This window comes from Nilaparvata lugens, chromosome X, assembly GCF_014356525.2.
Source record: "Nilaparvata lugens isolate BPH chromosome X, ASM1435652v1, whole genome shotgun sequence".
Classification (NCBI taxonomy): Eukaryota; Metazoa; Arthropoda; class Insecta; order Hemiptera; family Delphacidae; genus Nilaparvata; species Nilaparvata lugens.
Genome location: NC_052518.1, coordinates 6,224,132 through 6,339,307, shown reverse-complemented (window position 1 = coordinate 6,339,307; position 115,176 = coordinate 6,224,132). Strand labels below are relative to the sequence as shown.

The window sequence follows — 115,176 nt, the reverse complement described above, 5'->3', positions numbered from 1 at the left end:
AAAAAATAAAAAAAAATAAATAAAAAAACCAATTGATTGAAAAAGTCTGAATGCTCAGTGTTTTCATTTTATAATTGACTAGCAGGTAGCCCATGATTTGCACCGGGCAAAGTTTGTTGTAAAATGCAATCTCCTTTTGTCCAGGAAACATAAAAAAATAAAATAATTTTTATTTATCACAGGGAGTAGGGCTGACCTGCAATAAAAACACAAAATATAATTATTGTTACTGAAACATTATAATAAAAATGTTTGCAATTTCACTGTGATTATTATGGGTTTCATTCTGATGATTTTTATATTTCTATGAGGACAAATATGTAACAATATTACATACATGGTGAATTTCTCTGTAAGTATCTGTTACAATTACCTGCATTATGGGATTCATCTTTAGCGGTGTCACTGATTTCTTCTTCTGGGATGCCAATTTGATGGTGGGGAATCCTGAAGTGACTGCCTTTGTTGGAGGGAGGCATGAAGGCTCAGAGGTTGTGGTTCATGTCCGGGGCGCAAATGTTGGAAGATCCATGAAAGTGGTGATTGTGGTAGATGGGGGGGTCATTGATGCCCCTGAAGTAATCGTGGAAGATTGTGGGGGCATAAAAGCCCCTGGTGTGATCGTGGAAGATTGTGGGGGCATTGCAGCCCCTGAAGTGATCGTGGAAGATTGTGGGGGCATTACAGCCCCTGACGTGATCGTGGAAGATTGTGGGGGCATTACAGCCCCTGAAGTGATCGTGGAAGATTGTGGGGGCATTACAGCCCCTGACGTGATCGTGGAAGATTGTGGGGGCATAACAGCCCCTGAAGTGATCGTGGAAGATTGTGGGGGCATAAAAGCCCCTGATGTGATCGTGGAAGATTGTGGGGACATAAAAGCCCCTGATGTGATCGTGGAAGTTGGAGGAGCTCTTAAAGGCGTTGGAGCAAAGGCCGTTGTTGGCGGAGGCCATGAAGTAGTTGTCTGTGTGGGGAGAGCCCATGAAAGAGCAGGAGTGTTGGCCCACTTTTCGGGGACCCAGGCAAACGGGGGATTCGGGGTGTTTGGGCGACTGGATGGCGAGGACTCACCCTTAGCGAACTTATGTTTCCAGCCCTCTATCTTGGTTGGATCATTAGTTTTCCTCGATATACCAGTTTTGATAACATCAATTACTTTTCTTCGTAAGCTATCTCCGCCTCCTTTTCGCATGCTTAAACCCTGAATTGGTCTAAAATATGTTTGATTCACCTCTTCCTCTTGGAAGATGTCATATTAAGTTCAACGATCTTGTACTGACTGACTTTGCAGTAGAAGCCCAAAAGGCCAAAGGAAGTTGATTGGGGTGGCCCACAATCTACGGGCAACAGGTGTGCGGCAGGAGGAAGCCATCCATCTAATCCATAGAAAGATATTGCGGTGATATTTTGTGATAAATGCTTAGACATGATTTGGGCTATGCCTGACCGTTGGGTTATGCACTAAGCAGGGATCCTGTAGCCCACTTGTTTGAGCCTATCTTATTAAAGGTGGTTTTAATGACCCTTCATCCACCTGGTTATGGGTGGAACCCATATGGGGATAGTTGTCTTCTCGGTGCCTCATCTTATCCATAGAAAGATATTGCGGTGATATTTTGTGATAAATGCTTAGACATGATTTGGGCTATGCCTGACCGTTTGGTTATGCACTAAGCAGAACGGATCCAATACCAGTGAGAGATAATTTCGATTAAGGTGTTTCGTTTGAGGAAATGCTTTTGGAAATGATAAAAAAACTCCAATTACAAAAAAGGCAACCAAGAGAAGAGTTCTGCTAGGTGCAGAGGTTGTTTCTGCATAGCCATATCCATAGAGAAAAGTATTTTGCTGGTGCATAGTATTTGTCTATTTAGATACATTTTGAATACTATTTTGCCCTTCAGTATTTAAAATTGAAAATGAAATGATTATATAATCTCAACTGCAATGGATTTAGAAGTAAGTAGCACACTTCATATAGTAATAGTTGCATATAAATCAAGAGCCAAGTCTGACTAACATAACCTGTAAATCCAATTAATTTTTAATATTTTTAAAGAGAGTTCTAATAGCCTAATTAAAGTCTACTTATTCATTTATGATGAATTTATAGCCTAGAATACTAATGCCCTTCAGTATTTAAAATTACAAATGAAATGACTATATTATCTTAACTGCAATGGATTTAGAAGAAAGTAGCTCACTTCATATAGTAACAGTTAATATAGTAATAGTGTCCTGACTCCTGAATCTCTTCTCCAATCCGCAGTCACATTGCAGTGTTGATTAGTTGTTTCTTGGTATGTGAAAATAAAAGAGATATCATGGAATCTATTGTAAGTATTATTATTTATTCATATTGGCCCAAGTTAATTTTTATCATACAGGACTAGCTAAATTTTTTTATGCATCAAATCACCAGAATAGTTTAGCCTAGCCTTCATAACTTTCTTGTGCCTTTCATCTCGAAACAATACAATTCATTTACATTTTCAAATTAAAGCCACCGACATATCAACAATCACATTCCATAACACTGTAAAGGTCTGGAGCGATTCTTGATAAATTTTCAAAATAGAGCCACCTACAATACAACTATCGCATTTTATAATGCTGTAAAGCTCCTGAGGGATTACTTTTCAACTACCCCTATCATTATCTATATTTGAAATAACATTTTCTATAAAAAATTTTAAATAATGAAACATGGTTTTTCATTTGAATCATTTCTTACTCACCTTATTGTTACAACTAATCTCTCTTCTGGTGAAATTCTTTGTCTGTAATTCAAGTCCATTCTTTTCAGCCTAACTTGCAGTTTTTGTAGCAGCATATCAAATGTATCTATAGACATTCTTAAATATTCAAAAAACCGTTCATTGAAATTCCGTAACTCTTTATATAATGTGTGGAATTCGCCAAGTTCTTGGCGACAGAAATTTATTTTGTGGGTCCACTTTTGCTGATTGTCAAGTTTTTCAATCAACAAAGGATTGGTCTCACTCAAAATTAATAATTTTGTAAACCGTGACAATAATGGCGGCATACTGTTCAAGATGAGGCCTACAATGATAATGTTCTACAAAACAATTTCTGATTATAACGCTGTATACCGCGAGGTATAATACTGCTTTCTGTTTGGCCATGCTGAACAGCGCTGCTCAATGCTTGTAAACGCTTGTTACTGCTTCAAACTTCAACCCGCTTTCTGTGTGGCCTTAGCCTTTGTCCCAGTGAGCAGGAGGGGTCAGGTGGCAACCGGCCACAAAAATTAAAGCTGAAACTTATTATCCTTATCATGATATCCTTATGTTATCAGTAATAAGACTATGTAGATTTAACCACAAGTTCTGCAAAACGGGCATATCCCTAGTTATTTGTATTAACTTACAAAGTAGCATTTATAACTTCCTATGTTCAATTCAAAATATCTTCCATCTTCCATTAATTTATCGTAAAAAGGAATCATGGTGTCAAAATTCCAAAAAAAGAATTTTCCATCCTGGTTGGTTCAGTGTGGAGTGAAATGGATACAAATATTACAAAACAGGGTTTCAAGGACAGAGGGATTCACCCTCTGAACAAGACAGCTGTAGAGAGAACAAAATTTGACCCAGAGGAACTCAATCAGCACGAGAAAAGGAATGCAGAAATTCTTCCACAGAAAGAAAATGCCATTGAACAAGGACCTTCTTCGATAATTTCGAAAAACGTGTTTCATTTGAGGAAATGCTTTTGGAAATGATAAAAAACTCCAATTACAGAAAAGGCAACCACGACAAGAGTTCGGCCAGGTGCAGAGGTTGTTTCTGCGACTGAATCAAATCGTATTTTAGAAGAGAATGATAATCAGAAAAAAGAAGCAAGTTCAGCCTGAAAAGAAAATCAAGTCATTGAAGTGTCTTCATTAGCCCTAACCCAACAAGTTAGAGAAACCTACCAAAGTCTAAATTGTTCTGCCTTTTCAATGATTTTCAGTTTCTGACAATCTTCCAAGTATGATTCAATACATATAGTCCAGTTGACAAGAAACAGTAGGTAACAACTGAAAGAATAAGTTGCTAAGTTCATAGATAATAATTATTCATTGGACTCTTCAATTAAAAATATTCCAATAGAAAATTCATTTCCAATAGAAAGTAATTGGCAAGCAACCTCAAAGCCAACACAAATTCACATTGTGTAATATCATAACTACAACAGTTTATTTCCTACACAATCACAACAGTTGTTAGCAACAGTTAGCCTACTGTTGATTAAAAAGTTGATAACTTTCATCTTGAAAACCGCACAAAGTGATTAGGGATCCTATCTATCCTCTGTGAAAACCATAACAAGAGTTCCTCCCTTTTCAATCGGTGATGGCCTCAATGCAATCATCAATTACATGAATGAGGAAGAGATGGATGCACGCTTGCAAAACTTGACAATGTGAGGAGATTCTGGCTGGGTGTGGTTGGCGTGGATTCATTGTCGACTTTCGGTTGCATCAGAACCAACCAAAAACCTTGAGTCCTTTCACGCCAAACTTCTATCTGTGTTTTATTATGAAAGTTTGGGAATATGTTGTGTGAATAAGTCTTAAGTCTAGTAACACACACATCAATTTTTTAACGTACGATTTTATGCCATCCTAATAAATTTTATTAAATTGAACACAATTTGACAAATATATATTATGTGATCATGAGTTTGTCAAGCTCCTGGTAGAATTTATAAGGTCGGCAAAAAGTTGCTTGTATGTTTAATATTTTTTGTTGATTTAGTATTCTTGACTTGTGTAATGCCCTTGATGTCCTCAAGGGTTTCTGCAAATAAACAATTTTTTTTGAATTTTGAATTTCATGAAATCTTTACCATGTACAAGGAAATAAAGACTGCGAATTCAACAACTTGTTTATGAAGCAGTTGTAAAAAATTCATGCACTTCAGGAACACACTCCAGTCAACTTTACCTCCAGTTCAGTCACATCTTCTGTTAGTATCAATACCGAAGATAGCAATGTATTACCATTGTCTTCTCTAACACCTGATTCAGAAAACTGAAATTTTTCTTATTACTTTTCAACTACCCGCTATAATTATCTATTGTTGAAATAAAATTTTCTATAAAAAAATTTAAATAATGAAACATGGTTTTTCATTTGAATCATTTCTTACTCACCTTATTGTTACAACTAATCTCTCTTCTGGTGAAATTCTTTGTCTGTAATTCAAGTCCATTCTTTTCAGCCTAACTTGCAGTTTTTGTAGCAGCATATCAAATGTATCTATAGACATTCTTAAATATTCAAAAAACCGTTCATTGAAATTCCGTAACTCTTTATATAATGTGTGGAATTCGCCAAGTTCTTGGCGACAGAAATTTATTTTGTGGGTCCACTTTTGCTGATTGTCAAGTTTTTCAATCAACAATGGATTAGACTCACTCAAAATTAATAATTTTGTAAACCGTGACAATACTGGCGGCATACTGTTCAAGATGAGGCCTACAATGATAATGTTCTACAAAACAATTTCTGATTATAACGCTGTATACCGCGAGGTATAATACTGCTTTCTGTTTGGCCATGCTGAACAGCGCTGCTCAATGCTTGTAAACGCTTGTTACTGCTTCAAACTTCAACCCGCTTTCTGTGTGGCCTTAGCCTTTATCCCAGTGAGCAGGAGGGGTCGGGTGGCAACCGGCCACAAAAATTAAAGCCAAAACTTATTATCCTTATCATGATATCCTTATGTTATCAGTAATAAGACTATGTAGATTTAACCACAAGTCCTGCAAAACGGGCATATCCCTAGTTATTTGTATTAACTTACAAAGTAGCATTTATAACTTCCTATGTTCAATTCAAAATATCTTCCATCTTCCATTAATTTATTGTAAAAAGGAATCATGGTGTCAAAATGCCAAAAAAAGAATTTTCCATCCTTGTTGGTTCAGTGTGGAGTGAAACAGATACAAATATTATAAAACAGGGTTTCAAGGACGGAGGGATTCACCCTCTGAACAAGACTGCTGTAGAGCGAACCAAATTTGACCCAGAGGCACTCAATCAGTACGAGAAAAGAAATGTAGAAATTCTTCCACAGAAAGAAAATGCCATTGAACAAGGACCTTCTTCTTCAGGACCTTCTTCGATAATTTCGAAAAACGTGTTTCATTTGAGGAAATGCTTTTGGAAATGATAAAAAAACTCCAATTACAAAAAAGGCAACCACGAGAAGAGTTCGGCCAGGTGCAGAGGTTGTTTCTGCTACTGAATCAAATCGTATTTTAGAAGAGAATGATAATCAGAAAAAAGAAGCAAGTTCAGCCTGAAAAGAAAATCAAGTCATTGAAGAGTCTTTATTAGCCCTAACCCAACAAGTTAGAGAAACCTACCAAAGTCTAAATTGTCCTGCCTTTTCAATGATTTTCAGTTTCTGACAATCTTCCAAGTATGATTCAATACATATGGTCCAGTTGACAAGAAACAGTAGGTAACAACTGAAAGAATAAGTTGCTAAGCTCATAGATAATAATTATTCATTGGACTCTTCAATTAAAAATATTCCAATAGAAAATTCATGGCTTTCGTTATTAATTGGCAAGCAACATGATGTAGATGTATGATATAACCAGCCTATAACAATAGATAGCAGCAGGCCACGTTCCAGTATTAAAATATTGAACTATAACCTAACTTACAACTGACAAGTTTTAGAAGAATATCTACTAAGATAGTTCTGGTATTTTTTAGAATTTAGCTAATCTAATTTAGCTAATTATTGTGGTAGTTTGCAAGATAAATAAATTACTTGCGGTAAGTGGCAATATTATGACTTTTACTTTGAAGCATTGGTCAAAGACGTTGTTTGTGCTCAGAGCCAACGGTTGAGATGTATTATTTTTAAAGGAAACTCTGTGATTATTGATTTGGAGGTTTAGGGCAGTGGTGGTTTCACCTATGTAGAATGCTGAACAGAAGTTGCAGGAAGGAGGTAGATGCAATTACTGGATTGATGAGTTTTATGGGTGTAGTTGTTGATAGACAAATGCTGAGGATCAATTATTGTAGAGAAAAAGTAACATATGAAGAGTTGTTTTAAAGAGTTGTTTTAAAGAGTTGGAGAAAGAGGTTGTCTACTGGAAAAAATAAAAAGGAGAAGGGCACAACTAGTTGGTCTTATTCTTCGACATGACTGAGATCAACATAGATTACCAAGTACGTACTCAGAACTATTCTAGAAATGAATGGTTTTCATAACAGAAGCATGCAAACGTGTAGAAAGATCTGACTATTATTTGCTACTCACCGCGCAGGTAGAGATCCCAGAGAGCTCGTAGGAATGAACTTTGTAAGTGCTAGTTGCAAAAGGCATGATCAAAAAGGCCCGGTCACTTTGTGTAAATTGAAATAATTATCTCTAGAATATAATATATTTCATAAAAACACTTCACTTATATGGGCTACTCTTGTACAAATTGATAAAAACAATACAAAAACTTGTAGTACCCTTTATTATCAAAAATGTTAAAATATTTCAACTTTATAAAAAACTATTTTAAAGTTTTTAATAATAAAGGGTACTACAAGTTTTTGTATTGTTTTTATTAATTTATAATATATTTCATATACACATATGACACATGTGTATTCTTCAAGAAAACTGTTAGTTTCAACAGTAAAATGAAAAGGTCCAATATTTTAGCACATAACGAAAGGAATGACATAGTACAAATGAACATTCTTCAATGGATAGTAAGAAAGATAATTGATTTTCCGTGATTATTTATATTTCACAGCTTTGAGAAATGTTTTCATCACAAGAACATGAAGCAAAATGATTCATGTTCTTGTGATGAAAACATCTCGGTAACATACACAAACCAATATACCTGCTGACCAGTACACTACTTGCAACATTGCCAGCAATAGATGGAGGGAAGTGTTGCCGCGTCGCGTTACAAGAGAGCTATATATATAGCTCTTTTACATTTTCAAAAAGTGACATTGGAGATCTGCTATATAGCCCGGATATATAGCAGTTTTAAGCCTATTTTCTCAGCTATATAGCAGAAAATGAGCTATCAAAAGTTTTCGGTAAACATCAAAGAGAATTAGAGCTACATGTGTCCTTGAAGGAAGGCTGCCGCAGCTGTTTACTGCTGTTTGCAGCTGTTTGGTGCCTCCTGGATGATTTACACCTGATCACCTGATATACTGTACTCATTTGTTGTCAGAGTGCTAGTAGGCTACTGCGCATTACAAGCATTTCTTTCTGATTTATAATTATATTATTGTGCAAAAATAGAGAGTGAATTTGACTGGAATAAAGACAATATTATAAAGTTAGTTGAACTATTGAGGGATTACCCTGCGCTATGGGACGCTAAAAGTGCTGATTTAAAAAATAGAAATAAAAAACAGGACGCGTGGAATGAAATTTCGGTTGCAATGGATGTGGAGAGGTTAGAAGTAAAAAAATGAGAATCCTAATTGGCCAATATCAACGAAACTCTAAAAAGGCAAAAAGTGGCGCGGGAGCAGATGCGGACCCAAAATGACCGTTTTATAATTTGTTTGCCTTCTTAAAGGACAAGAATAAGACAAGGAGCAACTGCGAGTCCGGGCTGTCAACAGATCCAGGCTTCAAGACAAATAATGTCGAATGAATGCAGTCTTCTAACGATGAAAACGCTCTATCACTCACTAATACACTCCCATCTGGCCTATTGCATTATTACGGAGCCGCGACCAAGAGCAATCTTCATAGAATTCTCATTCAACAGAAAAAAACACTAAGAATAATAATTATGAATCTAAAAAGAATGGACTCTGTAAAACTGTTTTTTCGCAGATTGGCATTATTACAGTTTACAGGCAATATGTATTTGATGTTATCATGCATGTTAGGAATATTACCCAGTAGAAGAACTAAGGAGAAGGAGACTCATGGCTACAATACTAGATTTGGAAGGATAACTGAAAGACACAGGTTAGAATTTTTTAAGAAAAAGACGCACTACATAGGAAGGAATTACTTCACAATGCTACCTTTGGAATTACAGGCAATAGAGAACATAAATCTCAAGGAGTTTTTAATGTCATTGAGTCTGTACTCCCTGCAGGAGTTTGCAGATCGCACTGTGGGTTTGTGATTGTTGTTTATCGATTTCTGTTATTTACATAGGAGGTTTAAGACTGTTACTACTTTTTACTACTTCTAGTACTTTTTATGTTTATGTTTGTTTGTATATTGACGCTGTTCCTAATATACCTGTTTATGAATAAAGATTTTTTCAATTCAATCCAAATGAGGATAGCTTGGTAAGTGGATTTCAGTATAATTATATATGAATACGGTATTGTTGGACGGTTTAATCACAACAAACATGTTCGCCTATTTTATATAATTATAACGGACGGTTTACATACAGTTCGGCCGGGTGGCACAAACTCTTTGTGAGTGGCCAGTACTACAGAGACGTGCTCCGTCGACTAACCGCCAGGGTTCATCGAGTCCGTCCGGGGATTGCCGATTCGTGGATCCTCCATCACGACAATGCTCCGTCGCACACCTGCCTGCTCGTCACCGAGCAGTTGGCCAAACAGTCGAGGGTAACGTTGCCACATCCTCCTTACAGCCCGGATATGGCACCACCAGACTTCTTTTTGTTCCCCAAGATCAAGAGACAACTTAAGGGGACGCGGTTCGGGACTCTGGAAAACGTTCAACGTGCTACGACGAGGGCTCTAGACAGCACAGAGTTTGCCAACTTCCAGGGAGCGTCCAGGGATTGGAAAATCCGGTATCAGCGTGTTATCGACTCCACTGGGGACTACTTTGAAGATTTCTAAAGTAAAATTGTACATATTTTGCCAATAAAAAAATTCCTGAGTTCAGTCCGGTTACTTATTATACAGACCCTGTATTATTAGCAATCAGTAAGTGTAGATCTATACAAAGTATTATGAAATATTTCCAGCCAAGAGAGTATACCATCATAAATAAAATAAAATGTGAATTCAGAGTAATATTTAAATAGAAAAATTGATTTACACCACATTTAAAATGCTGAAATTAGAGAACACGAGTCGATGAATAACTATTTTCTAAATGGTGTTTCACGATGGACACAATCAGAAGTTGAATGACAAAATTTAGTGCACTACATAAGGGTATAAATTGATTTTTCATTACAGTAGTAGCCAGATTGTGATAACCTTCTTTCTAAGCGAATCTGTTGAGGTGCCACTTTGTGGCAGGCTTCTTATCACTAGCACACTACCACTTGAAAAAGATGTATTGATCAACCGCATTATTGTCGACTAATCAGGAACTACAGTATGCGGAAACTCTATTCATAACTTATTTTGCCCAGATTTGTCAAGATTTACAAACAATATAAAGTCTCTAAAGTAAACAAGGGTTCATCCTTGATGAAAATACAAAGTAACAAAACGATAGCTGAAACAACATCACTAATGTATGACTAGCTCTCTTTAATAACATTTTCATTTGGCCTCTAATTTACTTTTTTGGACCTAAAATTTATCATCTATTACTACTAAATTTTGAGTTGCGTCGGTCGTGAAACACCCGTTATTATTCTATATCTAATCCAACCTGAGATGAAGCACTCGATGAAACTGGAGATCCTGATTTTGCAGCTGAGTGATCCTTAGAGGCTAATCCAACCTGAGATGAAGCACTCGATGAAACTGGAGATCCTGACTTTGCAGCTGAGTGATCCTTGGAGGCTAATCCAACCTGAGATGAAGCACTCGATGAAACTGGAGATCCTGACTTTGCAGCTGAGTGATCCTTGGAGGCTAATCCAACCTGAGATGAAACACTCGATGAAACTGGAGATCCTGATTTTGCAGCTGAGTGATCCTTAGAGGCTAATCCAACCTGAGATGAAGCACTCGATGAAACTGGAGATCCAGATTTTGCAGCTGAGTGATCCTTAGAGGCAGATCATGGAGGTAGAGAAGACTGTGAGACACTGGATACTCTACATAGAGTTCCTGAAAATAATTAAATAAATATAAAAAATCTTACAACAAAATTAAAAGAACATACAAAATATTTAAGAGCATACAACGAAGATTTAAAATATAAAATAAAAAGTGTTTGGCAAAATATTCAGATAATAAGTCACAATATCAGAACGAACAAATTCTGCTAGAACTATGTCTGTGTATAAATACTCTGTGTTTAGTGTGTATCATTACTCCATCTAGCATCCATAATTAAATAAAACATTCAACTAGAAATAGATTTGTAATAAATTAATAATTAGAAAGATGTGGTCATCTGAAATTTAGAAGGTCGAAACATGAACATCAATTCAATCATGTCTACGACGGTAGGCTGATAACTAATGCTCATAAAACACTAAATGAAGTACATGAGAACTAAATAAACTACAGAAGTGTTGCTAATATTTGGTCATATTGTGAAACATGTCAACGCTCATAAAACATGTCACATATATAATGCTAATGAAACACTAAATATGCAAATTAAAAAACAAAACAAATAAATAAAAAACTGAAATCGTGTAAGAGGTTGAATATCTTTGGTTTTCATATATTGGACTTTTGTATCCTGTTTCCTGTAAGACAATTATCTATGTTAAATAGACGTCACATTACAAGCAAATTAAACAATTAATCAAAACAAAATAAATTAAAAACTCTTTATCATATAAGAGTCGAATATCTTTGGTTGTTATATATTAGTACATATTCAGTCTGTTTGTGAGACAATTATAATCTATGTTAAATGGTTAAAACTTCATTTTTATGGCTGTACTTTGTCACACATTTTCATCTTCCTTTCATTGAAGATAATCAATTGTACTGAAGCTTTTTTAATCAAGAAAATGGGCTATCTATTGAATCACCTTATTTAGTTGCTATTATTTTAACTACTTGGCTATTTTTATTTAAAATACAGAGAGTACACTGAAACAGTAGGCCTATAACTACTTTAGGATTCCAAAGTTGTATCAATTATTCATTATTTAGAGCATAATTTGCAACCAATAATCACCATGATCGCTGTGATTGATTTCTCATGACTAGCATTCTCCTGTGACGTCACTAAATCATCAACATCCTTGTCTTTATCCTGGTCCATATCCTTGTCTTCAACGCGAGTCAGCAATTTATTAATTGTCACCTTCCTCTTGATACTAGTGCAGCCAACTGAAAAAATAATACTAGTTGAACACTCCAAGTTTTAGTTAAGTTAAAAAATAGCTGCCTCCACTTGAACCAAGACTGCCACAATAATAATCCTTATCCAATACAAAAAATATCGCAGGAATAGCTCTGTATATGGATGTGTTGCAACATTTTTCAGAGAAAATATCGATAACAATGACTAAAACGAAATTTTTACCCAATGCAACATAGTACACCACATCACTAACTGACATTCATACACACTTGGGTTCAATGAAGGAGATATTTTTTAAACTTGACCTCTACCTCTAGCAATTTCGTACTATAAAACTATTCTAATAGGTGAAAAGTGGAGTTGTTTTCCTTTGAAAAAAACACGAAGTACAGTGTTCAATCTCTATTAAAGATATTTTTTATGAATCATTATCGAAGTTATAATGAAATATGAACTGTCACAATGGAATATTTTATGCATTGATCCACTAACTTTACATCAGCATACTCTTAAACACATAGAAGATATAGATATTAAAGATGCACCATGATCAGAAGTCGTGTTTTTTCAAACAGTTCAGAATTTTGAATTCCGCTTCAAGTCAGCAAGTATCTGCATTCAAATAATGCTCATATGATAATAATCAGCTCCGAGATCTACAAGTATCAATTCACATGAAGGACTTAACATTCAGATCTACACATGAACATTTTCCAACCAGGCTGTTGTAGTGGTCTAAGGCGTTAATAACTACCTTCAGTCTGCTAGCACTGCCTGGTCGTGAGTTCGAATCACGCTTGTAGGCAGGGACGTTTGATCAAGCACCCACGCACAAACAGAGCGTTTATGTAGGTATTATCCGAAAAAATAAACACCTCATTCTTTAAATCTGACGAGAGAAGATCATAATTAAGAAGTATATCCATATGAGTGTTCAAAGATTTAGTGCCAGTTGCACAAAAGCCGGTTAAATTTTAATCGTGATTAATTCCACGAGAACCAATCAGAGGAGCCATCTCATCAAAAAGCCCTCTGATTGGTTCTTGTGAAATTAATCACGGTTAAAATGTAACCGGCTTCTGTGCAACCGGACCTTAAACTTAAAACTAATGAAACACATTACAATGATCAATTACTTACCGATGTGTAGCCTAGTCAATCTTTAAAATGACTTATCTATCAACATTTCTTCTCAGTCTTGAGAGTAATCGAGTTGACGGTAATTAAGATGATTTCGATAGTTTGCAATAATTATTGTTGGTGCAGGATTTGTATTTATATACCCTTCCTTGGAGGATTATTGGGTCCTCCAGCTCAGAGATTGAGTCATCTGAGTTTGGCAAAGTTTCTGAGCCATCGTTTCAAACGCCGTCAATGAGGAAGATGTAAGTACTTGGAACTGTAATCTTTGCCTGAAAATAGAATAATTTTCAAATTATATGTTTAAAAAATAAGAACACTTGACACCAAACAAATCACTAGATAATTAGATGGTGTCAAGTTGGTAATAAATAAATTACTAATGAATGTGAAGAGTTAAAAGATGATAAAGTTGCATTTTATATTCTTGAACACACACGACACATAATATTGATTCACATAAAACTCACAAGTGGATGAAAGCCTAGTTTAGCCTACATAATATGTAGAATATTATATTATATTATAGAATACATCTATATTATAGAATTGAATTGAATTATTTATTTCATTTCCATAGAATAATACAACATATTAGGCCTATAGAATATAATACATACACAGGATATGGCAACTACAAAAATTTAAATTAATTAAATAAAGCAATACATAATAGTGGGAATTATCCCCATTACTTTGATAAAACCATTATTACTATTACTGAATACTATTATTATTATAAATTATAGATCAATTATTATAGTAGCCTAGCAACTATACAACCCATTTTATGGAGAAAGATCATCAAAATGCAATAAAAATTTGATTTTAATTTCAAATGTTCATCTCTAAGCCTTTGTACATTCGAGCGAAGCTCGTTCCCCCGATATTTATTAATTGCATGTAATAAATTAAATAAATACGGAGGATAAGAAAAAACGAGGAACCTGGGAGATTGTTCGAGGAGACCAGTATTTTATTTGTTGTGAAAAGCATGAGGCTGAGATGGGCTGGTCATGTGCACAGAATGCCGGAAGGGAGGGTTCCAAAAATGATGCTGGAAGGCAAACCCGGAGGAAGAAGACTACAAGGAAGACCAAGAAAGCGGTGGGTTGACGATGTGGAGGAGGATTTGCGAAGACTGGGTGTAAGAAGATGGAGAAGAACTGCAGAATGTCGAGAGGACATGGGCTGTAGTGCCAATAATGATGATGATGTAATAAATGAAACTAAATGTTATTTAGTTCAATTCAACTAAATGGTATTTTTAAATTGCATTAAATAAATAAACTGAATGCTACATAAACTATTTCACTTGAGCTTCCACTACTTTCAATGGGACAGCAGACAGAATATCAACGGCATTTTGAGAGAGTTCTCCAACCCTACTATTTGAACAAATAATAAATGAAACAAATAGATAACCTTACCTTGCTTCTCAGCTCCTCAGCTATAGCTTTCTCTCCGTTCCTGGTTGGCCCGCCATAGTAATTGCTCTGTCCGCCATTTTATAAGACTTTATCATGTCGACAACAATGCATGCAGCCTGTCAAACACAAAACAAGTCGCTACTTAAATACAAATTCTAATATATTTATTGTTACAAACAAAAACTCTACAATCTGTATTAGCCATGTCAAAATACAAAACATTACAGACAACATCAATAATCATCAATAACATACAATCATAGTCGAAATTACAATATGATTGAAAATTAATTCTCAATTTGAACAATTCAAATAATTTCTTTAATATTGATTTTATTACATAGCAAGTCAAACATTTATCTGACAGTTTCATAGCTTGCATTGAAAACTAAAACCAATAGGATTGAATCTCTACAGTGAGCTTTACATCTCTACGATACCTTTACAAGAGAGCAAGAGTGTTCTCATATGGAACTTCAATGTATTTCATAGTCGTTCAACAAGAAAGCATTTTTCCATGTGCTGACTGTGAGGATGTTCAACTGCCTGCCTCTGGGAAGTCATGCGCAGATGAAGTTTGCGTTATGTTTTTATCTAAAACTATCAAAAAATTTCTAATAGTACCAGCATATTGTCATTTAAACGCATAAGCCGAACACCCTAACCTACCCTTTTACCTTTGAAGTCATGCGCAGTTGAAGTTTACGTTATGTTTTTATCTAAAACTATCAAAACATTTCTAATAGTACCAGCATATTGTCATTTAAACGCATAGGCCGAACATCCTAACCTACCCTTTCACCTTTGAAGCATGAATAAACACAATCTTTTGGGTTATGCTATAGAAATAGTTTTCAAGATATTAAAAAAATGTGCAAATTTTTCGCTTAATAAGTGGTTAATAAATAAATTGTTTATTTCGTGATTGATGGGCATTTTAAACTATTGGAGTTTGTAGGATACTAAAGTTTGCAGAAGGAATGTTCAGTCACTTGATAGCCTCAATTAAAAATCTATTGAGATATTCAGAAAAATTAAAATCTCTACAACTCCATACTCAATCAATGTTTATTCCTGACTATTTTATACGATTTGAAACTGGTTTCATTGGATTACACCTCAAATTTTACATATGATTAAACTATTATAGTCACAAAAAGTTGTTAGAAAAAAAAACCCAGAGAAAAATTTCTTAATCTTACATGCTTGAACTCGTCTTAGCCTCCTCTGTAGATAGGCCTCAATGCTATAATAGATTCAGTGACCCAAATACTACTAAGTGCCCCCAAAATCACATCAAATTTAATTTTGGGATGAGAATGAATTAAAATTATACGGAATTATTGAAAATTGTAGGCCTACCGGTTCTTACCTACGTTGCCTTTTCTTGACCAAACAAGCCGCATGCCATTTGAAACGCAATTCCATTTTCATCTCAAGACCTAATCTTTTATAAGTCACTATGAGATGATATTCTTAGTTTTGACAGTACTTTTCAGCTCTTCAATCTCAATTTTTTATCAAATTAATAATCAATAACGTGCAAAAATTAAATTTATGGAACGGTAGAACACCAAACATAAACACACTGGAAAAACTTTTGTATAAAAATGGTAACAGCAGCTACCAACCTTTAAACTCAATTATATAGAATGAGAACTTATTAATACATTTCGAATTGAAAATTCTTTGTTGAAATGAATAAATAATTCAATAAATATTGTTGGAACTGGATACTATTCTCAAATAAATAAGCACTGAGCCACTGCCTTTTCTTCCACTGAGCATTTTAGCTTTAGCTGTCAACAAAAAAAGTGATTTGATCGTTTCTACGTCGTAGAGTTCGATCGTAAAGTGATACTTTTGTAGGCATGATCATTTATATAGTGAGGTCCACGTTATAATGGCATAATTGATTAGCAATGATACTGTTATCCTTGTCTATCATTCAACAAAGAGGATAGCGCTATCTCTTTCTCACTTTGCTCTGTTACCAGATCGTCTTTTGACAATTTAGAATTAATAATTAATTAACAAAATATTTCATCTTGATTATGAAAATTCATTACCGGTATGAAATTATTGAAAAATATGATAATTATTTTAAATGAGAATGAACAGTTAATATTACATCAATAAAGCGTTATCAGTTACCCTCCATAGAAGGCAATGACAAGACAGAGGGTCGGCAATGTTGTTCTTCTATCTTTCTTTCTCCACTGTCATTATAACGTGGACCTCACAATAGTATTAATATTTAATAGTAATAATAATTAGTTTGATAAATTGAATATTGAAATCTGCAGATTTTTCGCGAAAAACACACACCGATGAGATGATCAAACGTTCATGCCATCGGCGGGTTTCGAACCCACAAACCATGCGGTGCCAGCAGACTGAAGTTTGTAACGCTCCTTACCACTAGACCTACCCGGCCATCATACTGATAGTTCAAAATACATTTCATCGATTCAGTTGTGATTTTTGTAAGAAATAATTTTCATCAATAAACCTGTATCAGCTGCCGTTTATAGAAGGCATTGACTAAATTCAGCAATGTTGTTCGCCTATCTTTCTCCACTGCCATTATAACGTGGACCTTACTATGGTTGATTGGGGGAAGCATACCAACGCTTTAGCAAACCGATGGAAGAAAGGGTTTAAGTGAGATCATACTTTTTTCCTGTGATTTCCAGAACTTTTTTTTTTAATCCTCAACTTTCTAGAAAACAAATAAGCATAATATTATCAAATTCAGTAAAGAAGTTCAGCTCTAAAAAGGTTGTAATTGAAGGACATTGAGATTGACATTGATATGCCGAAAATTGGATGGTTTACAGCGTTTTTCTTGCATTTTCAAAAACAAATGAAGATGGAAGATGGAACGATTCAAAAGCTGATGCTGAAATTTGGTACACTGGATCAAGTGTATATAATTATGTTGTGTCCCCTATAAGGGAACAGGAGGAACGCCGACAGCGCACTCGTGGATAAGATGTGTACTCCTCAAGGGAGCAGCTATTATTTGAACTTGAAAATACCTCACTTGCAATTCACTTATTTTGAAAATTATTCGACTGGGAAGGAAATGAAAAATACCTTGAAGTTCAAAAAAGATCAATATTATTGCATATGATATTATTTGCAATAAAGAATATTAAAATACTGAATTTAATGAATCATAATATTCATTGATTTCCTGGGTGAAGTGGATAGGCTTAAGGCTTTACTATTGGAAGGATTGAGTGAATAATTTTTTTATTTTTATTACTTAGATACTTGTTGATTGACATAACTATATTGCCAACATTTTTTATAGAAGGTTATACATGGAATTACATGATTTTATATTTTTTAAACGATTTTCTATCATGTATTACCATACATGACATCACAACCCAAAACAGGTTATCCTGTTTCAATGTTTTTCGTATTTATCTATTGATCCACATGTGGTTTTTAATGAATTATATGGTAATGATGAAATACCGTATTAAGGAAGTGTATGATGAAAACTATAGGCAAAATAAATTACCAGCAACATTTCATAGCAGTGGGTCCAAGATCAGGTCATAGAATTATTGTCTTTGTGATAGGCTATAATACTACACCTTGTATGTTAGGATTATATTATTTATAGACTAATAATTATTTCATTTGAATTATCATAAAACATGTATAGACTTGTCACTTTCTCTTAAACAGGCAATTGGAATTCTATAGAGAAATAATGCTTATAGTAGACTATCTCACATGAAATAAAACTTGATTCATAAAACTTATAATAACTCACCCCACAAAACAAGAGGAGCCTTTTTTAATTCCTTCAGAGAGCATGTAAATATTGAGTGTAAAGTTGGTATTCTATTATTATAAAACATCATGAACGATCACGTTTCTATTATGCATTTTGTTTTGATCTGTACAGTAAATTATGCAGACGACACAGACAACGATTGTCTAATCACTATCCTATAACCTTTCACCTCCTTTCTTTCAACAATATTGAATACATTACCACATACTAACAAGTTTCTCTTTTCCTAAAAGTAGAGTCTCACATTCAAATTCAAAACTCACATTTTATGTGTTTAAAATCAGTTTCATTCACTACTGTTCTATCTCTGCCAATGTAAACAAGAAATGGGAAACCCTGATGTAGTTCATATTTTGTCCACCAGAGACTGCATAAGTCGAATCTTCAGCCAACTTCTGTTCCCCTCATAAGGGGGAATCATCTTCAAAATGAGCCTAAAATCAGTTCTCTCTCCAGTTTTTCATCCCATGTTCATTCAATGCAATTCCCATACTTCTCAAAAAAATTGAAACTTGAAGGGTTGGAAAAGTGTGTGCTGTAAGTTCTCTACATTATTTACATCTCAAATTTAAAATAAACTAGACTCAAATACAAAAATTCTTATAATATCCTAATCATTTCTGTATGCTCTATTTAATTCTATCACAATAGTGTTTGGAACCTTGCTTTACTTAATTCAAATAATATGTTTTTTAAATCGAACCTGAATGTTTATAATCAATACAGATTTTATATAGCTCAGTAATAAAATATTTTGAGAGTATTATAAGATGAGTATTTAATGAATCAAATAATTCAAAAATAATTATTTTCAAGAGATCTAACTGGTTTGATTCTATTATATTAGCCACACTTATTCCGCTGTAAGAAGTAAGTAAGATGTTACATACAATACTTCTTGTATGATGGTTTATTTTTGTATAATTTATCTCCAACTTCTATTTAAAACAACTCTAGTGGAACATTTCATGGCACACCTGACCAATCACAGCTTCTTTTAAGGCACTCAGGTTGAGAAACACTCCTGTAATCTTTTTTTTTTGTGTAGTTGAGAAGTTGATATTGTGGTAATTATTCATATTGAATGAAAAAGACTAAGAAATTGTCAAAAAACCACTGATTTATTGATAATTAGAAAGACCGGTTTCGGTTATTATACCATTGTCAATCTCTGATAAACTATAAACTCTATAGAGTTATCAATAAATCAGTGGTTTTTTGACAATTTCTTAGTCTTCTTCATTCAACTCCTGTAATCATCAACTTATAAGTAATAGCACTGTATAGAGTTTACTTGATGAGTTCGAAATAGCATCAAAATCATAGTGTGGTAGTATAATTCAAAATCAAATTAATATTAAAATCATACTGGAAAAGTTGGGGTTACAGGTTAGATATGACATCTTTGTATGAGTTTAAAATGATGAGTTGAGTTTGAAAGATTGGGTATGGTTTAAATGATCAGGTCAGGTTAGGTTTGAAACGTACTTATGTGGTTTGGATTGGGTTTAAAATGGTATGAAAGCTTTGGCATCCAGGCCAGGTTTTTAGGTACAGTGGCTGGGCGGGCAGAAAAATCTCTGGACTGCCATTTTTTATCAGATCTCAGATACCTTGTTTGGTTTTGGTTAATAATTCTAGTTCAAACATAGAATTTTCTTCAATCGAAAATGAATCTCGCATTTTTATTATGTGGAGAATGTTACTCCGTATGTGATTCAAAAGTGTAGTGGACAATTTGTGATTGTGAATTGTATTTTAAGTATGGGTACAGATTTATAAGCATACATGATTGTCACTAAGTCAACATGCATTTTTGCGCGTTGAAGTAATTCATCAATAAACTATTTGCTACTGTACTCATAATTTACTAACTGCCACGAAATAATGCCGAAGAAAAGAGTAGCACGTTCCAACAAATCGTGCATTGGAGATCGTTTAAAATCTCGATCCGTGGTTGTTGGAAATTCTGAACGAAAATCAGATGATACTTTCACATTCCAACAACCACTTGAAGCGCCAACCTTTCGTCCGACGAAGGAAGACTTTGCCGATCCTGTATATTACATAAATTCCATCAAGAATTCAGCAGAACAATATGGAATGTGTAAAATCGTACCTCCTGGGGTGAGTACTGAACTTGTATCAGCTTTACTATTGCAATGCTTACAGGTTGTCAATTTTCATTGTTGTGTAGGTCTATGCATTGTATTAGATTTGTAACTGAATTAATTATGCTAGCCTACTTTGGCTACCCATGACGTTCTTAATGATAAATCGTTAAGTTGGTTACTCAACTTATTTATATTTTCTAGTTACGACTGATATTATTTTCTCCTCCTATTGATTGTTTGTATTCATGAAGAGTAAAGTAGGATAGGGATAATGTTAATCGACCTTTCATGAATAATACTGTCATCATTACCGACCAGATCATGGAGATAGTCAATGATGAAACCTTACATATTTCTTGCAAACTTGCAAATGAAGTCAGGTCTAGGCTCACTGAAAGCAAACTATCAAAGTAAAGCAAACTGAGAAATACTCTCACCTTCAAAGTGATGTCATTATGGCTTTGATGTTGCTACTCAGTCATGTTAGGGTAGGTTACAAATAGCAACTCTTAAAAATTCGACAAGATGTACGCTTGATTAGGTTAGGTTAATCCCAATCACGCGATGTTGCGCAGTAATATTACAACCCTATACGTAATGAATGTTTTTCAAAAACCGTAACCTGATATGTTTGTAGAAATTGTAAATCTCTTGCCTCGTCATGCATAGGCCTACTTACTTAGCACTTACTTAATCCGTCTTCCCAGCAGTCCTGAGGCTGCAGGAGTCGTCATGATTTATAAGGATTATCTCCTGTGTATGTAGGTGTGTTCATCTACATATTTATTTATGTAGTAGTATGGCCGGTCTCTGAGCTGTTATACAAATACTCTCTTTCTTGAGATTGATTTTAGGATTTCAGGCAGCAAGTTGTAGAAAAAAGACCCTGCATATGTTGGGATCTGCTATATTTTCTTAGTCGGTGTTGAGGTAGATACAGGTTGTTTTGGTTTCGCATGTTGTAGTTGTGAAGATTCGATCTCAGTGTTGGATTTGTCTCCTTTGCTTGCACTATTGATTCCAATATGTAGGGTGATATGACTGTCAGGATTTTGCTGCTCTTGAATATCTCTGCAGTGCTAAATCCTATCCACTCATAATACCGTTGTTATTGCTCTTTTTGGATTCTCAGTATTCTTTCAAGGTTAGTTTGTGCTGTTGAACCCCAAGCCGCAATGCTATAACGAAGGTTCGATGCGAATAGAGAATGATAGGCAATAAGGGCAGTGCCTTCATCTGAGATGTGTCGTATTCTTTGGATCACATAGGCTGCTGAGGATAATGTCTTGCTAAGGTGGTCTATATAGTGCTGTCATGTCAGGTGGCTGTCTATTAGTATGCCAAGGAATTTTGTGGAGCTTTTTGTCATTATTTTTTCATCTATCTGTTCCGTTGCTGCGCCATTTCCTGTAGGTGGACTGTTTTGTTTTTGTTACTTACTTTATACTTGTAGTTATCCCACTGGAAACGCTGTTGCGTCGTGGTCGTCACTCTGTAGATACTCTTCTACCGAGTAGTATGGATTGGCTAACACATAGCTCTTGAATCTGTCCTCTTTCTATATGCTTCTAATGCTAGCCGGAACCTTGTTGTATTTTTTGAGCTGAGGAATTTAGGCCCATTCTGGCTAGGGTTGATGTCACCTGCTCCACGTGGATCATCCGTGTTTGGCGAGTGTTATGCTGATGATGTGTTCATAGTTAGTTGTAGTCTATTGCATATTGAGGTTACTTCTTCTATTGCCGGTTCAATAGAAGAAATGTTTCTAGAAATATTTCTTATTGGTGTGGTCTTCTCAGATGGAATAAGTATTGTGGTGTCATCCGCGAACAAGATGCATTTTTCCCTCACTCTGTAGTTCTTTTGGAAAGTCATTTATGTACACCAGGAAGAGCAGAGGGCCTATTATGGATCCGTGGGGTACATCTCTGGTCACTGGGCAAGGTGAAGATTTGTAGGTAGTGGTGAAGTTGTTGTTAAGGTGGTCAATCTCCACATACTGTAGTCTTTCTGATAGGTAGTTCTCGATCTATTTAAGTGCCTTACCCTCAATTTTCAACTTTTTCAATTTTAATTTTAAGATGTTCCAGTCTATGCTTTTCGCAGGTCTATGAGGAGTCCAATGGCTGTTTCATGTGTTTCCCATACGCTATTTATGTCTTTGCATAGTTCTGATATAGCTGTAGTAGTGCTAAGAACCCTCCATGTTGTCTCACATGACTGTGATACAGTACCTAATTTGTTGCTTTCCAGGTGAGTCATCAGTTGATTGTATATCGCCCGCTCTATGATCTTAGATGTCACTGGTAGATTAGCAATTGGTCTAAAATTCTTTGTATCATTTTTATTCTCACCTTTAAATTTTGGGTAGATCTTGGCAATTTTGAGTTTTTTGGGAATGTAGCCTGTTCCATAGACGAATTTACTATATCCAGTAGTGTTGTAGTTAGTTCTTCCCCACAGTACTTCAGAATTTTGTCCGTGAAGTCATATTGCTAGTTTGAACGGCCAAATTTGGGCGTTCACTTTTGAACGGCGTTTACTGGCTTAGGGTAACCGTCCACTGGAACCGTATTCAACCGATCCGTTCGGCCGTTGGATCGGACGAATCTGCCGGCCATTAATTTGGCCGAATATGGTCGTTCATTGGAACAGTTTACGTCAGTCTAGTTCAGTAGTTGGCTGAACTATTAAATATTGAATTAACTACTATCATTACTTACTTACCCCCTACTATCATAGCCACCAAAATTTTTCATAAACAATGATTAGCCTATATTGAGGTTTTGAAAATTGAATAAACAAATATCCACTAAATTAGTTATTCATTACAATAATCTTACCTTCAGATCCTATTTGTTCAGCAATCTTTGTCCACAGATTCCTTTGAACATCACGACGATGATATCTTTTGTCTCGCATATCCCACAATAGAACATGCTCTTGAACCAAACTTATCAACTTTTCATTCTCCATAGTTACAACTTTATAAAACAGAACAACTTCAACAAACAATTGTTCCAACTGTGAAACAATTTTAGGTTAGGAACACTTTGCTGTTTCAGCTCGACTAGTTAGTTCGGCCGGATAGAGCCGAAAAATCACATTCAGTTCGGAGATCGAAAAATTGATCGGCCGGAGACGGCCGTGCACGGCCGTATGAACCTGACGAGCAACGTTCCTTTCTTTGTTGGGGGATCGTTCGGTAGTTTTCGACCGATGCTAGCTCGGACGAAAACGGTTCTAGTGGACGGCCCTCCCAAAAATCGAATCAACATAAGGATCCACAGTTTAAACTCGAGTTAAAACCATTTATGGGCTAGACGCAGTTTAAGCCGAGCATCTGCAAACTGGCATTAATTAATTCATATTAATGAATTATATATATATATATATATATATATATTATATATATATATATATATATATATATGTATAGAGACATAAGTGAAATAGTTTTATAAGTTACTATATTGTATTGAGTGTACGATGCTGTACTCTATTTACTTATTGCAAGTGATCATATTATAGCATTACAACTTCGCCATAACTTTCTTGTTTTTACATTATCATCGCATAGTTGAAATGAAAATTTCATTTTTCAGGGAGTCCTTTTCCCGTTTACTCTCCCGGTTGATAAGTTCAGATTCACCACGAGATCTCAAAATTTGGGCAGATTTGACGTAAGTACATTCATTTATTCATGTCATGTGAGTTATATTTTTGTAATTGCTGATAATTCCAACATGTGCTTTTTTAGTTTGTGCGTGGGTAATTAGAAGTGTGTGAGTGATTTGCTGTGGTCATCAAACGTCCACAAATCAAACGACACGTGGGATTTGAACCCACTACCAGGTTGCGCTAGCAGACTGAAGGGTGCAACGCCTTAGTCGTCTCGGTTAAACTAGCCGGTGACATATTGGTGGTTGTCTTGAATTTATTAAGCCATTACCTAGTCAATGTCGATATTTTACTTCGTTCTAAAATTTTTAAAATAAGTAAATGAGATATTGTTATATGCAGTGGCGGCTCTGACTAAAACAATCAACTGCGACACTACCTATTTTTGGTTGAAATAGTGACTACGTAAGCTAGCACGTTTTTGTTGTCACTAGGAAGTCAATCAGGTTCCAGTATTGAGTATACGGTACCCACTTGAATCATGTCATATATACCAGAACATTTCAATAACATTTTAAAATAAAATCATAGAGGGAAGTTAGCAATTTTATGCTAACTTTTCTCTATGATTGAATGAATCAGATTCACTATCCACTCACCATTTACAAATCAGTGCGGCTTTTGAAGCAATAAATTCACAGGGAATTAAATAGCCTTGAACATTTTATTATAAAAATACATAGACCTACGAATATTCACCTGTAAAAATTACATTCAAAACAATTCTTTGTAAGTCTTTTACACGGAACCGTATACTACGGATTTGCACTGATAATATTAGGTTCTGAAATAGTGTTCTGATTTGAATTTCTCTATCCATCATGGAGAATGTCCGTGAAAAGATGGCGGCCCAACGTGCGATTTTAGCTTGTGAAGTATGACTGCAAAATTGGCAATAGTGTTACATAGACTCAACGCTGTAGGATGGGGCACTTGGAGTTGTGTCCAAACACTGCAGCCTGAATAAACTCGTTGTACAATTTTGCCACGTTGAACCATATCGACGCTCGCTCGGCTCAATGGTCATAATCGATGATACATCGATTGTATCGCTTCACCCGCGTCAGCGGCAAATTTGAACGTTTGATACCATTTCTACTATTTTGATACCTTTTACTAATAAAAATAGTATATGAAAATATGGAACAAAATGGGTTATTGAATCTTTTTAGTTATTAAATTTACTTCAAAATTACAGGGTGGTCAGTGTCCTGGTTATTGGTAATTTGCAATGGTAGTCTTAGGCCAACCACCAACGATACTGTAAGACATGTTTGAATAGACATATGCTGTGTCATCAGCGATAGGATTCATGAGAAAAGCAGCCTTTTGACATCAGCCTCACATGAAACATAAAAATAAGAATAAATAAACAAACCACTGAAAAACTACAAATTATAATGATAAAAAATAATTTTACATCAAATAGAGCAGCGAAGTAAAAATAATCGAAGACACAAAAAAATGTCGTTGAAGCCTTTCGCCGATGAAACGAAATGTCACATGTCGGACAGACTTGTCAACAAGTTTGTGAAAACAATTGTTTGAGGTTGATAATGCTATGACAATCTAAACTTGTATCTCATAATGCAATACTTGGTTTTGACAATAAGGCCAGTCACTAACGACTGTACAAGTTTCGACTGTCATAGCATTTTCAACCTCAAACAATGGGGGGCGCGACAGTCGAGACCGACGACAGTCGAGGCCTGCGACAGTAGAGGACTGTTTTCCAGTCCTCTACGGTCGTAGGCCTCGACTATCGGGAGTGTACGAAAATTGAAGAGTCCTCTACTGTCGCCTAACGCAGGCGACATTTGAGGCCTCGTTTTCAGGAGTCTTCTACCGTCGCAGGTCTCGACTGTCGGGGCTGTACAAAAATTAGGGAGGCTTCAACTGTCGCCTAACGCAGGCGACATTTGAAGCCTCTTTTTCAGGAGTCCTCTACCGTCGCTGGCCTCGAATGTCGCAGGTCTCTACCGTCGCTGGTCTCGACTGCCGCAGGACTCTTCTGTCGTTTGCCTCGTTTGACATCGACCCAAACAATAGCTTTAAAAAATCATATTCTACGCGTCAAAATAAGATCAATCGAGTAAAAATCTTTTATGATATTGGATTGGGTATTATCAATTTACGTTGATGAATTATCATAACGTGGTGTTGATTTTTATAGTATCATGGTTCAGAATTTTAATAATTGTCCAAGTAGTATTGGCGAGGCTACAGAAAATGATAAATGACAAATTTATATACTTAATATAAATTTGGAAGAAACTATCAATCCCTCGACAAGCAAAGTATGGCTCGCTTGAACAATGTGTAATGGCGATTAAACATGTAAAATGTGTAAACATTATGAAACATAATCATTTATTACTCGAAGAAAATGTGTTTCTTCATTTAGAACTTATTATTATAAGAAATCTGCTTTATGTTTCAGGAGGTTATCAAGAATAAAGCTATTTTCTTGAGCCGTCTCTCAAAATTTTTTGAGCTTAGAGGCTCAGTATTAAGTGAACCGATTGTGGAATCGCAAAAACTAGATCTGTACACCCTGCACCGCGCTGTAGCAAGCGAAGGTAAGTTCTCAGTAGATATCGTACATTTTTTATTGATACACAAGTCTCTTAAGCACCAAATAGACACTAAATATTATTATACAATATATTACCTATATACTTATAACAACAGACCACATAACATGTTTCAGCGTTAATCTGTAAACATCTTTGAGTTTAAATATTATCGTATAGTATTAAATATAGTAGGCTATTAATATTTTCATGTATGTATATATGTATGTATGTATGTATGTATGTATGTATATATTATAATGTATTTTCAATAAATAAACTGTAGTGAACAGCTGCGACCACTGCAGTGTCTATGAAGTGTTTCCTACAGTTTTGTGTCCTGATTTTATAAGTAGGTACTGTATTGTACAACAATATTGCATATCTACGGGCCGCTTTATGCTGGCATACACTAATCAAAATCGATTTGAGTCTTGGATTCTTTAATCAACTGTGCAATGCAACTGCCTGATCCAGTTATGAAGTTGATCTTAGTTGATGTTATTCAGCATTAATTACATTATGAAAAATTGAGTTCTCCAGTTTATTCTCCAGTTGAATTCACCAGTTTATTATATTCATGAATACAGGATTTTTCAGCGTTATCAAACTAATGTTGAATTTATTTCTATATTCGATCATACTATGATGCTTGATGTTTAGATCTTTGACAGTTTCATATCTTAACTAAAATATTTTGAACGGTAATGTGGACTGTATTTTGTTTGATATAATACTACAAATCGAAGGAACTCTAACCTTTGACAACCAATTTTGATTGAACACGAAACATGCTTAAAAATTGAAAAATCACTCACCATTTCCTTCCGTTTTAATATACGAATGAATACCTTATTTGCGAGGTGGGTAGTGGGTAGAAGATCATTGGATAGATAGGAAAACCCCAGGATGTGAATTCGCTAAATAAGTAAGTATTTGAGTAGTTTTTCAAACGGGACTTGTCATTGTGATAATTTGTAGTCTTTTACGATATTATAATCTTTCACGAGGGCATTTAAAATAATATTTTCTTCACACACACTGAGTTATTACAGGATAACCAATTTCCAGAACTGATAATTATAAATGAAATACAACTTGAAACCATATTACGCGTCCACGATCACGCATAATAATTCAAAACTTGAGTAACTGATTACCCAACGACCGGATTGCAACGACTGCCGGGGGGCTCGCTCGGGCAATAAGCGCATGTAGCTTACTAGCGCAAAGTAGCGAAAAAGTGTACTAACCAACTATAAGCGCTTAAAATTCAAACGCCTATCCATAGTTTCATATCTAAAAATTGAGTAGCTCATATTCACCTTCAAAATAGTTGAGGTTCAATTTTCTATAAATTTAAATTTATGAAGTTTATCGTTCACTTTACGTCTGCTCAACTCAGTTATTATGTTATTCTACCAAGCGAATATTTCTGAATGATGAATGTATCCATCGAAACACATTTGTATGGCTATCTACTGCTTGCTATTTATTGAATATTGATATTATTAATGCAATTTTTGTCTTCATATTTAGGTGGTTACATTCGAGTCCACGGTTTTCTAAATAAATGGATCAAAGTAGCGATCCGATTGAACTACAAGGAGCCCGAGACTATTGCTCAATTGTTGGAAGAACATTACAAAAATCTCATCCTTCCTTACGTGATGGTCATGCAGGAAGGAAACAAGGGCCCTCCTGTAAGTCATCAATTGAACAATAACAAATATTCATCTTCATTCATTAACATTTCTTACTCTGGGGTCATAAATTTTCTAGTGTAAGGCTACTGAGGATGCAAAAAACATGCATTAGACTAATTTGTGGACTCCCTTCCCGAGCTCATTGTAGAGAGGGGTTTGTTCGTCTTGGTGTGATGACGGTTCCTGCACTGTTTATCTTTCAAAGCCTACTATATGTAAAAGAAAATATCCATTTATATGATGCTTTGGGTTCATATCACTCATATGGAACAAGGAATAGGGCTACTTTGAGTTTAATCAGGTTCAATTACACCAGGACTCAAAAAAAATTCATCTATACAGCGATAAAATTATATAATTTTTACCTCCTTCAATCAGGAACCTAGAGATTGAAAAATTTAAAAATAAATTAAAAGCAATTTTGTTAAAAAAATTGTATTTATACAATAGATGAATTTCTCGAAATAAATCTTGAAGTGGAATAGCCTTATTACTTGATTGTTATATTGAGATCAGAGAAAAATTTCTTGGTGTAGAATTAGTTTGTTAATGATTTACCTGTGTGCGATTGTGACTTATATTATTTAATAGTCCTATTTATTTTTTATTTGTCTACTTTTGCTACCATTTGACGTTGTAATGCATTTGATGTTCTCTTTTGTTGCTACAATAAAACATTTATTTATTTATTTAACACTCTTCTGTTTATATTTAGATATGATTCATTTGAGCTGTTATAACCTGCAACATGTTTTGTGTACATTTGTGTAGAGCAATTTTCTTAGTAATCAGCTTATTGTTAGATGCTAGAATCGTGATTGTGAATTCAATTAATTAAATTTTGTAATTTGATTTTTTCCAGCCAAGTAGTATTCGAACGCGCAAGAGAGCGGCAGCGGCTTTGGAGGTAAATTACCTCTATATTTTTAACGTTTTCCTTTGCAGTTATTAAGCTTCCTCTTTTAATCAAAATTCTTGTCAAATGAAGCTTTTACTTTCATGACTGATGTGTCTCCTGTACGTTGAGCAAGAGCTCATCACAATTAATTGCAGATACCTCTTCATCGGACAGTATTTTTATAACTCTTGTAGTTGAGATTCAGAATCTAAAATCATTCGAGAATGAATAGTTTTATTAGTCAAAATTGAAAATTCAACTCCTAAACCATCAAAATGAAACTAGAAACTCAACAAGTTAAGAATACTTAACAATCGATGTGTAGCAATTTTTTTTTTGTAGCTGATCATCAATTTTTCTTGCTTTCATCGCCAACCAAAAGGTGAAATTTCACCCAGTCTCTAGTCGGAAGTTCGGTTATTAGAATTCACATATGCTAAATTAGGCTAGTAATTGGGACCTTTCTGTCCACTTCTTGAAACAATGATTTTATCTCTTGTAGACTATTGTGGAAGAAGAGGAAGAAAAGTCTGCAAGGAATGTGGAGAAATCGAAGGAGGTTCAACAACCTTCCAAGCGAGCAAAGAACGCGAAAACAACGCCAAAAGCTTTACCTAGTCAACCAGTGGGAAGAACTCTCAGAAGTTCCACCCTTGCAAAGGTAATGTCAATTATTTTGAAATAATTAGGCACTCATCAACAGTGATAATAGAAATGAAATTAAATGAAAATATTCTTTATTAGGCGGAGTTAGGACTAGAAAGTCCTTTCTACCACTCAACCTTACAGGCAAATAATAATCAAACAAACAGGCAAATATGATTCATGTACGTGACGTGAAGCTGTGCCTTTTTCATTTTTATTTTAAAAGCATTCCATTTCACTGTCATCCTCAGTCACTCTTCTATCTTCACTGTGCTGCCTAACCTATAGTTACAAATAATTATCAGTTATATTTAGTACAAATTATGTGTTGAATCATGTTGAACTTCATTTATTTATTCTGAGGAGGTCCTTGTGTATATTATCTTATAGTATTATTGAATAAATGTTTCAATACTTGAGAGCCATAAACTCAAAGCTGAACTTTATTTGTCTTGGATACAAAGACGTATTTAACAAGTGTCAAACTAGATTAAGTGACAGCTGTCACTACATCCTTCTTTCCGCAGGAACTAAGGACCGGTTTCCGAGCTCGGGATTTGGCTGAGTTCTAGACTTTAAACAGCTAGAGTAAGAAAATTGGCTTTCCGAAACGGGGCGTAGTCGTAGTCATTGTCAAAGTCACGTTTGAATTAAATTAAAAAAAAAACTAGAAAATTAAACACAAAATAAAATAAAGAGAAAATAGTGTAAAGTTTCAGCTATTTTTAATTATTTAGAAATGTTTAATTTCGTCAAGGAAAAACGTGTCCAATTAGAGAAATGATAAAATAAAAACTGCGACTACGCCCCGTTTTGGAAAGCTAATTTTCTGACTTCAGCTGTTTAAAGTCTAGAACTTAGCTAAATTCCGAGCTCGGAAACCGGTCCTGAATGTCTTCGGTTCCTTATCAGCACTTTTCATATGTCTGATTGTACTTTACAGACAGTCTTAAAACTACCTGTTAAAAAGTTGAATAATTTGAATATTGTAATAAATTACTTGTCGTATTGAATTTGTTTTTGGCATTCATGAATTCAGAACGTATCATCCACTTCATCTGTAGACAATAAATCAAATATTTCCATAAAAATTAAGACTATTCGACTTTGAAAATGTATTACTAGTCTTGAGATCGTTTTCACAGAGAAAGCTTAAACTGAATTGAATCAGCTGGTGGTTTAGACTCAAAATGAACCACATATCAAACAAGGTTTGATATTGATCTAATCCAGTTTAAATTTAGTTTAAACTGACACTGTGCAAACGTCACTTGAGCTTGCCTGTCTTAATCCATCGGCCAGCTGATTAAATTTCGTCAGATTCGTACATTAAAATCATTCTGATGAAGGGAGATATGACAATGAATCTAAGGCTTTATAGAAGTGAAGACTTCTGGAATTGTACTTATGGCTTAAGTTCCTGGTTCATGTACTTACTTGACTTAACTCCTGTAACTCCAGTTATAGCATAGGGCATCCACGAATAGCTGCCATCCCTCTCTATCATCTGCCATCCCTCTCACCTCTCGCCATGTCTTTCCCACCTTGTCAAGCTCTTTATCCACTGTTCGCCTCCATGAAATCCTTGACCTTCCCTTTTTTCTTCTCCCCTGAGGATTCCACTGCAAAGCATCCTTTTCTATTGCTCCATCTCTTTTCCTCAAAGTATGGCCTATCCACCTCCATTTCGTCTTCCTGATCTCAATGTCTATGGGCATCTGTCCTGTATTGTGCCAGAGCTCTTCATTTTAAATCATATCTGGCCACCACACGCACTCAATCTTTCGCAGACATCTATTAATGAAAACTTGGAGTCTTTCGCGGATTTCAGCTGTTACCTTCCAGGTTCATGTCTTATGCTGCTATTTATTTTCAAATGCAGTTAGAAAGCCCTCTCGAAGTTTTCATTCATATTTCTTTCCGTTGGTTTTTCAGCTTTGATTTTCTTTATTCACTTTTGATTTTCAATTCACATAAATATTTTTACACTCAACAAATCAATCATCTTATAGGAGGCTGCCAATAAGAAACCTGAACAACAGCAGTCGTCCTCTGGAAGACAACAGACTGACCGAAAATGTAAGACTGATCGGAAACCAGCTCATACGAGTACTAGTGATTCTCAACCCTGCACTAGAGAGCTTAGAGTTCGGATTGAAGTACTCAACCCGCCCCAAACTGGATCCGAACCTCGCAGTAGTGGGCGCAAAACACAGGAATCGCGCAAAACTCAGGAATCCAAGTCAAATGCAGGTGGAGCAGCTAGCAAACCAGAACATGTATTCAAAGTCCCTTATCCGGTTTCTCAGACTGCTACTAGACGCAGAACAGCACTTCAAAACGAACTGAGGAGATTGCAGATTTCAAACGTTACAACCCCTGACCAAACTTCTCAGGTTAGTCATGTAATCAAAATCATCATTTTTACAACAAACGATAAGCGCTCGGGCAAACGATGTTTCTTCATCGGATGACTGATTATGACTTCATACTGGTAAAATATATATTTAGCTGTTTCCATAATAATTCTCACCAACTCTGTATAATTACAAGTTGCGGATCAATACTATCATGCGAGTTCTTCAACCCAGGGGGTCGAAGAATATTTGAGGTTAAAACCGTAATTTATTAATGCAATTTATATTTTCATGTCTACTAAATTCCGGCAAAAGAAGAAACTTGAAGGCCTATGTGGAAACTATCAACAATTTTTTGTATTGTGCTAGGTTTGTGAGATAAGTGATAGAACCTTCACAGCTATCCATTGGATGGAATCGTTGTTTGCACTGATGTTAGCAGTATTGTATTATATCTATACAGCCGTGAACTCTGCTTAATTATTCAGATTAACCTTATCTTCGTTTAATATAATAACCTTAGTATATTCTTCATTCTATATAAACCTCTAACCAAATTCAAGATTATAATTATAAAATTTAAGCCTATAAGTTATTTGCTCTTATGAGACGTGGAAATTGTTGAAGTGAATGTAATGAACATTACCCTACTTTGGACAATTTTAATGAACTAAATTTAGGAATAGAAGAAGTTTTGGGCTAGAGCCTGCTTTCTCTTTTCAGTATTGTAATATTGGTTTAATCTAATAAATTGATATGAGTAAAATCCGATCCATTGCACTCATATCATGAATGATATACTCTTAGATTTTAGATTTATATTAAGTAAATTATTTCTTAGGTGCTGAATATTATGAAGTTATTATTTATTTCGAAAAGTAACTTTTATCATCACATTTGACTGTATTTTTCGTTCTAATAATATCTTATGGTACACTTGATGAGATCGATTTTACTTTTTCGACAGGACTGTCAAAGCTGCCAAAAAACAATTCCCGATGTTTTATTATCTTGTAATAATTGCCAAACCCGTTACCACGCAACGTGCATCGTGCCAGTCCTTCGTGAAATTCCCAAAGGTAAAGTATGCATAATCAAATCCTTATCCATCAGACATTTTACATTCGGATTAAAAAGTATGTTGATTCAAGAATAGTGCTGATTTATGATAATCACTAAAAAGGATGGCAAGTATGGAATCATTCCAAGATCTGGGACTATTATTTAGCTCTTTCAGCTCACTTGTTGAGTACATAGCTAATAAAGACAATCAGCATATAGGGTTCATATTGTGGACTTGTTGGCTTCTCAATAATGCAGAGCTTTTGCTACTTCTATCTATAAAAAGCCAGTTATATTATTAGAAGTCTGTTTGAATATGCTTGCGAAAATTGTACGGTAATTCTTATTTTACTGAGCGATTCATCTACTACAACGTTCATTTAAACAAAAAAATGCCAGCATATACAGAGTGTTTCAGAAGTAGTGTCGAACATTTTAGGGTATTGTTCCTGGATGATAGGAGACTACAAATTGTCGTATTTGAAGCGTCGAAAACTCAGCGGTTACCCTTATAGCTGCCATTTTGTTCACTTAGGAATTTGTATCTCAAGAACGAAATGTTGTATTGATCTAAAATTTGGCATAAATATTTATGCTATAAAGACTCAACTTTAAAAAATAAAATAAAAAATGTTCTATGTAAATTTTCAAAATGGCAGTCATTTTAAATTTTCTGCAAATTTGACGAAAACCGTTCACTTTAGAATACAAGAGACCAAAAAGTTAGCAAATTTTATCAAGATTTCAAGGATACCTTATTCATTAAGATTGGTCAAAGAATAACAGAGAAATTAATTCTTTTCGTACTGCATGCATGACCATGAACAAACAAGATCATCTGAAAAACATTGTAAAATCAGCTGGATGGCCATATGGAGCCATACCGAGTTTCAAAGCTTCATCTTAAATACAATTGGAATTGAAAATTTAATATTGATGTTTAAAATGGTAAAAAGTGGTCATGCTTTCAGTACGAAAAGAATTAATTTCTTTGTTATTCTTCGACCAATCTTAATTAATAAGATATCCTTGAAATCTTGATAAAATTTGCTAACTTTTTGTCTCTTGTAGATTTTTTGTAAAGTGAACTCTTTTCGTGAAATTTGCAATCAAACATTTAAAATGGCTGCCATTTTGAAAATTTACATACAAAATTTTTAATTTTATTTTTCAAAGTTGAGTCTTTATAGCATAAATATTCATGCCGAATTTCAGATCAATACAACATTTCGTTCTTGAGAAAAAAATTCCTAAGTGAAAAAAACAAAATGGCAGCTATAAGGATAACCGCTGAGTTTTGGACACTTCAAATACGACATTTGTAGTCTCCTATCATCCAGGAACAATACCCTCAAATGTTCGACACTACTTCTGAAACACCCTGTTAATAGTATTGCTCGCCGTTGTAGTTTTTCATTTCATATAATGAGCTCCAGAAATGTAAGTTTTGTTTGTTTTATTTGGCAGGAAAGTGGAATTGCACGCCCTGCATTACCAAAGAAATGAAGAAAGAAGAAGCAGAAAAACCGCTGCCATTCGAAGACGGAAAACGATTCTACTCGTTACGGGAATTCCAGTATAAATCGATGGCTTTTAAAAAAAATTACTTGAAAAAAATGAAAATAAACGTGAGTAAATAAACTCGGAATTTTTAGGTTTAATACTTTTCTTTTATGTTAATAGTTATAGTGTAGTTAATAATTAGTCCTTCAAGATTGAGTTGTATATTTGAACTTCAATGGCAAATTGGCAAATTAATTTTTCTTTAAAATCAAATACATAGAATAATTGCCTTTATCAAGGGCGGACCCTGAACGTAGACGTAGAGTTTTTTGCTGAGGGTGATGCGGAATCTGCTATAGAAACTCCAGGCTTCAGCGTGGTTAATGGGAAGGATCAGTGTGAGTGGACCTACAGCTTTTGGCGGGTTCCAAACCACCGGAAAGCATTTTTCAACTCATTAATGGTATCTAGATTTGTAGAGTCGTCTCGTGAAGTTGTCACTCGTCCAACGGGAAGCCATCTTGACTGCATCGTGGTCAGCGCCACCACGGAGCCTATATAGCTAAACTTTTCCACTAATATTAGGCCTATCATATTCATAAATCAGTTACAGTATCATTTGTCTACTGATCTGACCTAAAACACAAAATTAATAAATCGCTGAAGTAAGCTGCTGTCAAATTTCTGAATTCGGGTGCATTTCGATTAGCCCAGGTGTTCGATTATCCCAGGTGCTCGATTAGTCCAGGTGTTCGATTACCCAAGGTCGGACTTTCCCGATTAGATCAGGACCTGGTATTATCGAACTACTGGGTTAATCGAAGCATTCTGTCTCGATTAACCCAGTAGTTCGATTATACCAGGTCATCTAAACGATACCTGGTCTAATCGAGATACAGGACCTGGTCTAATCGAGACGTGGGCTAAACGAGACGGAATGCTTCGATTAGCCCAGTAGTTCGATTGTACCAGGTGTCATATATACTGTAATGGCAGAAGCACGAGCTGTTTTATATATATAAAGAACAGTCGGTAGCTACGCTATCATAAAAATATGACCCGCCCGGCTGAAGCGTACATCTTCATTGTCAATGCCTTTTCTAAATCTGAATATTCATAAAATTTCTGAATATTGGCTCACTCAACAAATGATATTTTGTGATTCGAACAATCCAAAAAAACATGTATTTAGTGCTTTTATTCACCGACATTGGTAATGAAAAGGTATGCATGAAAGAGAGCCTTGCGAAAAAGGACCATTTTACAAGGAACCGACTGTACCTGGAGCAATCTACACATTTGACTATACAAAATTCTACAACCTGGTGTAATCGCATACCTCGACTAATCTGAATATACGTCGGAAGCCCATGTCTCGATTAGACCAGGTCCTGTGTCTCGATTAGACCAGGTTTCGTTTATAACACCTGGTACAATCGAACTACTGGGTTAATCGAAGCATTCCATCTCGATTAACCCAGTAGTTCGATTGTACCAGGTTTTCAGCTTCATTGTAGAATAGGACCTGGTATAATCGAAACCTGGTCTAATCGAGACACTCCCCTGAATTCCAGTCACTGTTTTGAAGCCTGTATCATGCATTATTCCGATTTTTCATGCATCCCAAATCAATGTATTTATATTTATCATTTTCAGGAGGAGATGCAAAGTATCGATCCAGACATATTGGAGACCGAGTATTGGAAGAAATTAAGTCAAAAAAATAGAACTTTTGATACTGTCGTTGAGTATGGCTCCAATATAAGCGGGAAGAATGGTACAGGATTCCCCACCGCTAATACTGTTATTTGGGAGAAAAACAAAGAGGTCAGCTGCAACGCTTTAATACTTTGCTCAATATCCTTATTTTTAAAATTATATCGAAGTTTTCACTAAGGGTAATGCAAACACTGTAAACTTGCTTTATTAAGTGAGCTTGAAATCACACAAAGAGTAAAATAAAATCTTTGTGCTCTTTTTTGTTTTACCATCTTAGATACTAGCAACTTGTACATCTAACAGAAATAAGGTTGTCATTTCAGTTGGTTAACTACAGTTATATTGTAATTGGTTGGAGACATACTAACCTTACCAAGTATGAACTTCCAATGCCGCTCGACCAAACCAAATTAGAAGATATCAACTTGAAACATTAAAAATTTTCAAAATCATAGATTTATTAATTATTATAATCGTGCTACTTGAATCGTGTTTTTAAATTGTTTATGAATAATTGTTTTTAGAAAGTAGTATCTTAACATTTATTCTTGAAATAGCCACTGTTCATACAAACTAATACACTTCAATACTTTGATTACTACATAGCGGTCCGATTTTTATGATTAAAAGCTATTAGTTTTTACTCACATTTTTGGAATGCTTTCGGTCGCTGAGTCCTTAATCAACACTTCAGAGATAATGAGTAGAAGCTAATAGCTTGTAATAATAAAAACCAGACTGCTATGTCGTAATTTAAGTTTTGAAAAGTTTATCATTAACAAGCAGTTCGTAATGAAAAGTGAGATTGAAGAAAAACTAAAACAGTGGATCATCTTCACTACTTTAATTTTTTCACGAATGCCTAGTTAATTGAGTTATATATTTTGAAGTAATAAATTGACGCTATATTTCTGATTCAGGGCGCCTATAATCAGGGTGAACATATTTTTTATTATTAACCTCTTGTCTTTCAAGATTAAGATGATGCAATCTCTATAATAACTGTTTCAATCATGGTAAATTATAATACATTTTCCACTGTAACATCCCTCTGTAATTATATTGAAAAGTTTTTGACGGAGTTCGGACTAAACTATATCGTAGTCTTAATTTTTGAAGTAAGGCTGGTCACTAACTTAAGGCTTCACATGTCTGATACGACTGGCATGCCAGCGCCGACTGACATACGACTGTCATGTGTGACTCCGTCCCTGGGAGTAGCCTAGCTTATAGCAGTCCAGCTGGGTGAAGGCTCCAGACTATGGGAGGTTCAAGGCTTGACCAAGTCGCCAGAACTCTCCGTCTCTGGGAGTAGCTGGGCACAGTGAAGCAATCTGAGAGACCAGACTATGGGAACATGGGTACCCCAGTCTCTGGAAGTAGCCGGCATGTGAAACCCCCGGGAGGCCAGACCTCGCGTCCCAGACTGTGGGAATCGGGTACGCCTCCGTCTCTGGAAGTAGCATCATAGCATGTCGAAAAATCCTTTCACTGGTCCTTCTTTCCGAAACGCTTGAACCTTTTTGGGCGCCTGTGTGGTGGACGTGCAAACGCCCGCCACGGAGACGTATACAATTGGGAGCCACGAGTATTTTTCCAGGTCTGTAGACGAGATAGAGGATATGTCCGGGCTTGCCCAGCCCACGTACAGCCGGAACTGTATAGTGGTGGTTCCACTCAATGCAGGCTAAACTCCTCCGTGATTCTCGCCTAGCGACTTGTTAGTGATCGCGTGTCACACCTCACGGGATATGCTAAACGCAGGTGCCCATTTAGAGGTGTGACGTTAACGTGTGGTGTCGCGGCCAGAACCATGTCATGCCAGCGCCACACTCTCGCCAAGTCGCTTGCCAAGCAGCTCGTTGTATAGATCCGTACGGGCGGAGTGAAGGCGAGCGGTGGCATAGAAGTCATCCACACTCTCGCCCTCGTCGTCATTTGTACGCACTTGGCAAGAGTATGGAAGCGGCATCAGACGAACAGTGTTCGAGTACACCTGACCTGAAAGAGTACACGATGTTTTCATCAGTCGTAACAATTTAATTTAATGAATTGACCTCAAATTTATAGAGCAGTGAAGAAATAACCAAAAAGGAAAAACTAACCTAAAACTACGCCAATCTCATAGGCTCAGATAGAAAAAAATCAATAATTTTATTCTGTTCATATGTACAGCGTTATTTCGCCTGCAGACCTATGTCGAAGTCACAGGTCAGGGTTTTCAACTGTACGGACATGTGTATAGGTCTTGTGAAACGTTATGTTAGGCTCAACTCACACTTACGCGACTCAAGTCGAGAAGAGACTCGACTCTAGTCTCTTCTCGACTCAGCATGTGTTTTCAAATGGTGACGTCGCGGAGACTAGAATCGACTGGTCTGAGTGTCACCATTTGGAAACAAACACATGCTGCGTCGAAAAGAGACTAGAGTCGCAATCTCTTCGCGTAAGTGTGAGTTGAGCCTTAGTGTCCAGTCTAATGAACTTTAATGCATAAATTCCTGTTTGGGGTTTCAGCTCTGTAATAGTTACCAAAGATTTGTCGACCATCCATGGAACTTGAATAATGTATTGACGTCTGAGGGTTCCGTATTGAAATACATCAACTCCTCAATAACAGATTCGTGGATGGACATTGGCATGCTTTTCTCGACGTCTCACTGGCGCCAAGAGGAACATTGGTGCTATTCAATTAGCACCTTACATTTGTAAGTAGATTTGATTCGAGCCACAATATGAAAAATAATATTTGACTTTTGCAAATAATATGAATAATATTATATACAATCATTTCAATGGAAATTATACTTTTTAATAACAGTATAATAATTTATTACTGTAATTCATAAATTTTACATTGTTGCATTCTGTCTATTTGTATTAAAACTTTTGACAAATGAATGAATTTGATTTGAGCATTTGATTAATCCATCATTTTCATCCAAACAGATATTGATAATAATTATGAATTTCCTGTAATAAAATTCAATCAGTTGAATTTTAATGTAAAATTTCATTTTATTCAAATTCAATCACTTAAAATTGATGATCATAATTTGTATTTTTTAGTTTTTAATTTGATTGTTTGTATTTACTCCGATTTTATTGTTTTATCTTTCTTCAGCGGCGATCGCAAAACTGTATATGCCGTCCCCAGCACCCATGCCGAAAAATTTGAAAACGTTGTAAAGGAGATTGCTCCTGAACAGAATGATGAAACGGACCTCCTACAGGTTTTACGCACTGTCATCAACCCAAATAAATTGATGGATAAAGGTAATTTATTGTTTCAATACCACATTGTATTTTCAATTTATGAGTGTGTCTATTAATATCAAAAAAAAATCTTGAAGATTGAATTTTTTTCTTCCACGTTTGCCTCTCTCACAATTTAGGCTCAACTCACACTTATGCGACTCAAGTCGAGAAGAGACTGCGACTCTAGTCTCTTCTCGACGCAGCATGGTTTCCAAATGGTGTCACTCAGACCAGTCGATTCTAGTATCCGCGATGTTACGACTGTGAGACTGAGTCGAGCGTCGATTCGACATGTTGTTAATGAAAGTGAGGTTATGTTTTATGAAAGTGATATTTTATCATTCTAGATAATACAATAATAAGAATTAGACTCATATGATTCATAATAATTATTATAAAATTTGTTACATGCGAAGTAGTATTGGATCTTATATTTTTAATAAAGTAAGATTAGAGATGGAGTAGCATGGAAATGAAGTAGTGACAATAAGCAAAAAAGTCGTAAAGGTCGAGCGAGAGACTGGAGGATCCTCGACGGGAGTCGTACGATTTGAGTCGAGGTAGTGTGAGTTGAGCCTTACTTATTGTAACTAACAGTAATTCCAGTCATTTTTCGCGTTTTATCTTACCCTCATTAACGTTTTTAATAACAATTTTAAATAAGTGTTTTATTAATTAACAATTTCGTTGAAATGCTATTGATTCTGTGGTATTTCTCCGTAATGAATAAAAAAAGTATAAAATGTCAACTACTATTTTCACTTTTTGTGTAGTAAGTTGATATTGTGGTAATTATACCACAACGTTTGTTATTGTGGTAATTTCTTAGTCTTTTTCATTCAACTACTATTTATGATAAATTATAATTATTGTAACTATAGAATAAACAAGAGTAATCAAGGAAAATTCCCAATATAGTTTAAATGACCAGATTCATTTCAACCAATACAACACTACGAATTTAGTTTTATCATAAAATTGTAAGCATACATTAGTCAATAGTTTTTCCATTTACATATTTGTTTTATTATCTTTCACACTTGTTCTCTTGGTTCTTATTTTGTACTGAAAGTAAATTTTATTATCATGGCGATTCTGTTGCTTAAGCCGCCATTTTGTCACACCGTTGAGGGGGAGGAGACTGTCTAGCTAGGCCAATGGCAGGCGTTCATGCCCTCGACCAATAGCAGTACTCGCCTACTAGTATAAATTCTGCTGCTCTTGTATTTAGTTTTTAGTTTATCAGAGATTGACAATGGTGTAATAACCGAAACCGGTCTTTCTATTATCAATAAATCAGTGGTTTTTTTGACAATTTTTAGTCTTTTTCATTCAACTACTATTTATGATAAATTATAATTATTGTAACTATAGAACCTGCCAATCATAGCAGTCGACCTATTTCACATTATTCTTTCTACTTATATTCCTTGTTTGTTTGAATTCATACTCAAGAACACATGTTGTATTTGAGTTGTGAGTAATGTGGGATTATAAAATTCTATCTAGATTTTTCCAGCGACTTAATGTAATACTTGATGTCATAATTAATGTTATCAAGTATGACAATGCAGAGATAATTTTACATCAAAGCTTATATAAATATCACGACTTTGTGAAGACGTTCCGATAACCTTACTTCAAAAAGATAACCTTATGTTCAGATAACCTCACTTCATTATTTGGACAAAATTTATCAATGATCTTCAAATTATTACTTATGAGATGGCTATTTGCAAGATTGATCTGTTTTGAGTGTAAACAATAAATTGAATTGCATTTTTCAGAAATACCCGTATACAGACTACACCAAAACGAGGGAGAGTTTGTTGTTACGTTCCCCAGAGCATATCACTCGCATTTCAACCATGGGTTTAATTTCGCAGAATCCATCCATTTTGGCCCTCCAGACTGGGTGAGTTTCATTTAGTAAATTGTCAACATTTGAGAGAACACTTCATCGAAATATTTTTTAGAAATAGCCAATGAATAGTTTTTAGAATTGTCATCAAATGAGTATAACATCTTTGAGGTATAATATTTAATGATTGCAAAACGAATGCATTTCAAATAAAATAACAGTCATTTTTTCCATGCATTGGCAAAATTCCTGTGTGCAGAAAAGAGTAGCAATTCATTATATAGTTCACTGTTTTTATACAAAACTGATTTATTTGTCTGGAAATGTTGAGTGTACCACACATAATATGTTTACAAAGAGAACAGAAGAAGAGTACTTAGCAATATTAACAAACAATCATTTGCAAGCTTATTAGAGAATGTTTTCTGAGTTCTTCAGACTTTCAAAACTTCTGTTTAAGTTTGTTTCTGATTTAATTAATGATGACCTTGAGACTTCAAACTACATTCCATATTCAATCAGAGGAGATGAGATGAATCAAAGTCAAATATCGTCCAACTGCGATTATAACTGCTTCAGAAGCAGACCTGTACGATTCTAGTCAACGACTCTGCATCAGTGACAAAGCCGCCATTGAAGACGATTCACAGAAGGCGCTCTACGATTATCGACCAACAACTATTGTTCAACGATTGTCGTTGACAACGTAACTTTACTTAGAAAATAGAAAACCTTTAATAACTTCGTTAATTTATTCCGATGGGAGTTCCATTTCAACGTTCATCAAATAATACTCCTAAGGACTTATTTTCTGAGACAGCTTCAACTACTTTGTATCGTCCGACGCTTTCATCCAACGCTCCACATGTGCGCAATCTTTGTTCCAAGTCCAATGTGTCGGCATCTTCTCTGAGACAATATAGGCATGTAGTGTTAATGTTGATGTTGTGGAACTTTTCCATAATTGAATAGACTTAGAACGTTGTCAATTAAAGTGGATTTTTGACAACGTTCTAAGTCTATTCAATATAGGCATGCATTTAGCTCTACCATAGAGAAAAGATAGCATGTGAAGTCAAGAAAAATCTTCCAGAAGGTGTGGGGCACCTTCCTGAAAATCAACCTAATTGGACTAATTTGGTTTTATGAAGCCAAGTTTTGTAAATTACAAATTTTTTTTTTAATTAACTGATGAAATTAACTTTCATATATTTGTTTTATTCCTCACGTAGCGCACGTTAGTGCGCATTTCCTAATGCTGAGTTGCACTCACCTTGATCAACTGATCTTAGAATTGTACTGATCTCAACTTGGTGCAACCCTTCAAAAGAGCTTCTTACAAATTTCATAATATTATTTCAGAAAAGCATTAAGATAAGAAATATAGTGAATAAGAGTCTAATTTAAATACAATATGGTGATCAAATGACCAATTCAAATCAAATATCTTGAAAGTTCAAAAGTATTTTGTAGTAAACTCGGGTCTTCATTGACTGTTTTGTTTGTTGCAGATCGATTATGGACGGAAATGTATCGAACACTACTCATTGACAAAGAGACATTGCCTGTTTTCACAAGACGAAATGATCTTCAAGATAGCATCAAATGCATCCAAAGTTGACAAAATTATTGCTGCCGCGGCCTACCATGATCTCTACTGTGCCGTACAATCAGAATTCAAATTACAAGATCAAATCAAGGAATCATGGGTCAGCATCTGCTTTATTTCCTCAATTTTTATCCATCATTTCAAGATATAGTATATTTCTAGATTCATTGTTACAAATACTACGTCTCCATAGGCCATTTGCCTCTTGTTTTTTAGGTTGGACTGTATGATACGAACAAACACATTCATATATCCATAGGCCTTTTGCCTCTGGTTTTTAGGTTGGACTGTATGATACGAACAAACACATTCATATATCCAATTCAGCACACCAGTATTTAGACCCAGGAAAATCACTTACCCCAATCCAAACTATGACGTATGATATACCGATTTGTTACAAACAGGGTATCAGGTGGTAAATTGGAATAAGGGATATGAAGGAGACAAATGGATGAAAACAAATCGATATTATACTGCGATGGTGTGTGATCCGTTCCTGTGGTCCTTAGTCCTCAAACATTTGTACTGACTGGATATATATTTCACTCAAAGTATTTTAAACGATTTAGGGCGTTGGCCTTCACTCTCAATATATTTTCTCAAACACAAGCACAAGTTGTGAGTCAATTACTACACGAAACGAATATATTATATCTACAATAATAATGATTTATTCAAAAATAACAAATTAAAAAAATAGGAGTTGCTAATTATGGATCAACTATCCAAACGAAAAACAATGATCTGTCGACGATGAGATCTGTTTTGCAACTAAGATGAGCCCCGGGCTGTCCTCGCCTGGAGCGGAGGGGATGGCTCAAGTAGTGGGAACAAAATAAACCGACAAAATCTCCTCAGCACTATGCAGCGGATAATGGAAAACTAAAACTACTATACAAAGAAACTGGCCTGAACATTCATTGTCCAAAAAATCTTTTCTAGGAGATCTAAATATTATTGTGAAGAGTACAGTACTACAAAAATTAAGAAATTAGAAAAAATTAGAAATGAAGTTATACCATAATACCAATTCCAAATTGGAATAATATGAGGGCATTTGGAAATTTGTATTTTTAGTCGGTTCATTCAGAATATTTATTTATGGCGCCATGCGTAAAACTACTACTGATAGTAAAACAGAGTAGAATTGTAATTGATTTACAGCATTTAATTGGGGTTTTCGTTTAATAGTAATTATTTAGAATTGTAATTGTTTTTTGACAGCTCCTACACTCTGATAAAGAGTCTCTGGAAGCTTCATTAAAAATAAAACAAACACTTCTTTACTTACTGAAAACTCAGGAATTAGCTTAGCTGATTTGGGTAGGTGACCGATCATTCACTTTACGCTTGCAGCGCATGCTCAGTAGGTTTAGTAGGGTTTTTACTTCACAGCTTCCTAAAATTGAGAAATGATCCTTTTTATGTCTATGATCAGCTGATTGATTGCTGGTTCCAGCCATATGATACAATATCATCAAAGTTCCATGATGGCTAAGGTTCATAATAACCTCAATGGCGACAATATATAATTATGTATTATTGAATTTATAGTTTTGTATGAAATACAAGCTTAAAACTTCTTTATTTCTTTCGCAAAACTACGTGTCGCGCGATAACTGTTTTTCTCGTTTTATGCTCTAAATACATGAATAGCCACTGTCATCAAGAGTATTATAATATAAATAGAAATAAAAATCTCAGTAGGCCTACCCTTTTTTGAATTCTTTTATCACAATATGTTTCAAAATGGCATGAATGTTGAAACATGTTGTGATAAAATAATTCAAAAAAGGGTAGGCCTACTGAGATTTTTATTTCTATTTATAGAGTATTACCATAGAGAAACAATACCATAAGTAGATATCCCATGGTATAGGGCGTTTATGTCGCAACTTTTACTGTTATCTCAAGCTGATAGTTCATGTAATTCTTTCCCGTGAAGCTGTGTGACACTGGTAGTCTCTCATATTGTGCCGTTCATACACTCTCACCCCAACAAAACAGTAAAATTCACAGTAATCGGCTTGAGATAACAGTAAAAGTTGCGACATAAACGCCCTATACCATGGGATATCTACTTACGCTATTGTTTCTCTATGGTATTACCTAGACTTAACAAAGCAAACTAAAAGGCGTATGTTGTCGAAATTTCCTTAATTGCATTCCAGAGCTTTAAAATGTTTTTATCAAAATTAACAAAGATACTGGTTGAGGTATGTCCATATACCATTGAGGAGTAATTTTGCATGCCAATTGAGCTCCGCTTGAACTGTCTGGTATTACGCAGTGTAATAAATAGAGACCATTGAAGAGCTAGAATAATGGCTTTTATTGACTAAAATAAACTGAGATTAAATAACAAACTTTCTGATGATTTAGAATAATTCAAACAACTGATTTATGACATATGATTATCATATTCTTCCCTCCTAGTAGTGGAACCTACCGGGGCCAATCTACAAATGTTGACAGAAACTTCTCTTCCATCAGGAAAGTCCTACTTGAGCGACATGAGGGTTCAAATGAATAATATTTCTACCTTTTCAACTTCAGGATCATGCTTACTGCGTCTTACAAAGGTCTTCATCCATGCCTCCTTGGCGTTGATCAGCCAGGATGGCAAGTTTGTCATAGATGTGGGATTACGAGATTACGAGAATGAATGAACATTCGCTCGTGAGGTGTGCAATTGATGGTCGTGCAGAGAAGCGAGCGAATGCTGCTTAGTGATTCTAAGAGTACCAGTGAGAAGTATCCATGTTCCTGGACCGTAGGGCTAAACGGATTGTCTTCCAAATTATTCCATTGTAGCGTTCCACCTGTCCATTACCTTGAGGGTTGTAAGGTGTTGTGGAACTGGTACCTACACCCTTGGACATTAAGTAATCTTTGACATCTTTTGATAGAAAACTGGTCCCTCTATCAGTGTGTATGTATGAAGGATAGCCGTATGTGGAGAATAAGTCATTGAGATTTTGAATTACTGTTTCTGATGACATGTCTCGACAGGGATAGGCAAAGGGAAATCTCAAATATTCATCCACAATAGTGAGGATGTACTTGTTTCTAGTTGATGATGACAGGGGTCCTTTGAAGTCAATGTTGATCCTTTCAAAAGGCCGATTTGCTTTTATCAATTTTCCTTCGAAACAGTTGAATCTTGGCTTCAGCTCTGAGCAGATCTTGCATTCCATGCAGACTTCTCTGATGTCATCTACCGAGTATGGAAGGTTATGAGCTTTAGTTCAGTGAAAAAATCTTGTGATGCCGGGGTGGCAGAGGTCTTGATGATATTTTATCAAGTCTTGTTTTGATGTGATACATCCCATTATCACACATGCTCGAGAAAGAGCGTCAGCAGTTATGTTCTCTTTTCCAGGTCGATAAATGATCTCATAGGTGTATTGAAATAGCTCAAGGCGCCACCTCATGATTCTTTCGTTCTTCACCTTGCCTCTTGTCGCGCTATTGAACTTGAATGAAACAGATTTTTGATCAGTAATAAGTTGAAAGAAACGACCAGATAAGTAATGACGCCACTTCCTTATAGATTCTACAATGGCATATGCCTCTTTTTCAACTGATGAGTGTCGTTTTTCACTTTCGTTTAGCATTCGTGAAAAGTATGCAACAGGACGTTCATTGTAAGATAGTGTTGCTGCTATGCAGAAATCTGAGGCATCAGTCTCTACAGTGAGAATGCCTCCTTCATCAAAAACATGTATTACAACTGCAGCTACCTCTTTTTCTAGATCTTCAATAGCTGCAAGGGCCTTTCCTTGAAGAGGGAAGAGCGTACAGTGTGCCAAGGCATAAATTTTACTTGAAAAATGTTGTATCCATCGAGAGTAATGTGCGAAGAGGCCCACAGTTCTCTGAAGAGTTTTGGGACTAGGAGGTGGGGGCATATTAAGTAGAGGCTCAAGACGTTCGGGATCTGGACGTAATGATTTGTTTCCAACTAAAAATCCTAGGAAACGTATCTCCTTTTGACAGAATTTACTCTTCTCCTTGTTTATAGTAAGTGAGTTATTTGAAGCTGATGCAAGAAACAGTTCAAGATTAGTGTCAGGTTCTTCTTTTGAATTTCCACAAATTATGACGTCATCTAAATAAGCATAGGTATCAAATAATTTCTCTTTTTGTATGAGTGAATCAATTACTCTTTGAAAAGCTGAAACACCATTAGTGACACCAAAAGGAATACGACAGAACTGATAAAGTTTCCCACATGCTTCAAATCCTGTGTATTGCCTTTCTTCAAGTAAAATTGGTACTTGGTGATATGCGGATTTCAGATCTACAGTACTATACCAGGAATACTGAGCTACTTTGCGAACTAAATCTTCCATATTTGGAATGGGATAGGCGTCCAATTCAGTGAATTTGTTTATAGCTCTAGAATAATCTATAACCATCCTTTTTTTGGTTATCGGGTTTAACAACAAATGCTTGGGCACGCCAAGGTGTGTGGCTTTCTTCTATGATGCCACCATCTTCCAGTAATTGTTGAATTTCATTGGAAATAAAATCTTCATCATCTTTTGATAATTTGCGAGATTTGGTTGTAATTGGTTGACAATTGGGTTTTAGATGTTGAAAAAGGGAGCAAGGAGGAATTTTTGCTTGAGTTATTCCTCAAATAGTAAGAGGTGGCTTATTACCTCCAAATGGTATTTCTATACTGGAGAAATTGTTCATAAATTCGTGCCCAAGAATAATATTTTAACAAGGGTCTTGCATAAGCATTAAGGTTGTGTTTGTATAACTTTCTCCCTGAACTGTTAAATTCACGTTAACTTTGCCTCGGATTTGTGGTGTGAAGCGTTTTGAGCCTAAAGTTACTTTTCCTATCTGGTATAACTTCTAAATTCAGTTTTTTTGCATAGGTATCGTCAATAAAGTGGCCAGTTGCTCCAGTATCGATCAGTGCTTGACTTTCAGTTCCGTTTATGGTAATAGGAATAATAACCTTTGAAAGACATTTTTCGGCTTGCACTGAAGGTGTTAATAATATCGAATTACTAAACTCTCTTTTTTTCTCTAATACGGAAGATTTTGAGTTACATACCCGAGCAAAGTGTCCCTTCTTACCACACTTCTTGCATAGTTCGTTTTTAGCTGGGCAAAATAGTCGAGAATGATTTTGTTGCCACAAAAAAAGCATGCTTGTCCACTTATACTAACAGCTGATAATGAGGAGTCTGAAGTGTCTTTTTGATTAGGAATTAGATTTGATGCATTTTCTGTATCTTTGCAAGCATTAAGCTCAAATGGAGGATTAGATTTATTGTAGCATTGTGATTGATCTTTTGCAGACTCCAAAGCTTAAGAGTTTCATGCAAAGACATATCTGGGCTTTCTAAAATTCGTTGGCGGATTTCGGATGAATATAAACCTACAATCAATGCTTCTTTTATGTGCTCCTCTCGATTCTCTGTAGCAGAGATCGCTGTAAAATTACATTCTAGGCTGAGTTCTTTCAGTTTTAGGAAAAAATTATCGATAGACTCACCTTGTTTTTGTTTTCTTATAGAGAGAAGGTACCTTGTAAAGATTTCGCTTTTCTTCTTGATAAATATGCCTTCAAGGATGGAGATACTTTCCTCGAATGTAGTACAATCTATTATCAATTTGTAATTTTCAGCTGACAGCAAGGTAACTAAGATATCCAATTTCGTATCTTCAGTGTAATAGTTTCCTTTCAAGTAGGCATCCAGCATTCTTTTCCAGTGTCTCCATTCCATTGGTGCACTAAGAGAATCTAGATCCACACTTAGACATTTTGGTTTGTGAATTTTCCCAATTGATTCCGAGTCGAAAGATGTATCAATCAACGGGTTCATTTCGAGATAATTCGGTAGGCTTATCCTGATTCCGTGATGGAGATTCAAAATTATTTCGATCCCGGGTTTTCCTCTTTGGCATTTTGAATACCGGTACTTATTTTAGTCAATAAAATTGTAATAAATAGAGACCATTGAAGAGCTAGAATAATGGCTTTTATTGACTAAAATAAACTGAGATAAAATAACAAACTTTCTGATGACATATGATTATCATATCACGCAGCAAATATTAATAATAATAATAATAATGAAGATTATCTGGAATCTGTTCCATAAAAATTTAAATTGCCCTTACAAGTACTTCTTATGTTATACGATATCCACAAAACAAATTTATCTGTGTAATGAATGTGCATCTCAAGTGTTCCTGAATCACACAGGAAATTTCCATAGAACATACTTCATTATGTTCAGATTACATTTCTTTCAATTGTTTTATCAGTTAATATTATTGTATGTAAATATGTTTGAATAGCTTATGCTTTTAAACTACAGCAGTAGAAAGTCAACTTCTTTTTTGTGTTGTGCCTATTGTTGTATTGACTCTTCTAAACACGGAATTGTTCCATATTAGAGGAGTAATTTTCAGGGGAATATATTGTGAAATGTACTTTTTGAAAATAAAATGAATTTGAATTATATGTACATAAATCACACTTGCTTAATATATATTAAATATTAGTCGAGCGTCTTTTCTTGATGATATAATTATTTGAATTTCATGGATATTGTTTTATAATTTCAATTCTGTTTGGTTTATATATAGGGCTCCATGAAAGATGATGATATAAGGTTCCAGCCTGAACTTTTGTCAACCGAAGACAGGCAATGCAGCTACTGCTTCAAAACAGTTTTCTTGTCAGCTGTCTATTGCAAGTGTAGTACGGAAAAAATGGTGTGCATAAAACATTACGATAAATTGTGCTCAACTTGCAAACCAAACGAACATCACCTGAAGTAAGTCATCAATTATCCTTTTCTCAATTTTTCATGATACATTTTGTAGTGACAGCTGTCAGCTGTTACCTGATTTAGTTTCACACATGTTAAATACGTTTTTGTATCCAAGACAAGTAAAGTTCAGTTTTGTGTTAATGGCTCTCAAGTATTGAAGTATTTCTTCATGGTGTCAGAAGTGCATTAGCACAGGGGGAGAAAGTTTGGATTCCTGATATGAAGAGGTATGGAGCGGTGGAAGAAAAATTACCTACAGATGGAAATAAATTGGAAGTTGCATTTAATTTACAGCATTTAATTGGGATTTCGTTTAATAATAATAAAAAATTACCTGATATATCTTTCAACATCAGGTCAAACGACGGAGTGCTGAGAAGGAACCGAAGACATTTAGTTCCTGCAGAAAGAAGGGTGTAGTGACTGCTGTCAGCTGGCACTTAATTTAGTTTGACACATGTTAAATACATTTTTTTATCCAATACAAATACAGTTCAGTTTTGTGTTTATGGCTCTCAAGTATTTCTTCACATTTTTATTCCAATCATTTTATTTCGACACTTGAAAATGAATCAATAAGTCATTTTATCATATCGTATGATATGTCCTTCAATGGGGGCTACAGAAGTTGTATGAAGCTGATAACGAGGTCATACTTTAACTCATCAATTTAAATATACAACTGTGAATAATATGTATTTATCTTCACGTACCAACCATACGATATAAATACATGCTGCGTCACCAAGAGATAGATGGATAAATAGATAATTGCTTTTATTTTTTGCACTTTAAAATATTACAAGTATTGACTTGTGGATGAAGTTGAGTGATAAGAGCCCTCTCTTCCACTTAACTCAAAATGCTATTAGAAAAGGAAAATAGTTGAATCTCAATCATAAATATTATTATGCAGTGAGTGAGTGAGTGATTGAGAGAGAGAGAGAGAGAGAGAGAGAGAGAGAGAGAGTCTCAAGTCTCTTCACAATAAGTGTGAGTAGTGCCTTAGTCTTAGTCACAATCTCAGTCTGTTTGTAGTATTTATAGTTATAAAAATTAAAATTCATTAATATCTCAGCCATTCAAGTAACACAAAATTTCATTTTGTGAGTAATTCATGTTTTTTACTTATTCTTCTTTTTAGGAAAAAATACACAACAGAGGAAATATTTGTGATTTTCCGAGGTCTACTGGAGGAAGTGAGACCATATGAGAAGTGGTTTAAGGCTGTACAATTGATATTGATCATTGAACCGACAAAGAGAGGTATTTACTACGTACTTTTGTACTATTTTTAAACTTCATTAATATTTGTTGGTGTATTTTTCTATAATAATGTATTTCATTAGAATTACTTGATATGTTAGTTGAAAAGTAGTAGGCTACTTTTTTAACAACTTGTTTATATGAAAATATTTGAGAATAACTTGATAATGGATTGTACATTCCGGAACTAGATGTTATTGTATTTCTTTGTAAAAAAAAGTTCTATTAAAAGAAAGAGTACTATTTATTTATTTATTCATAGACAATAGACACAATTCAGGTGTAAACAACAGGCATTCTCCCAAAACTGCTTCCAACCTCAATTAAGAATTAACAGTCCAGAGGTTATGTAGAGTTCATGATTTGATTTACACACAGTTTGAAGTCCAAAAAATGTATCAACAAGAATTTTGAATTTATCTGATAAATTTTCTGATTCTTATTTATTAATTTACTATGAAATTATTTTGCATATGTCATCATTTTATCTAAGGTTTTAATTCATTTGAACATACAAGCATTCATCATTAAAACAGTGGCGGCTCGTGGATTTCAAACTAAGGGAAGCCTAAAGACCATAATGCTCCAAAAATAAGAAATTTTCCTACAATATTTATAATGAACACATAATTCAAAATTGAAACTTCAACAATAATTCCAAATAATTGAGTTTTCAGGCTACTCAGTACTCACATAATTTATGAAGAATCCTATTTTTGGTCACTTTCTTTCCACTTACTAAATGGAGTTTCAAGAACTAAAAAAGTGAATATTCACTAAATCTATTGATGGTTCCATAATTAAACTTTTCACTTTCAACTCACGTCACTAAAAGCATTTATACACTCTGACTAATAACTTTCATAACGACACGCGCGATACAGCAGTAAAACTGAACACATAACCTCTTCAACAAAACAGCATAACAAAGAGAAAATGAAACTAAATATTTCTATTAAAAATTATTGATAATATTCTTATTTATCCCATATTTTCATTTATTGTATACTTTTGTAGTTATCCCATTTTCATTTATATAAATATTAAAATTCTATACTATTCTCTGGTGCAAAACAAACTGCGCGGTCTGCCTTCTTCTTCATCATAGTGTATGATGCGTGAGCAGACGGACTCAGATTCGAGCCAGGCTTCCTCTAGAATAATTGTATGTGTCTGCCTATATTCTATTATATATACATGCGTTGTCATGGCAGCGTTTTTCACTGTATTATTCTATTCCTGTCGGACTCAGCGTTCAAGCGGGCTTCCTTTGGCCATCTACATGCCTTCTTTGATATGCGATGCGTTCTATATACAATCACGCTTCCCGCAGCGCCACCATTTAAAGCTTGTTTTCTACATTCTCTACATGTTATGAAATCTTATCAATACCAATAAATTATTCATTAATAATTAATATTCTAAATTTGAGAATCAACCATATCAGCTGAATAATAGGGCAGTAGGCCTAACAACAATAACATATTAGGAAAATACGAGCAAATATCAGAGGAAGCCCGGCTTCCCTTGCTTCCTCTGACGGGCCGCCACTGCATTAAAACGACTGTTAGATGAAGACATGGGTTACATAAGGACCTTTGACTTTATCCCCTGAATTTAGAGGTATAATACAGAGGGATACAAAAAAAAATGCATACACTAATATTGACAGTGAACGGAAAGTGAACAAAATAACGTACAACTATGAATCTTACTCTGTGGTACAATGTTTTGTCAGAAGATATTGTGGCATGAGTAGCCCTCATGCAAACTGTATGGCCGTTTCAGACCGTCGTAAACTTCAATCCAGTTTCAGACCGCTGTAGTGTTTTCGGGTGTTGTAGCACCTATATATCAGCGTAATAATACGCTAGCTAAGAAAAGTTTTCACCAAAATATATTTTTTAATTTCATTCTTTTTGTATTTGATCACAGTTTGAGCTGTGGTTGAGTGTCGTTTTTAAGCTCAGAGAGCATGCGCTACCCGACGGCTTTGTTTGGTGACCGCAGCATTGGAGATGCGTATTATATAGCCTCATCGACGTAAGGCAGTTTGAAATGGACAGATTGTTTAAGGCTGTGCAAAGGCTGAACATAAATTTTCTACTGGTGATATTTTTCAAAGATTTTCGATTTGTATACTATCAAGCTATCAAAATGAAAAATTTTTCTCAAAAACATTTTTCCGATCATTACTTTTTGAGATATGAGCTCCTAAAGTTTAAATTTTCGGGACAGAACATTTGAAATTTGGTAAGAGATAAATCCATGATATTCAGAGGATAAATTCTTCATGGTATTGTTGATTGAATAAAACAAAAAAAAAAATCTGAAAATACAATTTTTGAGAAAGTTATTTTTGGTCATTTTTAGTAAATTGATTAACTTTCTCAAAAATTGATATTTTTAGAAAATTTTTGTTTTATTCAATCAACAATACCATGAAGAATTTATCCTCTAAGGGCCATTTGCACAGTGACAGTTTAAACTAAATTCCATTTTAAACTGGATTAAATCCGTATCAAGTCTCGATTGTTATGATTTGTTTTCTTTTGAGTTTAAGCCACCAGCTGATTAAATCCAGTTTACGCTTTGACTGTGCAAAAGACCATAAGTCTCTTGGATTTATTTATCTCTTACTGAATTTCAAATGTTCTGTCCCGAAAATTTAAACTTTAGGCGGCTATATCTCAAAAAGTAATGATAGAAAAAAAATTTTCCTGAGAAATCTTTTTCATTTTGATAGCTTGATGATATACAAATCGATAACTTTGAAAAATATCACCAGTAGAAAGTTTATTTTTAGCCCTTGCACAGCTTTAACATTGGGAAATACGTCTTTCAGAAGACGACGCTGAAGTTTACTATGTACGGAGGTATGAGACGGCTTGCCAGTGAGTTACCAAGATATTCACTGCCGTGTGTATATTTAAAAATAAGATTAGTTTCAAATTTCAACTCAGAAAAGAAAAATGTAAGGTTACTCTCTTAAAATACTCAGTAATTTCTAACTTGTTTCGAGTTTCCACCATTCTTATTGTGTTATTATTTTACTGTAGCTATTAATTTCCTTCAGGAATTTTAACAGGTTGTGTTTTCACTTCAAGTTTGAATTTTATTACATTTAAACAAACGTTGATAGTTATCTCTTTTATTCCTTCAGGTTTAAAAGTACTGCCTTTCTTAAAAGACATGTTAAAAGAAGCCCATGTCAATATGTACCCGAATACGCCAGTTTTTAGGGCACTCGTCAAGTGTGTTAAGGAAGCCGAACAAATGAATGATTTTTCAACCCAGTTTTTATCGACTTTCGAACAGACCGACAGGTTAGTAGTAATTTGTAAAGTGATATTAGTTTAATGACTCCGAGGCCTATATTCCATAAATAGATGTATATATTTTTATTTATCTTGTCTTCTTGTTGTTGTTTCAGTATTTTTTTACTTTATACTGTTCTCTTTACAAACCCACAGGTCTGACTGCTGACTTTGCCAAAACTTGAAAATTTATTGTAATCTACATTTGTCTCATGTATTTTGTATTTTGGCGAAATAAAATAAATATATATTGTGACACCTCAATACTTGAGTGACGTTCAGTATTACCAAGGTTAATAGGTCAAGTTCGACATTCATCAGCTGATCGAAATTTGATGATACGTCATTGCGTCTAATTTTCCATTTTTATTCATGTACCTTTGAGGGAGATGCATACTAATAGAATAGAATATTGATAACATTGTGTGATTGTCACTGAATTATAGGTATCGTATTATCAAGTTATGATATATTATGAAGTTTATTTAATATCGTTTGTGATGCTCGGATTTGTATATTGAGTGATTTATACTGACTTTTTCTTTATTTTATTTAGTAACTCCTTATTCTTCCTCTCCTTAACATTATTTTAATATGTACCTTCCAGTTTGATTTGGATCAATCAATGCGAATCAATAGTTCAACAATGAATCATTGGGCCATATGAATAAAACCAAAGCATATGCTCATGAGCATGGAGCATCAGGTTTTTCTCATGAGCATTAGGTAGAGCATAAGCATTTCATCATTTTTATATGAGTAAGCTTTACCTTATACTCTTACCTTATGCTCCTGAACTCTCAAATGCTCACGTATTTTAAAGATTTTGCATTGCTGATTCGCCTTTGTGGCCTTACTTTGTTTTTATAGCTCACGTAAGTGCTAAATATGCAAGTAGGAGACACCGCTTGTGTTTGCGTCGTCTACTCTATTTTCTATTTATGAATTGCGTTTTAGGTTAGTTGAGTTTAGAATTTTGAAATAATACAGTGAAAAAATGTCATCTCTATAATAATCTTCAGCATAATCTTATAATATCAATAGCCTTCTCATAATCGTCTACACTCTCATCTTTATTTTGCTGTAATTCATCTATAATTTTGCTGTATTGTAAGCTATTGTATATAAGTGTATAAGCCAGTATATATTGTAATATACATAAATAAAGTACTCAATCAATCAATCTTCTTAAATGCCTATTTCTTATTTTGTGATGGCTATCTTTATATCAGAAAGCTAGCTTTTGTATTTATTATTTTGTAGGAATAATGGTGATATATCATGGTTGAATCTAAAAAGAGTTTTATAGTTATCAACTATTGGTTGTGATCGTATCTGGTATAGTTTCCTCTTCCCCACACGAATTAGTTGAGCCATTTTACTTTGAGCAAAAGGTGAAAAGCTGCTCTAGTTCATTCATACAATTTTGAGTATAAGCTTTTACTCTTGAGCGAATGCTCAAACTATTTTTTTGATGAGCATGGGCAAATATTCATAGAAAATGAAGCAAATGCTCAACTTTATTCATATGGCCCAATGACTCAATTGTTATAGAAGTTTGCAATAGCATAGACAACCATTATATATTGATGGAAATGTATTTGTTGTGATAAATTAAGAATCAAGTGACAGAATATTTTATTCGCGAATCCGACTGCATATTTCGATTTTTTACTTTTAGCACTGACGAGGAAATCGAAGGAATCGAAAAAACACCAAATTTCACCGATCTCGTGGATTTCATGGAATTGATAGGGAGCAGGGATTTGAGGTTCTTCGATAACAAAGGAATTCTCAAGTATGTTGAAGACGTGAAGGAGTGGAAATGCAAAGTTGACGAGGCCATTAAGAGCGATGCCTTCAATTCTAAAGAAATCGAGTCTATGAGAGAGGAAGGCTTGCGATACAACTTGAATTTGCCAGAAATTGATGTATTAGATCGGGTAAATATATAATAATATGTAAACATATAATCGGGTAAATATATAATATTATAAATATGTGTAACTGTGAAGAAACCTAACTGTCTCTATTTTATTTATTCAATTCAAATATAAGATGAACACATATTCATAGAGCAATCAAGAAATAGACAAAAGTAAGCTTCTCTTCAACTCTTGTACTTCATGTTGAGTGACCCAGAATAACGGTAACTTTTAAAAACGCCATAAAACAAAAGTGGGAAGGGTAAACATGATTTTATTCAAACTAATGTAAAGAACAAGACTTGCCATTTGAGAACTATTAATAACATCTATCACTTGACAATTACTTCATTAAGATGGCTTCCTCCTGCACGAATACACTCTTCACGAATACACAGTAATCTGTAATGAGATTCCTGAACGATTGCTGCAACATTTCTACTGGGATATTATCAATTTCATTTTGAATTGTCTGTTATGATTCAACCACAGTTATTGGTCAAGTTGTAAAAACGTTTGATTTGATATAGCTCCACAAACAGAAAATTGCAGGTGGACGGATCTGGCGATTCATGGGACCAGGAAACGCAATCTAATCGTGAGATTACACGGTTAACAAACAATACTCACTCGCACAGTTGTCATTAACTGCCTTGCAGTGTGGATTTCGCTCACAATTTGATCAATAATTTTGAATTAATTAAAAATTAAAACAGAATTCAAAATAAAATCCGCAATATCCCAGATGAGATGCTGCAGCGATCAATGAGGAATCTTCAACACAGATTTGAACAATTCTTTCAGGAGAAAAACATCTAAATGAAGTAATTGTTAAGAAGTGATAGATGTTAATAATAATTTTTAAATGGCAAGCCTTGGACTTTAAATTAGTTTGGATAAAATCATTTTTGTCCTTCCCACTAATGTTTTTTGGCGTTTTTAAAAGTTCCCGATATTCTGGGTCACCCGGTAGATACATCTTGGAATAACTGTATCTCTGTGTCTCATGTCTTATCAAAATTATTTATATCTCCTTCTTTTCCACACGTCACAGTGTTACACTTTACAACTATAATATAGTGCACTTACTGAACAATTAATTATCACATTTTGAATCTAAGTTTTGGTTATATAAGGTATTTCATTCAGATTTGAGAGAATTATCCCTGTAAATAATTTGAAACCAGAGCACAGGGATGATTCGCTAACCTAAGTGAATGACTTGCACACCTTTTTTCAAACTTTTCTGACAATCACTTATTAGTATCTTAAAACTGAGAAAAAGCAGAAATCATCTTCGGCAGGATTTTGAAATTTTTCCTTATAGGAAGGCCAGATACTGATGAAGGGAATAGTTGATAAGCAGTATTTATGTGAAAGAGAATTGAAAAAATCTGGTTTGATACACTCGCACAACTTTCCTTGCCGTTAAGAAAATTGATCACCTAACGCTAGTTTTCACGCGCATCTCAAGTCTACTATTCAAATATCTGAGCCAGCTAGTGACAGTACAATAACGCTGGAGGCACACGAGGTCTGCTGTCTCTTCATAGTGAATGATTTAATAGAATCAACAGTTTGCAATTGAATAATCACATTTTCTCGAATTTCGAGCTTATTTTTAATTTTAGGTGAAAATCTTACTGAACATTAATTGTAAGATTTTCATGCTCAATCTTTTCCACTTGAAATTTTTTGTTTAAATTGTATCTGAAGCTTAATAATTGGACTAAAATCAAGCTTTGCATAGATGGGGCGGAGCTCCTGAAATCTTTACAGATATGGGACTTGTGGCAGCTGATAGAGCTTATTTTAGGTGTGTGGGGCCGAAGCCCAAAAATTCCCGGATACAGGAGCCGACCCCTGTATCCACCTTCCACCCCTGCAGTATATAGGCCCAAAGGTCTCTCCTGCAGAACTTGCAACTCTACCGCGCGTGCGAGCTGCTTCTGAAAACTCAGGCCGCAGTGATAGTATGATCAGCACTGAGCTAGCGTGGGACTATGATACAAGTATCATAGCACCACTCACTGTCCTCGGCCTGTCACCAGCACTGTTTCCAGTGCCAGGGGCAGACCGAAATTCTCCGCCTAGTGTTAGTCCTCCTACTTCGGTCTACTGGTGCTACGAGGGCACCACTTCTAAGGGTTACTGTGGCTATTTATGAATAAAAATTTTTATTACGATATCCAGTCTTATTCTTTCCTCAAATATTCAATCAATTTAGTCCCAGATGCCTAAGCATCAACAATAAGTCAGTCAGTCAATTAGAGATTTTAATTTTGATTTGACTATTTTAGGTATAAATTTGATCAAAATCGTTGGAGCCGTTTTCGAGAAAATCGCGAAAAACTCTGTTTATGACAACATTTTCGCCATCTTGACTTGCATTTGATCGAAATTGTTCGTGTCGGATCCTTATAGTGTAAGGACCTTAAGTTCCAAATTTCTTTTATGGAGTACAGTGTTGCCATGTCTCTAAGAATCCAGAGAGACTGTGAGCTAGTGCCAGAGAGCCTTTTTGATAGAATCAGCATAAAAACGGCAACAGTGTGTTTCTATTGTTATATTAGATACTAGAATAACATTTGCCATAAAGCCCCGTCCTGCAAGCTAAGGTTTGCACGGGGTATAATACCCTTCTCAATAAATATTACCTATAAAAATAAATCATTTCCTAATATCTTTAGCAGTTTAAATAATAATATCGGGGCACCGAGCTTCGCTCCGGAGTACAAAAGCATAGAAGCATAAAAGCATAGTTTATATTTATTTATTGATACACAGAACTCAATTCTCTCAATTGATTGGGGAAGGACCAACAGGCACAGCCTAAAACTGTATCTTCCCCGAATTTTTATTTATAAATGCTACGTTGAGCAATGTAGTCCATAAAGTAGGTTATGCTCCATTAACTTTTGAATTTAAGTCCAATTTCCAGTCAAAACATTTGAAAACAAAAATTACTGGAAAGCGAAAAATAAAAATATGGGAAGAATGACTGTTATAAACGTTTCAAAAGTGAGTGTTTTATTATTACTTACCTTGCCCTATTACCATAGGTAAGGAAAGTATTGCTTCCCAAAAAATTTAAGGTACCCTAATTTCATGTTTTCTATACGTTTCAAGGTCCCCTGAGTCCAAAAACATGATTTTTGGGTGTTGGTCTGTGTGTGTGTGTGGGTGTGTGTCTGTGAACACGATAACTCCATTCCTAATTAACCGATTGACTTGAAATTTTAAACTTAAGGTCCTTATACCATGAGGATCCGACAATAAGAAATACAATAAAATTAAATTCAAAATGGCGGATAATGGCTAAAATACCATGTTTTCACGGTTTTCTCGAAAACGGCTCTAACGATTTTCTTCAAATTTGTACCCTAGATAGCTATTTATAAGCCCTATCAACTGACATGAGTCTCATTTCTGGGAAAATTGCAGGAGCTCCGTAATATTCCTGAGAAGAATGAATTTTGTTAAATTTCTATCACAATTTTCTCAAAAATAACTTGACCGATGTTTTTCAAATTCATACACTGTATAGTTATATATCAGCTCTATTAACTGGCATGAGTCTCCTCCCTGAGAAATTAACCGGGGGTCCACCCCATCCTTGAGAAATTTACTTTGTAACCTCCTTCTCGTGCGTGAGGTAGGTAGGTAGAGCAGTTTATTCAAAAGAACACATGTCGATATTTTATTTGTAGAACAGCTGTTTTGACAACTTTTAAAAAATCCTCAAATTTCATAATTCAAACAAAGGAAAATGTACTCTGAACACAATAACAATAGTACGGGTGCGGCAGTGAATCGGACGATTATGAAAACACTGAAAGTAATTTTTAAAAAGAGATTTATTAATTTAAAATATACCAAATGAAACTTAAACAATTACAATTATTTAAAAATAACATTCCGAAGATGTCCTCCATTTTGCTCGACACATTCCATCAATCTTGTGCGAAGGTTATTCATCAAATTTTTAAGTGTGGCTGCATCAATTCGGATCATTTCGTTGTGGTGTACACCTACATGATAGGTAACACCTACATCAATTCGTTGTGCACCGCTCCACGATTCCATCGTGACTAAATGGTAAGGCAGCCGCTACAAGATGGCGGTAGTCGCGTTCCCCTACCACGACAACAATTGACTATTTGCAGTGTTGCCAAATCGCCCGATTCACTGCCGCACCCGTTATAATCGTAGTTTTAATTATTTAGCCGCCAATCGGCTTAATGTTATTCCCTTAAATTATCCTCGTTAATGAGGCTTATAGATCAATGAGCAAGGAAAGTTGTGTGAGTGTACCACACCAGATTTTTTATAACTTGTTCTGTTTTATCTCACAGTATATTGAACAATTGAAATGGCGTGAGGAGCTGGCCAGTCTGATGGAGAAACCACTAACATTGACGAAGAAAGTTCTACAGGAACACAAAGACAAAGGAATTACATTGAGGCATGAGAGTGATTCCAAACTGGAAGAAGGAATCAGTGCTATCGATAACCTCATGGATGAAATCAGCTCGTGGGAAGAAAAGGCTCAACAATTGATTTCTTCGTAAGTGTACTTCATCAATTCTTTAGGTTTATTCATCACAGAACGGGTTACGTAAAAATACGTATTGATGAATGTATTATATCATAACTACTACTGTTTTCCATTAGATGATTTTTTAGGCGCTTAGTTTAAATTAAGCTGAATCTCCGTTTATTTCATCGTAGTTGACGTATTTGTATTGAAGAATGTATTATATTTTTCTTCTATCATAACTACTACTGTTTTTTGTTAAATGATTTTATTAGGCGCTCAGTTCAAATTAAGCTGTATACTCGTTTATTTCTACTAACTGCGGCTTAGTTTTTCAGACATGTTGTATTTACAACATGCAGTGTATGTTTGTAGAGATATTACTGTATAATACTCTATGATAGAAATAAACATATAAATCTAAGTACTCTTTTTTAAAATTATTTACTTACGACATGTTTCGTCTATGATGCCATTATCAAGTAATTTGAATATGAATAAGTAAACAATTTTAACATAGGGTACTTGGATATCTATTCAAGTGTAGTCCTAAAGAAAAAATACAATTTGATGGCGAATACTCTACGATATTTTAGAGAGTATGTAAGTACACAAACAGTTTATTTACAATGAAGAAACAGTGTATGTTTTGCAACCATGTATGATTTGTAATGGATAAATGAGTTTAAATTACAATGTATTTAAGCATGAATTCTCATTCCTATTCCAATTGAAATTATTTTAAAACAATGAATTAAACCTGTACATTTCGGAATACTATACTTGTTCTTGTAAGTTCTTGTTGCTACAAAGCACATCAGAACCAATACTAAAGATAAATAGGCTGTCACTGGCGTTGCAAAAAATGGCTTTCAATTCATTAATAAAAGTAGAGTGTGTTGTGATTGTGTTTTTACTTCTAAATTTTATGATTATTAATTTTTGTGTTTCGAACATTCTCTAGTGAACCCTTTTCAATGTACAAGTAGGCTCAACTCTCACTTACGCGACTCAGGTCGAGAAGGGACTCGACTCTCGTCGAGAGCATGTGTTTTCAAATGGTGACGTCGCGGAGACTAGAATCGACTGGTCTGAGTGTCACCATTTGGAAACACATGCTCTCCACTAGAGTCCAGTCTCTTCTCGACCTGAGTTGCGAAGGTGTGAGTTGAGCCTTTATCCTATATTATTATAATATTACAATGCCTAAAATTGAGGATGTTGTACAAGAAACGTATGCATAAAGGACTCAATATTGTCTACAGATCAAAGCCAACTCCTGAGTCTCTGCTTGAACTATTGAAAGCTGCAGAAGAGATCAAGGCCCATCTGCCCTCCAGAACAGCTGTAGAGAGCATTCTGGAGGCAGCCCAGAAATGGGTTGAGAAATTCAGAGCAGCAAATGTGAGTATTTACTTGAATCAACTTTCTCAACTTCCATTCATCAGTAATATACGATAGTAATTCATCATGACGCTTCCAATGAAGTCTTGTTAGCATGTCTATATTTATTTATTTCTAATATATTTTGTGTGTTCGTTTTTCAAGTGAAATATTTAGTTCAATATTTTTACTTACTATTATAATAATTAGTTTTCTGTTTTTGTACTAACCCATTTGTGACATCTAGTTTGGCTAAATAAAATTTTTCAACACCATAAATATACGTTCAGTTTCCAAATCCGAATAATATTAGTTCAATTTGAAACCAAAATGTAATTCAAATATATTGATATTGTTAGGTTTAAAATTGATTTTATCATGACTAATTCAAAAGTGTTCTATTTTATCTCGGTCGTGCATTATAAAATCGTATCTCACTTTGCTATTTTTTATCGCATTCTAGAATTTGAAGAACGGACCTTATGTAGAAGTGTACGAAGATCTCCTGTCGCAAGCGCTCAAACTTAATTTGAATCTGGAGAGCCTGACTGAACCGGTACGAATTCAATTGGAGTCAGTTCGTTCATGGAAAGAGAAGGCATCATCAACTTTCATTAAACATAACTCATTGACTTTGATGGAGGTGAGTGTATTTTAAATCAAAACCTTTTCCCGTACTATCAGTACATGAAAAAGAAAGATTCAAGTATCATAAAATTGTAGTAAATCGAATAATTTGTTTTTTAGTTCGCAAAGCGCCAAAAATTTTTGTTGAAGATGAAATGAATAATTTTTACTTTTAAGAAATAAATAATTTTTGGTTTATCAGATTGATTTTAATTACTTCGAATCAAAGATTTACTGTACGAATTGATTATTATTCATGATTTTATTGTATAAGTACCTAATATACAAAAATGATATTAAATGATATTGGTGATTTTTCACCAAGCAAAAAATGTTTGTAGTTTCTACTAAACATAATCCTACTAAACATATCTCAGCCTCATGTAAAACCGTTACATTTTTGAACTATAGTAATAATTGTATGTTATAGTAGTTCTTTGATTTTGCTCAAATGATATATCTTACTGTTTTTAAGATTTCCAGTATTACTGGACTTCACTAATGCAACTTGGATGTAAAAACGTTGAACCTAATTGAACTTAATTGTTCATTCTACAGGCTCTTGCACCAAGAACCGATATCGGCTCAAAATCAACCAGGAGAAAGAAGTTCAATCATGTAATAAAAAACATCATCCATGGTGTCAAATTAAGTGGTGATACCGATCCTGGAGTAGTAGTAGCAGCTTTTAAGGTTTGATTTGGAACTTTTGCAAATAATTTACCTTCATTTCAATAATTCATATATCTCAATTCATTCTTAGATGTGCCTGTATTGAATGCATCGTATTATTTATGTTCCCATTAGAAGTTGAAATCCATAAAACGTATTATTGATCACCATTGCTTTTCCTCGGCCCTGAAGGTCATCTGTTATTGATATAACCTAAAAGTGTGCTATCAAATAGGATTCTATCTCAGCCTCATATGTGGTGATAGTTTCGGTTGTCACTTCACTGTTCTATTATCATTAATTATCGAAAAAACCTTGGTTTTAAGAATGATGGAAACTAAAATGACATTGATTATAATTATGCGATGTTCAGAATATAATAAATTTGATTCGTGTATCCTGTAATTACTATTTGAATAATTAGGATGTACATAAATTGGCATCACTTTTATGATCAGAATATACTTCATGTATAACAAGTCAATTCGAAACAACAACTTATGTTAAATAAAAAGACTAAGAAATTGTCAAAAACCAAGATCAGAGATTGACAATGGTGTAACAACCGAAAGCGGTATTTCTAACTTTCAATAAAATCTGTGGTTTTTGACAATTTCTTAGTCTTTTCATTTGATATTAATGATAACCATAACATCAACTTCTCAACTACACAAAAAGTAAAACAAATTATGGTAATGAACGTTTTCGTGTTACAGAGAGCTGAAAAGCATGAGTTTGAACAAATGCTACAATTTCGTCTCGAAAATGGTAGGAAAAGAATGGACATCGATGCAAAATACTGTATATGCAAGAAGAATGAAGCGGGAATTATGGTGGAATGTTCACTGTGCAAGGAGAAGTTTCACGGTAAGTATTTGTCACATTGTAAGGTGAACACACACACAGAAGCAGATTGGAGAAATACCTTCCCAAGTTTTCGAATGTTACAGCACATGTCCTTATGTCTGCATGCTTTGAAGTACTGATGCTCGTACGTTTACAGGATTGACCGTCTTATGTGTATCCATAATGTGATGGATACTACACAGTCAGTAACGGGTGATTCAAAAATGACTCAACAACTTTCAAAATTCATATACATCTTATTAAACAAGGTACAGAGCTGGTTTTGGTGTTGCTTTAAAGGGAAACACTCAAAGTTTTGACTCGCGTAGTCCACTAGTGCCTGGTCGCGCCGCACAAGCGCTAGCGGCAGTAACGTCAAAGATGGCTGCCTTCACTGGACCCGAGCGTGCTAGCTGTGTGTTTTGGTTTGAAGAATCGAAGTCTGCGACTACAGTTCAGCGTAATTTTTGTACCAAGTACACCAAAGATCCTCCTAGTAGGCCTACTATTTATGAATAGCATAAATGTTTTGTGGAAACAGGGTGTTCAGTAAGGGTGTTCACTTTCCAAATCAGTGGATTGGCCGTAATGCGCTAATTGCATGGCCCCATTGTTCCCCAGACCTAACACCGCTGGATTTTTTCTTGTGGGGTTTCATAAAAGATATGGTGTACGTACCTCCTTTGCCAGCCATTCTACCTGAACTTAGAGCAAGGATTTGCGCTGCTGTTGAGCAAGTTACACCTGAAATGCTAGTGCGAGTCTGGGAAGAAATCGTCTATCGATGGGATGTCAACAGGATAACCAACGGAAGTCTCATAGAACATCTTTAGTTTAAGGTAAAACAAGTTGTAGTGTTTTCCTGCAAAACAAGTTGTAGTGTTTTCCTGCAAAACAACTTATAGTGTTTTCCTTTAGAACAACACCAAAACCAGCTCTGTACCATGTTTAATAAGATTTATGTGAATTTTCAAAGTTGTAAAGTCCTTTTTGGAATCACCCGGAAAATGTAGTGAATTCACTCGACCCCTCATACGACGGTCAGTACAGAAAACGTAAAGACTGTACCAGGATCAGTGTTTAACAATCCCCGACGTTCCATTAGGTGACTTGATTCAGCTTATACAGATTGGGCCAGATAAAACCGGTCCCGAGAGGCGTAGGCTTCATACAAGACGCACCGATGTACAGCATGACGGGACATTGACCTTTCCCTTCCACTACTGTCTGCCGTCCGTTCCTGTCCTGTCTATCTCTGTCCACGTCAGTGTAGCTTGAGTGTTTGACCGAGCAGTGTGGATCATGCCATATTCAATAGAACAGCGTGTTTTCATAGTGGAGGAATATGTTCATACAACTTCAATAATGTCGGTCCGTGAAAAGTTTCTTGAGAAGTATCCTGAAGGTCGAGTTCCTGCTAAATCAACCATTCAGGATTTAATTAAAAAGTGGCGTAGAACAGGCAATGTCTCCAATATGAAGAGAGACAAACAACCAACTGTACGAACACCAGAAGCTGTGGCCAATGTATTTTCATATTTATAAACCAATTCAAGCTGTTTTAATGAATTTGAACTTTAAATTAATTTGCAAAAGAGAATTCGTTTTTAGCTATTTTGTATTTTAATTGGATCTGTTAATTTAATAAATTTAATCATGAATGAAAAATAAGGGCCGTTTGCACAGTGATCTGTGCAAATTCTAAATTTAATTTTAAACTAGATTTAATCCGTATCAAGTCTCGTCTGTTATAATTTGTTTCATTTTGAGTTTGAGCCATCAGCTGATTAAATTCAGTTTAAGCTTTGCAAACGGCCCTTAATAGTATAAATTGATACATCATACAAAATTTTAGTGTAAATTAAATTTCTTTCTTAATTGCCAACAATAGAGAAACCTTGAGTGTCGTAGAATGACGTCATCACATCATCGCAGTCATTCATTGGTTCTCGATGTTTTGATTCCAGCGGTTAAATTTAATAGGCGTACATGGGTTTGGGAGTGAGTATTGTAATGAGAGATATAGATTTTGAATTGTAGTAGCTACGTTTTTCGTCTCTCAGCTGAGTTGATTAAAAGAAATAATGATAATGGTATGAGAGTAATTATATATTATATGAGTTAATTTTGAAGTTTGGAGGAGATATCACAGGATTTGTGCCAAGAATAAACATATTCTAAGGAAGATGTTTGCTACATTTATGTGTTTTCCCCTTTCAATTGAAGTAGTGATTTTCTTTTGGATTAAAATATACCTTCGTTAGTACAATTATTACTTCTTCTACTATTTAGTGTTTTATATTATTCTTATTTATACAGATCCCTGTCTACAAATGGGCATTGAGTCTGATATGTCAGGTTCAGAATTGGCTGAGATTAAATTCCTGTGCTCGACTTGTGTGCGGACCAAACGCCCCAAGTTGGATATTCTAGTCGAGCTGGTACAGTCAATGCACATGATCAAAGTCCGCATTCCTGAAGGAGAAGCCCTTCAAAGATTGACTGAACGTGCAATGAACTGGCAGGTTGGTGAAATTTAAAAAATGCTCAGTAAAATAGTTTAATAGGAAAAGTTCATAAGATGAAAATTGTATAGGAAGGTTTTTCGAATACTTTCGTGCAATAAACGGTGGAATATCTGGAACGGTTATCAAGATATAAGCGATGAAAAAACCCTGAAAATTTTTACGGCCATCTTATTTTCGAGGTTTTTGCCTGTGATTTCGACTTATCATTGTGTTTCTCATTATACTAGTAATAACGAAAAAATTGAGACATCTTCCACTGTTGTTCCCCAAAAATGACAACAGAGTGCTTGTTTTTGGACATTGCGCCCGGACTAGACTATGTTTTCCGTCATTCTAGTCTAAGGGTATGATAACATTAGATGCGTCTATGTGCAAATTCACGTCAGATCAGTACGTTTAGTGTGAGTGTTCCTATTGCGCTTTCCATAGTTTGTTTCTTATCTGCGTGCTTGGTCATGCATTACCAAGCGTGCACTTACACATATTTGCCCATAACGCATCCAATGTGATCACACCCCTGAACAGAATAATTGGTCACGGAAACCATTTTTGGGTAATGAGTAACATGCTTTTGATGGAACCAGACAATTATTGAATAAAACAATAGATTAATATAAAATATATAAATTATAATTAAATTATATAGATATGATACAATATATAGATTTATTATGTGAATGTTATCGTTATAAATGTTTCAATTTCATTGGATACTTTTGTTTGACAGGATCGAGTGAGAAAACTGCTAAATACATCTGAAATGTCCGCGGCGTTACATAGACTGAATGTTCCCTTGCCACCGAGTATTGCCAAGTCAATTTCACGTCCTGCACCATCGGTGAGAATCAACCCTTTTCTTTCATGTATTTTTTTATTATGGATGATGCCCACATGAGCTTTTAGCATGTGCTTGGGTAATGGTGTGTGCTTTGTTGAGATTGCCTACCGGCGGGATTCGAACCCACGACCACAGGTAGTGCTAGCTGACTGAAGGGTGCAACGCCTGTGGGTGACCACTAACGACAGGACAAGTGTATTGAACATGTGTGTATACACATGTCGTTTTACATCGTTGTGTCATCACAGCGAAAGGCTTCAAACAATATTTCTTGAGGTTAGTTTTTTGTATCTTCGATTTTTTGTTTCTTCGCTGCTCTATTTGAGGTTAATTTTGTTCAACATAATTTGTAATTTTCCAGTGGTTTATTTATTGTTATTGGTTGTTCATTTTATGTTCGAAGCTGCTGTCAAAAAGCTGTTTTTTTGTTGAAAGCCTCTCGCTGATTACACAAGATGATTGTACAATCGTGTTCAATACATTCACTAACTGGTTGAACATGCATGTAGAGCCTGCATATCATGTTTATTTAAACACATACACATGTTCATCATCAGCGAGGGCTTCTAACATGAAATGAACATTACTAACAATAAATAAACCACCAGAAAATTACAAATTAGAATGATAGTAGTTTAATTCAGCCTCAAATAGAGTAGCGAAGAAAAATATAAAATGAAGAAAAAACCGAACCTTGAAAGATTTTGCTCGAAGCGTTTCGCGGTGAACATAGGTGTGATGTCAGAACAATGTAAGAAGACTGTACATGGCATTCATGTTCTACCGTTAGTAGGCAGCCTTAGTCGGCTCGCCTAACCTGGCCGGCAAATTTCCTATCAAGTAAAACCAGTGTAATGAATAAAACAAATAAGAAACTGGTATAATTATGATTGCTAATTAACCGAAACTAGCCTGCATACTAATGAATTTATTGTACATTCCACATCTCTACCAAATTATTGCATAAATTTCAATAATTATCCCATCATTCAAGAGAAGTTGTTATTGGGTTTTTTATGCTTTTTGGTTATTTTTTGGGGTTGGGTTTTTGGTCTTTCTTCTATAGTCCTATGTTTAAATCATAATTATCCACTATTACGATACACGCCTATTTATACATGATAACTTTCAGTTTGACTATCAAGACAATTTCAGAACATATCATAAATCGTTGGTTATTTTTCAAATTACATTCCAAACGATATGTCCAATAAATTTCCTGTTCCCATACATTTTTCATACCAAGAAATAGAATAGAATTTATTGTTTCTCATGAACAACAGTACAATTTTACAAGTAATAACACAACAAAGGTTAGCCAAATTTATCAAATGCTATGGCTTAAAAATATAACAATGAAAGAATACAAAGAAATATTTCTCATTTACACATTGTCATATGCAATCATAATAATATAACCAAAAGTCATTAGCCACATTTACCAACTACTTATGCTCTAAATACACTTGAACAAGTGAATCAGGTGTCACTTTTTTAAACAAGATGTTTTTGAATAGCTAGAGCAGTGGTCGCCAAACAGTCGATCGCGAGCTACCGGTAGCTGGTGGGGTAGTTTTTGGTAGCTCACAGGAATGCTCGTGCAAAAGAATGTCGTCCAGTTTGAATATAAACACTTTTCCTGTTTGGAGGAGATATCACAGGATTTGTGCCAAGAATAAACATATTCTAAGGAAGATGTTTGCTACATTTATGTGTTTTCCCCTTTCAATTGAAGTAGTGATTTTCTTATGGATATTAAAATATACCTTCGTTAGTACAATTATTACTTCTTCTACTATTTAGTGTTTTATATTATTCTTATTTATACAGATCCCTGTCTACAAATGGGCATTGAGTCTGATATGTCAGGTTCAGAATTGGCTGAGATTAAATTCCTGTGCTCGACTTGTGTGCGGACCAAACGCCCCAAGTTGGATATTCTAGTCGAGCTGGTACAGTCAATGCACATGATCAAAGTCCGCATTCCTGAAGGAGAAGCCCTTCAAAGATTGACTGAACGTGCAATGAACTGGCAGGTTGGTGAAATTTAAAAATGCTCAATAATATAGTTTAATAGGAAAAGGTCATAAGATGAAAATTGTATAGGAAGGTTTTTTGAATGCAATAAACGATGGAATATCTGGAACGGTTATCAAGATACAAGCGATGAAAAAACCCTGAAAATTTTTACGGCCATCTTATTTTCGAGGTTTTTGCCTGTGATTTCGACTTATCATTGTGTTTCTCATTATACTAGTAATAACGAAAAAATTGAGACATCTTCCACTGTTGTTCCCCAAAAATGACAACAGAGTGCTTTTTTGGACATTGCGCCCGGACTAGACTATACTAGTTTTCCGTCATTCTAGTCTAAGGGTATGATAACATTAGATGCGTCTATGTGCAAATTCACGTCAGATCAGTACGTTCAGTGTGAGTGTTCCTATTCCTCTTTCCATAGTTTGTTTCTTATCTGCGTGCTTGGTCATGCATTACCAAGCGTGCACTTACACATATTTGCCCATAACGCATCCAATGTGATCACACCCCTGAACAGAATAATTGGTCACGGAAACCATTTTTGGGTAATGAGTAACATGCTTTCGATGGAACCAACCAATTATTGAATAAAACAATAGATTAATATAAAATATATAAATTATAATTAAATTATATAGATATCATACAATATATAGAATTATTATGTGTATGTTATCGTTATAAATGTTTCAATTTCATTGGATACTTTTGTTTGACAGGATCGAGTGAGAAAACTGCTAAATACATCTGAAATGTCCGCGGCGTTACATAGACTGAATGTTCCCTTGCCACCGAGTATTGCCAAGTCAATTTCACGTCCTGCACCATCGGTGAGAATCAACCCTTTTCTTTCATGTATTTTTTTATTATGGATGATGCCCACATGAGCTTTTAGCATGTGCTTGGGTAATGGTGTGTGCTTTGTTGAGATTGCCTACCGGCGGGATTCGAACCCACGACCACAGGTAGTGCTAGCTGACTGAAGGGTGCAACGCCTGTGGGTGACCACTAACGACAGGACAAGTGTATTGAACATGTGTGTATACACATGTCGTTTTATATCGTTGTGTCATCACAGCGAAAGGCTTCAAACAAAATTTCTTGAGGTTAGTTTTTTGTATCTTCGATTTTTTGTTTCTTCGCTGCTCTATTTGAGGTTAATTTTTTTAACATAATTTGTAATTTTCCAGTGGTTTATTTATTGTTATTGGTTGTTCATTTTATGTTTGAAGATGCTGTCAAAAAGCTGTTTTTTGTTGAAAGCCTCTCGCTGATTACACAAGATGATTGTACAATCGTGTTCAATACATTTGTCTATAATTGGTGGCCACCCTTAGGCTAGCCACTAACTGGTTGAACATGCATGTAGAGCCTGCATATCATGTTTACATAAACACATACACATGTTCATCATCAGCGAGGGCTTCCAACATGAAATGAACATTACTAACAATAAATAAACCACCGGAAAATTACAAATTAGAATGATAGTAGTATAATTCAGCCTCAAATAGAGTAGCGAAGAAAAATATAAAATGAAGAAAAAACCGAACCTTGAAAGATTTTGCTGGAAGCGTTTCGCGGTGAACACAGGTGTGATGTCAGAACAATGTAAGAAGACTGTACATGGCATTCATGTTCTACCGTTAGTAGGCAGCCTTAGTCGGCTCGCCTAACCTGGCCAGCAAATTTCCTATCAAGTAAAACCAGTGTAATGAATAAAACAAATAAGAAACTGTCTGGTATAATTATGATAGCTAATTAACCGAAACTAGCCTGCATACAAATAAATTTATTGTACATTCCACATCTCTACCAAATTATTGCATTAATTTCAATAATCATCCCATCATTCAAGAGAAGATGTTAGTGGGTTTTTTATGCTTTTTGGGTTGGGTTTTTGGTTTTTCTTCTATAGTTCTATGTTTAAATAATAATTATCCACTATTACTATACACGCCTATTTATACATGATAACTTTCAGTTGGACTATCAAGACAATTTCAGAACATTTCATAAATCGTTGGTTATTTTTTAAATTACATTCCAAACGATATGTCCAATAAATTTCCTGTTCCCATACATTTTTCATACCAAAAAATAGAATTTATTGTTTCTCACGAACAACAGTACAATTTTACAAGTAATAACACAACAAAGGTTAGCCTAATTTATCAAATGCTATGGCTTAAAAATATAACTATGAAAGAATACAAAGAAATATTTCTCATTTACACATTGTCATATGCAATCATAATAATATAACCAAAAGTCATTAGCCACATTTACCAACTACTTATGCTCTAAATACACTTGAACAAGTGAATCAGGTGTCGCTTTTTTAAACAAGATGTTTTTGAATAGCTAGAGGTTGGATATGTAATTTATTGTTTGTCATTATTCATTTTCAAATTCCAATATTGTTTTCAGAGTTATGAGAGAACGGCATCATCGACCGTAACATCCAATATGCTTGTTCCTCAAGCTGGGCCGTCTCAGACTGGAGGATTCATTAGGATTGAGCCAACAACAGAAAATTCCATTGTTATAATGGCAGATCATGTTTACTCCACTGGTATGTTTTCAAGTATCATTCATTTATCTATTTGTTCTGAGCGCACGTTAATAGAAAATATTGATTACTTTATACTAGAATGTGTATTAAGCTAGTTCAACCTAAGATTTTGTCACATGAGAATGGGATAAATGTCCGAAGCTAGTCGTGTTTTATATAAAAATATAATAAGGGTACTAGTGATGTTCTATAATTGAACATTCAAGTAGCACTATTGAGATACTTTATTATTTTCTAATTAATGTATAGTTTAACTCTTGGAGTAGAATCAGAGGAATTCTATAACTGAGAAACATTAATGGAGAAAGCAAAAATTAGATAAAAGTTCTTTCTCTTCTATAATATATTATATTCTGTTTCAAATTTTCTATCTTTTATGCATAAATACTATCTTTTTATTACATACCCATTGAAGATTTAGTGCATATTTCTCCAATACGGGAATAGTTATACTCTTGAAAGTGAGTGGGCAAATACTGTAAATATACTCGGCTTATAGAAACTTGTGTTTTGGAACAGCTGAAAAAAGCATAGTTTCTTATTCTGTTTAAATACATAAGTTTATCGATAGAGTTCAGACATAGTTGGATAATAATTGTAGTAGATTTGTAATTTCATTAATGTCTTTATTAATTTGTTTGTATGATTTTTCACTTTTGCCAAAATAACTTGTAAGTTTTGCTGTCTATTGTATCTGTAGATTCTATTAGAGCTCATGTACCAAGAAAACTCTTTTCTCCATATACAGATGAATGAATAAAGATTTAGTGTGGACTTTCAAATAGTGTCTTCCAGTAGGATGCTTTGTGTATTTCAACTGGTGCCAATAACAGTTTGATGATTAATCATTCATTTTATGGGTTTCTTGGATTGGGTATGGAAACCAAATGAAATATGATTGGTTTGGTTGAAGTATGATATGGTTGTCTCTAGTTGTGAAAAATAACCACTATTTCAATTCATATTAAAATTATGACCTCCTCTCCAATCCATCCCAAAGAAATGTTTGTCATAATGTCAGTGATAACTTTTTTAACAGTTTCTCGAAAACCAGCCCAGCCTAAGAAACGCTCACGCAAGTCTCCGTTGATTCCGCGTGTACTTGAGGAGCCGCCTAGAATGTCCGAGTCCGGCTTCAGGCAGCTAAAAGAATTAATGATACAAGGTGACCTCATGGAGGTATTTGTTGAGGAAGCCACGTGCATCTGGAAACTACTCCAAACTTTTAAACAGACCTACTTCAACATATGGGACGACGGATATGAAGTAAGATGTTTTATTTTTAACAGACCAATTTTAAAAAAAAATCATTGACAGTTGTTTAATCATTATAATGGACCAAATTACATGCAATTTGTACCGAATACAAAGGATGTGCAGCTTTTATCCATATTTTAGATAACTGTATTTTTGTTAAACTTTCATAAAACTGGGCCAAATTACATGAGATTTGCATCAAAACAAAGGTTAGCAATCCAATAAGTGCAGCTTTTCTTCCCAACTCCTTTTCCTAGACCTACTAAATCTTAAACTATATCAATTTATAAAATAAATAATCTTACTTATAACACTTTGTATCTGACTCCTATTCGCGGACAAAGTCCAGTAACATACTGTACTTTTTGTGAGTAGTATCTTGTTCACTTGTAACTTGTCGTGTTATACTTTTGTTAATATTTTGTATGAATTTCGAGTGAATAAATTTGAATTTGAATTTTATTCATATGTCAAAAATAAAACTAGATCAGCAGATTATTAAAACAATGTTATGAAGGAAGGAACCATAATAATTTGCACAAATAACTGCGTATTTGATATTTTCAAAGTAATGATGTCAATGAGAATAATAGGAAATTTTTGATTGTGGGTGATACATTGAGAGAGTAAATTGTTTGAAAATTAGTAAGCCAACCGAGCTGAAGAACTCGCTAATGGAAGTATATTGAAGACTTATTGATAGCTCAGTCAATCCTAAGATAAGATACTAAACAAATTACTTCAGTTTTGGATGTATGTAACTTACAGTAGTCTATTTGTTATGTGTTTTAATTATGCATTTATGAAAATGCATATTGCTCACACATAATATGTTCATACATATCATTCATGATATGTTGTTCACATCCATAATAACATATGCAATATCAGACTGACATATAAATCAAAATCGTTTATTTATCCTTAATAATAATAACAAAAGATAAAAACTTAGAAATTAGAAATACATTATAATAATAATACACAGTATTGAACTAAATAATACAATAAAAATAAGGAAGGTCCCCGCAAGGTTAAAAAACCTGTGCGCAGAGGCCGAGTGTTTGAAAAATCTAGATATTTGAAATTTTCAGGAAAAAAAGATGAAATAAATTAATTCAGTGAAAGGAAACAATAAAAAAAACTGAAAGAAAAATCACTAAATTTGAAAAGAAACTAAAAACCAATGAGAAAGAGTAAGAATGAAAAGGGGAGTAAGAAAGGATAGGGGAGAAGGCAGAGGGAGACCTTATTTATTTATTTATTTATTTATTCCATTGTCATTACAGATCATAATTATAATACATATATGATTGGGAGAAGACAACAGGCATAGCCCAAAACTGTCTTCTCCCAAATTTTTACAAATACAAGTTTCAAAAAGAATAAGGTTAAGATTTCACTTTCACTTCAAAAAGTCCAATTTCCACTTCAAAACTAAAGACTGAACTAAAAATTTTGAATTTTGATATTTTAAAACTGATTAAAAACAAAAATATTTCACTCAAATCTCTACAGATTGGAAAGAATAGAATTATGTATATTATAGAATTAATTATTATATTATATTATTAATTATTATATTTTATAGAATTATGTTTTGTTTCTCAAGATGAATATTGGAGAGAATAAGAGAAAGTTTGCTTGGCTTTGGCAGCCACTATTTAAGAAAGATATTTCATATCATTATTATGTCATTCGAAGCCAACCACTCATTTATATCTCTTACCAGCTTTTTACTCAACTTATTGGTGATAAATTGACGAGGGATTTTATTTATGAGTTTTGATACAATGTATGAGAACTGTCTTCTGCAGATAGATAAATATTAGTGTCAACAACCTGAAAAGTGATGGATGAGGGACGAAGATTATATGTATATTCACGCAAATTGAATAGATCTTTATGTTTGTTCATATAAGTTATGAGAATTTTAATATACAACTGCCTTACAGTTAGAACCTTGAATTAAAAAAAAAGATTTTCACTCGGATAGCGTCTAGGCTTTCCTAGTATGGCTTTGATTAGGGTTTTTTGAATGACAACAATTTTATCTATATTAGAATAAGATCCACCCCAAATTCTAATCCCATATCTCAGATAAGATTGTATACAGGCAAAATATAAAAGCTTTGAAACCTCTTTGTCACTAACTTGGCTAATATTACGAAACTTACTTATCCAATGTTTAAGTTCATTACAAGTAGTGTTTAATATAATAATAAAACATGTGATTTGTAATGATAATTTACTAAAATCATTATTGTTTTAATAAACACTTTCAATATTATCCAGTTACATTCTCAAAGAAGGATGAAAGAGTGAGCCAATTTCTTTGATCAACGAACTGAATTATTTATAGAATGGTTCCAATTATGTTTTCTAAATTTGAGATTAATTGTTGTAAGAGTTTGTCAGATATCGCAGAGAATATGAAAGAAAATCGAGTTTTAACTTCAACCTTTATACATAGACTAGTAGGGGGGGTTTATGATATTGTGAGGTGAATAAACCTAGAATTGAGGTGGGTTCCAAAACAACTGCTACAAATCTCGGAACCATATTGATGAATGCTCGTTTGTTATTGATCAGCTAGCTTGGCCAACAAAGGAGTCATTTTTGAAAATTCGAGGAGGTAATTCAGGATAATTTATTTTTGAATTCAATCTAATTCTATGTATGCTTTTTTAGGAATTCGTGAAATATCAAGCAGAGAAAGCGGCTGCAGAGGCCGCAGCGTCTAAACCTGAGAAACAAATGTCAGCGCTTGAGCGGTTCTTCATGGATACAACAGAACCAACTGTCAAGAGACCAGTAAAAGTTCCTAGAAAAACTATCGCAAAGAAAACAACTACTCCAAAATCCACAAAAAAAACTGAGAAACTCGAACCAAAACAGGTTTGTAAACCATGACTACTTTTTTTCGTGAGGGTGAAGAAATCTGTTTGCAGATTCGACACACAGGATCCGCGCTGTGTGGATATGTGAGGTTGGTTGCTACAGTGAAGCTGTACCCCCGACCCACTAAACCTAAAACCCTCCTTCGTCATCCGGGAGGGTACCGGACCCTAAGCATTAGCATTCTCAGTTCCCTCCCTGGAAACGGATCTCCAGCAGTTGTGCATTTAACTGTCATCGTAAGACATGTGTACACCTCTACTACTCAGGAGAGCATTCATCAAATCAGAGAAACATCAGTTTCAAGAACTATTCTACATTATTGGCTTTCGCTGCTACAGATGTAGTCTAAACGTCTTCTCTCTGAAGATGACATTACATGACTTTATTTAAGGCCTTTTCAATAAAGTTTTATAACCATTTACCACCAAATATTCGAGGTCTGACGCTCAGGGAATTTAAACAAATTGAACAACAATTGTTTTTATAGTGTAGATGAATATTTCAATGTTAACATGGAGTCTATATAGATTTATAGGTAATTGATATTATGTATGATCTCTAATATAGTTTGTAATATAATGGCCCATATGAATAAAACCAGAGCAAATGCTCATGAGAAAAAGCATGGAGCATAAGGTTTTGCTCATGAGCAAAAGGTAGAAGCAAAAGCATTTGCTCATTTTTATATGAATAAGCTTTACCTTATACTCTTACCTTATGCTCCTGAACTCTGGAGTAAATGCTCACGTATTTTAAAGATTTTTCATCAGCTGATTCGCCTTTGTAGCCTTACTTTGGTTTTATAGCTCACGGAAGCGCTAAATATGCAAGTAGGGTGCACCGCTTGTGTTTGCGTCGTCTGCTCTGTTTTCTATTTATGAATAGAGTTTTAGGTTAGTTAAGTTTAGAATTTTAAAATAATAGCATGAAAAAATGTCATCTCTATAATAATAATCTTCAGCATATTCTTATTTCTTATAATAGCCTTCTTATTATAATCGTCTACACTCTCATCTTCTTAAATGCCTATTTCCTATTTTGTGATGGCTATCTTTATAACAGGTACAGCTATCTTTTGTATTTATTCTTTTGTAGGGATAATGGTGATATATATCATGGTTGAATCTAAAAAGAGTTTTATAGTTCTCAATTATTGGTTGTGATCGTATCTGGTATAGTTTCCTCTTCCTCATACGAATTAGTTGAGCCATTTTACTATGAGCAAAAGGTGATAAGCTGCTCTAGACTAGACTCACCTTTTTGAAGCATTTGCTTCAAAAGTTGAGCAAATGCTCTAGTTTATTCATACAATTTTGAGCAAAAGCTCTTACTTTTGAGCAAATGCTCAAACTATTTTTTTGATGAGCATGAGCAAAAGGTTTTGCTCACGTTTATTCATAGAAAATGAAGCAAATGCTCAATATTTTAGAAGTATAAGCAAATGTCAACTTTATTCATATGGCCCATTATTGACGTGGCCTATACAAATTGTAAAGTGTTTGTCTGTGGTAATAAATTGATTTGATGGCATGCCATTACCTTGACTGTTGTCCAGTTTTCCTCAAACTGCAGCATGTTGATGTTCCTTCTCCGCTTCACTTTGAGGATGGTAGCCACCATTACCTGAACTGCTCTCCCGTTCTCCTCAGACTGCAGCATACAATCCACAATCCACAATCGTCTGATAATCTGATGAGTCTGCTACCCTGTTGTTCTCCAGCAAGCATCTCTATCCTCAAAGCATAAGCATAAGCATTAGCATAAGGTCATTATGATTGGCAGGGTTTGGTGCATCCACGCTCTCATTTCATTGCTCCTATTTCATGCACAGTTTCATTATTACTTCTCTTTTTTTATTAAAAGTCTGATCACAATGTTTTGTAATGGGACCACCTTCATAGTTTATCTATCACCTATTTCATCTTCCCTCTATTGTATTTTATTATGAACTTCAATTTTTCATGGTATACTTTCATGATAAGTTTCACTCCACATGGATGCCAATAACAACTTGCTAATGTGATAATACTTTAGTTGATGTTGATGGCTCAATATGTACAATATTATTTTCTTCAATATTTGTAATTATTAATACCAATGCAAAACTGGAAATAATTATTTATTTCTTAAGTTTAATTAAATTTTATTATGTCAATTTTTGTAAATGTTACCATAGGCAAGAGCCTAGTAACAATTGTCAATAAATATCTTATCTTATCTTATCCTCCTCCCATCTGACACAGCTGAAGAAGTTGTTCGTTGCATCATCACTTTCCCTGCAGTACCAGCAGCAATCAGTAACCGATTTCCCGATCCTGTAAAGGTATATCACGACGAGCCAATGTTCCACCTCACCATTGTTTCCTCACGACCCAGGTTACCAGGTTGAAATGAGGTTTCTGGTCCAGCTATCGCTTTCATCCCAATACACTTGCCAGGAAATAAGGAGGTGTATGTGACTCTCCTCCTTGCTCATATCTGTGTGCCTTCGCACTCTCTCTTGGATGAGATGCTTCATGGGTGGGATGCTGGATACTACACAGCTTGCTTCTCCACCAACTGTGTGATAAGCTCATCCTGGTCTGATGGCCATTTTTCGGCTGATAGATTCCAGCTTCTTCAGTGTTCTCTTATTTTCTATGGGGCACCATATAACATCACAGACTGTACCACTGAAGCAATTATTCTCCTATTGTTGTATTTAGAAGCATCCTTGGTAAAGGAGCTGCTGTCTTCTCAGCTTTGTTTGCCAATGTTGACTCAACAAAACTGCAGCGCTTGTCCAGTGTCACTCCCAGATACTTCATAGTAAGGGAAGGTATAATTCTCTTGTTCCCTATGTTCTATGTGTTGTACCTGTCCTCTACCTGTCATCACAATTGCCTCTGTTTTTCTTCTGACTTCTCTGTTTTCCCTAGAACCTTTGTATATTTCTCAAACTGAAGATGTACTGAAAATGTCAGTATTTTTGTCTTGAAAAATGTGATAGATGAACAATTGGCATATGATGTGTACAGAATGCTTCACGAACATGCATGCGCATTTCGCTTCTAATCAGCTGATGCTATGTATCTGTAATAGTAAATAACAATAATCGCCTTTATTGATCAAATATACAACAATTTGTTACAAAAATATTTCTATATAAGTATTACACTACTGGCATTCGCCCCATGGATAGGATCCGTCCGGGGGCTATGTATCTGTATTTGTACAGAAACAGTAAGATTTATTTATTTGGTTAGCAAAAATAATACAAGGATCGGAAAAGAAAAAACAGGCTATTGCCCAAAACTAATTCAATTTCCTAATTTAGTTACAAATTGTCCAAATATTATACATAGGTTATGTCCATTCCAATTTCTACACCAAATCACAATCTGAAAATATAAATTAGAATAAAATAGACAATTTCAAATTTGGATACACATATAAGTATAACATCAGTTAATCATAACGCCAAATGCGCGTGTTCATGGCGTATAATTCATCAAATAAAAAAGTCATTCTATTCTATAAGTCTACGCACCTTTAGAGTTGAATTAAAAAGTCATAAAATAATGAAAATTCAACTATACAATGACTGTTGATTCATTTGATGACTTTAGAGTCGCCAAATAAAACAGTCATTGCATTTTATTCTATAAGTCTTTACGTACTTTTAGACTAGTTGAAATGAAAAATGTACGAAAATAACTAACAAAATATGTTTTTCAGACTAAGAGGAAGCCAAAAACAAGCACTCCCACTGGTCGTCCGGCTAAGAGGGCGAAAAAATCGAAAAAAATACAAGATGACGATGATGAAAATGACGACAATAGTTGTGAGGATGACTGCGCCGCTGAACCCTGCAGGCGTCCTACCGGTCAGTAGGCCTATTATTTATTATCCTTATTTCATTCATCTGAAAACGTTCAATTCACAAGCGACGACGGTATTAGCTGCTGTAGTCTATTACTGTATATCATTGTATATGTAAACTGTAGCAGTTATGACAACTACAGTGAGGTCCACGTTATAATGGCAGTGTACGATTGACAATACTGTTGCTGTCCTTTTCTATCATACAACAAAACAGATAGCGCTATCTCTCTCTCTCGCTTTGCAATGTTGTCCGTTTGCCAGAATATTTTATTTTTACTTTTGACAGTGACTGTACAAAAGTAAACAAACAATTCTCAGCCGCCATTTTTTTCTTCATTCTATCAAAATACTTGAGTACACAAGTCATATAATTGATTTAAAATGTATTTGTGAAACAATTAAATGATTTTTAGACATTACCGTATGAGAAACACAAATTAAAATACCTGAAATTACATTTTAAAAGTTGATAACTAACCATCCTAGACTTCATCCATGCTTAAGTTAGCCTACCCGGGTTATACCTACTCGTACCGGTATAAATAATATTGAAAAGTCATTTCAGAATCAATCCATTGAAACTACTTATTTTTAAATGGGATTTCTATTTTTGTATTATTTTTAAAGGAAATTGGAATAGAATACCTACCAAATAACTCAATTTCTGTTGTTTTGAAATTCAGATTGTTGTATCACAGCTTTTTAAATTAGCCGCCATTTCAGGTTTGTATAAAAATAAAAATCTGATCTCAGTAATGAAAGCAAATTTTTGAACCAAATTATGAAAAAATATATTTTCTTTATCAATTTGACATTAAATTGATTATTTTATCAAGGAAATTATAATTATTATTAGATCAAATTTAATGGGATGAATTGAGTAACAGCTGTGTTCAGTCAGTGGCAAAATGGAGAGACTTGAAACGTTTTTCTCGTATCTTTCTTCACTGCCATTATAACGTGGACCTCACTATAGTTTCTTCTCGTTTTCTGCCTTCTTCTGCTTATAAATGAATGAATAAATTTGAATGTTAATTGATGAATTGTGTTTGCAGGTTCGGCGTTGCACTGGGTGCAGTGTGATGGTGGCTGCGACTTGTGGTTCCATCTTCATTGTATCGGCCTCAGCAAGCATGACATAGCAGCCGACCAAGATTACATTTGCGACAAGTGCTCCTAAATTCCAACTTCAGTTGATGTGCGGATGTACCACATTGTTGTTTATCATGTTTTATTAAGTTTATGAGTTTTACTGAAGTTTGATTACAGATTTTTATAAAGTTCTTGTAATTTAGTGCTACGTAATCGATTAGTATTTTCCTTCTCACTAAACTAGTGAAATCTGTATTATTTTATATTCTTATTCTTTCATTATAATTGACTTAATTGAAGACCCAAATACGGTGGCAAAAATCGCCGGCTCATTTACGGCGTTTCAGGCCGAATTTCACCAGAAACTAAACATGCTGTTAGAGGTAGCGCAAACTGCAGTTTGAAATCACATTTTACCACACGCCAAGCTACTTTTTACTGTAGTAATCTGTCTTTCAGTAAAAATATGCCGGAGATTGGTTACTGTTGAGTAGAAAATCCTCTGTTGTATGTTCATATCAATGACAGCTTCTCCCAGTTGTGGTTGATATCAATAATTATTAGTATTCAGGAGCAAATTCGTTTTAAAAAATTATATCAATTATGGTATTTAGGAACAAATTTTATTAACCCATCTTATCTAATGACTGATACAAAAACTTATAATATCAATTCGTTATTAAAATTTATATCAATAATTATTATGGTATTTAGGAACAATTTTATCCCATTTTATCTGATGACTGATACGAAAATACATCATATCAATATCCAATAACTAAACTAAATAAATGATCAGACTATATTCAATAAACTTATCTATATTCAAAATATAAGTGAAGTTGAGTCCTATAATTTATTTGACATTGCACGGTTCTGCCCCTTCAATATTTGCTCCTAAATCTATAGGCGTACTAGGCCTTTTGTGATTTTCTAAGTTATGTTTTCTTGTTTACATGGTGGTCACCCATTGCTATAGCAGCTCACTGCGACTTTAATCTACTCTGAACTCTCTTTTAATAAATCAGAGTTGGTTTTGCTGGTGAAATCGAATTGTTTAATCTTTGGTTTAAATCATCAGTTTGTTTTTTAAACTAAGCGTTAGCGTGGATATGATGAAATTCGGCCTTGGTAAACCAGTGACGTCGTCTGTAATATTTGTATTAAATACGGCGGAAAAAACGCCGGATTGTTATGAACTAAAATTGACGTTACAGTCGGCATTTATAATTAATAATTTCATAACTATTCCATTTTCTTGTGTCGTAGTAAAATAGTGTTTAAGAGATGAATGAGATTATTCATTGTTTCAATACTGCTCTGGTTGTTATTATTATATTTTGTTATATTGCAAGGGAGAACGCTTTGAGATTTTGCATTTTTCCTGAAATAATTCCGTAAATAAATAATGTTTTCGGAAATTTTCTACAGTGTTTCAAAAGTCACTGTCACTTCAATTAATGTAAAATGAATTACTAAAAATTGAAAAATTGTTTACTATGTAAGTTTGTAGAGTTTGTAGAGTGAATATTGATGTTGTGGAACTTTTCCATAATTGAAGAGACTTGAAATGTTGTCAAAAATCAACTTTTTTTTAATAAAATTATACTAATATTTCCAACTCTACTGTAACTTACAGCTGATGATGTGTGAGCACACACGAAAACAAGCTCCTGAAAAATACTAATTTTATTCAAATAATGTCGATTTTCTGAACATTTCAATTCTCTTCAATTATTTACTATCTACACTAGTACTCGTTATTAGATAGATATTCGTGTGTTAATTTTGAAAACTGAAACCTTGTTCTTATTGTATAGTTGAAACCTTATGATGAGCACCGAAATCCTATACAAATCTTTATAATTGAAAAATGTTATTCTTTATAAAAAAGTTTATTATCTGACTTATTCATTGAACGTCTACTGTAATCTTTACAAAAATTAAATTTTTACATCACAACCCATGTAACAATATTTATGAACAAATTATCGTAAGGCTCTTTCTGGAGTACTTTTGAAGGCTGATGAAGAATTTTTATGAATAGTTCAGACATTCCATAAAAACTTCAGAAAAGAGTAGAGTTTGTGAAAAGTATGGAAACAGCTGAATATTTCTTTTAAAAGGGAAATTTTACGATAGGTCTGACTGGGAATCCTATTCGAATAAAAATCTACAACTTTACTGTCGCATCAAAATTTTTCTCCATCTTGGAACCGGCATTTTGAATCCATCAACTTCATTTTTTTAAATGGGAAGGTGGTCATGTGATACATGATTTCGATACAGAATTTCGAGAAAAAAATGTATGGCGAAAACCGCACATCGATATCTCAAACCATTTAAAAGTTATTCAGATTCAAATATACTAATAAATCATACAAAAATGAAATAAATGAGTAGATTGAAACTTTTGTCAAAGTGCTGAATTATGAGAAGAAGTCACAAGTGTTTACTAACACTTGAAAAAATTGAATTTGACAGTTGAGATTTTTCATGTACTCATTTTTTCAACTTTTGTATAATTTATTAGATTTTGAATGCAAACAACTTTGAATCTGTTTGAGATATCGATGTGCGATTTACGCCATTCATTTTCTCTTGAAATTCTAAATCGAAATCATGTATCACCTTCGCATTTAAAACAATAAAGATGGATTCAAGATGGCGGACCAACATTTTTTGCGACAAAAAAGTAGTTTTTTTATTCAAATGGGAACCCCAATCAGATTAATCATCAAATTCTGATGTAAAAGAAATATTCAGCGGTTCCCATACTTTTTACCAACTCTGTATATTAATACATATTCACAGTTACATGTGAATATATTACAATTTTATTAAACTGTGAAATACGTAATTATAATAATTTAATATAAATGGCAAGTCTAGTCATGTTTTTTGAAGTTGTAAGGATTTTTTTTCATTTCTTGAGTGATCGTTTCTTCATGAAATGATCTGATCTTATTATTTTTTTCATTAAAATAAATTATATTGTTACATTTAATATGATTGTGATAATTATGTGATTAAAAATATGGTTTAATCAAAATTTGATCTATGTAACTGTTCAATATATATTTTTTACAAGATTGTAAGGAATTGTTTGTTATTTCTAGAGTGATCCCTTCACGGTGTATTCATGAAATTTACAATTATTATAATAATTTCAATTGAATCATTTAAATAACTGATCAAACATGACTGTTTTATTCCTATCTTAAGTATACATACATGCTCTGTCCGGAAAGTAATGTCAATGATTTTTCCGACGTCATTGTACATTTTGGAGTGCTGCAGCACTATAGTGAGTTCCACGTTATAATGACAGTGTTTGATTAGCAATGGTATTGCTATCCTTGTCTATCATTCAACAAAGCGGATAGCGCTGTCTCTTTCTCGCTTTGCTTTAAATCGTTCCTTTTTAGGAGGTTAAATGCCGTGATTTCGCACTGCCTGAAGGGAGGGGTATAGCTAGAAGTGATGGAGTATAGTACCAGTCATCCCCAAGTTGTTGCAGCGTATGGCGATCGGTCGGAACTTGTCCGAGATGGTCGCCAGGTGTCTTCCGAACCTTTAGAACTTTTATCATACACTTTTATTACAAAGATTTACTTGTATTGTCACTACGAATGTGGTATGGGATGATGGATCAGATTGGAATGAATGCTATGATTCTCTACAACTTGAGATTCAAAACAATAAAATGAAGAGACGTGAGTGTTTGATCAAGCCATTCGTTCAAACCGGATTAGGAGCTCCAACACTTAGGAAGAACATACGTACTTCTAAAATTATTAGTATAAATATTGATAAGCAGTGCTTTACTTTTGATTTCTGTATGCACTTGGAACAAAAATGATTAAGCAATGATGAAGTATGGTCTAAGTACTTGTTTTTTACTTTCCTTGCCCTATTACCATAGGTAAGGAAAGAATTGCTTTCCAATAAAAATTAAGGTACCCTAAATTCAAGTTTTCTATACGTTTCAAGGTCCCCTGAGTCCAAAAACATGATTTTTGGGTGTATGTCTGTGAACACGATAACTCCATTCCTAATCAACCGATTGACTTGAAATTTTAAACTTAAGGTCCTTATACCATGAGGATCCGACAATAAGAAATTCAATAAAATTGAATTCAAAATGGCGGATAATAACTAAAAAAACCATGTTTTTCACGGTTTTCTCGAAAACGGGTCTAACGATTTTCTTCAAATTTATACCATGGATAGCTATTTATAAGCCCTATCAACTGACATGAGTCTCATTTCTGGGAAAATTGCAGGAGCTCCGTAATATTCTTGAGAAAAATGGCGGATAATAACTAAAAAACCAGGTTTTTCAAGGTTTTCTCGAAAACGGCTCTAACGATTTTCTTCAAATTTTCACCATGGATGGCTATTTATAAGCCCTATCAACTGACATAGGACTCATTTCTGGGAAAATTGCAGGAGCTCCGTAATATTCTTGAGAAAAATGGCGGATAATTACTAAAAAAACCATGTTTTTCACGATTTTCTCAAAAATGACTTGACCGATTTTTTCAAATTCATACCCTGTATAGTTATTTATCAGCTCTATCAACTGGCATGAGTCTCCTTTCTGGGAAACTAATGGGGGTCCACCCCATCCTTGAGAAATGGACTTTGTAACCTCCTTCTCGTGCATGAGGTAGGTAGGTAGAGCAGTTCATAAAAAGTACATAGTCGAGATATTTCATCTGTTGAACAGCTGTTTTGACGACTTTAAAAAATCATCGAATTTCACAATATTTACATAAAGGAAAAAGTACTCTGAAAACAATTATATATACACATATACAGAAGTCTGATCGTAGTTTCAAATATTTTGCCGCCAATCGTCATTATGTTATTCCCCTAAATTATTCTCGTTTAAGAACGGGGCTTACAGTTCGATGAGCAAGGAAAGTTGTGTGAGTGTACCACACCAGAGTTTTTTTCATATTTTTCAAAGAAAAATGCAAAATTAAATTGGGGTGTTCAACACCCCAGTGTGTCTACTGTGTTAGCATAAAGTAAGTGTGTCTCTGTAGGGTTAAGAGTTCTGGGTAATGGATGTTTTAAGAATCTGTTCTGTCACTTTAACGACCTTTCCTTGTGGTAAAAGGATTGTGAGATGGCTTACCGAAGCGAAACTCAAGATGATTTTAAAACTCCATCTGTAAATTTAAAGACGCAAACTGAGTCATACTATGGGTTATCAACCGAACAATGTAAGCCAGACTGTGAAAGTTTGAATGTTAATAAAATGAGGGAAAAGACGATTAAGCATTTAAACGAAAATAATTCACTCCAAATTGAAGTACGATGTCTAGAGTCAGACATTACTGATATTAATACAGAAATAAATGGATTAACAAGGAAAAACAGTAATTTGTATGACATAGTGTCATCGTTGAAAACTCAGGTGAAAGAATCTGGATTAAGCAGAATACCGTACCGTACCTAAAAAAAAGTGTTCCTACTACCACCCTGGAAAAAGTGAGAAGAAAAGTAAAATCCTAATTTTCTCTGACAGTCAAGGTCGTGACCAGGCAATATATCTCAGCGATGAGATAAGAGATTTTGCAAATCTGATTCCAGATTTGTGTTTCTCGCATCAAAGACCATAGAATCACAAAGATTGATCGATTTTTATATTTCACAAAAAATTGATGAAAACCATGGACTTACCATCGTGGAACACACTGAAACAAAATGTATCTCAGATTTGGCTGAAATTTGGTCATATTTCCTGAACGGTAAGGAAATTTGCAAATATGGTTCCAGATTCCTGTTTCTCGCATCGAAGGCCATAGTTCATGAAGTTTGAGCGATTTTCATTTTTCACAAAACATCTATGGAAACCATGGACTAACTATCGTGGACCACACTAAGACAAAAAGTATCTCAGATTTGGCTGAAATTTGATTATATTTATTTGCTAAATTCCTTACCGTTCAGGAGATATGACCAAATTTCAGCCAAATCTGAGTTACTTTCCGTCTAAGTGTGTTTCATGATGGTAAGTACATAATTATCATCAATTTTTTGTGAAGAAAAAATCGCTCAAACTTCGTGATCTTATGGTTTTCTATGCAAGAAACACGAATCTGTATCATATTTGCAAAATTCCTTGTCATTCAGAAGATAGGACCAAATATCAGCCAAATCTGAGCTACTTTCTGTCAAAGTGTGTTTCACAATGGTTAGTCCATAAGTTTTTTGTGAAGAATCGTGAGACAAAGAAGGAATCAAGATACCCCACAGCACTGCTGTTCTCGGACTTCCCTGTGCTCAACATCAGACAACTATACATCAAAACATTACTCAGTTATATTAGGAAACATAAAGCAGATCTATTCACCAATATCGAACATTGGAGGATAAGATTGGAGCATAACATTGGAGGGGCCCATCCGGCCTGGAGGACCACCAGGTTTCGTGTTAGAGCCAATGAGGTTGGCTTCTAAACACATGACTTAGTAGCTCAGAAAATAAAATTGTTACCTTCAAAAGTGTCTCATTCGGGTATGGTGGGTTCACAGTGGACTGTAAGAGTGTTCTCCTTGTTCTGGTAGGTGGTGGCACGTTCAGATAATCAGGACTCACTTGCACTGGCGATGATGTGATGAAGTGGGCCCATGTCGCAGTGAAGAGGTTACACAAAGAAGATCCAAATCTAGATATTTAGCAGAGTACTCTCACAATAACTTTTCCTAACTAGTCGCGGTAGTAGTTTAAATTCAAACAAGCAAAGGGGTAATACATTTATAACTTCTTTAAAAAGAGAAAACAACCATGTAGCATGAGAACAGCAAGCTTCCTCAAGAAGGCGGTTACAAGCGGTGGTGACTGGGTAGCAAAGGGGGGAAGCCAGAGGGAGAACAGTGCCATCTACATATTGAACTGGGCGATCTCAGAGCAGCTGATGGCAGTGGCATGCTAGATGGCCGTGGGTGAGCGCAGTCGAGTCAAATGGCTGGCCCATACATACTCCCCCCCAAAAACAAACAGTTTTTAAATTGGGTGAAGCAGCAACAAACACTGTACATTGCGGCAGGGTGGGCGGCAATAACTAGATGGCGATGGGTCTGCATCTTGAATACAGTGAGTGGAGAAGTCCAGAGCAATGCGGTGTGAACATGGGAGCGTGACGTGAAGACAAGCGGGGCGGCACAGCACAAGTTGCGAAATGCGCATAGCTAAGTGGAGCAAAGCAGCAAACAGCGGTGCGGTCATCAGGATGTTGCGGCAAAGTAGATAACACAAGGCGGCGACAACGAAGCGACGTGGACAGTCACAGGTGCGGTCAACAGAGGTGTGGTCATCAAAACAGCTAAGTGGAGCAAAGCAGCAAACAGCGGTGCAGTCATCAGGATGTTGCGGCAGAGTAGATAACACAAGGCAGCGATAACGAAGCGACGCGGACAGTCACAGGTGCGGTCAACAGAGGTGCGGTCATCAAAACAGCTAAGTGGAGCAAAGCAGCAAACAGCGGTGTGGTCATCAGGATGTTGCAGCAGAGTAGATAACACAAGGCGGCGATAACGAAGCGACGCGGACAGTCACAGGTGCGGTCAACAGAGGTGCGGTCATCAGAACAGCTAAGTGGAGCAAAGCAGCAAACAGCGGTGTGGTCATCAGGATGTTGCGGCAGAGTAGATAACACAAGGCGGCGATAGCAAAGCGACGCGGACAGTCACAGGTTATGCGGGTAAAACCAAACTATTTAAAATAACATTGTTAGATTGTTCTAAATGAGGTGGTGAATTTTACTTAGGTCTCTGACAATATTACCAGAGGCGCATTTGATTGTCGCTATTCTGACAAGTCCATCTTTGCCAGGGTGCAGCACTACAATTCTGCCTAGCGGCCAGCTTAGCAGCAAGGTGTTGATTGATTTGACTACAACCAAATCGTCAATCTGTAGGTTTCTTTCAGTAACCTTCCATTTTGTGCAGTTCCTTAGTGGGCATAGATATTCTTTTGACCATTGGCTCCAGAAGAATTGTGTCATTTGGTTACAATGTCTCCAACGGCGAGTTGATAGTATTTCTTGTGTCTCTATCAGTTGCGGTGGTGCGGTCAGGGGTCCACCTACTAGGAAATGGCCAGGTGTTAGAACAGAAGTGGCTTCTGCGGGCTGTGAAGACAGTTCAGTTAGTGTTCGGCTGTTCAAAATGCTTTCTATGCAGGTGAATATTGTGTCAAATTCTTCATATGTGAGAGCCTTGTCTCCAATACAGCGATACAACAGCGTTTTAGCGGATTTGATGGCAGCTTCCCACAGGCCTCTATGGTGGGGTTCGTAAGGAGGGATGAATTTCCAATTTATGCCATAGTTGGACAGAAAACAAGTGACATCAGAGGGTAGTGATTCCAAAAGCTTGGCCAATTCATGAATTTTTCTAGCGGCGGATACAAAAGTTTTGGCATTGTCAGAGCATAGTGTATGAGGCATACCTTGTCGGGCAATGAATCGTTGTAGTGCGGCAAACTAGGAGGCAGATTCGAGCTGATAGCCAGGTTTGGTGCGCTGCTAGAATGTACATGATAAGAGCTTACTGGCGGTTGCGGTGGGGCAGCGGCAAAAGTCGGCACAGGTAGCAGGCTGAAACCAGGAGGAGGCGCATGGTGCGCGGCATTCTGACTAGTACTGGTTTGCAGGCGTCCATATTGATTTGGTGCTTGGTGTGGCTCAACAAACTGGTGTTCAGATTGAAATTTACAATCGAAAAAGTTCAGATTAGCGGTCAGAAAAGTTTGAGTTAATGGCCAAAAAGTTCATATTTAACAAGAAATAGTTCAAGATCAATGTTCAAAATCAATAGTTTGTAGTTCAATATTTACAATTAATAAAAGATAAGCGGTAATTCACTACGTTTAGCGGTAAGAAAACACACAGTTAGCGGTAAAAGTTTGTAGCTGACTGTTAGGCACTGAAGTTCAAAACCAAAACAAAGCTTTTTAGGTTATATCGAACCGGGTGTAAAAGTTCGATAGTTAACAGCTCGATAGTCGATATCATAAGTCACTAATCAATGTTTTCAGATTTCGATACAAGATGGTGGTCAAAAGCGTCCAAATCGAAAATTTACGATTTTCCAAGAAAACTCACAAAGAAAATCTCAGAATAAATTGAAATGAGCGTTTTCACTGTCCATAGGTCGCTTTTCCTCCAATATTCGGCTGTGGAGTGACCAGGTTTTGTGTAAGAGCCAATGAGGTGGGCTTCTAAACACATGACTTAGTAGCTCAGAAAATAAAATTGTTACCTTCAAAAACGTCTCGTTCGGGTATGGCTGGTTCACAGTGGACTGTAAGAGCGTTCTCCTCATTCTGGTAGGCGGTGGCACGTTCAGATAATCAGGACTCACTTGCACTGGCGATGATGAATACATGGGCCCATGTTGCAGTGAAGAGGTTACACAAAGAAGATCCAAATCTAGATATTAAGCGGAGTACTCTCACGAAAACGTTTCCTAACTAGTCGCGGTAGTAGTTAAAATTCAAACAAGCGAAGGGGTAATACATTTATAACTTCTAAAAAAAGAGAAAACAACCATGTAGTGTGAGAACAGCAAGCTTCCTCAAGAAGGCGAATACAAGTGGTGGGGACTGGGAAGCAAAAGTAGGGGAAGGCAGAGGGAGAACAGTGCCATCTATATATTGAACTAGGCGATCTCAGTATGGCTGCTGGCAGTGGCATGCTAGATGGCCGTGGGTGAGCGCGGTCGATTCAAATGGCTGACCCATACATAGCAAGCTTGATCGGCCACCTGTTGAATGTCAGAGAGTGTTTTGAGTTCAAAGTCCAACTCCAAGTAGAATCGGCGAACTGGTGCATGTCTGGGTTAAAATTCCAAGAACAAGTGCACAAAAAGAGAGGTCATTCACCCCAAAAATGGATCAGCCAACTGTTGAATGTCAGAGAGTGTTTTGATTTCAAAGTCCAACTCCAAATAGAGTCGGCGACCTGTTGCATGTCTGGGTACAAAGTACAAATACAAGTGCACAAAATGAGAGGTCATTCAACCCAAAAATGGATCGGCCACCTGTTGAAAGTCAGAGAATGTTTTGAGTTCAAAGTCCAACTCCAAGTAGAATCGGCGACCTGTTGCATGTCTGGGTTAAAAGTCCAAGTACAAGTGCACAAAATAAGAGGTCATTCACCCCAAAAACGGATCGACCACCTGTCGAATGGCAGAGAGTGTTTCAATTTCAAAGTCCAACTCCAAGTAGAGTTGGCGTCCTGTTGCATGTCTGGCTTAAAAGTCCAAGAACAAGTGCACAAAATGAGAGGTCATTCACCCCAAAAACGGATCGGCCACCTGTTGAATGTCAGAGAGTGTTTTGAGTCCAAAGTCCATCTTCAAGTAGAATCGGCGACCTGTTGCATGTCTGGGTTCAAAGTCCAAATACAAGTGCACAAAATGAGAGGTCATTCACCCCAAAAACGGATAGTCCACCTGTTGAATGTCAGAGAGTGTCTTGATTTCAAAGTCAAACCCAAAGTAGAATCGGCCACCTGTTGAATGTCTGGCTTAAAAGTCCAAGCTCAAGTGCACAAAATAGGAGGTAAAGTCCAACTCCAAGTAGAATCGGCGACCTGTTGCATGTCTGGGTACAAAGTACAAATACAAGTGCACAAAATAAGAGTTCATTCACCCCAGAAACGGATCGGCCACCTGTTGAATGTCAGAGAGTGTTTTGAGTCCAAAGTCCATCTACAAGTAGAATTGGCGACCTGTTGCATGTCTGGGTTAAAAGTCCAAGAACAAGTGCACAAAATGAGAGGTCACTCACCCCAAAAACGAATCGACCACCTGTTGAATGTCAGAGAGTGTTCAGAGTTTATAGTCCAACTCCAAGTAGAATCGGCGACGTATTGGATGTCTGGTTTCAAAGTCCAAATACAAGTGCACAAAATAAGAGTACATTCAACCCAGAAACGGATTGGCCACCTGTTGAATGTCAGAGAGTGTTCTGAGTCCAAAGTCCAACTCCAAGTAGAATCGGCGACGTATTGGATGTCTGGTTTCAAAGTCCAAATACAAGTGCACAAAATAAGAGTACATTCAACCCAGAAACGGATTGGCCACCTGTTGAATGTCAGAGAGTGTTCTGAGTCCAAAGTCCAACTCCAAGTAGAATCGGCGACCTGTTGCATGTCTGGGTTAAAAATCCAAGTACAAGTGCACAAAATAAGAGGTCATTCACCCCAAAAACGAATCGACCACCTGTTGAATGTCAGAGAGTGTTTTGAGATCAAAGTCCAACTCCAAGTAGAATCGGCCACCTGTTGAATGTCAGAGAGTGTTTTGAGTTCAAAGTCCAACTCCAAGTAGAATCGGCCACCTGTTGAATGTCAGAGAGTGTTTTGAGTTCAAAGTCCAACTCCAAGTAGAATCGGCGACCTGTTGCATATCTGGGTTCAAAGTACAAATACAAGTGCACAAAATAAGAGTACATTCAACCCAGAAACGGATTGGCCACCTGTTGAATGTCAGAGAGTGTTCTGAGTCCAAAGTCAATCTCCAAGTAGAATCAGCGACCTGTTGCATGTCTGGGTTCAAAGTCCAAATACAAGTGCACAAAATAAGAGGTCATTCACCCCAGAAACGGATCAGCCACCTGTCGGAAGTCAGAGAGTGTTTTGAGTCCAAAGTCCAACTCCAAGTAGAATCGGCCACCTGTTGAATGTCAGAGAGTGTTTAGAGTTCAAAATCCAACTCCAAGTAGAATCGGCCACCTGTTGAATGTCAGAGAGTGTTCTGAGTCCAAAGTCCATCTTCAAGTAGAATCAGCGACCTGTCGCATGTCTGGGTTCAAAGTCCAAATACAAGTGCACAAAATAAGAGGTCATTCACTCCAGAAACGGATCGGCCACCTGTTGAATGTCAGAGAGTGTTTTGAGTCCAAAGTCAATCTCCAAGTAGAATCAGCGACCTGTTGCATGTCTGGGTTCAAAGTTCAAATACAAGTGCACAAAATGAGAGGTCATTCACCCCAAAAACGGATAGTCCACCTGTTGAATGTCAGAGAGTGTCTTGATTTCAAAGTCAAACCCAAAGTAGAATCGGCCACCTGTTGAATGTCTGGCTTAAAAGTCCAAGCTCAAGTGCACAAAATAGGAGGTCATTCACCCCAAAAATGGATCAGCCACCTGTTGAATGTCAGAGAGTGTTCTGAGTCCAAAGTCCATCTTCAAGTAGAATCAGCGACCTGTCGCATGTCTGGGTTCAAAGTCCAAATACAAGTGCACAAAATAAGAGGTCATTCACTCCAGAAACGGATCGGCCACCTGTTGAATGTCAGAGAGTGTTTTGAGTCCAAAGTCCAACTCCAAGTAGAATCGGCGACCTGTTGCATATCTGGGTTCAAAGTACAAATACAAGTGCACAAAATAAGAGTACATTCAACCCAGAAACGGATTGGCCACCTGTTGAATGTCAGAGAGTGTTCTGAGTCCAAAGTCAATCTCCAAGTAGAATCAGCGACCTGTTGCATGTCTGGGTTCAAAGTCCAAATACAAGTGCACAAAATAAGAGGTCATTCACCCCAGAAACGGATCAGCCACCTGTCGGAAGTCAGAGAGTGTTTTGAGTCCCATTCACCCCAAAAACGGATCGGTCACCTGTTGAATGTCAGAGAGTGTTCTGAGTCCAAAGTCCAACTCCAAGTAGAATCAGCGACCTGTTGCATGTCTGGGTTGAAAGTCCAAGTACAAGTGCACAAAATAAGAGGTCTTTCACCCCAAAAACGAATCGACCACCTGTTGAATGTCAGAGAGTGTTTTGAGATCAAAGTCCAACTCCAAGTAGAATCGGCGACCTGTTGCATGTCTGGGTTAAAAGTCCAAGAACAAGTGCACAAAATGAGAGGTCATTCACCCCAAAAACGGATAGTCCACCTGTTGAATGTCAGAGAGTGTTTTGATTTCAAAGTCCAACTTAAAGTAGAATCGGCCACCTGTTGAATGTCTGGCTCAAAAGTCTGAGAACAAGTGCACAAAATAAGAAGAGGTCATTCACCCCAAAAATGGATCAGCCACCTGTTGAATGTCAGAGAGTGTTTTGAGTCCAAAGTCCATCTTCAAGTAGAATCAGCGACCTGTTGCATGTCTGGGTTCAAAGTCCAAATACAAGTGCACAAAATAAGAGGTCATTCACTCCAGAAACGGATTGGCCACCTGTTGAATGTCAGAGAGTGTTTTGAGTCCAAAGTCCAACTCCAAGTAGAATCGGCGACCTGTTGCATGTCTGGGTTCAAAGTCCAAATACAAGTGCACAAAATAAGAGGTCATTCACCCCAGAAACGGATCAGCCACCTGTCGGAAGTCAGAGAGTGTTTTGAGTCCAAAGTCCAACTCCAAGTAGAATAGGTGCCCTGTTGCATGTCTGGCTCAAAAGTCTTAGAACAAGTGCACAAAATAAGAAGAGGTCGTTCACCCCAAAAATAGATCGGTCACCTGTTGAATGTCAGAGAGTGTTTTGAGTCCAAAGTCCATCTTCAAGTAGAATCGGCGACCTGTTGCATGTCTGGGTTCAAAGTCCAAATACAAGTGCACAAAATAAGAGTACATTCAACCCAGAAACGGATTGGCCACCTGTTGAATGTCAGAGAGTGTTCTGAGTCCAAAGTCCAACTTCAAGTAGAATCGGCGACCTGTTGCATGTCTGGGTTCAAAGTCCAAATACAAGTGCACAAAATAAGAGGTCATTCACCCCAAAAACGGATCGGTCACCTGTTGAATGTCAGAGAGTGTTTTGAGTCCAAAGTCCATCTACAAGTAGAATTGGCGACCTGTTGCATGTCTGGGTTCAAAGTCCAAATACAAGTGCACAAGATAAGAGGTCATTCACCCCAAAAACGGATCGTCCACCTGTTGAATGTCAGAGAGTGTTCTGAGTCCAAAGTCCAACTCCAAGTAGAATCGGCGACCTGTTGCATGTCTGGGTTCAAAGTCCAAATACAAGTGCACAAAATAAGAGTACATTCAACCCAGAAACGGATTGGCCACCTGTTGAATGTCAGAGAGTGTTCTGAGTCCAAAGTCCAACTCCAAGTAGAATCGGCGACCTGTTGCATGTCTGGGTTAAAAATGCAAGTACAAGTGCACAAAATAAGAGGTCTTTCACCCCAAAAACGAATCGACCATCTGTTGAATGTCAGAGAGTGTTATGAGATCAAAGTCCAACTCCAAGTAGAATCGGGGACCTGTTGCATGTCTGGGTACAAAGTACAAATACAAGTGCACAAAATAAGAGGTCATTCACCCCAGAAACGGATTGGCCACATGTTGAATGTCAGAGAGTGTTTTGAGTTCAAAGTCCAACTCCAAGTAGAATCGGCGACCTGTTGCATGTCTGGGTTGAAAGTCCAAGAACAAGTGCACAAAATGAGAGGTCATTCACCCCAAAAACGGATAGTCCACCTGTTGAATGTCAGAGAGTGTTTTGAGATCAAAGTCCAACTCCAAGTAGAATCGGCGACCTGTTGCATGTCTGGGTTCAAAGTCCAAATACAAGTGCACAAAATAAGAGGTCATTCACTCCAGAAACGGATCGGCCACCTGTTGAATGTCAGAGAGTGTTTTGAGTCCAAAGTCCATCTACAAGTAGAATTGGCGACCTGTTGCATGTCTGGGTTAAAAGTCCAAGAACAAGTGCACAAAATGAGAGGTCATTCACCCCAAAAACGAATCGACCACCTGTTGAATGTCAGAGAGTGTTTTGAGTTCAAAGTCCAACTCCAAGTAGAATCGGCGACCTGTTGCATGTCTGGGTTCAAAGTCCAAATACAAGTGCACAAAATAAGAGTACATTCAACCCAGAAACGGATTGGCCACCTGTTGAATGTCAGAGAGTGTTTTGAGTCCAAAGTCCAACTCCAAGTAGAATCGGCGACCTGTTGCATGTCTGGGTTCAAAGTCCAAATACAAGTGCACAAAATAAGAGTACATTCACCCCAGAAACGGATCAGCCACCTGTTGAATGTCAGAGAGTGTTTTGAGTCCAAAGTCCATCTTCAAGTAGAATCAGCGACCTGTCGCATGTCTGGGTTCAAAGTCCAAATACAAGTGCACAAAATAAGAGGTCATTCACTCCAGAAACGGATCGGCCACCTGTTGAATGTCAGAGAGTGTTTTGAGTCCAAAGTCCAACTTCAAGTAGAATCGGCGACCTGTTGCATGTCTGGGTTCAAAGTCCAAATACAAGTGCACAAAATAAGAGGTCATTCACCCCAAAAACGGATCGGCCACCTGTTGAATGTCAGAGAGTGTTTTGAGTCCAAAGTCCAACTCCAAGTAGAATCGGCCACCTGTTGAATGTCAGAGAGTGTTTTGAGTTCAAAGTCCAACTCCAAGTAGAATCGGCGACCTGTTGCATGTCTGGGTTAAAAGTCCAAGAACAAGTGCACAAAATGAGAGGTCATTCACCCCAAAAACGGATAGTCCACCTGTTGAATGTCAGAGAGTGTCTTGATTTCAAAGTCAAACCCAAAGTAGAATCGGCCACCTGTTGAATGTCTGGCTTAAAAGTCCAAGCTCAAGTGCACAAAATAAGAGGTCATTCACCCCAAAAACGGATCGGCCACCTGTTGAATGTCAGAGAGTGTTTTGAGTTCAAAGTCCAACTCCAAGTAGAATCGGCGACCTGTTGCATGTCTGGGTTCAAAGTTCAAATACAAGTGCACAAAATAAGAGGTCATTCACCCCAAAAAAGGAAAGGCCATCTGTTGAATGTCAGAGAGTGTTGTGAGTTCAAAGTCCAACTCCAAGTAGAATCGGCGACTTGTTGCATGTCTGTCTTAAAAGTCTGAGAACAAGTGCACAAAATAAGAGGTCATTCACCCCAAAAACGGATCGGCCACCTGTTGAATGTCAGAGAGTGTTGTGAGTTCAAAGTCCAACTCCAAGTAGAATCAGCGACCTGTTGCATGTCTGGGTTCAAAGTCCAAATACATGTGCACAAAATAAGAAATAGGAATCGCTCAAACTTCGTGATCTCTTGGTCTTTGATGCGAGAAACACGAATCTGGAATCATTTTTGCAGAATGCATTACCGTTCAGGAGATATGACCAAATTTTAGCCAAATCTCAGATACTTCATGTCACATGTGGTTGACGATGACCATTTAATGCTTCCAATTAATTTTTTGTAAAAAATGGAAATCGCTCAAACCTCGTGATTTTATGATCTTTGATGTGAGAAACACGAATCTTTATTTATATTTGCAAAATTCCTCACCGTTCAGGAGATATGACCAAATTCCAGCCAAATCTGAGATACTTCTTGTCTCAGTGCTGTTCACGATTCAATTTCTTGTGAAAAATGAAATTCGCTCAAACTTTGTGTTCTTATGGTCTTTGATGCGAGGAACACGAATCTGGAATCATATTTTTGCAAAATTCCTTACCGTTCAGGAGATATGATCAAATTTCAGCTGAATTTGAGATACTTCTTGTCTCAGTGTGGTTCACGATGGTTAGTCCATGCTTCCAATCAATTTTTCATCAAACCCATTCATTTTGCTGAAAATTGGGGTAGGTGGTATATATCCCTCCCTGTAAACGTCACTGAGCTATGGTATAAAGATTTTTCGTAGAGTAGGCTTTAAAAGTTCACCAGCGTTACTCCCAAAATAGGCGTTTTCTAGCCTTTTTCTGCCTTTGTCAGTAAACTATAAATTATGATGATTGAATCGGACTAAAAGCCTGTATTGACCGGAAGAAGCACAATGAAAGAAATTGAGACGAGCGAATAAGCGAACCAAGTGATATCATTTCTGGATGATTCGGCCGGTGGCCCAGGGGCCCCCTCTGTTCCCCCATTTTACTGATAAGGAAGTTTGCCAGCTAGTCTTCACTAAACACGCCGTATCTACTCATTCACCAACAAATTTGATAATTCAATAAAATTTCTCGTAGTTTTGCATTTCCAGTTTTATGATAAACTATTTCAACATTTCAAAGAAGCAATATGGCCATAAAAAATAATTGAAGTCTAAAAAGTGTATCAAACTTTGATGGATGCGTCTCAGTTCTACCTTCTATGACGGCCTTTTTTATCATGGCAGGTGGCATTTGTTACAAAAACTACTAATCCATAGGCTTGTTACCTCTGGTTTTTTTTGGACTGTATGATACGAACCCTTTGTTTTCAAACACATCTATATATTCAATTCAGCAAACCAGTATTTAGACTCAGGAAATAAATAGGAAATTCACTTACCCCAAAAACGGATCGGCCACCTGTTGAATGTCAGAGAGTGTTTTGAGTTCAAAGTCCAACTCCAAGTAGAATCGGCGACCTGTTGCATGTCTGGGTTCAAAGTCCAAATACAAGTGCACAAAATAAGAGGTCATTCACCCCAAAAAAGGAAAGGCCACCTGTTGAATGTCAGAGAGTGTTGTGAGTTCAAAGTCCAACTCCAAGTAGAATCGGCGACTTGTTGCATGTCTGTCTTAAAAGTCTGAGAACAAGTGCACAAAATAAGAGGTCATTCACCCCAAAAACGGATCGGCCACCTGTTGAATGTCAGAGAGTGTTGTGAGTTCAAAGTCCAACTCCAAGTAGAATCGGCGACCTGTTGCATGTCTGGGTTCAAAGTCCAAATACATGTGCACAAAATAAGAAATAGGAATCGCTCAAACTTCATGATCTCTTGGTCTTTGATGCGAGAAACACGAATCTGGAATCATTTTTGCAGAATGCATTACCGTTCAGGAGATATGACCAAATTTTAGCCAAATCTCAGATACTTCATGTCACATGTGGTTGACGATGACCATTTAATGCTTCCAATTAATTTTTTGTAAAAAATGGAAATCGCTCAAACCTCGTGATTTTATGATCTTTGATGTGAGAAACACGAATCTTTATTTATATTTGCAAAATTCCTCACCGTTCAGGAGATATGACCAAATTCCAGCCAAATCTGAGATACTTCTTGTCTCAGTGCTGTTCACGATTCAATTTCTTGTGAAAAATGAAATTCGCTCAAACTTTGTGTTCTTATGGTCTTTGATGCGAGGAACACGAATCTGGAATCATATTTTTGCAAAATTCCTTACCGTTCAGGAGATATGATCAAATTTCAGCTGAATTTGAGATACTTCTTGTCTCAGTGTGGTTCACGATGGTTAGTCCATGCTTCCAATCAATTTTTCATCAAACCCATTCATTTTGCTGAAAATTGGGGTAGGTGGTATATATCCCTCCCTGTAAACGTCACTGAGCTATGGTATAAAGATTTTTCGTAGAGTAGGCTTTAAAAGTTCACCAGCGTTACTCCCAAAATAGGCGTTTTCTAGCCTTTTTCTGCCTTTGTCAGTAAACTATAAATTATGATGATTGAATCGGACTAAAAGCCTGTATTGACCGGAAGAAGCACAATGAAAGAAATTGAGACGAGCGAATAAGCGAACCAAGTGATATCATTTCTGGATGATTCGGCCGGTGGCCCAGGGGCCCCCTCTGTTCCCCCATTTTACTGATAAGGAAGTTTGCCAGCTAGTCTTCACTAAACAAGCCGTATCTACTCATTCACCAACAAATTTGATAATTCAATAAAATTTCTCGTAGTTTTGCATTTCCAGTTTTTTGATAAACTATTTCAACATTTCAAAGAAGCAATATGGCCATAAAAAATAATTGAAGTCTAAAAAGTGTATCAAACTTTGATGGATGCGTCTCAGTTCTACCTTCTATGACGGCCTTTTTTATCATGGCAGGTGGCATTTGTTACAAAAACTACTAATCCATAGGCTTGTTACCTCTGGTTTTTTTTGGACTGTATGATACGAACCCTTTGTTTTCAAACACATCTATATATTCAATTCAGCAAACCAGTATTTAGACTCAGGAAATAAATAGGAAATTCACTTACCCCAATCCAAACTATGACGTAATGATACCGATTTGAACAATAATTGGCTTGCTATCCTAGTCTGTCAAAGCATATCCTTTTCCAAAAATACGGAATAAGAATATTAATTGTAAATTTGAAAAATATATTCATAGATTAATAGAAAATAACAATAGAAGTAGTTTCATTCTTGTCAAGCTTTGATACCTGTACCACCGATACCACCAAAAATGGATAAATATTTTAACATACTTACGCTTTTGAACAGCTGACCGAGACGATGATTCAGGCTTCTAGATTAAGAAGAGGAAGCTATATATCCTTTTTTTAAAATACGGAATAAAGAATATAAATTAAAATTATAAAATCAGAATAAAAAAATAAATTGTAATTGTGAAAAATATATTTACAGATTAATAAAAAAATTATTGAAACCATAATCATTGAATAAAATAATATTGTAATCCACTATTTTATCTTATATTCTTTAAAGATTTCCGGTTCAGAAAGCCCGAGGTTCTCTAATCTTGCATTGTTGCAATGCATTGTTACATTTGATGTTTGTGAAGTAGGCTATTATAAAAGTCATTATTAGTGATATTCTAGTGATTTTGTGGATAAAACATTGAAAAAACGCCCAAAAATGGTGAGTAAAGTTACATTTGTATTTTGACTTATAAAATTGATAATAATTTCATGTTTTATTCTTTAAATTTGAATAATTTTACGTTTGACAAGCTTCGGTATCTATAGCCGTATTGTAATTGGTCTATCAACGAAAGTAATCTCTAAATTAATTTGAAGAAAGATAAAAATTTCAATCTCTTAATATAGATCTAGTTGGATTTATACTTCAATTAAAAGTATGAAGTTTTATAGTAAAATTGAAGAAATAAATACTAAATAATATTCGTTTTCGATTTTTCAACCGGGCCTTGTCTGACAAAGCAAGCTGCATTCTATTTCAGAATTACGGAATAAATACGAAAAAATGTAAAGAATAATGAGATTATAAAAAATAATATTTCAATAACTGAATAGAATAGTAGATAACTACTCTATTACTTTATTTCTGCATATGAATATTCTAAGCCCTTGGCGGAGGGCGTAACTGTTTAGATCGCCATCTTTATTTGGCAGGGCCATCCCACGAAACCGCCCTTTCCCCTACTACTTCATGATCATTAAAAGTAATATTTTAGTTATTTTTGTGAACAAAACATTTGAAAATCTTGATATATGGTGAATAAGGTTAATTTGTATTTTGACATGTAAAATTGTTGATAATTTTCTTGTTTTATTCTCTAAATTTGAATAGGCCTATTCGAAGCTATTTTAAGCTTGACAAACTATGGTATCCTAATAATAGCCGTATCCGTCTTAAACTGAAAGTAATTTCTAAAATAAATTTGAATCTTTGAATCCCAATTTAATCTAGATCTAGTTGGATTTATAATTTTATTATAATAATGGGTTTATAGTAAAATTGAAGTTGAATAAATGCTATCTAATAAAACGCTACAGACTCTACTGCTGTTCTTAGGGCTAATTACTATTCAACCTGTATTGATGAGTACGCCTATTATAGATCATCAATTTCATTAATGTCTTAATATTAATTGAAATATATACTTCCTATTAATTTCAATATAAAACTTTTTAAAATCAAATCAATATAGCTCAATTTCCGAAGTTGAGTGTTTTTATTTGATACCGCTACTCGCTATTAGTTTTCTTTCATTTTTTACTTAAAATCTCTGAAGTGTAATATTTATTTTGTCTAAGTTTATTTATCTTTTGTAACTCATTTTTTTTTCCTGTAACTGGGCACCCGCCGAAAAACCTTTGAGTTTGGCAGGACCCTCAACTGTTTGTATTGTGAATAAAAATTTTGATTTGATTTGATTTGATTCTGAATAGTTTCTTTAATAAAAATTTTTTTTTATAAAGAAAATTTTTTTTTTGTTTCTTTAATTTTTTTCCAATGAAATATAATTTGATGTTTTTCGTTATTTTTTTTTCCTATCCCCTCAAAAAAATGAAATTCAACACATAATGTAGGCTATGAGGTTTCCCTAAAAAAAAAAATTACTATAGAATTATTTATACATAGTAACTATTCAACAGGTTGTAGGGCTTGTCACATAGGAGGTTTCCCAACTCCAACAACACAATGTTAGTTAACATATATATATATATATATATATATATATATATATATATATATATATATATATATATATATAATAATGATAATATATAACAATAATAATAAAAAAAACAATCCACACACACACTCTCACACACACTCACACACACTCACACACACACCTCACCTCTCCACTATTCTCACACACACACACACACACACTCACACACACACACATACACACTGGACCAGAACACCCATTCTCCTCCCTACTTACAGGTAACCTATTTGAAGAAGTAGGCTACCTATAAATAACTAAACTTCTTCTTACCTAGTTCATCTCAATATCTTAACAAATTTAATTTCTCTGTTAGGCCATATATTCTTTTATATTTTTATTTAATGTTTCATAAATTCCTAACATAGAATAATCAAATAGCTCGGTACCGTACGGTAGTGTCGTATCCATAAAAAACATTCGGATAGGGTTCATAGTATTGACCATATAAAGCACCTACTACACTTTGGGGGTTACACTGGGGGGTATAGGGGTTATGGAATGTACCCTCATGAAAAGGTGAAAAGGGGGTCCATCACCCCCCCCCCACCAAAAAAAAAAAATTGAGAATATAGGCCTATGTACATTTTGGTGCGGTTCTACATAATAAACTAACATTCCATTCAAGTATTTCGTGCTCAGTTGGCTACTTATTGTTTTGATTTTCCCTTGAACATGATATAGGCCTATGGTTTTCTTGAATAAATAACAAATAGAATAAATGGGAAAGTAGCGAAATTGGCTTACTTCAAAGTGATATTTATAGTTTTGTGTTGAATCTCCACTCACTAGGCCACTCACCGTCTAGCTCATAATTATTGTGCTATTCTCTCATACATGACATTTAATGACATAAATAAATATGACATTAAAAGGCAATTGGTAGCTGATCCGGTCACAAAAAAAAATCAGATCTCATTTTCGTGGGGGGAGGGGGACATCCCCGTTTATTTTCAGTCCAATCAGGAAATATATGGTCCAGAAAAAGACGAGGAAAAATATGGTCCTGAAAAAGACGAGGAAAAATATGGTCCTGAAAAAGACGAACCTGAGCAGCCAACTCCACAACCTCCAGCTTCAGAAAACGTAAGAGAGCAACTTGAAGGGCCATCTTCTTACTGCTTATAATGTCTTCCTACATATCATCCAAAAAAAAAATATTTATGAGAATTTTGTTCGAAAATAAAATACAACTTATATTCTAATAATAAAGTAGTATTACCAAAACCTTCCTTTGCAAAAATTCACGAGGAGAATAAGAAACTGCATTGGTAAGAAAAATAGGTGAGCGCCACACTTATGGTGTAGGAATCGGCATGTCATTTTACATTAAAGACGGTGTTAAGCAACGAGGGATCAGCTTATTTTATGCTAATTTTGCAATTTGAATCATGTGATAATTCTGTTTAAATACTTTTTCAGTCTGGTGGCCCAAGGAGAGAAGTAGAAGGGCAGCCTCAGGCACCGCCTGTTCAGATCAAATGCAGCTCAGGAGATGAGGTATCCATTTCAACATTAATTTATCAAATCATTTTACAAATCCAAGTGTAAAATTCAAGTTCATTTGATTCATTAAGTTCTTAATATAAGGCAGCTCTACATAAAAAGTCTTGCAGTTTATATATCAAAAAACAGGAATATTTTCACAAACATTGAACATAACTATCCGACTAGAAATAGATTACATATAGGTATCCAGATTCCCAGACTCATCCATCACCTAGATTCATCCAATCCTTTTTACCTGGCTTACCGTAACCTTCCCTGGGATATGTTGCACTCCGAGGGGGCCAGCGTTGCTGTCCTTAAGCGCGGGTTGGGGAGGTGGCTGCTCAGCATTGGACATGATGCCAGCGAACAATTAATTAGGTCACCATAAATATTTAGTGTCAATCTCTGTTTTTCCTTTACTTATTAATCTGAAATTTTCAAATCTCCCCTCTTTCTTTCTTCTCCTGTACTGTTGGATAACATATATGATAGATTCTAATAGATTTTTTTTTATCTGCACACAACATAATTCATTAACAAATAAGTTTTTACATAACTTTATGTATATAAATCTATAGTGTGATTATAGCCGATTATTGTTTAAGTAATTATAATTCATAAACAGACATTTTACTCAAGTGTTAAGTGCTACGCAAATTGACTTATACTGTATTGCACACGACCCTCCTCACACACAGACTCGTTCTAGATGAGGAGAGTATTATTCTTTCAAATTATTGTAAATTTAGCATTTCAAATGTTTGTAACATTTTGCCTTTTGGGAATAAAAACGTTTTTCATTCATTCATTGAATGTGCTTGCCCATTGAAAAAAACATCTTTGGCACATTACAAACTTACTCTATGAAGTTCCCTGTTGTCAATATTTGCAGTGTGGCAGAAGTCTTCGGGGTGGTTTACAGCATTTAACTTTGGATTTTCGTTTAATAATAATAATAAACTATCAATTATCGAATTGAAGTTGCTTTCCATGACGAAACACTATATAATAACTTTGTTGAAGTTCTGACACTGTGTTACTAGTAAATATTTGAAAAAACACTTACTTTTGATTGGAGTCTTGAGGAATGCATTTCACTCCTGAAGAGGAGCTTCATCGGCCTAAGGCTCACTCACTCAGGAGTGAAATGCATTCCTCAAGACTCCAATCAAAAGTAAGTGTTTTTTCAAATATTTACTAGTAACACAGTGTCAGAACTTCAACAAAGTTATCAATTATCATTTGAAAATGCAATTTCCATCTATAAATTTCCATGTGTCATTTACTCGAGATCCTAAACATGTTTAGGATTTGCGCTTTCCTGGCCAGTGTCACTGGACATAGCCGATTCACTTGTAGGCTCGAATTTGTTTAGTGTCTGCACTTCCGCTCAGCTCTTCTGTCCAGTTCTGCTGGACAAGGCTGTATCCACCTCATACTCGTCATAATATCCACCCATGATACCTGTACAACTCGGATTTAATTTTGCAAATAAGTCCCCTCATAGTTGAAAAGACAGTATTTGAACTTTTAAGTTTTTGGAGGCCTCATTTCATTTTGTAATTTTTTTCAAGTCACATGTTTTCTTACTTCTTGTATTTTTTAATAATTCCAAAATTAATACATTATTATCCTCAGAGTTACTGTCACTGTCTTCAGTAGTATATTCTTCATCACTATCACTGTCCGATAATTCAAACTCTGATGTTTCTTCTTCAAGTCACTCCTTATTTCTTGAGGATTTAATTCTTGGTCAGCCAAAACGAAAATTAAAGTCAAAAATTAAAAAAAAAACCTATTAAAGACCTAAAAAAACCTAAAAAAAAATCCATTACTAGATAGTGAGGAATCAACGTATTATACCCACAATGCTTACTTATAATAGATTCATATCTCACCGACAAACTGCAGCTCTTTACAGACAATTAGAAACGATATAGAATATAATAAAGAGCAAAATGTCCGCTCCATCTTCCACGATCACATCAGGGGCTTTGATGTCCGCTCCATCTTCCACGATCACATCAGGGGCTTTGATGTCCGCTCCATCTTCCACGATCACATCAGGGGCTTTGATGTCCGCTCCATCCTCCACGATCACATCAGGGGCTTTGATGTCCGCTCCATCTTCCACGATCACATCAGGGGCTTTGATGTCCGCTCCATCTTCCACGATCACATCAGGGGCTTTGATGTCCGCTCCATCTTCCACGATCACATCAGGGGCTTTGATGTCCGCTCCATCCTCCACGATCACATCAGGGGCTTTGATGTCCGCTCCATCCTCCACGATCACATCAGGGGCTTTGATGTCCGCTCCATCCTCCACGATCACATCAGGGGCTTTGATGTCCGCTCCATCCTCCACGATCACATCAGGGGCTTTGATGTCCGCTCCATCTTCCACGATCACATCAGGGGCTTTGATGTCCGCTCCATCCTCCACGATCACATCAGGGGCTTTGATGTCCGCTCCATCCTCCACGATCACATCAGGGGCTTTGATGTCCGCTCCATCTTCCACGATCACATCAGGGGCTTTGATGTCCGCTCCATCTTCCACGATCACATCAGGGGCTTTGATGTCCGCTCCATCCTCCACGATCACATCAGGGGCTTTGATGTCCGCTCCATCTTCCACGATCACATCAGGGGCTTTGATGTCCGCTCCATCTTCCACGATCACATCAGGGGCTTTGATGTCCGCTCCATCTTCCACGATCACATCAGGGGCTTTGATGTCCGCTCCATCTTCCACGATCACATCAGGGGCTTTGATGTCCGCTCCATCTTCCACGATCACATCAGGGGCTTTGATGTCCGCTCCATCTTCCACGATCACATCAGGGGCTTTGATGTCCGCTCCATCTTCCACGATCACATCAGGGGCTTTGATGTCCGCTCCATCTTCCACGATCACATCAGGGGCTTTGATGTCCGCTCCATCTTCCACGATCACATCAGGGGCTTTGATGTCCGCTCCATCTTCCACGATCACATCAGGGGCTTTGATGTCCGCTCCATCTTCCACGATCACATCAGGGGCTTTGATGTCCGCTCCATCTTCCACGATCACATCAGGGGCTTTGATGTCCGCTCCATCTTCCACGATCACATCAGGGGCTTTGATGTCCGCTCCATCCTCCACGATCACATCAGGGGCTTTGATGTCCGCTCCATCTTCCACGATCACATCAGGGGCTTTGATGTCCGCTCCATCCTCCACGATCACATCAGGGGCTTTGATGTCCGCTCCATCTTCCACGATCACATCAGGGGCTTTGATGTCCGCTCCATCCTCCACGATCACATCAGGGGCTTTGATGTCCGCTCCATCTTCCACGATCACATCAGGGGCTTTGATGTCCGCTCCATCTTCCACGATCACATCAGGGGCTTTGATGTCCGCTCCATCTTCCACGATCACATCAGGGGCTTTGATGTCCGCTCCATCCTCCACGATCACATCAGGGGCTTTGATGTCCGCTCCATCCTCCACGATCACATCAGGGGCTTTGATGTCCGCTCCATCCTCCACGATCACATCAGGGGCTTTGATGTCCGCTCCATCCTCCACGATCACATCAGGGGCTTTGATGTCCGCTCCATCTTCCACGATCACATCAGGGGCTTTGATGTCCGCTCCATCCTCCACGATCACATCAGGGGCTTTGATGTCCGCTCCATCCTCCACGATCACATCAGGGGCTTTGATGTCCGCTCCATCTTCCACGATCACATCAGGGGCTTTGATGTCCGCTCCATCTTCCACGATCACATCAGGGGCTTTGATGTCCGCTCCATCTTCCACGATCACATCAGGGGCTTTGATGTCCGCTCCATCCTCCACGATCACATCAGGGGCTTTCATGGAACCCCCAACATGGACCACAACTACTGAGCCTTCAAGCAGCTCTCCGACAAAGGCAGTAACTTCAGGATTCTCCACCATCGAATTAGGATCACCGCAGAAGACGAATCCCATAATGCAGGTAACTGTAACAGATACAGAGAAATTCGCCAAGTATGTAATATTGTTACATATTTGTCCTCATAAAAATATAAGCATCATCAGAATGAAACCCATAATAATCACATTGAAATTGCTAATATATTTATTATAAGATAGATAGATAGATAGATAGATTTAATTCTTTTGCTATCGGACCATACAGTCATCAGCAACGTCAATAGAATATTCATAAAACTTAACACTTAATTTATTATAAAGTATGTGTGAAAAACTCCTCCAAAGAATAGAAGTGGTTTGCACGCAGAAGATCAACCAGTAATTTGCTGAACAAAGAGACTGGATAATTTTTTATTGACTCTGGCAACCTATTGTAGACCTTTGTTCCTAAGACGTGATGGGACTTCTGTACTTTGGTTAATCTTGTACGTTGGGTATCAAGTTGTTGTCTTTGGCGGGTGTTGTATGAATGAACCATACCTCTTGTGTTCATTTTACACTTATTTTTATGTATATACAAGGCAACAATAATGTTCAGTAACAATAATTATATTTTGTGTTTTTATTGCAGGTCAACCCTACTACCCCCGCCACATCATCATGGACCCCCACCCCAGGGCCGTCACGTGAGCCAAACACTCATGAAAAACCCTACATCAGTAAACCCACGTCCTGGCACTTTCGGCCCGTGGACGAAACAAGAGCTCGCGAACATGACAAAATCTTCCAAGAGGAAGAGATGAATCAAGCATTTTCTAGATCAAATCAGGGTTTAAGCATACGAGAAGGTGGCGGGCAGAGCATACGAGAAAGAGGCCGGCAGAGCATACGAAGAGAAATAATTGATGTTTCCAAAATTGGTCATTTGAGAAAAACTAATGATCCAACCAAAATAAAGGGCTGGAGACGTAAGTTCGGTACGGGTATTACATTCTCACCGTCCAATCGCACAAACACACCCAACCCTTCAGAACCACAGAAGAAGATAACTGAGTCACCTGAGTCACCGCAGAAGAAAACGCCCATAATGCAGGTAACTGTAACAGATACAGAGAAATTTGCGAGGTATGTTATATTTTTACATATCTTTCCCCATATGTAACATTATGTAATACTGTCCTACTAAACAATTAGCCTACTAAGCAAGTTTTCACCTCTACTTCTCCACTTCAGCACCAGATAATCTTCTGTTTGTAACGATTCTTAATATATCAGGTTATAGGCCTATTTCCATTTTTTTATCAATTTATTATAATTTCCTCAGCGTGACACTGTAGCTTAGTTGATAGCAAGCGCAGTTCATGAATTGCGGGCTACCACATTTTTTTCTGAAAATTTTCAACTTTTATCAAGATTGTTCACGTAAATTTTGATAAAAATCATAATAAATTATTCTTTTTTTATGTTTCCTGGACATAAGGAGACTGCCTTTTACAACAAACTTTCCCCGTTGCAAATCATGGGCTAACCTGGACTACCTGCTAGTCAATTATAAAATGAAAACACTGATCATTCAGACTTTTTCAATCAATCGGGTTTATTTTATGCCAAGAAGTGAGACAGGCCTACATTGAAGCTTATCAATAGAAATAGAAGATGAATATTCATTTACTGGCAATGATAGTTTTTAGTGTATAACCGATGTTCGATATCCTAGGATGTGAGTCACTTTCGATAGTAACTTGTGTACTAAACACATTCAGTTTTGTTACAATAATAATTAGAACCACATAATCAATTTATTTTACACAATAAAAACTCTGAAAATATTGATAATTCTATTTATAATCATTCGATTTGTATTTATTATTTTTCAGTTGGAGGAGCCTGCCGAAGACTCAAGGAGGGAGAGCAACCTTAGCGAGTTGGAAGAGGACCTACCATTAGTAAGTCACTTTCTAATAAAGTTTACACTAAGTATTTATAAAATTACATCATAGTACCCTTCTTTTTGAAAAGTTTCTAATATAAAATAACAGACTAAAATCGCAAATTGATGGTATATATTAAATAAAATATTATGATGTTATTCTATGAATAAAAATAAGTAGTCCTGAACACATAGGCCTACATTTTAAAAATTACACTATGTAGCCTATAGAGATGTTGAGCAATTTCACCATTTATTATTGATGTGAAATATTGTCAGTGTAAGTGCATTGGCTCAAATAAATTCTGTGGAACTGATAAGTTTATTCTATTTCACCATGTCACTTTCTTTTGTTGGGGTCTGGGGAGAAATCTAGAGAGGAAAGCAAATCAATTGATTTCTGTTGGATGACATGCACACTTGAACCAGCCCAAAATCGCAAATAGAAAACATTTAAATCTTAGATACTTTGATATCTGACATTCGTCTGTTTTTTTTCAGGATGAGTCGGTTGATTTCATGTTAGACGAGGAGGATGTCGAGACACCTGTAGAATGGACTCTACCTCCACCGGTATGCTATGCTCATTTCTACAGTAAATTCTATTTCCGGATTTTCCGGAAACATATGATTACTCCCAGTTGCATTTAACTAGCACATGGTTATTAAACTGATTTTTGCATTAGTTAGACTGTAGAAAGTTGTTATCAAGCTACTTTTGCATATAAATAAAAATATAAATGTAAGTACCCTTTTCAAAATTATTTAATCACAACATGTTTCGGCTATATGATGCCTTTATCAAGTGATAGGAAAATAAATAAAATTACAATAAATACTATTGCAAGTTTCTTATTTTTAAGCATATTTTTGTACAATCATTTTATAAACTATGACTGTAATTTTTGGATTTAAATTTGCATAATTCTATCAAAAATAGAGTTATTCAAAATGTGCCTGAATGTGCTCTCGAAACCTATATGGAAATTTCTACCCATTTTTCCAATATAAAATTTGTCACAATCACTACATTTAAGTTCATAGATTCCAGATATCTCGAACTTGTTTTGCTGCACTCTTACATTTGATATCTTTTTAATTTCTTTATCAGTTCCAATGCATTATTTGTTGTCCTGTAACCTAAAATAAATTTTTTTATGTAAAGGTCTTTCTTATAGCTTTATTAAATATTGTGTTATATGGAACACAAATATATTATTTATTTCCTACATTTTCTTTGATTTTTCTATTCTATCTTGAGAATTCTACTCTGTATTACTTTTTCTTTTTGTTTGTAAATCATTCTATCAATAGTTTTGGTATTATATCCATATATTTTATTTTTTTCTTCTCTCTTCTAAAATATTATCTTTGACATAGGAATATTTATTAGCCTGTACATAATTGAATTGAGAGTTGAATATTTTTGTTGCCAAGGATGATTTGTATCCCTAGGAATTATAGGCCTACAATCTATGTGTGTAGGTTTTCTGTAAATGCTAAATTCATGTTTGTTATCTTACTTGTGCATATTTTAACTAGATGGAGAATATAAGAAAACAGTTTATTAGTTACTGATACCAAGAAAACAGATTATTCTTTTTTGAAAAACTTGATCAAAGACGAATGATTTTCAACCTAAACTACTAAAAACCAGGTTTCTTTGTTTTTCAAATCAAATACCCATTCCAATTCTGTCAAAGATGAGAATTTAATTAGAAATTGGAATAATAATATTTCATTCGGCAAACCAACATACATTGTATGAAATATCCATAGTTTGTGACTTGTGTCTAGACAAAGTAAATGAATACATTGTTCATCAAACGAAACAGTTGAATAAATATCATGTTTGTATCGAATATATTTTTCATTTAAAGCTGCTCCATTGCTTAAAACTATTAGATCATTATACAATATCTTATCATGAGGCTTTGGTGAATAAGTGAATAAGTGAATAATGTTTTGCAGGTAACTTTCCAAAGCAAGCTGTGCTTTGCGCTGTACTTAGTTTGATCTACTGACTTTATTGCTATTAGTTCTTAAGGCGATTTATGAATAGGTATCGATATTTTCAATAATCAAAAATCACTAAACAAATTTCTATTCTCAATAAACATATTTGTATACATTCGAACAAATTTTAGAATAATACTTCTAACCTTGGAGAAGTCTATGTGTGAAGGAAATGTGAATGAAAATAAATTTGAATGAAAGGAAATTTGAAAATATGAATGAAACTGCAATCTAAAATGTTGAGCTCAATAATAATGATTTGTTAATGTTGTAGGAGGAGAGGGAGCTAGAGGTACCGGAAGCAGGCACGAGTCGCCAACAACATATTGAACTGGTAAGCCATATTCAACTTTTTGCTAATTTAATCCATTTTCAAAGGCTGCTTTAGTCCTCTATACTAATAAACATGATAAATGGGTAGTATTTTTTATACAATTAGAGATATAAATTTATCTATTAAAATCTTCTCCTTCTACAAATCACCCAATAAGTAAAATGCATTAATTAAGTATGTTTTTGTATCTTCAAGAATATATGATCAAGTAATGTATTTATATAGTTTGTTGTGTATCAACTATCCTTAAATTATTTATCGAACCAGTCTTATTTGAAATGTTATAACTTTTGAGATATTTTTCTCACCACAACTCATATGAAAAGTTATATTTCGATTTGTTTGAATAAGCAGCCTATGTGTATTATATCTAGTATATTGTATATCAGAACTATTGGTAACTAAAAAGTATAATAGCTGGAATTGAATGATTTCAATATAAATAAAATAATGTATTCTCAATAAATTTCCATCTATATGGCATGCTGATAGAGTAGCAGTAGAGTCAGGGGGAGCCACCAAAATTGATCAGTAATGCCATAGAGTAAAAATAGCATGAGCTCATACTTCTATAAAATGTTACTTTGAAGGTGTATAATATTAGATTTTCAGTTTTTAATTTTCCAGTTCAGTTCCTGAATATGCATTTACGTTAATCAGGTGCATCTGACTGAATCATAAAATTTGTATCCAATCAACTCAATCTTGGTAAATTCCTCGAGAAAACTGTTACAGATTTCATAGTACTTGATCAAATTCGTATTTTACAGAAAATGGGTATTTTACAGAATGTAGAAGGTTTTCTCTGTTACATTAATCATTAAGAGATTCATTGTTTTAATTTTCACAGCATACCAAGTTATTCGACACTTAACAGCATTTTGTATTTTTTACAGCGCCGGAATGAAGAAATGTTCGAGCGCATCCTTATGAATGCCTTAAATAATCTACAGTTTGATTCGATGACCATTCATGGAGATATGCTCGAAATAAGGTGATTGACTTATCTATTATTATTCAATTTTTGGCTCTTGAAATATTTTTATAAGCATTTGAGTAATAGCCACTTGAATATAATTATGATGATCTGAATAATACATCGATTGAGAGTGGTGGGTATACAGGGGGAGTGAGATCAGGGCTAATATTTGATGTTTGAATTATTTTTCATTGATAATTAAGTTGTTAAGGCAGGACTGCGAAGGCAATCTGAACAAGGTTTTCTTTGTCAACTGTTTGTTGTGCTAGCACACTCTGTACCACAGGTCCTGGCAAATTGTCAACACCGTGTTCACAAAATATTTTAGGAATTTAATGCATAAATCAAATGCTTGTCATGAAAGCAGATCGTTGACTTGAATTTGAAAATCACTGTATCGAAAAATTATTTCCATAGACAAAATATGAACAAACACTTCAATACACAAAATAATAGTTCAGGAAGAAGGCAGTTCAATAAATTGTGATATACCAACCGAGTTGCAGTGTCATATATCAACTATATTACCTATATCAACATAATTAATTCAACAAAGGAGAAAATAATTTGATAGGGATTTTGAAAGTTGAATGAGATTAATATTCAGCTGTTATTTACTTGAAGAAACAAGAGGCATTTGATGAGTGAATGTGGTATCAGAATGTGGTAGTATTCCAATTATTTCCATGAACAATTGTGTATCTTCAATCAATATTATTGAATGAATGAATAATTTCTTTTCAAATAGAGTTTTAAATTTATTTGTTGCAGATCCAGCAATGAATTAGCAACAGTAGATCCGGCAAGTGACAATAATTGGAAATATACAGATAAAGTGCTGGTTGAAGCTTCACCCAATGCTGTAAGGATCAATGTGGCCGCAGATGACGTACGGGAAAATGTTATAATAATTGGCGAAGATTTCATGACACAACCCTGGTGTGGAATAACCTTAAACCTGTGTGACCCTATTGAGGTAACTACTAACTAGCATTCGATATACATTCAATCATAAGTGTAAACATAACCTATTTTTTAACAATTTCTATCTAAATTTGGGAAAGGAACAGTTTTGGGCTTTAAGCCTGTTGTTCCTTCCCCAATCATTCATAGTTGAAAATGATATTGTTTGTATCAATGTATAAAATGGATGAATAAATCATGATTAATATTCTTTCTGTTTGTGGAATTAGCATAAAATAAATTATGCTATTTTACTAACAAAGATTCTATAGCACTTCTGAGCACTTCTATAGCACTTCTATACCACACTTGTGTGGCTCATCTTCCATCTTATTCAGTTTTTAATGTTATCTATAGTCACTTTGTATTCATCTCACATTTATCTTGAAAAATTATCTTCATCTGCTAGTTGGTCCATTCTTTTTATTACTCTGTCAGCTGTG

The 115,176-nt window shown here is 35.5% G+C and overlaps 2 protein-coding genes and 1 long non-coding RNA gene across 5 annotated transcripts; 1 reads left to right on the top strand and 2 right to left on the bottom strand.

Annotated features, from left to right (window-relative positions):
• Positions 1-8,103: 8,103 nt before the first annotated feature.
• LOC111050828 lies at positions 8,104-16,370 on the bottom strand. Of its 3 annotated transcripts, none has more exons than XR_005573122.1 (5): positions 15,950-16,370; positions 14,748-14,863; positions 13,318-13,589; positions 12,049-12,203; positions 8,104-11,018 (listed from the first exon to the last, which is right to left on the bottom strand). It is a non-coding gene; the product is annotated as an uncharacterized LOC111050828 (long non-coding RNA). The 3 variants fall into 3 exon arrangements; XR_005573121.1 differs by having other exon boundaries at positions 16,110-16,370; XR_002606072.2 differs by having other exon boundaries at positions 16,120-16,368.
• A 3,763-nt stretch (positions 16,371-20,133) lies between these two features.
• Positions 20,134-84,311, top strand: LOC111050832 (lysine-specific demethylase 5A-like). Its single transcript, XM_022337192.2, has 30 exons — positions 20,134-20,691; positions 24,284-24,361; positions 26,800-26,938; positions 28,472-28,635; positions 29,501-29,545; positions 30,039-30,197; positions 32,194-32,577; positions 33,506-33,617; positions 35,068-35,228; positions 36,760-36,930; positions 39,340-39,530; positions 39,947-40,098; positions 41,868-41,995; positions 43,453-43,650; positions 50,172-50,362; positions 51,504-51,625; positions 54,789-54,951; positions 56,624-56,885; positions 61,223-61,434; positions 62,670-62,808; positions 63,251-63,430; positions 63,973-64,107; positions 64,803-64,953; positions 67,252-67,457; positions 68,188-68,298; positions 72,769-72,913; positions 73,953-74,179; positions 76,862-77,068; positions 80,789-80,936; positions 81,991-84,311. Exons 1-30 carry the CDS (start codon positions 20,452-20,454, stop codon positions 82,113-82,115), a joined length of 5,046 nt encoding a protein of 1,681 aa, XP_022192884.2. The 5' UTR covers positions 20,134-20,451; the 3' UTR covers positions 82,116-84,311.
• Positions 84,312-106,516: 22,205 nt separating this feature from the next.
• On the bottom strand, positions 106,517-108,586 carry LOC120354374. Its single transcript, XM_039441430.1, has one exon. The coding sequence runs from the start codon at positions 108,584-108,586 to the stop codon at positions 106,517-106,519; it is 2,070 nt and encodes a 689-aa protein (XP_039297364.1).
• Positions 108,587-115,176: the final 6,590 nt, after the last annotated feature.

Coding starts and splice junctions, on each gene's coding strand:
- LOC111050832 (XM_022337192.2), top strand. CDS start 20,452: ATGCCGAAGAAAAGAGTAGCACGTTCCAACAAATCGTGCATTGGAGAT. Junction 39,531..39,946: donor TCAATTAGCACCTTACATTT/GTAAGTAGATTT, acceptor ATCTTTCTTCAG/CGGCGATCGCAAAACTGTAT. Junction 61,435..62,669: donor GCTCAACAATTGATTTCTTC/GTAAGTGTACTT, acceptor TATTGTCTACAG/ATCAAAGCCAACTCCTGAGT.
- LOC120354374 (XM_039441430.1), bottom strand. CDS start 108,586: ATGGGATTCGTCTTCTGCGGTGATCCTAATTCGATGGTGGAGAATCCT.